Raw genomic sequence first — 144,179 nt, 5'->3', positions numbered from 1 at the left:
GACAATACTGACCAAATCTTTTAAATGTTTTGGGTTTTAAGGTGTTAAAACAAAACCCCATTTAAATAGCTACTTAAGCATGGTTAAATATGGTCCAAAGCCCAGGCTGGATGGAATAGTTCCTGCTTATTGAGACTGTGCTTCTCATGGCACAGTATGCTTATGGCATATTTACCTACTGCCTAGGAAAGGGGGGAAAAATGAGGCAGGGAGAAGGACTGCCAGCATGTAGAAAACCAAGGCACGGGGTCTAGCTACTGAACCCTACACAAACTGCCAATTTTGATACTAAATTTGGTCAGTCTCCAGGAAGATTTGTTTTAAGTCAATCAGCATACACTCGTATGGCGATAAATACTATCTTCAAAAATGCTAGTGGTGTTGGCTAGATTGAGTCTGAGCTACTTGGGGGGGGGGGGGATACAAACCTATGAACTGTAGCCTCAGACACAAAGACAGATATGGAAGGATTGGCTGGCACAGACTAGAAGCAACACTTATCTTTCACTTCGGTCTAAGTCACACTAGCCAGAAACACCTTCAGTTTCATTCGCACAAATGCAATATTCAAAATAAAATGGAGCGTTGTTGGGTAAAAGGCTACTTCATTTTAAAAGGGGAGGGGAAGAGGGAGAAAGAGAAAGAGGAAGGGGGAAATGAACAATACACAGAAACCAAAGGAAAACGACAGAAACCAAAAAGGTAATTAGGAAAAAGTGGTCTATATTCTGTGTTACAGCACAAACAGTGCTTTGCTTAATTGTGCCTAGTTATATGGGTTGGTGCAAACTGCACACATGGAAGATGGCAATAAAGACCTCAGTCAACTTTGTGGAATGAAGTAACTAGGTAATTGTTTTGACATATGATGGTCTCCGCTCCACCCTCATGAGTTAACAGAGTGCAAAGATCCCAATGTAAGCCCTGATGTCCTCTGATCATCCAGCAAGTACTAAAAATCAGCAAATTCCTTTGCACATTTCTCTGTTAGAGACACACGGATATCTTCTTCTTCATAGTCATCAAAGTTGCTGGTATCTCCAGGGCCTCTACATTTTGGTATGAATGGAGCTTCTACCTGCGTGGGGAAATAAAAGCACAGATTATTGCATTTGCCAATCTGAAAGAATTAACTAGTAAAAATATGACAACAAAAGACAGAAAATAACAATGATAATGCTGATATTAATAACTACAACAATAATAATTCACTGATATATTCCAAGCATGAATGTAAAAAGGTTAAATATTCTCCATTATGGAATGGATGCATTCAGGAGAGATATGATATTGTAACATAGACCCTGTTCACATGTAATGCTAATGATGGTCTAGTGTTGTAAGGACAAGCGTCAGTGAGCTTTTGGCTCACGTATGCCTCCCCTCATGTATGCTGGCACAAGGAGTTCAGAAGCTTTTTCTTCCCTTTTAGATTAATTCCAGCTTGTCACGACATCCAAACCTGCACAAGCTGAAGTTAATTTTAACTATGGTTTGTTGAAACCACAGTTTAGGTTTTCGACCTAATCTGTGGTGTGGTAACCTCCTATCTCCTCTGGGAGAGGAAAGGAGAAAGTGCAACCTCACAATGCTAATTTGTGCTTTAGTATTATGCCCTAATGCAGCCACACTGTGGTTCAAACGCTTCCTGTATCCTAAAAATCAGAAAGGTGGGAAAACCCAGTAGCCTCTGCTTTGTGGGCTGCTGTAAAAAGGGCTTGGTGGGCCCTATCAGTCCTCCCCAAATACTGTACCAACATACATAAAATCCAACTGATCTTGAAGAAAATAAGCTATTATTCATTATCATCACTCCAAGAAATTTTAAATAAGAGCCTAGAGCAGAATAGCGAAGAATTAGAACACATCCAATAAAAACTGAAATATTTATTTAGAAGTGAAGAATTACAAAAAAGCAGAAAATCTCACTTCACACAAACTGCATGCTAAATGGTATATTTTAGAGTGCAGATGAGAAGATTACCATTCTGCGGCGAACATTTGCTGCAGAGGTCTTGCTTCAAAATAAAAGACTATGCTGAGGTGTTAATCACGTCCTGTCTTGTGATAATTAATACTTTACTGATTATTAACTACTACTGTACTGTCACATTGCGTAGCGAAACAGCTAGTTTCTTTTTATAAACTATTGCTGGGTTTCAGATCTGGCTTTTTAAAATGTTTTTGTATGGGAATATGCCTCCGTTACTCCAAAACAGACTTTTTAAAATAAAGAGAACACATCATAGTACCACAAAGGACTGTCTGAGTCCCAAGCAGAAACGTATTAAAATATAAATGTTCAAATTTTTGAGGCAATTACACTTAAGTGTCATGGTAAAAGTTGAAAAAGTTAGGGATCATAATTTTTAGGCATCATTAATCACAGAAAATACAGATGGGCTCCAGTGGGAGTTAGCAACAGTTTAGGAACATGCCTATACACATTTCTTGCTTCGTTGCTCTTCTTTGTGCACGGAAAATTACACCGTGGTCACTTACTTGGAACTGTATCTCAGCAATGGTGATGATAATAATTATAATAGTTAAAGGTAAGGTAAAGGACCCCTGGATGGTTAAGTCCAGTCAAATTGGACTGGCCACATTATTCAGATGTCTGATTATCGTTTTCCAAAGCAGATACTCTATTCTCAACTTAAGAATGGAAAGCACAATACTGGTGGACAACAAAAGAGGTTAAAAGATGCTCCCAAAGCAAATCTAAAAACAAATGTATTATAAGCACCATCAATTGGGAAACCCTGGCTTGTGAGCGCTCCAATTGGAGAATAGCCTCTGGCATCATGGATTTTGAAGAAGCGCCAATTCATGACAAAAGGGAGAAATGAGTAAAAAGGAAGGCACGTCTGGCAAATCCTCAATGTGATCAACTCCTGCTTAGAAATCTATGTACCCACTGTGGAAGGATGTGCGGATCCAGAATTGGCCTGCACAGTCATTTATGGACACGCCACTAAGACATGGAAAACAAATCTTACTCGGCCACAAGTGATCACCAAGAGAGAGAGAGAATAGTTAAATACATCTGTGCTTAAAATCAAGTTTGTCTACCAAGAATAGGCAGCTAGAGAGTTCAAATGTTTAGACAGGAAGGGAAAGAAAAGGCAAAGGAGACAATCTGAAGACAAAAAAGGGGAACAATTCAGAAACCAGCACACAGGACAGTAAGGTTTCAAGAAAATGTTTTTCTTTGAGGAATACTTTCCATTACCCCCAAGACTGTACATCCAAAAAGTCTTTCATTTAAAAAATGTAATGCCACCCCATGTGCTAGCCTCAAAGAATGGGAAAAGATCAGGAACTTTTTGTGTGCGTGCACTAATACAGAATTTATCCTAAGAGAAAGAATGATTACCTTTCTTTGATAAATGGCAATCCAATCTGTAGTGGCAAACCATTTGTGGTTTTTAATATCATTCACCCCATTCTTGAGATTTCCGTATCGTTTGGTCAAATCTACCTGGAGTAAATTTCTTAGTAGATCCTTAAGGTCTGAACTGAAGTGTGATGGGAATCGTACCTACAAAACACACCAGATATATATTTAATATTGCTATATAGACACCTTTTTTCCCTTCTTCTGGAAAGAAACAAGGAACAAGGTTATGAATTAATATTTTGGTAGTATAAAGAAGACCAAACCTAAATACAAAATTGCATTGGAGCTATACATTAATATATATGCCTGGCTGTTGCTTGAAGCACCAGATCATGCCTCATTCTCCTCTCTTCTGCAGCAGCAACTAACATACAGAACAACTGGTGTAATGTTAATTGTAGGGATGAGAAACTTGCAAAACGAGTGGCAGCCAATGAGCAGAAGGGGGGTGGGATGGGAAAAGTTTAAACATGATCCCATCATATGATTTATAGGATGAGAGAGATGTGGGATTGCTGTCTTCAACAGCAGCCAGCCATGTGCTGTAACAGCCAGCTCCTGCATCATGTATAAGTCACCATTATTATTATTATTACTACATATAAAGCATTAGAAAATAATTGAACACCACAAATCCTGTTTTTACTCAAAATAAAGAATCACGAGAAACCACAGACAATACTTGTTGCCACTACTCTTCCCATTCTATGGCTGTGAAAAGTTACAAGAACTGGCTGCAGTGGTGGACTTGGGTACCATGGTGCCCTGTGCAAGACCAATGACGCCCTGCCCTCACACTGCCTTCCCATAGGCAGGTAAGGAGGCACTCACCTTTGGGAAGAAGGCGTGAGGGCTCTGGCAGGGTCCTAGAGCTGCCCTACCTCCTTCCCAAAGCTGGAAGCGCACTCCCTAGGCTTTGGGAAGGAGGTGGGAAGGCTCTGGGACCTTGTCAGTGCCCTTAATGCCTCCTTCCCAAAGCCCAGAACCTTGCTTACTGGGTGCCTCCTTCACTCAGTGCCCAGTGCATGCACACCGCTTGCACAACGACAAATCCGCTCCTGCGGGCTGCTCTCTCTCCTGCTTTAACTTTAGCTAAAACTCATTTCCTTCTCTCATTCCCTTGTTTCTGAAGCTCATTCTGCTATTTTGCCTTATGTTGGCTAGTCAGGGGGGCTTGGCAGGGAGCACCTGAAAGTGTCTAAGACAACATTTCTGTTTTTGACTTCATTTTTGATGGGTTCACAAGGAATATAGACACCAGTAGTTGTGGAGAGGGTAATTCAATTATGGGGTTGAATAACGGGGCATCCCAGCTGTAGATTACAAACCAGTAGTGCTGTTAACTAACCACAATTGCACCTGGTGCAAACCATATATAAACGATCTAACTTTTCATTATCCAAAACTCCTTTTTCTTCAAATTAAAAGAACAAAATATTCCAACCACTAAATAATAATAATAATAATAATAATAATAATACTGAATTTGATCCAGGGCACATCAGAGCACAGCAGTACATATTTGCAGTGCATGACTCCATCCTGAAAATGTGAAGTAATAATTTCTGCTCATGTGCAGAGTACATCACACCAGAGTGACTATGATCAGTCTCTTATGTCTGAGACTAGGGATGAGATCTTCCAGGTTTAGGGAAGGATGGCGAGTCATATCCAGCTAGGCAAAGAGCCCAAACTTTTCATTTTAGAAATTCACTCACATACTCACAAAAAAGAAAGAAAGACTGCAATAAGAGCAAAAAACATTTTCTTCTTTTCTGCATTCAAAGTATTCTAAACTTATAACTTTGGTGGATCCAGACATTATTTTCTAGAAATACTCTGGAATTGCCTGTGGCTTAGACCAACATGCCCTGCTTCACCCAGTAGCTGCTGCAGATTTAATAAGTGAGCGCAATTAATAGTTTGTTGCAAGCCATCCACCACTTTGCTTCCCAATTCAATTCACATAAACACAAAAATGCAAAATGACTAAGGAAAAAAATAAAGATAGGTTATTCACACAGTGTCCAGTGTTTCTTCCTTGACTGCTCTCCTCTCCTCCCTATCTCTTTGTTACAAAACAAATATTGAAGTAATCAAAACAAAAGCTCCTCGAAGCAGGAAAAACGCCTTGTAAACAGAAACATGAGCAATCCTATTCATGAAAATTAAAATAAGAACACACAAGTAACAGAAAAGTTAATGGACATAACATGGATCATTTGCAGGATCCCAGCAGCCCTCACTAACCTTTCCAGAAACAATTTTTTCATAAATCTGGATTGGTTGATCTGCAAAGAACGGAGGATATCCAGCTGCCATTTCATAAATTAAAACTCCTAAGGCCCACCAATCCACTGCTTTGTTGTAGCCCTGGCAAAACAAAAATATAGTAGTTAGTGATATCCAACCAAATATAATATACTAATGTAAATGCACTTAAGTTTTAGCTGGTATTCTAAAACTTTTACCAGCTTCAGCTCATCCAACAGCTGCAGTGATTCCTGGACCAGGACAGCTTGATCACAGTAATCCAGGCACTAATATCTTCAGGGTTGGATTACTGCAATGTATGATGTGGGGCTTTTAGGGACGCGGGTGGTGCTGTGGGTTAAACCACAGAGCCTAGGGCTTGCCGATCAAAAGGTCGGCGGTTCGAATCCCTGTGACAGGGTGAGCTCCCATTGCTCGGTCCCTGCTCCTGCCAACCTAGCAGTTCAAAAGCATGTCAAAGTGCAAGTAGATAAATAGGTACCGCTCCGGCGGGAAGGTAAACGGCATTTCCATGCGCTGCTCTGGTTTGCCAGAAGCGGCTTAGTCATGCTGGCCACATGACCCGGAAGCTCTACGCTGGCTCCCTCGGGCAATAAAGCGAGATGAGCGCCGCAACCCCAGAGTCGGCCACAACTGGACCTAATGGTCAGGGGTCCCTTTACCTTTATGATGTGGGGCTTACCTTGCTTTTGGGTCTAAAAACTAGTTTGTGCAGAACGCTGCAGCACAATTGCTCACAGAGATAAGGCCCTGCCAATATATTAAACCTGTGCAGAGAGACCTGCACAGGCTGCCAATTTGTTAATAGGGTCAAATTCAATGTGTTAATCTTAGTAAATAATAGCCTTTAACAGCCTACTCAACTTACTAAGACAGATTCCACAAGACTCAATATCTCTGACAAATCCTATCGCCATACTGACTTGGAAGTTAAGCTCCATTCAAATTCAGTTAAAACTTCTTCCAAATGTGCCTGTTTAAGACTGTCATCTTCCTCTTTTAACTAGTTAACACCGTGAAGCATTATGAAATACCTTGCTGAGAATTATTTCTGGCGCCAAGTATTCTGGAGTCCCACATAACGTCCAGGTTCTGCCTTTTACTCTTTTTGCAAACCCAAAATCTGTGACCTAGTAGCACAGAAAAAAGAGTTACCACATTATCCAAGCTTTAGTTTTTTCTTAGTAATAACCTGAATGTTACATATAGCTTTCAAAAGCATTCAACCACAGAAGTGGTTCCATGTCCTATGGTTGGTTCAAAATTCAGATATTTTCAAATCAAGGCATGCCATATGTTTTGCTTTTGATTCGAAGATATACAAAATGCCAAAAGAAGAATTTCCAGGAAGCACAAGCTTTAGACATGCTATATGTAACATTAGGCAATATTCATTAAAAGTTTTTCTCAATTAACATTAAGCATTTCGTTAGTATCACTTGCAGATATGATACATCTTGGATCAAGTTTCAGAATTCCCTTTGGTTGATAACCTGCAAAACCAACCAATCAAGGTATTTAATTTATCACCACCCGTTTCCTTACAACGCAAACATTTAAGCGTTCTGTATTTCTTGCTATGGAATGAAGCTGAGCTTGAAAACGTTTGTCTTCATCATACCTGGATATATCCTTGCTGGTCAATTAAAAGATTTTCGGGTTTCAGATCTCTGTAGATGAGGTCTAGTGAATGGAGGTACTCAAATGTTAGCACTATCTGAGCTGCGTAAAATCGTGCATGTGGTTCACTGTAAACAAATGAAAATAATCAGGCTATTAAACCACGGTCAACATTTGCTGAAATAGCATACTCATACTTGATAACAGAAATGTTTGAACTCTAAAGAAATAAAGAAAACTACAAACGGGTTGGATCCAACACTGCTGTTCCATTTAAGCAAGAGACTCCCGCTTGCCCAATGGAACTCTGCTCTCATCTCCAGCCCCTTGCGTGCCTTTAAAAGTTGCTCCACAGGGTTGGGGGACCCTTTGGAGCAAATCTTGGGTGTACGAAAGGAAAGGAGAAGAAAAGGATGTCCTGTTGTACAAGCAGAATTTTTTTAAAAAAATAATTTAATTTTAAATAACGAAATGTCTATTTTTATCTTATAAAGGGACTGCACAACCTAATATTATTGCTATGTTCTTATCTATCATTCTCTACTACCTATTTGAGGGAGAAACTGTTTTTCAAAGGCACTTCTGAAAGCCTTAATGTTCATAATGGATAAGAATAAAGTAAGGATCCCCTTGCAAATATTTCCTAAACATCTGAAAGCTAAGAGCTATCAACTCTTTCTCATTCCCTTCCTCACATCATTTTTCATAAATTATAATTGATTTATTATCTTACCTGAATCTTCCAATTCTTCTTAGATGTGAGAACATTTCACCCCCAGGAACATATTCCATAACCATGTATAAATTAGAATTGTCCTAGGGGAAAGTGAAGTATGTTCAGTTGTAAACCTGGGGTACTTAGGACAACCCAAGTAAATTGCATTTTTTTCTGACAAGCAAACATAAAATAATACTAATAATACATTTTAAGTACTTTTATTACTGAAGACTGAACATAAAATAAGACAGGAAACATTCAAGTTGCTCATGAATTCAAACTGACCATACTTTTTCAAATTTTGTCAGTGTTTAAGAGGCTCCCTATGGGGAGGGGGGCAGACCTTGGCAACTTAAACAAACCCAGGGTGATGAGGCAATTTGAAATTTTTTGCTTTGGGCTTTTTGCTTTGTTAGAATCACTCCTTCAAGTCCTTAAAGCTTATCATGGAGCTGCATGCATATCTCCTTTTGATCAGACTGTGATCAGGATGACGGCCAAGCATTTAGCTTCAAAATTTTTTGCAGTTGGAGAGTCTAAAATCACCTGTGGGTCAGGAATCACTAGACTCTAAAAAGACAGAAAGCTGTGCAAGAAAAATGTAATGACAGTTTACCTTCTTGCTTGGTATTTACCTTAAAAGAATACTCCAGTCTTACAAGGAAAGGGAAGTTCACTGCTTGTAATATTCTCTTTTCATTAAGTGTGTGTTCTATTTGCTTCAGCTTAACCACCTAGGAACAAAGCATTTTTTATTAAACGCTTGAGTCTAAACATTAAGAGAATTCAAACAAGTCAAGGTCTTCTTAGTGGAAAGAGGAAAAAATAACAACTTAAGAACAGTGCTTCTAAAAGATGGTGGCGAGTGCTACATATAGCTCTCAAAGCACGGATTGCTACAACCACGCTAATACAGCAAATTTAGGTAGCAAGGCAGTTATCCTTTTTTACCTTTTAGAAGATGCTACATCTGAAGAAGAATGGCACGGCACACTATACCTTTTTCAACTCTGGCCTTTCGGCTGACACTGTCAAAGGAGTATTAAGAGGAATTCTAACAAATATGGTCTGTGTGCACATGCAGTTCAAATACTACAAGAGTCTAGAAGCTCAGTTCACTTGGCACACAAAGTGAGGTTTTCAGGGCATAAAGCTTATCTACACACAGATATCTGGGGGTCCTTTTTTTAATTTTCATATAGCCTATTAAAAATGTTTGCTGCTTAGAAGCGTTCTCATATACTCTGTAGCTTCCTTCCTGACTAGGCATGATTTCCTTCTGTGAAAACTGCTTAATCACTGCAAAACAAAAAAAAGTAGCTCTCCTACTTTTGTCTGTTTGCATAGTAAGCTAGTTTTTAATAATAATAATAATAATAATAATAATGCTTGTGCTCAACAGAGCCTGTCAGAAGTCTGCTAATACCCAATATTCCACCCGTTCTTAACAGCCGCAGACCACTATAATTTCCTTACTTCCTTATTCTGAATGCATTTTGAGAGCTACAGAAGGAGAGAGTGAAAACAGCAAACTGGCAACTGGCGAGATGTCCGGAAGTTCAAACATTTCCCCAGGAACCAGGAAAAGGAGACTCACTCTCTCACACGTTACTATGGGTAGCAGAATAACAAACTGGCGAAGAATACAATTGCTTAAAAACTTCAGAAGCCACAGCACCCTTTAGATGTTTTCCATCTGAGCGAGCAGTTCCCATGCAGCTGGTTGAAATGGCTATGTGGTAGCGCCTGATCAGTATCTTTCCGAAGGAATGCCTTTTCTCCTCGCAGAGGTACAAGATCCCCTCATGGATAAGCAGCTGCCACAGGCTCGGAGAACATCCAAGCCAAGCCCTAACACAAACAGCCTAATGCAAGCTTTTATATTATACTCAGATGTCATCTCTCTGCACGTTACTGAATAATGTCCAACGTCTATAAATTTTGGGAACCATTTTCTTGCACATGCATGGCTACAAATGATGGTCCTGGGGCAAAGTCTTACGGGTGCATAAGATAACTGATAGAAATTCAAACTTGTGGCAAACTGGTGCATAGTAATTTTCATGACAGATCTGTAAACTGCAGCAAAGGACGGGCAGCAAGGACGAAGTGAGAAGTGTCACAACTGCGTGGAGAAAGGGCTCACAGGCCGCCTCATTCCTCCCCTTACGTACCCTTCCTTCTCCAGCTGTTCAAAATCAATGTCAATATGCAAGGAGTAGGTGTGGGATAAAAGCCTCTTGTCACCATTCGGAATGCCATCTGCAAGCTAGAGGGCAATCTTCCACAGGAAACCAGGATTCTAAAATGCCCAGGCAGCTTCCACAAGAGGAGCAGTTTCCCTGCTTCACATGGAGCATTTTACAGCTCCTTGGGGTTGAAAGGAAGTGACGGGTGGTGGCGATGGAGCTTAGTGCAGACCGTAAACACTGTGTGTTACTCAGCACTAATATTAACCACCGGCAAGGGGCTCAAGAGAACTGTGCCTGAAAAAGTAAGGACATGACTTGCTTGCACATAAGATCGCTTTCCAATTAAAGATTAACTTGATCCATGGCAAGCAGGCAGCAATGGAAAAGAGGAGGGGCCATGGGGGAAAGGAGGAGAGGCAAGCATAGCACAGGAGATACCAGCAAGGCTCTACTGTTATCAGGCGCCTTAGCAGAAGAACATGGGGGACACAGAGTTGTGAATTCACTCTACACATGCCACTGTTAGAAGGGGAGAGGCTTGGGCATTGATCTGAAATCACTGTAAGCCAGAGGTTTTCGTGCTTTTTGAGTCCACGGCTCCCTTGACCAACTGCATTCTTTCTGCGGCACCCCCTGGGCGGCTCAGGAACCCAGTTATGTCACCCCTTGCCTGCAGAACCAGCAGCCTATCACCCTTTTTCAAACACCCTCCCTGGTGGAGTGTTCCCACAGCCTCCTCTCCCATCTCCCTGGGAGTCCTCTGGGCAGCTGCAGCTTCCGCCCCTGGTCTCTGAGCTGCCCCATCCCCATATGCCCAAAGAGAGGTGCCTCCTTACATTGCCCCACGGGGGCCTAGGAAGCACCCCCTAGCCAGCTCCTGGGGAGCTTGTAGCCAGGGCCACTGCAACAAACAGCTGTGCAAGCCTTTGGGAGGCAGAGACCCAAAAGGACATCAGAGGAGGGAGGGAGGGAGGGAAGGAAAGAGGGACAGGAGCCATTGTTGCCTACGGCACCCCCAACCATCATTCAAGGCACCCCAGGGTGCCATGGCATACTGGTTGAAAACCACTACTGTAAGCCCAAACGGGCACCCAAAATGTCTGAAAGGACCTGGATCTCCCCAAAGGCTGGGCAAGCTGCCTGCAACATGGATTACAAAAGTATAGCTCTGATGAATAATTATTCCACTGCATATGGAAATGTGAATGTTAGCTGAGGTTTTTAATTTTGAGAACCCAGTTCTTAACTTTGGGCAAAATGAAACTCAAAACAGATGGGTCTATTTTTGAATCATAAAAGTACAATAAAAATACCAATCTGGTACGGAAAACATGTACATTGCTTGAGATTCATGCTGGTATTCATAATTTGTGTATTAATGTCTATCTGTATTATTGAAACTAGCCTGTGGGGTGTTGATTTGCCACATGCCAACTCCCTTCCAAATTTGCAGCTGCTAGACTATATTAAAACACCAAACTAAAAATACTCCCTTCTTATCTAGTACTGCTCCCTGATACAAGATAACTGGAGAAATGCAAGATGCTTGTGAATAGAACGTAAGCTATCAATGTAGTCAAATGAGTAGCAATGGCTAGCTTAAAAAGTGGATGACGCTGTAGCAGCCAGCTATTTTCCAATGCTCATTTAAAAGAATTGCTTATTTCTTTTAAAAGATTTTAGGTAGGCCCATGCAAATATTAAGCAGCATGAAGCAAGAATCTATCTATCTATCTATCTCCATTTCACTTTTAGTAAGTAAGAAGACGACTTCACTGCCCAATATTACAGAAAGGTAGAAAATATATACATTTGCATAACCTTTATTCCTGGGAGAGAATGAAGGATCAAGCTATTTACTGTAAGAGTACAAAAGATAGTAGAATATATCCAATTGAAACTGAGTAATCTGCATGAGCAAAAGAATCATATGCATAACAGGATATGCATGCTAAGATTAAGGACACTAAAATACTGCATTTTATTTTTGTATCACTTTTAGTATCCACTTTGAGTGCAAAAATCTTAACTTAGAAATAGTGTTCTTTAAAATTAATTGCCAATAAAAAACTTCACAGGCAATTTGCAATTATAATATCCATTAAGTATTTCAAAACAAAACAAAAAGGTAAAGTGCCCAAATTGGCTTCCACTGTCAGTAAATGACTATTACTTCCGTAAGGCAAACTTCAGGAAAACTCTTGAGCAGCAATCCAACTATTTTTTCACCAGGGTCATAACTAACACACAACAGTATTAATAGATGTTGCAAGTACTCCACCCTCATGAAACACAACACAAATATTAGTGTTCAACAAACACAGTAGATTATTATAATAAAAAATATACCAACTTTTTGTTTATCCAGTATCTTCATGGCATAATACTGCTCTGTGGATTTGTGTTTCACCAGCATGACTCTGCCAAATGATCCGGTTCCAAGTGTTTTTAGCCTCTCAAAGTCATCTAAACCAGCAGTATTCTACATGAACACAAAACAAGATACAGAGATATTCCAAGTATAAAAAATAAATGTTTTTGTAACTTCAATTATAAATATAACAGCAGCCATAAAAGGTTGTATGATCTTTCTGTTCTCCATCTCTCTCCTACAGCTCCTTTCTCCCTTCTTGAGAAATATTATCCAAAAAGTCAGGAAGCCCTGTAGCCCCCCCCCCCCCCCCCCCCCGTGGAAGGAGGCTACAGGAGGAGAAAAGAAAGATCATTGTGCAAGCCACCTTCTGCTCATACACCCTTTGGACACAAAGTGTGTTAATTCATCAAGAAGGATGTCAACCATATTCTGTTGCAATCATAAATGAAAAATGTGAAATAGCTACTGGCTGGATTTCATGTAATTCACCATATTTTTTGTTAACAGTATTAGTACTAGAGGGGAAAAATACAATGTACTGTATTTTGTAAAGTGGAAAATAGCCTTTACAAAACAGAAATATTAATTATTACTAGGCAGCAGCAGAGGCTGGTTGCACACAATTAAGTATTTAACTATTTTTTAAAAATGCACCAACTTGGCCTTTTTCTTGGTCACAACCATGTTTCTCAGGGCAAGAACCCTTATTTCCTGTTAGGGACAAGTACACACTACAGTTCCAGTATGACTGGGGAGGAATGGAGTGTACAGAGATGAGCTGGCTTCCCTCAGTTCTGACCTGATATGTTTTCTTCTCGCACAGAATTAAATACCTCCCACTGACTTAAGACATTTAAGGGGCTAGAATCTGGAGCCTGTTACAGTTGAAAGACATCTTGACACTTCCCCAATCACGGTTAACAGGGTTTTAATATATTAAACTTTTCTCAAAGAGCTGATGGATCTAGGAGACACAAAAACTCTCATGCAGCCTATAACAAGTGGTAGACAAGAGTTGTGTGGGATTGAAGTTCAAGCAATACAGTTGAACAGAAGTTAAGAGCTATGGTGGTTTATTAGTATTAGGCCCCAATCTGAACAGGCCTCCTGTTCCATCTATGACAATGCAACAAACAGAGCTTCACAAGAAAGCTCAAATATCATCACTAGGTTACCTGTGGTCATGTTCTGACGTCATAAGCCATGTTTTGTTGTTGTTAGGAAATAACTAACCAGTGTTTAACATAAATTGTGATGAATCAGAAAGCCCAGCTTATTGTCACATGAAAACATAGCTAGTAAGGTCTCTGTGAGGAAACTAAGTAACCAATGAAGACCATTTATTTGGTTAAACAGTCACTCTCCACATTCACTACTGAACAACTGTTTGCCACTTTTAAGTACACACAAAACAGGTGCATGGGATGAAGAAATCATTAAAAGTTTCCTGCATAGAACCTAATCATTTTCCCCAGGAATTATCACATATAAGAGTGCCTTCCTATATTCCCAAACATGAAAGACTAAATTGCAAGAAAATGGTAGTTAAATTGGGTTTTGTTACCTGAGGGGGGCTTTCCCATTTTCTTAAAAAGTCTTCTTTGGCTTTGGCTAGGAACTCTTTCACTGTAAGCAAAAACGAAAATGTGATGTTTAGAACAATTCACTAAAGTATCGAAAGCTCTCTGAAATTATTTTACGAAGTGCCAATGAAAACTCATAACTCTTCAACTCACACGCTAAATAAGAAGCAAGATTTCTACAGGAGATCTAACAGCTCTCTAAAGCTTATGAATTACAATTTCAGCACAAGTTTGCTTAAACTAGTTTAAAATCTAACAGGCCACACCACTGGACACGCGAGCAGGCTTTAAGGTGATGCAGATCCCTCTTAGATGAACTGGCGGCAGATTGTAAAGTTAACAAAAGTGCCCTGTTGGTATTTGGAGAGCAAACAGTTCTCCTTAATAGAATGCATCACTTTTGCTTAAAGGCTGTTTGCAAGCTGAAGAATCAAGTGCACAGCATTACTGCAAGCAAAGGCAAAACATAGGGTTACAAAATTGCACATTAGAGATGCCCACAGTCAGAGACTATCTTAAAGTACTAATTTTGCATTTCAGGTGATATTCGGTACACCCCATGTAAAATGTGCACAAAAATAAAAAGTCAATTACTTCTACATTTTAAGCATTTGAACATTATTATTAGCCAAACCACAGCAGGCTATTCTATAAAAATTCTGTATTCCTAAGTGAGGGTTACTTATCTCAGGGCAGAACAGTTAGGGAATCCTGGCTTGAGGTGGCCAGAACAGGAGTAACCTCATCCTATGTTTTGGAAGATTATTGCCTGGTTATATCCACCTGCAGTGGACACATTGTAGTGTGGCGCTGGTGGGGAAAGGAGATTAATGAACTAGTTGTGCAATTCATTACATCCTGGCCTACATCACAATTTAAGGAAATTGCTTCTTTGAAATTCCACTCCAATTCAAGTGAAAGAAAGTTAAATGTGGCATAGTATTAGGGATCTAAATGAGTTTGAGTGTGTGAAAAGAAGAAAATTGTGTAAAATACATGAAGACTTTTCAAATGTGAAGATGACCTACCACTAGCCTTCCACCCCAAGTGCACATTTTAGCAATATCTTAGTTTTATAATTGGATTGTCCTCCTTTTCTTAATTTTATAGTACAGTCAATGACTTTGGGCTCTAATGAAAGAATGAGCATACCAAAGGTTTCTAAAGGTTTCACCAAGGATTTGTAGGAACATTCACCCGCATAGATGTGATGAAAAGAAAGAAAGAAAGAGAAAAAGGGTTTACGTATTTTCCATATGAGGCACACAGAAATCAAACTCATCCCAACCCAGCTCCCTTCCCACCCTTCTCTTCCCTAGGAAATGGGCATCAGTATACATCATACCTCCCACGCTGTCAAAGCAGACTACACCACAAATTTTACTGTATAAAAAGCAACCAAATGAACACACACATTTTCACTTAAAGAACCAACAGGTAAGAATTGGAAAGTATTGTACTGTACACTGAAAAAAAAGGGTACATAAGTTATCTTGGGAAGAGGACTTCAGTAATAATTTAAAGCAACAGGTGCCCAGGGATACCAATACAGATATAAATATATTATATGCTAAAATCTTAGAAGAAACCAAGTATGCCATTTATATAGCAGTTGTGCTGATTGAAAAGACTTACCACTTGCCCCCCAAACTGCATATTTAGTCATGCATATGAAGATGAAATTTCATCGGCTGCAAACCAACAAAGATATATGTAACATTTTGGGGGGGGGCTGCATGTGCAGCCCAAGATTTGACATCTCCACAGCAACCAAGCACTTTTGAGCTGGCATGCCATATTCTGAACAGAAAAGCAACTTGCTTGTTCAGCAACATAAGTGGCGGAAGAGGAAATACACAAAAAAGCTATATGTGCGGTTGTGTCCGCCCCCCCCCCAATACACTTATAACCAGACTACATCATGGCCTTGAACTTCACACCCACATTCCATCCCTTGGTTAGCACACCCACAAATGTTAAACCTATCCAAAAATCAGAGACATCTTTACACAGAATGATAATGGAAAATAGCACTAGCTGCTCAAGATTCCAATTGCAGTTTTCTGGGGTGTCTGAAACTGTAATACAGACTTCTTGGATGATTTCAAAGTAGCTACTTCCTTTTCCAACACTTCTATTTGTCCACAGTACATAACACACTTTAAAACATTCAACTGAATAAATTTAGAATACGACACCCACAGCCAAAATATAATGAACCCATTGTTTTTGGTCTTGGTTCAGATGACCACCTAAACCACAATTTGATATCCTGGTTTGATAACTGTCTAGTAACTATAGCTCCTTGAGTTCATGTGAAAGTGGAAAGTGTTTCAGTCGAAAGTGAAAGTAGAAGTATTCACTCTCCTCCTTTTGCATGGGAAGGAAGAGGATGCTTGCTACAGCTTGTTTGCTATAAAGGTAAAGGTAAAGGTACCCCTGCCCATATGGGCCAGTCTTGACAGACTCTAGGGTTGTGCGCCCATCTCACTTAAAGAGGCCAAGGGCCAGCGCTGTCCGAAGACACTTCCGGGTCACGTGGCCAGCGTGACATCGCTGCTCTGGTGAGCCAGAGCCGCACACGGAAACGCCGTTTACCTTCCCGCTAGTAAGCGGTCCCTATTTATCTACTTGCACCCAGGGGTGCTTTCGAACTACTAGGTTGGCAGGCGCTGGGACCAAACAGCGGGAGCGCACCCCGCCGCGGGGATTCGAACCACCGACCTTTCGATCGGCAAGCCCTAGGCACTGAGGCTTTAACCCACAGCGCCACCCGCGTCCCTATAGCTTGTTTGCTATACAGTAATCCAAATAATATGATGGTCTGAACAGGATCATAGTGGGATAGGATGGAAGATATAATTTGCTTTGCCACATTACTCAATTATGAGATCGCACTGTTTTGTAAAAAAAAAATCACAAGATAGGAACAAATATTTTTGGGTGCATATCTCCTTCATCCTCTATGAATCACACTTTTTTCCCCATGTAAAAATTTGGGATAAAAAAGAAGCTAGTTCATATATATATATCTGGGAACTCTCATTGTAATCGTATTGTTTGTTGTTTATTAATCATATCAGATAACTGTATATGTGGGAAAGGGCTAACTTAACATAGTTTCTATCCTCCAGCTGCAAAGTCTAAGAGCAGATTGCAAGTCCAAGTAGCATAAGAAAGTAAGTACATGGGAAATGTGCAATATTCAAATAAATAATGAAAGCAAGTTTTTTATCAGGGTTCTAAATAATTCTCCTGTGAAAAGCTTTTTAAGAAAAATCTGTACAGTTAACTTATTTCAATTAGAATTTTAAAGAATTCGGCAAGTACTGTACTGGTGAATATTTGACATGTGAACTCATAACGTGGATGTAATTCCTAGATAGTAGATATGTCTTAAAGATTTCTGGAAAGAGCTTCTTAATTTTTTCTTACAAGTTATAGGTAAAATCATTCCACAGCTGCCCTCTTTATGCTTATTATGTATGGTGAATTTACCCCAACTCAAATGAGTGACTAATTTGATCATAATGGAAATAAAACCTTTAGCTCTACAAATATGTAAAACTTGGAAGAGCATTTATTTTAAAAACAACAACTAAGTTTAGACATATCTGGGACATATTTTCTAAATTCTGAAAGTATATGGCAATAATTTTGATTTCTGGAATTTTAAATATAGAAACATGCACCAGCTAATCATATACTGGCAGTGGTTTGACATACTCCCTTGTTACTGTGAAAATAATTTCATACTGAAGAGTCAGCCCCAATAAGGCAATAAAGAAGTAAAAAAACCATGAGAAAAAGCCACACCCATATTTGAACAAACCCGAGGTAAGAGCTATGAAGTAATAATTACCTGGACTCTTCCTCCTTTTGGCTCTCATGTACACACAGAATTCAGAGTTTTATGCAAAAGTCCTTAAGGACCATATCAGCATGCCAGCTCCTGGAGTCCACACATGGTGGTTACCTCTGTCTCCACTAGAAGCAGAATACCTAACACAGATGACGTGAAAAACACAGCTGGACTCGAATTTAATAGCAATGAAAGCACCTATATTGTTTTAGGTATTTATGTTGCTGACTTCCCTCACTCCTGCAACCTGGGCAGATAGTGAGGAAAGAAACCTTGCTTCTTGTTCTCTTACTTGTTTTCTACACACACACAAACACACACACACACACCTGCCCTTGCATTTTCGAAGTCTAAGATAACTAAGTATGTGAACTTAATGAAATTGTCCTCTCCCAGCTTCTCCTGTGGCAAACCAGCAATACGGAACCTTCATGGGTCTGAAAACATATTGTAATACGAAAGGACCCCTTTCCCTCCCCCCTTCCTTCGCCCTTGGAATAAAGCTACTTCAACAATTGCAGGCTTCTGCATGTGTGAGAACACAGAGAGAACATGTGTTCTGCAGCTATGGACTTTGCTTTCCACCTTACGCATGACCCTAATGTGTGCTAGCAAAACATGCACTGTGGTGTATGAGAGTAATCCCCCAAACGTCACAGAAGTAAAGGGCAGACATCTTGCAGTTTGTGACCGTGCCTTCATTCTGTCTTTGGCTCAGATGCTATTTAGGCTCAGAAGTTATTTTGAGACTTGAGACTCCAAAAATTCCAGTGACCTCATGGGCAACAGACCCCAAGCCCTACAGGACTGCTGCAGGACAGGAAAGCCCAACAGTATCTGGCCTGGTCAGACTGGTTAGCAGCAAGTAGAATCGAGAGCAATAAAGACCTATGGGCTTAACACATTGCAGCTGCAGGATTAACAGCTATTGTCAAACATCCATGAGAAATGCTTATTCTCCAGCAGCTTTTACAACCCTCACACATTATTATTTGGGGGGGGGGGGAGCGAGAAACCAACCTTTTATGTTATCACAAATATTCTATTTTTCCAAAGCAAGCGTTTCCACAGTAACCACGTTACTGCAAAAGGGATAACAATCAGGAAGTCATTGAAACAAGCCTGGGCACAAAACAGATAGCAATCCTACCTAAACAGAGGTCATTTCTGAACAGAGAACACCCTGTCTACTTCAGTTTATTTATACACAAACACAATACAGCCATCAAAATTTTACTAAAGGTGTGGCAATGTCCACACCTAGAGCTACGTTTCCATAACACATTTTGGATCTTGCTATTTGCTTCTAACTAGGGCTGTGCGTCTTTTTATAGTAAGCCTTCATTTAACAGCAACCTCCCCCCACCCCACCTTTCATTTGCAGCACATATATTTCACAGCTAGAATGCAGTCAACAGGGCTCAAGAGATTAAAAGGAAATTCGGGATCATCATAACAAATGAAACAGTTGAGTATAACTGAGAAGCTAGCAGTTTACAGGTCAGATTAACAATATGGCCAGAATGCTTGCTCATGAGCATATTTCTCCAGCGTGCCAATTCTGGAACTTCTTTTCAAGAGGGATACTGTAGACAAAAGCATCTTATGTGAACATTAGAGTCTATATTTACAATGTACAAACTTTACTACCATGGAAATAAATGAGTCAGACTCGAGATGAGGGGTGGAGGAGAAGCAGGCAGCTTCAGGTTAAAACCTGGCAGACATGTTTTCAGTTTCTGTTATGTCAGAAGCGTGCTTTAAAACCGCCTTATGAAATACCTCAAAGTTATCAGCCTCCTAACAATTTGTTCACACTCCGGAAGAGCAGCTAAAGTTTAATGAAAACGCTTTAAGATTCCATCTACATACAGCTTTGGGCAGGCAAACTGCCGTAATTCCCCCTTTGTTGCACCTTGTTCCTGCTCTTAATCTGAAGCTAGCCTTACAGTTTAGATTCTCTGTGGTGGTGAACAGCAATTCCTTCCCAGCAACCATGACTGGTGGAGCCCACTACTCAGTGAGTGGACCTAAGCAGAGACAGAGCTGCTGTGTTTTTGAGGCAGCTGCAGAGATTACCACTCCCCCCACCCACCTCCTCACCACCAGTGTGTGTTGCAGAATGCACAGGAACTGGTAATCACACAGCTGGTTTCTATGAAACAGGAATGAGGAAAACAGCAGTGACAGGAAATTGGTCCTTGTGTTCACCAGTCCACATAGTGATTGAGTGCTGCTGGTGCGTTACCTTGGCTCTGGGTGCCTCTGGGTTAAAGGCAAGAGAGCAGGGTGAAAAGTGACGGGGCAGAGGAGAGACAAATTATCCCCTCAATTCCAAGGATTGCATATCACATTCAAATATGCCTTGGGTGGGCTTATAACCCCTTAGGAGGGAACTCTATAGTAAAAGTATATGAAAAAAGACTATTTGGTTTGTGCTAGTTCTACATACCCTGTAGAAACCCAAAATAATTGTATTTTTGAAGCAACTCTCTTTGAAACACAGTACCTGGATGTTTTAGACTGCTCTGCTATTCCTTTAAGAGCTGAAAACACCTGTCTAGAGGGAAGTTCCACAGTAAACTGCATAGGACAGTCTTCACCAACCTGCTACTGCCCAGCTGTTTTCGACCATAACGGGAATGGCAGGAGTTGCAGAACAAAACAGCTGAAGGGTATCAGGTGGGAATCAAAGATCCAATGTAGTCATTTCCGAATAAATAAAGACCCACAGTGTGCAAATATGACTGTCAGTATAGATCCAGGTGATAGAAAGTCAAGTGATTAATTCGGTTGCCATGTATCAGGTATTAAGAAACATCAAAAGGATTTATTATGTAGATAGACTGCAATAAAATATTATACTCTTCCCTTTTCCAGGGAAATGCCCCCCCCCCCCTCTTGTTTATCACCATAGTTTAGCTTAGCTTCTGGGAAAACAGGAGAAAAGGAGAGGAGGAGATTTAGAAGCATGGGTTTTGAATTTGACACATCCATAAAGTGTTCAAATTAAAATTACGTTTTCAGGTATTCAGACAATTCCGGTGTGCCTGCCTGCCTGAGAGCATGCAGAAGGAGAAGAGGTGAAGCATCATTCACCCACCCCAAAAGATCACCTTATAAAGTAGCATTTGTTCAGCTTTAAAAAAATCAGGACTCTTGGAAGTAAATCACTTAATTTGAAAATCTCAAACTAATAAGCCCAAGGTCTTTCATTAACAGAGTTGTTATCGTATTAGCTTTCAAATCAAGGGAAACTTCAATGTTTACATTTGTCAGGAGTTATTTTATTCATTGCAGTACTGAGGTCAATTAGCTGCTGTGACCAACCTTAGTTTCTAGGATGGTTTTATTTAACCTGAAGAATTCTTTATATGAAAGATCTGTAATGAAAACAGATGCATTTAAGTAATTAACATATGCTAAACAAATAACATTAAGTCTAATATTGCATGTATAGTCAGCTAGAGGCATAGCTTAAGAAAAACATGTGCATGTGTGTGTGTGCTTGGATTGAAAGGGTGTATTGTGAGAATGAAAAGGCACTTTAAGTTGTGTAAGACAGCCTCCCTTCTGAATTTTGAAAATTTCTCCAGTGAGGAGCCGCCAAGAGAGCCCTGTTGTGCAAGTGAGTACCACTCACACGTCTCAAGTTTCCAGTCTCATTTCACACACACATGTATGAGCTCTTGCACATTCACTTCTACATTGTTTTCAGCTGATCACCAGTGTTTCCGCAGACTATACAGACATAACTTCTTCCTTTGAATTTTGTCATAAAATCTGAAGTAACTGCACAACTACAACAGCTCTAGTGAGACTAATTCCAATGATGAGCTTCAACTTATGTAAGAGAAATTAAGAGCTATGTAAGTGTACACCAAAGATGCACTCAGGTATTCCATTTCTGAACCCTCAAACCATGGTTTGCATATTGGAATACTGCCTGCTTGCAAGCTCCCGCCACTCCAATGCACCCAGGAAGTTGGTCATTACACCCAGCCCCAGCAGAATGTGGTTCAGAGAAAGCCCTCCAAACCAGAAATGCAAGTCTCCCTGAGTTCCTCATTTGGGGGGGCTTGCTCTAAACTACAGTGTGCAGCGTTTAGGCACAATGGCAAACTATGGTTTGATCAAACAAAGCAGTTTAAGTGCATGGTATGAAAGGAAGAAGAGAACAGACAGGCATATGGCATGTTCCCAGTTGATTGGAAACATGACATCTGAAGGCAGCCCACAAGGGGTGGGGGATGGGATTGAATAAGTACACAGCCTGTAAACACAGCCAGAGAGCTTTAATAATAAAAAATGTGCATATGCTCTTCAGTTTGTCTTAGATAAGAATGTACAGGAAGCTGCCTTGCAGCAAGAAAGACCACTGGTCCATCAGTATTGTCAACACTGTTAAACAGTGGCTCTCCCGGGTTGCAGGCAGGAGTTTCCCCACTACTTGGAGATGTCAGGGATTGAACCTGGGTTCTTTTGTGTTCAAAGCATGTGCTCTGTTCACAATGAGCTACGGTCCTTTACTCAGAATGAAAGGAGCAAGTCCCCAGCACCTACTATGCTGAAGTTCTTTCTGTCCTGCAGGGAGATGCCATAAGTGCAAGTGGAAGCAAAGGAAGTTACGGTATGCTCTTCAAAGGAGTATGCTAAAATATTCCTTCTAAACTAGATACACAGGGACTGGGTGAGGTGGGATGTCAGTCAGATGCTGGATATCTAACCAGCTTACCTCTCCCAATCATGGCCCTGGTCAACAAATTTGAACATGCAAGCCCACCAAGGCATTTATCTGTGTGGCTTCTGATCTGGTGGCAAGTCCACACCCTTCTAAAGATAGCATTGGATTCAGCATTCCTATCCTGCCCCTGATGTCCATGTCGGGGCATCACATTTCCATAGAGCATACAGGAGGGCAGCTAACATGATAGCCTTCAGCAACCTCTGGAGGACACCATGTTGGTTAACCATGTTGACATACACATGTAACATAAAATATGCAAGTGTCCCTGGACTGTGATAATTTCCCGACTTTATCTGGGATATCAACCATGCAGTTTAAACCTAAACGTGCTGGGGTAAGCATGCATATGCAGAACAGGACATACTGTCTCTCCCACATCATGAGATAAGTTAATCATGCTATCTGATCTGGCTATCGATTAAAGCTGACTCCACCAAGGAGCCATTAGGGGCTATACGAAAGATTGCATGTATATGTGTGGATGCAATTCCAAGTGCCAAATACAGTTTTATACCCAGTAAGACACCCTTTATATACAAATGATCTGAACCAGCATGGAGATCACTGTATAGAAATCTGATTCTGCATGTTATTTGCTTTGCTCGTAATATGGCAAACTCTACTAAAGACTACATGTACATTGTGTCAGCATATAGTTCACAAACAGAAAAAGAACCAGACTTTTTCCACCTATTTTCTGCAATAAAAGCAGGGGGGGGGGATCAAGGGAAGAGAAATCTATCGACCTACATTTCCTATGGGTCAGATTTTACTTATGCACCTGCATAAGTAGTTACCATGTCTGAAATAGGCCGCTACCTGAATCAGATTCTGTTTTTGCATATACACTAGGCTCCCCAAAAGTCAGGTCACACATCATGTTTGTTCCATGATTATGAGACTGGAGCATTAGAAAGGCAATTTATTTTTTGCTGTATTCTTAAAAAACAAAAACAAAAACACCCCATGATTGCAGCCCTGCAGATAAGCATCTTTTTATTATCCTCTGTACTGATATTGCCTTTTATTTAAATTATTTCAACACATTAAAAGCAGCATTGCTATTTAAATTGCATTTTTCACACTAGTGTAATGCTTGCAACATTTATTTTGGGAAAAAAGCCAAATGATAAAACCTTTTTCTGAAAATAAGCTTAAATACAAAACTATATGCTTAAAACAAAATGGTATGTACAGTTATTTGGTCCTTTGCCTATTTCACTGAAGTTTGGGGCAGATAATCTATATTCTGCTTCTGCCTGCTATATGTGATCTCAAAATCAAATTTGTTTGACAGAAACGTTGACAAAAATCAATTTGGTAATCTGATCACAGCAACTGCCTTAATACCTCACCAGATCAGCTTCAATTTAAAATACCAGCACCTTAATTTAAATGTATTCTCCACCACACACACAAAATTCTCTTTCTCCATAATTCCTTGAGATTAATAAATGTAGCAAAATCTACCACACACAGAAAGCTAAAATAATTCCCCATCTGCAAATGATGGAATAAACATTTGACTCAGATATTTATGTAAATTTCTACAAATGGTGACATGAAAGATGCTAAAAGAAAACTAATTAAAATAAAAGCTAGGATGCTTCTACAAGTCTTCACTTACAATTGTTAAACTTTAATTATACATAGCAAAAAAATATAAACTTACAAAGAAAGCATTAGCTCTGTTATAATTTATATTCTATTAAATGCTGCATCCCGATACATTATAGAATACTAAAGAATTTACTACTGGTCTTTTTTTCTTTTTAGAGCAACTCTATAATAGCTAGCTGAAAAAGAAAACAGCTCACAATAAATTAACGTAACACAGAGGATAATTCTGTACACTTCCTTTAAAAGCAGATAAATTTATCGTTCCAACGAAACTATAACATTAGAAACATGGAACTGACTTACCATTCATGTTGAAAGGCTGGATTTTGGAAACATATTGCTAGTAATGTTTGCCCAGTAATTGAGTTATTTAATCTCTAAAGTAAAAGCATTGATGCTCTCACATACGGCCACTAGAACTGGAAGACAAACAAATCCAAAGAGCTTGTATTCATCCAGCCAGCTTGAGATATGCAAACTATCCAATAAAAATACCAGCAGTTGATAGCAGATCCATATTCAAATAGCGATGCTCATTAACGACTTGTTTTTGAGCCAGCATTACCTATACACAGATAAAGCGACTCAAAATGGCAGAGGGGGAAAAAGCAAAAACGCCAGGATGTTTTAAGATGTTCTCAATTATATCAAGCACTGCTTGTTTCCATAGCAACCTTAGAGGAGAATTATCGGTCTGCTTGTACCCAACCAGTAGTTTCTCCTAAAGCTTTAATTTATCCACATAAGCAACATATTTCTATGTTTTTTATTAATATGACTTTTTTTAAAAGAAAAAAAATAGCGTTTCTTCACAGGCACAAAACTCAAAATAGTCTAGCAGATGCTCTATAGGATATTAGGAAATACCTGGAAAGTGTTCAAAGCATAACTCCCCTCCCCCCCCCCGGCCTATTACAATGTACTGTCATGCTACATCATGCAGCACAACCAATCAACATCCTTGGAATTAACTCATTCCACACACAGTACAACCTATACAGTACTATCTAGATTGCTGGTGTACCATTATTACCATCACTACTTTATTGTGATTTATATCAAACAGAGTACAGTGGTACATCAGGTTAAGTACTTAATTCGTTCCGGAGGTCCTTCCTTAACCTGAAACTGTTCTTAACCTGAAGCACCACTTTAGCTAATGGGGCCTCCTGCTGCTGCCGCGCCGCCGGAGCCCGATTTCTGTTGTCATCCTGAAGCAAAGTTCTTAACCTGAAGCACTATTTCTGGGTTAGCGGAGTCTGTAACCTGAGGTACCACTGTATTACATAAATGTGCTTCAAACTAAAAGCAACCATACACCATTCCCAACAATAAATACATCAACAAGATCACCACTAAAACAGCTATTTAAAAAAATGAAAAACCATCAAGCCACAGAGAAATACAATTAACAACCATATGCCAGATGTAGAGGAAAGTCTGAACCTGGCACTGAAAAATGGTGGGTCCTGATGCTAGGTAAGCTTCCATGGGAAAAGCATTCCAACCAATGGTCTTTACGGTGAAGGGCCTCTCTCTTGTAACCACCCATCACATTTCTGTTGGAAGAACTCTTGGACAAGGGTCCATGATTATGACTTAAGTGTCCGGGTAGGTTGATAATGGGAGAGGTGTTCTGTAAGACAACAGGTTCCCAACTATATAAGACTTCATAGTCAAAACCATCACTGTGATTGACCCCAGAAATTTATCAGAAGCCAGGGCAAAACAGGTGTTACATGTAAAGGTTAATTTGTACACTGTGCTTTATATTTTTATGCAGTTCTCTTTAATAATCCTATAAAATATGGTGCTATGTCCATCCCATACACACAGAACCAGAGCAGAATGATTTCTCCAAAGTCGCCCACAATAAAATCACAATTGATCTGGAACTCAAATTTGTAGTGTTCAAGGTGTTAACTCCCTGGCCTGGTCAAGCCAGAAAAACAGAGACACCTAATGATCTGTGACTGGACTCCAGCTCCCTACATCCCCAATCAGCATGTCCAATGGCTAGATATGATGGAACTTGTTGTCCAGCAAAATCTGGAGAGCTAAATGCTAAACCCTCACAAGAAAAACCATTGTTTCATGTATTGACTGTTTAGAATCCCAAACACAAAGCCATGGTATAAGCTTACCAACTGTATATAGGTAGACACTTGAAAACCTAGTTCAACCGTAATGATATTCAGAAATGCTTTACCACAATTAAGGAAAACAAACAATGCTAAACATTATACATAATGTCTCCATGATATTTAGAAGCTTAAATAAAGAATCAACGGGGGGTTTTTTTAAACTAAGTGAAAGACGCTGTTTTCTAAAAATGGAGAAAAAAGTAGCAATCCTTGTCAGTAGTAAAAAGCCATTAGAAACAGGTGAGTGCTTTTAAGCCAAAAAAAAAAAATGCAGCCAGAAAATCAGTGTGTAACTTAAAACACTTCATAGTATGCGCTTCACACACTAATGTCCATCTGATCACCGAAAACCTGAATGAAGGCAATACAGCTTCCCAATAACCTGTCACAGAATGCATAAAAACTTCGTATGAGCAGCTTAACTCAGGGTAGGGAGAGAGAGAACTATTCTGCTCATGTTACTAAACTACAAGAAGCTAAAAACCCAGAGATACAGCTTCCTCTTTGAGGACTACAAATGCGTAACAAGATGTTTTGCAAAGAGGATATGTCGAAGCAATAGACCGGGGTCAGCAAACTTTTTCAGCCGGAGGCCGGTCCACTGTCCCTCAGACCTTGTGGCGGGCCGGACTATATTTTTTTGGGTGGGGGTGGGGAATGAATTCCTATGCCCCACAAATACCGTAACCCAGAGATAAAAGTACACATTCTACTCATGTAAAAACATCAGGCAGGCCCCACAAATAACCCAGAGATGCATTTTAAATAAAAGGACAAATTCTACTCATGTAAAAACACGCTGATTCCTGGACCGTCCGCGGGCTGGATTTAGAAGGCAATTGGGCCGGATCCAGTCCCTGGGCCTTAGTTTGCCTACCCATGCAATAGACCTATAGGGCTGCAGTAGAATTTTTACCATTCTTGCTTTCCTCCCTCCTTTCCAATGCTACAGTTACATGGTTTTAAATGAGATTTGCTCTCTTTTTTGAACATCTAAGGGCATCTATGCACCTTAAAGAGTAAGGCACTGTGTTGCTCACATCCTCCTCTCCCCTTTATGTTTCCCTCCGATATTCCACACTGGGGTGTAGAGGGTGTTAGGAGAGGGGTAGTACCTCTGATGGGGAACACATTATAATCATTCTGGGATAGTTTGTCCGCTTTTGGTCCCCACCCTGCACTCAACTCTTACCAACTCCCAGAAGCTGTCACCCCGAGAAATGGCTTCCACTGGTTGGCTAAACCAGGTGAAGGTCTCGAACCCTTGGTGATTTAGGGACTTCCCCTGCATGCAAAGACAGGCTCCGGCAGATTGAGCGGAGAAAACAAATAGTGGGTCCGACAGTCAAGAAGGCACGTGCTGTAGAGGGAAATGAGGGGCAGGGGGGAAGCATCAACCTGGGAAGGTAGCCCATCTAGGAGAAAGAAAACTCTGATCCTAAACCACTGTTGCCTTATGGCTATACACTTTTGTGATAAAAGCTTTGGAAGTAAACCCTGAGGAAAAATCTGTACCTGCTGCCATGCACAACATCTTCAGGAGAAGAAAAATGGCTAAGGAGTAAGTCCTATACAATCTGAAGTGGAATTCCTAAGATGTCCTGCAGCCAAGGGGAATCTTGTTGTCTGGGCACCCCAGGACCTCCACACATACTGCCTAGGCTTGTACCCCAGAAAGGTCACTTTGATGATTCTAATGCAGCAAAATCAATCTGGGAGTCAGCAGTTCTAAGTTACCATGGGATACCTTGGACTGGGAAAGTGACATAGATATACCATAAATCACATCAAATCAAAATATTAAAAGAATGGATAGCTCCTTGTTTCTAAAACAATGACCTGGCAGCTTTACATTTATGGTTGGGTTTGTTCACCAAAATAAAGAATATAACAAGAGCTCTATTGGATGAAACCAAGGCCTGTCTAGTCTAGCAATTCTTTTCTCACTGTAGCCAAACAGATGCGTATGGGAAGTCCACACGCAAGACAAATGCCCAATAGTATTACTGTTTCCAATCACAGTCCAAAGCCTTTCTAATATACTGTTTTGGTGCTTTTGTATTCATTTACACTATGTGGGTTTTTTTCTATTTGATGTTTAAAATGACTATGAAATGGCAAAACAATTCTTTTTTTGATGCAGATGCCGATGGCATATAAATGTTAAATTAACTAAGAAACCTGAACCGCAAGACAGTAGAAATATGGCTACATGTTCTGCCAGCAGTTTGCTATTTAAGCATCATTCTAGTCAAGGTCCAAGAAGAAATAGAAGATCACAGGCACAATGCATTTTATAGGCGGAAGATTTATAGTGCACCTAATTTTAATTTAAGATCTCACATATTATAATACAATCTTTTTTCCTAGAAAAAAAATACAATTTTCCAGCAGTACGTAGCATACAGAATGAATTTGCCTTCTTTCAAAAATATGTTCAGATAGTTATAAAATTCAGTTGGTTACCTTGTTTCAGCTTTAGCGCAGTGGGTTGGATCCAGACTTGGGAGTAAATCGATGGCTAACTTAAGTCCTATTTATTTCAGTGGTTCTACTCTCACCATGGCTGTCTGGATCTAATCCATTGCATTGTTCAAAAAGCCAGTTTAGAAGACACATTGCAAGTAATATAGATTGTTTATAAAAGTGGTCTCTGGCTGCAAAAATGCAATGGAAAATGTATCTAGAGAAGAGTATTTGTTTGTTTGTTTTATTCAGGAGATGTTTAAAATCAATAGTATCTAAAAAGAAATAAAGCACGTGTAACTTCTACATGTCTAGATAGGCTTGTCTGAACAAAAATGTTTTAAACAGATACCCAAAAGAGAACCGTGAAGGTGCTTGCCCGATGTCAAAAAAACTGCCAAACTAAAAGAATGATTTTTTATGAGATCCTTGGAAGATAAAAGGTGGTAAAGGTAAAGGGACCCCTGACCATTAGGTCCAGTTGCGGACAACTCTGGGGTTGCGGCACTCATCTCACTTTACTGGCCAAGGGAGCCAGGGTACAGCATGTGGCCAGCATGACTAAGCTGCTTCTGGTGAACCAGAGCAGTGCACGGAAACGCCGTTTACCTTCCCGCCAGAGTGGTACCTATTTATCAACTTGCACTTCATGCTTTCGAACTGCTAGGTTGGCAGGAGCAGGGGCTTAGCAACTGGAGCTCACCCGGACACAGGGATTCGAACCACTGACCTTCTGATCGGCAAGCCCTAGGCTCTGTGGTTTAACCCACAGCATCACCCATAAAAGGTGGCACATATATATATAATAAACGAATGTGGAATTAATGTTATGTAACACTACCACAGTGCTAGTTCTGCAGATCAAAGAAGTTGCTTGGGCACATATAGGTTAAGGTGATCGTGCAAGATAAACTGGTCTCAAGCTGTTAAGGGTTTTATATACTAATAGTAACGAAATGAACATGGCCTGGTAGAAAATGAGCAACCAGTGTAGATTTGCAAGCTGAGGTGCTTTATGCTGACAGGGGTTAACTCCTGCCAGCAACCAGGCTGCAGCATTCTGCACTAACTACAGCTTCCGGATTGGTTGAAAGGGAAGTCAGACATAAAGAGTGGATTGCTTTAAAGCACTCTGATTCACCCAAACCTGAACTACTGTAATTGATCTCTCTCAGTCCAGGTATGGCTACAGTTGTTTCACCAGTCACAGCTGCTAAAAGTACGTACATCTGGCCACTGAGGCTACCTGAGCCTCTAGGGACACAGTTGGATCCAGAAGAACCCTTAAGCTGGGTACCAACATCTTCAGAGGGAGTGCAACCCCATTCAGGGCAGACCATTGACCCATTCAATAAATGGACACAGGAACCACTCATCCACAATGCCTCCATCTTCCCAGGATTCAAGCTCAGGTTATTTTCTCTCATCCATCCCACCACTGCATCCAAGGACTGTTCGAGGCCTGCATGGCTTCTCCTGATACATATATTATGGAGAAATACAGCTGATGGCACCTGACCACAAAACTCCTAATGACTGCTCCCAGTCGCTTCATAGCATTGAGTATGGAATAGTAGCCTGCAGCACTCCAGTGAACCAAGAAGCACCTCACGATGGTTCTCTCTGGACACGGTCATGTAGGTGGGTCTGAAACCACTGTAACACAGTGACTTCAGCTCCCATTTCATGGATCTGGTCCGGGTGGATACCATGGTGAATGGCATCAAAAGTCTCAAAGAGACTTGAGAAGCAGGAGCAAGGTTGCACTCCCCTTGTCCCATTCTCTGCATAGGCCATCTATCAGGGAAACAATGCACTATTACATTAAGAGTTTCAACCCTGATTAAAATTATGGTACAGCATTTAGCTAATACTTGCTGTTTCCAATAAACTTAGGGATCAGTTTCCACAACATGAGATTAATGTAAATTAGTAAATAATCAAGACCATGATTTAAAACTGTGAGTTTCGATATATATATATTTATCTATTATTCCCCCTTAAAATAAGTATGAATGCTACTTTGAAAACCAGACTCAATAGCCTCCACTCCAAGAGGCATATAAAGAAAATATCATGAATTTTCTATGCCTTTGCCCAGAGAAGTGGGAGCCCTATTGATTATACAAAATTAATGAAATGTACGAAAATGTATTAGAATACATATAGCTGCTTAGTAAATATGAAAGTATTTATATATTTGAACTCCCAATAGGCTAACTGCATATTTGTCAGTATCTTGTTAAATAACTAGCATGGTCAGCTATGGCGCTCACTGGCAAACTCCCCACCCACTAGGCAACCTAAGCTACACCAACCACATGGTTTCTACTGAAGTGAAAATGCTGCTCTGTTCGAACTATGAAGAATGATTTACAAACACCATGATCTGATATACATGCAGTATTTTACCTTCTTCCAGGAAGCTTATATTACTTATATTTCCAACTTTGCTTGGCAAGAGGGTGGTAGCCCCATCCATTTTAATGTGCGACTACAGGTTGTGTACACAAGATCTTCTCATATAATAGAATATTTCCCAGCTCTGATACAGCTAGAGGCACTGCACATGCTGATGTGTCTGTCACTCTCTTCACCACACTGCGCCAGTCCTGTGTCCAAGGGGCCCAAACTGCAAGAGTCTCCATACTGCAGCCTGTTTTGGTGTGTAAATCACCTTTGCGGCACCCTTGCATGCCCTTCTCTTCAATCATTCAAGCTTAAGGACAGCCAACAATTAACAGTCAGCCTTAGCGCTTCAAAAACACAACTTCAAATAATGAAGAAGTAGACATTTAACGAGGCAGGAAAATATGCAAGGCAATGAAATGACTAAAGTAAGCTGACTGATAATAATACTCTGTGACCTGATCACATATGCTTTAAGAAACAAAACTACCGATTTGAATCCACTTGCTGATCATTTAATTTGGCAGTCAGCATTTTCCTATATTTAGTATGCAACATGCTACAGTTTGCCATTACATACCAAGTGATACTCCGCTCCAACACACACACTTACTTGATCTGTCCCACAGTGCAGCAGGTTCAGAGAAACGAGAAGACTCATTTTCCAGAGCCACTTTCAGTTCACTTGTAGAACCTTTGGAGTGCCTGTGAAAAAGTCTGTTGGCAAACCCTTCCAGTCTCTGCAATGCATTAGCAGTCCCCACACTCTGGCTGCCCTGTAACTCCTTCTGGGCTGCCATCTATGTACATTTAAGGTGTACGTTAGAGGCAAGAAACAATTCTGAACTTAAGAACTTAGCACAGAAGCCGAGGACTAAGAATGTGTCAGACTTCCTGTATGCAGTGTGCTAAAGCCGCAACTGCTGTTCTGCTTCCTGTTAATATAAAACCAAGCTTCAAGAGCTATTCTCAGCAAAAGGCTCTTGATATCAGCTCAGGGTGGTGACTAGAGGGGGAAAAAACCCTGTACTGTTTGCATGTTAACTCTCCACTTCTGGCGGGGGAGGGACCACCTCAGGGAGAGGAGAACAAGCATGTGTTCTGTTATATTGAAAAGGGATAATGGAAGCCAGGATCCAGAAAGCATAATTTGCTTTTAGTTTATTAGCAGTGTTAGATATTATAGTTTCAAAACATTTCCTGTTTAGAAAACTTGACGGTATATCTGTATACTGCACATAGTCATTCAATTCCTATAATGTGCAAGTCATATCCATACTAAAAAAGAAAATGTGTTTACATGCTGCAGGGCATGTACACACAGTAAATATGTGGTCAGGATCCAAAAACCTTGGCAGGAAGTCTCTTCCCAACTTCTAAAGAACTAATTAAATAGCTGCACTTGCTGCTGAGCTATGCTGCGCAGTGTTACAGGGGTCACCTAAGGTCCTACTCAGTGGCTACGTTCATCCAGGGGCTTTGCAATTACAAGAAAAATAACTGAAAAGAACCTAATAGAGAGAGTCCCCACCCCTCCGCAAGACATTTGATTACTTTTGGTTTCATACACCGAGGCAAATAAGTATGACTCCTAAGCCACAGATGTAAAAATTACATACACACACACAAAATAATTTGTGTTTGTATGTGTGGATCAAAACAATAATTTAAAAAAGAGCATCAGAAAAACGTTGGGAATACGAAAACCAACAACCCTACAAAAAAACTAGTTAGCAACTTTGAAGGAAAACAATTGACATCGGAGATGCCCCTGGAAAAAGTACCTTAGACGGAAGCTGTGCACCCACCCAGATTCAACCCTGCAAGGGCCTAGCTGTTGTTTTCCCCTCAAGAAGTGGAAAAGGTCTTTACTGGAATAACCATTGAAAGTCAAGATATTCCACTCAGTTTCTGGGCATATGGTTGAAGAACATCCAGGGTTCTTACCTAGTAGATCTGGCAAGACTCACGAGGTGTGAAAACCAGGAATAGTGGGGCCCTATTGGTGCTATTACAGTGGTGCCTCCGGTGATGAACAGGATCCGTTCTGGAGGCCTGGCCGTATCCCGAAAATTTCGTAACTGGAGGGCCGCTTCTGCGCACGCACAAAGCGCACAGAGCGCTTCTGCACACGCGGCAAACTCACTTCCAGGTTTGCCACGTTCGCAACCCTAAGATTACGTACTCGAGGGTCCACTGTATAATCACCTGTGCCTGATTACCTCCCATCTTCCTTATCAATGCTGAGATAAGAGGGGGAGGCAAAAATGCATAGAGATTGCCGCTTAGGCAAGCAGTCCTTAGGACATGCACTATATGTTTCCCTTCCCTGACACCTTGCTGTGACCATTCTTATCTTTTCGTTTTCAGACAGATTTAAGAATACGGTTCCTCTCTTGTGAAAACCTGTGGAGTTGACAAATCATTCTAAGTCTGGTGACTTAGCCAGTCCCTGAAATGTTCCATATCCCCTTGCCTCTCTCCCTGCACTTCTGCAGAGTGCACCTTCCTTCACCACGCACAACTGGGCGCAGGCCTCCCCTCTCCCTCTCACCTGCACACAAGATGTTTTTGCCTGTTCACTCGCACTCACCCCATCCCATTACAAGGTACTGGCCTAGTTATTGTCCATTGCCTTTATTCTTCTCCACTGCCTATCTCAGAAAGACCAGAACAGGTGGGAGAAGGCAATGTAGCTAACAGCAAAAGCTACCCCAGCTTGCAAAAATATTACTTGCTGTTCATTTTTATTATCTCATTAATCATGAAAACCTTACCTAAAGGACAATACAACAACAACCCTACCACAAATTTCTGAACTTCTACAGTATTGTTAAAGAGTCATTTACAATATTGCCTAGGGCATGAGCATATGTATCCCTTCACAGGATTGCTGCTTGTGACACTACAAGCTTGCATAAAACGAAAGAAGAGAAAAGAATGTATTTACACTGAAATCTGTTTGAGTGACTGTCAGGTTGCTCTCCTAGTAAATGATAAAAGATGTTGTAAAGGTAATATCAATATTGATTTCCATATAATTTTAAGAAGAGACTTGTAGAAAGAGGTTTTAAGTTCACAAAATGAATTTTAAAAATATAAATCTTGATTTTAGAACCTAGACATGCTGCTAGAAAAGTTTCAACATATTACAGGTGGCGTTCATGTGCATTCTTTTTATTTTTTAAAAAACAAAGAAAGTGCACGTTAGAAAAAGGATGATTGTGTTGTGACATATAAGGTAAAGATAAAGGGACCCCTGACCATTAGGTCCAGTCGTGACCGACTCTGGGGTTGCGGCGCTCATTTCGCTGAGGGAGCCAGCATACAGCTTCTGGGTCATGTGGCCAGCATGACTAAGCCGCTTCTGGCGAACCAGAGCAGCGCATAAAAACGCTGTTTACCTTCCCGCCGGAGCGGTACCTATTTATCTACTTGCACTCTGACATGCTTTCTGCTAGGTTGGCAGGAACAGGGACTGAGCAACGGGAGCTCACCCCATCGAGAGGATTCAAACTGCTGACCTTCCGATCAGCAAGTCCTAGGCTCTGTGGTTTAACCCACAGCGCCACCCGCGTCCCTACATTGTGACATATATGCACCCCTTTAATCAGTACCAGCATATTTAAGCATCTCTCAACATAAAATTCCCATTAGCTACTTTCAAAAACTTAAGCAAGAGCCTAATCCATGTATGATAATCTTTTCTGAAAAGGATTACCAGTGTTCAGGGAAGGTGGACTTTCAGGGAAGGGAATCAGACATGGATTGAAACGGTTATGACCGTTAATTTTACACTGCAAGAACAAACAACTCTCAGGAAAGCACCATTTTTTAGTTTGGCCTGTATAGGGGGTAAAATGTACTCTGCAGCTACACACACTTACCTGAGAGTACATCCCACTGAATTCAATGGTACTTACTTATGGAGAGAAATATATTGAACTGCCCTGTAACATGAAACTCTCCTTTAATTCTGCATCCTAGGATGCATACATATCCAATTAGCTAGTATGTTAATCTGTAGTGAGCACTGCCAGAGTCATCCATCAAGCTAAATGAACAAACCTGACTATACCTAGAATCCAAAGAACTGCTCAACTAGTTACATGTGCCCAGAGGGATTTGAATTCATGTTCTGGAAATACCAGCGCCAGCCCCCACCCCCACTCATGCCAAACACTTTTACAACTGAGGGGTCTCTCAAATCAGTTTGTAATATAGCATAAGGAAGGCTTAAAGGCAGAAAAGGGGTGGGGGTGGGGAATCTCACCAAATGTGTCCAAGTCTCCAGGGTGCTTAAAGTAGATATCTGCTGTATAATGAATATAGCCATTTAAACAGAACAGTTAATACATGGGAGATACAGTATAGATATATATAATCAGTCTAGAACAAACAGATATCCTACATCTTGCCAGAAGAGCTTTTAAAAGCATCTCAGAAAGTCTCTCTTTAGCATGAGAGCAATGTAAAGATGAGGCAGCAGCATTTCTATAAATAACATCGCCAAGAGGAAGTTGTTGCTATGGCAGCGCTCGCCACATTTCTATTTTAATTCAAAAGCTGTCTACTGGCATCTACTGTCCGAAAGTTAAAAATGCAGCCACTAGTGATATAACGTAAGCACATTTATGCCAGAGGAGACAAATGCTGCCCCAAGACATTGTGTCTAGGCATGAATCCAGAAAGTGTTGCACTTCCTTTCATGCAAAGGGGAGGAAAGGCCATCCCATATTTGGGGGGGATTCCTGCTGCAGCTTCCTGGGTTATATGTGCTAGCTTCTGTCCCCAAACGTGCAAACAGAAGCTCTTACTTTTAAGTAAGAACAAGATCTTTATTCTGGCAAGTAACAATATACAGGGCTTGGGACCAGGGTAACACATTCACCACTCGAAGGAAACAATGAAGATGTCCCAACAAGTTTCACCCACCAAGCTTTTAAAGACAAGGTGTGGTGCACTCACTCATGAGACTCACTTGCCTTGCATGAATGTTGGGGCTGCAAAAGCACAATCTATTGGATGGGTGGGTCTCCTCCCATCCACAAAGGCAGCGACTGATTCTAGGCAACAAGACTGCACCCCTCCTTGTCAGACTCCTGTTCAGTCACTGCCACCTCCTGTTCCACCTCCTCCCTCGGCTGCTCAAAGCCCTCTTCAGCCTCCACCAAGGCCCTGTCCTCTGCAGAAAGGTAGGGGGGAGGGGAGAGCAAGCATCCTGCTCCTTCTTCTGAAGCAGCTGGAGTCAGAGCAGAAAGGAGAGGTCACTACTCCTCCAGCCAAGATTCAGCTTCCTCCCATTTCTTTCCACTCCTGTATCAAAGCAAGGACTCCAGGACCCAGCCAGAACTTCATGCCTCTTTTCCAAAGCCCATGCCTCGCTTACCCAGCTTTGGGAAGGCGGCATGAGGGCTGGGGTCTGAGGGAGTACATCAGATTTTCACCTTGTTCTGCACCCTGTTGTGTGAATGGAACACTGCTGGATACAACTGCATACATCTGAACTAAAGTTTATTTTAAAACAATTTTTTAAACTGCCATAACTTCTCAAAATGCACGTGGGGAAGGTTTACTGTTACACAAATTTTAGCAAGTGCAGAAACACCCTATATTTACTTTGTGTTTACAATAGAGGGTCACAGAGATACTTCAGGTTGTCACTGTTTCACACATTGGAAAACTATGGTTTATAGCTATGAAAATGATGTGCTGAGTCATGGACTTTCACACACATCCCCTTTTATCTTTTGTGGAGAGCCAGTGTGGTGTAGTGGTTAAGAGCGGTAGTCTCGTAATCTGGGGAACCGGGTTCGCGTCTCCGCTCCTCCACATGCAGCTGCTGGGTGACCTTGGGCCAGTCACACTTCTGTGAAGTCTCTCAGCCCCACTCACCTCACAGAGTATTTGTTGTGGGGGGGGGGGGGAGGGAAAGGAGAATGTTAGCCACTTTGAGACTCCTGAAGGGGAGTGAAAGGCAGGATATCAAATCCAAACTCTTCTTTTTCTTTGTGGATGCAGCTTCCCATTAGGTCTGTGCTGGAACTATGGCTAATCACTTTTCTTTAAAAAGCCACCGTACAAAGCCAAGATTTAAAGCTGATTCACAGACCATGCCTTATTTCAAAGCCGTTACCCGAAGTTCCTAGTTCCGGTGTAACAGAAAACTATGGCTAGCTGCTGTTTCCTAGCTTGTTTCATCACTTACCCAAAGAGAGGAGTGAAGTGGCTGTATGAAGGTGCAGAAGGCACCTGAAAATACTGATTTGATCAGGTGGACATGGTTCTAAACCTGGCTTGTTCTTAAGCGATGGTCTCCCAACTCTAGAAATATGGCTAGCTTAAAATCAAAAGTGGAAGCTTTCCCTCTCCCTCCTATAGACAGCTTGTTTGAATAGCTCCTTCCTTCCCATGTTAATTTGTCCTGAGTTTTAACTACAGTTCATGTGCACTGGAATTAATCCTGGTTAACACTAACAAGAGTTCGCAAGGATTGCTAACTAGTTTCAGATCTTGGTATGAAATCCAAGTTTTGTACAAACTCTGGTTAGTACTAACCATGGTTAAGAGCAGGAGTAAGAAGGTGATATACTTTACATAAAAGAATGGTATAGGAAAGAATGCACAATCCTGCAGTCTGATCTGGCTCTGTTAGCCATGGTTAAAATGATAGGAATATTACAGCTCCACTGGCCTATATAGTTTTCACAGTCCCCCCAGCCAAACAATCTTTGAATTATGATGTACACAGTGTCCAGCCACGGTGAAATGGACAAGTCCTAAAACTGACACCTCCACAGCTACAGCTACAGCGCAAGGCAAGTCACTACCTTGGAATAAGTAACGTTTATGGTTCCAGTGTTTAATCTAGTAAAATCAGTCACCTAAGGCTTTCGTCATAAATTAAAAAGTGCTCTGGAAGTCTCTGATGCTATTCTCTGCACCTTACTAGATGAAAGAGAAATAGCCGCTACTTCTACTCTGTATCCAAAGCTAGAACACTATTTGCCTTTCATGGTAAAACTACAATAGGTGTTCGTCTAACAATTAGAATCAAAGGAAACGAAAGCAGACAGTGCGTATGTAAAATCCGTCTGGATCTTCCACAGTACTGACAGATCCTGAAGTTGTTTAATTCTTAACCCATTCTGGTGAACAATTATAATTAGGAGTGTTCTGGTTTCTCAAACTGAGTGACTTAAATATTTTTTTTGCTTTTTAGAAAACTTCATAGGGACTAGCCCTTCCTTCAAGTACCTCTGAGTCCAACTTTTGCTTTGTTTATTTGAGATGACCTCAGGGTCATGAGCAGCATAGTGGTTTTGAGATATTACCTGCAGGACACTTAAGAAAACCTGTATTTCTGGATATTGGAGAGTTATGGGCAAAAAAACCACACAAACCCCTATGGAAACAACTGAGTATCACATTATGGTTACTCACTAGACATCCAGCACCCTAGTAACAGTTTTAAATTTTTTTGTATCAAAGCACAATAAAATGCAAAGCATGTTGTCAATCAGAAGATGATCTGGAAAAAAAAGATGTAGCTAGACAAAATATATTTTATTAGCTTAGAAGCTCTTCAAAACAGTTGCAAGCATAAAAACATAAGATGATTTTTTTAGGCTAGAGTGCCCAGATATTTTTTAAACAAACAAACAAACAAACAAACAAACAAACAAACCATAAGCAATGTTTGATTTAGACAGATTTCTAAGATTGTTTGAATAATATTCAACTCTGATGCCATGAGATGGAAATATAATACTTCATTAAGTGTTTTCCTTTATCTTGGGCTTCAGAAATTTCTCTTCTTTTGCAGCTAGCTACAGTTGGATTGCACCTGGAACTTTAGACTGTACTATGGCCATGTGTGCCGTGGGACATGGGTGGTGCTGTGGTCTAAACCACTGAGCCTTGAGCTTCCCGATTGGAAGGTCGGCGGTTCAAATCCCTGTGACAGGGTGAGCTCACGTTGCTCGGTCCCTGCTCCTGCCCATCTAGCAGTTCGAAAGCAGGCAGTGCAAGTAGATAAATAGGTACTGCTCCGGCGGGAAGGTAAACGGCATTTCCGTGCTCTGCTCTGGTTCACCAGAAGCAGCTTAGTCATGCTGGTCATATGACCCGGAAGCTGTCTGCAGACAAACGCCAGCTCCTTCGGCCTATAGAACAAGATGGGCGCCGCAACCCCAGAGTCGTTTGTGACTGTACTTAAATGTCAGGGGTCCTTTATCTTTTTTACGGTTGGATTGCACCTGGAACTTTAGACTGTACTTTGGCCATGTGTGCTTCCCCCTATTTTCATCTGGAGAGATACATTTAGACCCTGATAAGACAGCTATCATTCATACCCACCCGTCTAGAAACTGAAAGGTAGAAGTAGCAAAAGATACTTTTTGTATTGCCCTTGAAGGTTGCATCCTGACAGTTGCCCCCAATAACAATAACTTGAGCTCAATGTTAACCAGAAGGCCATCTCTTAATCATATTAAGATCCAAGAGCAACTATTCCAACTATGTAGCAAGTTTTCAAGTTGAGGGCATGGAGATACCCTCAAATGTTGCTTAAATACCATGGACTTCTCACACACCCCTGAGATTCACCAGGCTCAAGCTGAGCATCTTCTAGAACAGGAGTTCCCAAACTGTGGTCTGCAGACCACCTTCTTGGTCCACAACGTGCTTGTAAAAATACAATTAAAAATCAAACAACAACTAGCACAGCACATTACAATTCTACAGCAGGCAGATTAAGTGGTCTGCAAAGACCTCCAGTGCTTTTTAAGTGGTCCGTGGGGAAAAGTTGGGGAACCACTGCTCTAGAAAACACTGAGCTAACATTAACAATACTCCTTCTGAGCAGATGAGCAAAACTATCAGTTGTGAGGTTGCTCATCTCTCTTTGCTTTTCTGGTAAAAACAGTAAAACTGACCAGATCAGGAGCTGTTTGCAATATGATCTAATCAGTTCACTACTATTTATTTGTATGAAATATGCAGAAACATCTGTAGCTAGGATAACAGAGTATGCATAGGATTAGGCTTGTACAATATGGTACCAATAAGGCACCAATGTTAGAATAGGATAGGGCCATGTTAGCAGTAATGAAATTTTGAAATATGCACACTTATATTTTAGTTTAAAACACTGAAGATATGGGGTAAGGGAGAAATATGAATGTAAGGAGAAATTTGAATATGCAGTCTTAATGGATAAATGAAACCTGGAAGGGGGGGGGGGGGAGAAGGAAAGTCAATGATTGAATGTACGCTTATATTTAATGAAATGTGAAGCAGTGCAATGGAAAATTATTAATAGAACAAAATAATTAATTTAACAGTTTAAGCAAACAATCAATGATGAGACAGATAAATAAAAATTATTTTAAACTAGTTGGCAACCCTGGTAAAAATGAAAATGTAGACAATTCTCACAACTGTACCTAATGTGTTTGCAATTATTCTGATTATATTAAACCTCTCAGATCTTCCTAGTCAAGTTACAGAATGTCTGCTTTCCTGCTTTCAAATACAGATTTGATACAATTCACTTTTAAGATGGGTGCGTATCATAGCACAGAAACTCATCCAAGTACAGTAGATTTGTACTCCAGACCAATGGATAATTAATGACCTTTTTCAAACTACTCTAACTTGAAATTTAAAAAGAAAAGCTACTCAACAAGAGAAGCCAATAATTTAGAGAGCACTTCCCATTGTTTCCAGAGTCTATATAATTTAAAAATAGACACTATCATTAGAAAATGGCAATCACATACAGGCAGTTCTATCTATATTGAAAATCAGTAAGCAGTAAAGACAAATAAGAAGTGAACTGGCATACTGTGCAGGCTTTTACAAAGCTACTTTGCCTGATCAGACAACTAGGAAACTATTTTTGTATAAACAGAAAGCAAGCTGCTTCTTTTTTCTTTCAGGTTGTCAGTGTTCAAAATGCCCAACTCAGGTATCTGAACTTTTTTTTGTCTTATCTGAAAAGTTGATACTGATGTACAAAACATCATCTTAGAAGAAAGGGTGTAAGTCGCTGGGTACAATATGGCTGACCACTGCACCACATTAACTGGTAGCCATGTTCATGCAGAACTGAGTGGGTGTGGCCACACCACGCTCTTACATGCACACAGACCCATGTTGTGCATGTAACTAGCAGAGGATAGAGGAATATCACCCCTCTACCAATCATTAAATGATCAGCCTGATGACCAGGATGGGGTGTAATTTTCACTTCGATCAGGTGCTGCAGTGTACACAGTGGCTAAACCTCTGCACCCACCCCAAAATATAAACACACTCCTAGCTGCTGTTGGGAGTTTTGAGTGGCCAGAAAAATGTGCTTAGAGAGCCAAGGGCTAACCATTCCTGATCTTGATAAATCATTAGCACATGCTTCTTACAAGAGCAACTCACACAGCCAGTTCTAACTATATGATGATTGTTCCTATAGTTAAGCTCACCACATATTGAAATAGTTTGGAGTAGGCAAAGCACAAGGACATAAACAGTAGAAGGAAGGCACAAGGACAAACCAAATACCGTAAATCCCGGCGTATAAGACTACTTTTTAACCCCGGAAAAGAGGTTAAAAAGTCAGGGGTAACCTTATACGCCGGGTATCTCCCCCCCCCCCTCCCGGCTGCTGCAGCGGCGGCTCCACTCTGCACTGGGAGAGAGCCACCAGGTGCGGAGCCCACCCACTGCTGCTTTGGAAGCAGCAGCGGGGCGGTGGGCTCCACTCCGGGCGGCTTTCTCCCGGCGCAGAGCTGCCCAGCATATTAGGCAACTGGGCTTATAAGACGAACCCCCAAATTGCAGCTGCCAATTTGGGGGGTTGTCTAATATGCCGGAATCTACAGTAGCTATCAAGGCAGACTCTCTAGATTTACTGAGGGACTTCTGAACCACTTTATTTCTTCATTAATTTTTTTATATTTCATAAATTCATTAGTAACAAGGAAAGTATGCCTAGTGCATATAATACATACATACATGGAAGCTTGGCAGTTTCCAAATTATTTACTTTGTTTGCTAAATACAAGAAACATGCTAAATTAGATTGCTCTCAAGGGAACCAGACACTTTTCTGCTACAAACTGAAAATATTCTGCTGCAAATTGCCATAATGTGCATAAGAGATTTTTCCAATTCAGAATTTCCTGGAAAAACCACACCCCTGGTTTTGTAACTTGTCACTCTATTGGACGCTAAAGTGAAACAGAACTTCTTAGAACTTTAATAATCCAGATTACTCTTCTGGGTTTTGTAACTCAAGGGCTACATGATTCCTATCTGCCTTAGATAGATACCACAGGGAGGCAAAGTATTAAAATCACATGAACTCAAATTCAGAAATAATGCAGCAGGACATATAACCTCAAGAGATTTGTTCCATTTTAAACTGTCTTTTTGAATCTACAAACCATCTATGATATACAGAATTTGTTCAATGTGCCAGAGTTTGAACATGGTGGTATTATATTACTTCCAAAGTGAAAGGTACTTGGTTGCACCAGCACACACATGTGCAAATTATACATCTTTGGAGTAAAGTAAACTAATCAATTACGGTAGTACCATCAGATATCCTAGTTGTTGCTTTCATTCTTTAGTATGCAATGATGAGGTTACTTCAGGACTCACAACAGCTGCAATTTTGTACATTTGCTATAAGGTATGTAGACTACAGTATAGTTCTCAACACATGATGTCTTGTGCTCAGACAGATTGATTATATTAGTGTGCAAGTTCATATACTATTTCTGACTTCTCAGTATGAATTTTATGACTGACCATACTGTACATATATCCCAAGGCAAATGTTTGTGCGTAGCTTCTTCCAGAGCCACAAGTTACTTTCTGCACCCACTAGCTTTATGTTAGACTGACACTGCAATCAAATCTATAGCCTGTGGCGAAACAGAAAGGTTGTTGTTTTTTTTACAAAATCTTACACCCTAATCTTAAACACATATGCTTAGAAGACCCATTCATTTCAAGCAAAGCTCGATGTAAATTTTGTGAATGGAAAATGATAAAATGCTTTCATAATGCTGTGTTTTAATGTTTTAACTATGCTGAAAGCCACCTCGAGTCTGAAAGGTATATGATAACTGTGGAGGTAAAGTTCAAGCAGTCCTAACTAACAGCATTATGTTAGCAGGATGACCATCAAGAGATTTGGGTATGTCAGTCTTTAAACTTCTCATGCAATCACACATTTCACACAATTGCCTTTAGGACACACTTATTCCTATGATATTCACACACAATCACCAGTTATTACAGGATATACACACACATACACAGAATGGAAAGCAACAGATCTTTCCTAGAATTGAGAGGTCCCAGTGTAGCAGTCCACTGTGGTTCAGTGGTAGGGTACAGCTTTCATTCCATGCATCCAGTGTTGAACTGTAGCTAAGAGTAATGCTAAACACTAAAACACTAAAACAAAGCCTGAAAAACTTCCAGTAGCCTGCACACCAAGTCAATTGCTACTGCAGCTTAGGAATTTGAATCTTATGGACAGTCCAAGGCCTGCACATGGTAACATTTAGGAATCAGCATGTTCCACAGAAGTGGAACAACAGAAGCACAAGCAATATTTCAATTCAAGACACTATTACAAAAGAACTCCAAAAGAAGCTTGGAATACATTCAGTGAATACATTCGAAAGCTCACCTGGTATCTGTGGATGCCATCCTTAGGCACTTGGTCCCTGTGTTTTTAGAAAGTTCATAGCTGTTCAGAGTTCACAGATGCACAGAAAAGTTACCAGTGACCACAATTCCAACACAGAAATTGCCTAATCTAGCAGGATGCATGAGCATGGAACCTGGATTTGTCTAACTTCAGTATTGGGTACTATAGTTACTTCCTCTCATAATTATACACTTAACTTTTAAGACATTATTTTATAACCCAGCAATTGTCTGCATGGTGAACTGTATCTTTTTATTACTGAAATGTATAGGATGCATGCTTAATCTAATGCTCTGATGAACTGAAGTTTTAGATGCATTTCCTGTTTCAAAAATCTGCTGTTGTGTACTGAATACAGTGCAAAGGTTTTCATGTTTTAGAATATTTGTTCTTGCTTACACTACACATGCTTTTTTGTTATTTGTATTCCAAGGGCAGCCTTGGCAATAAGTCTGCCAAAGTTACTATCCCACAGAAGTTGTTGTTATTATTATTTTTAAATTAAAGCCCCACTTTTCCCCACAAAGGAGTTGCTCAGTGACTTGCACATGAAGAGTAAGCAGAAAAGCAACAATGACACAACCAATAAAAACACGTATTTTAAACAGAGAAGCAAAACAAAAACACAAAAAGCAGCAACAGCAGCACCAATCAATGCATTAAGTAGCAACAGAATCAAGAACATGTTTAAAAATAAAAGCTTTCTTAGTGCCAAGATAATATAAAGAGCAAGGAGGCAGAGAGTTCCACACTACCACAGATAAAGCAGTCTCTCTCATCTGTTACCACGCACCTAGCCTTAGCCGGCAACACCAAATGCAGGAGGGGTTCAACATCCAATCTTAAAGGATAGGTACATTTACATAAGGGAAGGTGATGCTAATTAACCTGGTACTAAGTTGTCTTGGACTGTACAGTAAGAAGCACTAGCTCCTTTACTCACACATACCATGTTACTTATTTGTGGAACCATCAACAGCTGGAGCAAAAGCAATTTTCCATTTTAAAGCAGTTTCTCTGACTGGTCATCTGAAGGAGATTCTTACCACAGATAAGTGGCTATTTACATGCTTATTAACATTTTAAAAACACTATTATTTTTGCAGAGTTGTATACAACATTAGTCATACTCAGAGAAGACCCTTTGAAATGAATGGTCCTGACTAATTTGTGAGTATAATTTAGTTGACTACATGCCACAGCATCTTAGATTATAGCAGCGTTAAAATACAAGCCAAAACTTTCTTTTACTATAGTGTTTAAGTTACATCATTGTTGTTTTAAAAGAAGTAATGTAATTTTTTATACAACTTCACAATTTGGTCCCTTGGAGATTCCAAATAATCTTGGGTGTAAGAATCATGTACTAGCTTACTTTGAAGAAAAAGAAAAAAGGAAACACAGAGGCCTGGTTCAGATATAATGATCCTGGTCTAATAAGCCAGAGTTTGTTAGATGAAGTTGTGTCTGCACATTCTCCCCTCTCACACCATAATACAACACTTCCAGGGTTTGCTAAGCCAATTTCCCATTACATTCCGCTTAGAAAACTTGGTTTAATCTCTGCCTAAGATGAAACCAAGATCTAGTAAAGCCTGGCTTGCAAACAGATCAAACCACAGTTTTAGTGGTTCAGTTGTAACAGAAATAAACCACAGACAATGTGCCAAAGCTGGGTCATGGCAGGTACAAAGCCAAAACGTGGGGACTAGATTTGTTCTTTAATAAAACATCATTTATTAGACCAAGATTATTTCCTCTCTGCCAGGTCATGCACTCACAGATCCTTGTCTCCAAATAAATTATAATCTATATTTTGAGAGTAGGGAGAGTTCAGAGGAAGAAACAAGAGTAACAAGGGATGAAATGTGAGCAAGCACAGTTGAGGGATGGAGATGAATGGGTTAAGCAAGGACTTCCCTGAATTGGTGAGCTCTGGAGAATTACTTGAAAATATTTGTTCTGGAAAGAAATTCCAGGCACAGCAATGGAAAAAATGCAGAGATGTTTAAGGGATTTGGGCTACTGGTGGTGGCAGTGTTGGAGGAAGAACTAGATGTATCAGCAAATAAGGATAGAGAGATAGGTTAGAACAAGGCAGAAGGTGATATCCAATGTTAGTCATACTCAGAGCAGATCCACTGAATTAAGCCAATTTATTTCAGTGAGTACGGCTTAACTGGATATCACCCAGTGGTTTTGAAGATAACTATGCTTAAGGCTATCTGTGAGGATATGTATAAAGCTGCTTTCCAGGCTCATTCTTAAAGAACAACAACAAAAATAAAATTTGCTTTAAGCATTTCCCAAATCGTTAGAAGGCTAACTAGAATAAGTAAAGTGCAAGCTTTTCCAAATCTATGCAATATTCTAGTTGAGAAATATGGTCCCTGGGTCTGTTTGTGTAGTTCAGGAACATGTGCAACTATTCCTGCCAGAGGTCCTGTATACGGGGGTGGGGAGGTTACAAAGGCAAGTCAATGATTTCTTCCTTTGTGCATGCAGCAATCAGAAAACATTCACTAACCTAAACAGGTGAAAACGGTAAAAAACAGGTGAACTTTCTGCCCCACAAAAAAGAGAAAAGGTTACTTGAAAATAGATAACTACTGAGCCAATTCCAAATCAAACCATGAAGAGATCACCACTACCGGTAGTTATGCCCTATTTGCACAAACTTTAGAGTTGTGCCAAAACATGTGATGAGAATAAACTTCCCCACTTTATCCTTCCTCAAAGAGGCCAAAGTTAGCATACATGTGATGATGAATACACAACAGCTCTAGAGCTATCCCAGCAGCACTAGAAGAATGAGAGAGCAAATAAGAACATAGGCTAGAGAGAAAGCATAATCGGCTACCCACACTTTCCTAGTCCTTCTCAAGTTTCTTTATTAGGTCCCTTCTTCCCTCCTCTCAAGGTGCATAGATAATAGAATCACAGAATTGGAAGGGACCCTAAGGATCATCTACCCCAACCTTCTGCAATGCAGGAATATGTAGCTGCTCCATACAGTGATCAAGTCTGCAACCTTGGCATTATCAGCACCATGAGCTATCCAGGAGTCTGGCTACTTCCTTTGATGGCACAAGGAAAAATACCTTCTGGATAGTGCAGGATAGGCTTCCTGGAGTAGTAGGATACAATTCACTCTAGCAATACTGGTTTGTTTTGCAGCACTTTCAATATACTTCCTACTCTGCTCCTAGTTTTCAGAAGGCCAGTGTGGGGCGGGAAAAAGAAAAGTACTGGGAGTGATGAATTCTTCTGGTATTTGATTCACTCCCTTCACCCATCAAGTTTTCTTGCTGTCCTCACTTGTAGTCCTATATAATTTTTATTTTGTGTGAAAAGGTTTGTGACCCAAACTCCATGATATAACAAAAAATGTAAGCACTGTGTGCATCAAGAAAGCAATTATAGAACAGGAAAGGTGTCTTCTGGAATAAGATCTAGTTCATTATCTCAAAACGATAACTCTATATGTTCCAATTCATCTATCAATTAAACACTGCAAAGGGTTGGACTAGATTACCCTAAGGGTCCCTTCGAACTCTACAATTCAATTACTCTATGATTCTATCTCATTTTCTTTTAAGAAGCATCCAGTATTTTTAAACAACAGTCTTCTGGCACCTTAAAGACTAACAAAATTATGTTGGTATAAGCTTCTATGGACTACGGTCTACTTCATCAATTGCATGGAGTGGACTGTAATTCAGAGAAGCTTGTGCTATAATAAATGTGTTACTTTCAAAAGTACCATGTAACCAGCATTTGAAATTCACCAGGTGCCAGGCACATTTCGCACCTGACTACTGGCCACTTGCGACCAAGAGAGGATACCCAGGTGCCAGGATGGCCCCTGACGTCTCCACCATCTGGAGGTGCATGCCTTGGGTCTTGACTGTTTTCACACACTAGAAACACATCCGGTAGAATTCTATCTGCTAGATTTTATCTGCAAAATCAGAATGAATTTCAAGAACTAAAAAGTTCTATTGAAAAATACAAATATCAAGCTGTCTGGCCCAAAAATGACAACTAGGCATTGTTTTGAAAACTTTACTCGTAGTTTAAGGAGCCATTTGGTGTCTAGCTTATATATCTGAGTTTCTAACAATGCGTAACTGTGCTTTTTGATGCCATAGACTAATACTGCTACTTATCTGGACAGTATTTTAAAGGCAATGACATTTCTAATTCCAGTTAGGATCCCTCTTTTTAAAAAGTATTCACTGAGTCGCAGAAAGCTTTCCTTTAAATAGTACTTGTAAATGTAGTTTTTGCTCAGACCCAACATCCTAGACCTCAAAGGCAAAGCCCCCTTTTTAGAAGTGCTGAAGCAGGTCCCACCAATATCAATTGAACTTAATTGGAACTTTGTTCAGATGCATAATGGCAATATTGCTTTAAGATTGTTTAGCAAAGAAATACATGGAAATTATTTTTCTATGTTCAAGTACAATATGTAATAGACATTACCTTACACAACACAGTGGGACGCGGGTGGCGCTGTGGGTAAAACCTCAGCGCCTACGACTTGCCGATCGCATGGTCGGCAGTTCGAATCCCCACAGCGGGGTACGCTCCCGTTGCTCGGTCCCAGCGCCTGTCAACATAGCAGTTTGAAAGCATCCTCGGGTGCAAGTAGATAAATAGGGACCGCTTACTAGCGGGAAGGTAAACGGCGTTTCCGTGTGCGGCTCTGGCTTGCCAGAGCAGCTTCGTCACGCTGGCCACGTGACCCGGAAGTGTCTGTGGGCAGCGCTGGCTCCCGGCCTCTAGAGTGAGATGAGCGCACAACCCTGGAGTCTGTCAAGACTGGCCCGTACGGGCAAGGGTACCTTTACCTTTACCTTTACACAACATAGAACATGCATCCATATCCAGAACTAAAGTAAAAAAAAGGATTGCATTCTTCTACTAACGCTATAAAGTTTGAAGAAATAAATAGATAACCACCACTACTAAAAATATTCCAGAGCCATACTAAATGCACCATGGGTGATAAAAGTTCAGCAACACACAATAAGATACCATTATATGAGGCTTTACTACTAAGTGCTACAATTATATTGTTTCCGTTTAACATTGACCACAGTTGCAGTAAGAGCTCTCAAACATTTTATGTGCAAATATAAAGTAGACTACAAATCAAGTCACTGTTCATTGTCTTTCGGCTACTGTAGCATGGCCTTGATCTTTACAATCACAGCTTTCAGTAGATGTTAATATATAAAGGACATGGATTAAAAGTAATCACTGCCCTCCCCCGCTTCCACTGTCAGTTTACAGAACTTATTCAAAACTTGTAGCCTTTCTAACATGTTGTGTAAGCTTATAACAAAAATTTGTAAGATTTGTTTCCTCAGGCAGCTATTTTGACAAGGATGAGTAGTTCTATAACAATGCAAACTGCAACAGTCACTGTATCAGATAGCAGAAAAACCTCTGTTTCACCGCTTGCAAAGCATTCACAAGTCTTCATATTCTGAGAATCCCTCAACCCCTCTCGCTGCAGTGGTACTTCCTTTTGTTCTCAACCCTCTACAAATTCACAATTCTAGAAAGCGTCTTTGAGACAGCGCAAAATTGCTACCACCGCCTTATTTTGCATTCCTGACAGTTGCTACAGATCTGACAAGTTAACAAATCTGACATGTGCATTTTTACTACAATTTGACACCGTTAATATGAAAGGGGTGTGTTGTGATGCAGAACAAGTAAAATCCATGCTAGATTTGGGCATGTGTTAGAAAATGTTCTGGAAATCACAGACCTGCACACCACAGGATAGAGTGAGGAGAGAGAATCCTCACAGGGACCAAGCGTATTTAAAATGATGCCTAACTCCCTATAGAGTACACATGCAACAGCCTAGAGCTGTCCCAAACATACTACAATGCTTCAGGTCATTCACTTGAAGGCAAAGTGAATGTCACCCACCCCAGGCACATAGAATACCCTCAGCAGAAGCAGAACTGTGCCCAGAGGGTTGAGCAAGAATATGCTGCTTAATTCACAAATGCAGGGATAGCCAAGATGGTACCCGCCAAAGGTATTTGGACTACAATTCCCATCAGCCTCAACTAGCACGATCAATTGTCAGGGAAGTCATAGTCCAACAAAATGACGCCACTTTGGCTACCCCTGCTGTCAAAGTAAAATTAAGGGCCTGTGGCACCACAGTTCACCAGGACCATCACTGATGCCATGCGAAGAGGCAGCATGGCAGGGAAGGTAGGTTAGACTAAAGCCCTAAAGTGAGTCTCTCCTCCCAGGAAACAGGTTTGAAGCCAGAGGCCTTTTCAAATGTCAGGTATGCATTGATTCAGCATACCAGAAACCACCGATGGACAAGAAAACTATTCCTATGCATACTATCAGTTTACACTGCATCAACATGACAGCCCATTCTGAACACAGGCATTACAGTGTGGCATTCTCAGACCAGTAGAACCCAACAAACTACTTTTCTCCCACCCCACTTTTGCAGTGTTACAGCTGAACAAGCACCTTCTGGAGATGCTATTAACTGGTGGAGGCAACTTAAATCCCACTGAAATCAAACACAATGAAGGCCTCAAGGCCTCAAAGTTAGGATGAAAGCTTCAGCACTGTACACACTTAACCAGATGTTAGTTCAACTGAATTTCATGGTGCATGCACAGGATTCTACTTTTTAAGCATGCATCTCTCTCTCTAGATTTGCTTATTTTTAAAATTGGTTTAAGCTTTTGATTATTCAATGGAAAGGATTTTATTTTATTTGACTACATCAGGGTGGGCAACAGTGGCCCTGCAGGTGTTAGACTACAACTACCATTATCCCTGGCCACTGGTCATGTTGACTGGGGCTGATGGGAGTTTTAGTTCAACATCTGGAGGGTCATAGGTTCCCCATCTCTTGACTAAGTAACATTTAGGGCTTTATTCTGAGGAACCATATTTTATGAAACCAAAACCATCTTTATGTAAAATTACTTGTCTAACTACAAAAGGAGACAGATGCTAACGAATAAAAGTTGCCCATCTCAAAAATTGCTGAGGATTAAAAACACTCCAAATCATTTCTACTGCAGACACGCAAATAGAAATAAACACTCAAAACCTCAAGAGTTCATATTAGTAATCCACCTCATAATCTTAAACACATGTACTCAAAAGCCTGATTGAATTCAATGGGACTTACTCCCAAGTAAGTGTGTTAGCAAGGCCTTAATCTCCAATGAGAAGTGCCAGCAATTGCTTAAATGCTTTGCTTGTGTTCTTTTACGCTATGTGCTCAATCCCAAACAAAATGCTTCTTACCAAGATCCTGCACGACAAAATTATATTAATAATCGTTTACTAGCGTTAGGTCTCTTTCGCTTTCTGTAGAGAGAGGTTTCAAAACACATTAACATGCTGCAACAGAAGACTGCCTCTCCTAAGCAGGAGGAGCTCGGAATAAACTGTTTCCACAACAGCAGAGAACAAAAACTATAAGAGGGAAAGGTTAGGGAGTTTTCTACAGCAGCCTTTTTTTCTGTTGGGGGGGGGGTAAGGAAGGAAGAGGCGGAGAGAAAAGAGGAGAAAACACACAAGCGCCAAACAAATCACAGTTTGCACCCGAGCTTTGCCCCGACCCCCACCCCTCACCCCAAGGTTGGCGAGAGAAAAGCTTTTCTTCCGACGACGAGGGCCAAGAGTTTTACCAAGAGCTATTGGGGCGGGAGGAGTAGACCCCACCTGCTCCCATTCATTGGCCTCCTCCGGGTTGGGACTAGGCCGGCCTAAGCGGAGGGATGCACCTAGGTGGGGATGCCGGGGACACGCAGCAGCAGCAGCGGCCTCCGGGTGGGGGGCGTCCACGGAGCTCCTCTGCACCCCCCCCCGGGGAGGGGGGCTCTGCATCTGCCCCCTCTGAGCCTTGCGAGGGGACCGGTTAACCCGCTTACTCCTAAGCCCCCGGGGCGGGACGTGGCTGCAGCAGTTCCCCCAGAACCCCCGCGCCAAAGGGGCACAGCGAGCGGGCCGGCCGGCCTGCCGCACCGGTTGCCGCCAGTGCCGCAGCCCGCCAGACTAGGCCGCAGGGCCTTGCTGCTGCCACGGCCCGTCCCGGTGCACCTTGGCGAGAGGAGGAGCAGCAGCGGGGCGGCGGCAGAGAGCCGGCCTGCCTCCCCCCCTGGTCTTTGTCGCCCGCTTCCAACTCACCGCTCTCGATCTCGTTGCCCTTCTTGGCGGTGGCGGCGTTCCCCATGGCCGGGAGGCCGGCGGGCTGCTCCGTCCGTCCAGCGGGGGGAAGAAAGGGAGGGAGGGAGAAGGGCGGGAATCCCGAGCGGCTTCTGTGGAGCCGGCAAGAAGCGAAGAAGGAAGGAGTGTGGCGTCGCCGCTTCGGTCTTTCCCCTCAGCGCTCGGCCTTCGGCTTCTCTCCCCCTCGCTCTAGTAAGGGGGCTCCGGGCGGCCTCTAAGTCGGAGGCGGCGAGGGCTCCTCCGGGTCCTGCCTCCTTTCTTTCCGCTTGTCCGCCTGCCCTCCCCGACTCCACACACACACATACACGGCGGAAATGACGGCCGCTGAAGCGCCTCCTCCTTCTCCTCAGCCGTTCCTCCTCACGCTCGCAAGGGCTCCGGCTTCGCCTGCCCGGCGGCCTGGCGGGGCTACGCTCTTTGCGGAGGAGGAGGAGGAGGCCCCCTGCCGGCCTCGCTTTCCGCTTTCCCCCTCAGACTCTTCCCCACAACGCACCTCCTTTTGCCCTCGAGTAAATAATTCACCCCGAGGGACCAGCCTTTTTTTTTTTTTCTTCCCCTCAGCTCTTTCCTTCTTCACCCGCACTTGCAAACGGTTACAGCAGTAGTCCCAAGTCCGCAATTATTTCAGGGAGCGGATCTAACGCGCCCTTCGCGCGCCGCTGCGACTCCTCCTCCCGAGTAGATAAACTCATGGAAGTTTGTGGGAGTTTTGGTTTATGGATCATATAAACGCGCTTTGGCTTGGGATGCCCCATCCTGTGCTTGAGTCTTATATCTATACTGTTAATGTTGAAGCCAGTGAGAGATGGGATATGGGGCAAAAGGGAGGTTGGGGAAAGGTGTAATCCAGACGAGACACTTCGGGAGATATTTCTGTTGGACACACTGGGTGCTTTTTGGGTTGTTTTTTGGACTGCTCCCGGATTCAGCTTTGCTCCAGATTCCAACAAATGCACCAACTGGCCTTTTTCTGAAGATGGATCTTGCTGCAGTTACAGGTTTCTTGTTTGCCTTTCATATTTAGGTCATGGTATGTGCAGTATGTGGTGGAACGGTTCTGAAAAGCGCCCAGAAGCCTTTTAGTTGATGCAAAATGCAGCAGTCATGCCATACCGATACTGTGCATTCTTCGCCAGTTTTGGATTTCTTCCTGGGCCCAGTTCAAAGTGTGGTTGTTACCCCTTTCCCGGGCCTGGACAGTTTGGAAGTTGGAGGGCTACAACTTCTGCCCATATGAATCTGCCCACACACTTTGGTCTTCAGAGGAGGCCTTGCTATGGATACTATTTTCATCTGAGGGTGCAACAAACAAGATCTTTCTTTTAGTGTACAGGCTATTTAACATCTTGCCACAAAAAAAATCAGCTAGGGGTAGGGTCTTCCTTGTGGTGGCCCCCATTTGTGGAACTCCTGGCCTATGGAGATGCGGCTGTCTCCCTCACTGAGAGTGTTCAAACAATGGCTTTAGACACACTTGTGCTCACAAGCATTTGTGGGAAGTTGGCAAATTGAATTGTTTTGAATTGCTTGATTAAATGTGATTTTTAAAATGATGTTTACGTTGATATATGGATTTTATTATATGTTCCCTGTTTTAGGATCCTATGGGATGAGGGTGGTTTATATAAATGTAAATAAAAAATAAACTAGGCAATTAAAACTTTCTTGATTAGATATGGTTTGCAATGATGAAAGTAATGATTTACATCTGTGGCTATGAAGGTTGCTACAGTTCTAAAATAATGATTAATGATGCTTTTGCTCCTTCTATATATTGAGTTTTTCATGTTTTATGATTGCTTGTTTTTGAGCTAGGGCCTGAAACCCAAAACACAGACACATGAATATTGTTATGATTATTTATTGTGGTAAAAAAAAGTGGCTTTGAACACATTCAGAGTACATTTTTTAAATTGCTGAGTAACTATACCCTTTTGCTCTCTAGTAATCTGATATTAGAGATCAAGGTTTTATTTTGGTTGTGTACGTACCATAACTTTTAAGCACACTCTTTTACTCCAATAATTATGGGCACTGTAGTTTACCCCTCAGAGTTACTATTTCTAGCAACACTTAACAAACTACACTACCCAGAAACAAGTTCAATTAGGCTGCTATCCTAATCGCATTTACCCGAGAGAAAACTCCGTACAATAAATAGGACTGACTTTTGAGGAGATATGATTGGAATTGCACTGATAGTGTATTTGTGATTGGCGCCTCAAATTTGTAGATACACTTGTGAACTTGAGCAGATGCACATCAAATTTTGGAAATTAACAGTACGCATAATTCTGTAGCTAGAATTAAGTTGCACTGTGTTGAGAGGCCCATGGGTACTGGACTGCAACATAAGTATGGTTTAGTAGCCTTGTAATTGCACTCATAGCTAGGTGACTTTCACTGCAACTTTCCTCAGTATACTGCCTTTTCTACATCTTTCAAAAAATAATTTTGATGCACACTGCTCTACCATCACCTTTAAATTAATATTTGGATGATTGTGAATTTTGTGAAATTATGATATAGTTGTTGAAATTTCAGTTTTTGCTGATCTAAACCACTCAGAAGGAAATGTATGATAGGAGGCAGGCTTTTAAATATTTAATCTGATGTGTTTTTTATTACATTTTCCCAGTTCCACTATAAAATATTGTACCATGATCATTATGCAATGCCTGGCAACCTTTATTGTGTCTCAGGGTTGCTTTTTCCTCTTTTGTCCTTAAATTGAGAGAGGTTTTGTTCCTTGGGGTTGGGTGGTGCATTTCATTCCAGTTTCAGAAGTGTGCTGTTTATCCATGAGCTGCCTGTCATCTATTCTAGAATATGGTTAAAGACATAAGTGTGAAATTTTAAAATGCTCTTTCCTCTATTTTAAGAGCAAACTCATTCTCTGAGCGTGGATCCTTTCAAAGCAAAAGCAGCAGTATCCATGCCCAAGAGGGAGCAAACTCTGAGAAACTCCAAAAGTTGTACAAGTACCAAATATATATATATATATTGGGGGGGGGGTTAGGGGAGGGGAGCAAAAAGCACAATGATAACTGAGCATGCTCAGTGGTCATGGAATGTTCTCTGTCTCTGTGTGTTTGATGAGAGAGACAGAAAACTAGAAGGGGACATTTGAATGGAGTAGCTTGGAAAAGCTGGCAGGCATTCTGAACAAGAGCACTGTACTCCGCAACAGTTTATTGCAGGTCCGTCTTATACTTTCCAAATAGGCACATAGTCCACTCCTGTGTTTACTTGGATGTTAGACATTAGATGTTATAGTGCAGTAGTGGCACTGGAATATTTTAAAAGCAGTTTTCTACCACCTGACTTGCCACATTGTTCTACGCTGATGTTAAAATAGTACTGTATTTTATGATGGTCATGGAAAAGTGATTTCTGTATTACTGTCAAAGTATCAAGAGGATGCATTTCTTCCAAATTGGTATGCCTGGGTTTTAGGGATGGGGAGAAGTTTAATTCAATTCTCAGCTGAAGACAAACCTGCCTGATTTGCACTTTTCAAAACAATATGCAAGACAAAATACAGCTTTATAAATTGGAACTTCTCACAATTTTACAGTGCGGTTCTCCAGCCAAGTTATGTGTATAAAAGTCTGTATAAAATTGCATATATTCATGAAAATAACATACAAAAATCCATTACGGAAGGAAAAAATGGCTTTGCAAAAATGTGCACATTAGGATATATTCACAATAAAGTGCTGATGAATTTTCATGAGAACCTTTAAAAGAAAATAGCAAACTTCTGTGGAGAACTGAAGACTGAAACATGAGAAATTGAAATGACAGGTGTGCCTTGCAGGACAATCATACTAGACATGTTTCAGAAGTAAGTCCTTACTGTGTCTTCGTTCCTATAAAAAGTATAAAAGTAATGTAGTCTCTGTTCTATTGCATATTAAAAACAACAGAACAGGCTAGATTTCTCTAGGTCTCTTCAAGAAAGATGCTTTGTGAAAACACCAGGAGTACAGGTTCTTCTTATCCTATAACGTTGGAAGGATAAGACATAGATTCTTTTAGATCAATTATTGGTTTTCATATTTTATTTGAAAATTGACTGAGAAATCAGTTGAGGGAGACTAGATATGGGGAAGCAAAACTGAAGACTGTACGTGAACATTCTGTTTCCTTTGGTAGCCAGATATGCTGGTTGGAGTTCTTTGGTTAAACTCTTGCAGAAGTATTTAAAATTCACTGACTTCTTAAATCTGGTACCTTTCAGAGGGAAAAGCAACCGGGGGCATTTTTTAAGCAGAAAAAAATCCTTTCTGTTCCGCCAGTATTTAGAGAGGGTTTTAATTACAGTACTGAAAGAAAATGAAAACTTGGGGCTTCATTATATGCATTTGCATGTAGCATAATTTGCTCCTAGGCCAGTCTAATTAGATAGTTTACAGTTCACTTCTACTTAAGCCAAGCAGTGTAAAGTACATTCAAACGTTCCTTTTTTAAAATATGTGTTTAAGGAAATTAATGGAATAGCCTTAAATGAGGTAGATTAGAGAGACAAGCAAAGGGCACTTGCACAGGCGAAAACTGATTGTTCTTAACACTTTGGCATCAAATCCTGTAACCAAGTGATCTTGGGAGCTCTCTTCCAAATAATGACTCACTCTAAGTAATCCCCCAGAGAAGTATCCAGCCGTTCCCTAGAGAGCTCGTAATTGTTGGCTTATTTCGACAGGCTTCCTTTGGAATTTCTTACAGTCTGATCTTAGACATGTTAATTCAGAAACGATTCCCACTGTGCTGTGTGTGATTTAATTTCAGGGTTGTGGGTTCGAGGCAGTGGCATAGCTAGCTGCTTAGGTGCTTGGGGTGAGGCTGGGCAGAGCACGCCCAGTGCCCGAGCTGCATTGCGCTCTGGTGGTCTGCAGGTCCGCGTTGCTTCTTTGGGCAGCGTGGAGCCAACTGGTGCCCCAGCAACCGCGTCACTCCCAGGAGAGATGCGTGGCTTGGGAGCACTGCAGGCCCCATGGTAAGTGCCACCTCTGCAGTGTGGTGCCCAGTGCGCCTTGCCCCCCCCCCATTCGAGTCCCATGTTGTGCAAAAAAATCCTGCGTTGCAGGGGGTTGGACTAGATGACCCTCGTGGTCGCTTCCAACTCTACAATTCTGTGGTTCTTAAAATGGTAGCATGATTTAAGCATGCTTAGATCTAAAGTAAGTGCTACTGACTACAATGGGAGTTATTTCCCAAGTAAGTGTCCAACCTCAGTTTCTTGCGGGGGGGGGGGGGATATTATTTAATCTATTAATGGGATATTATGAGTCATATATTTTATAACTTAAACTGGAGACTGAGAATTGTATATGAATGGGCCGGGATTCCCCTTCCTGTTTTGCTGCATCTTCCCCAGAAAAATTCCTTTTGCCAATTCCGCTTTCCTTGTACTTCATAAAGGTAAAGGTACCCCTGCCCGTACGGGCCAGTCTTGACAGACTCTAGGGTTGTGCGCTCATCTCACTCTAGAGGCCGGGAGCCAGCGCTGTCCGCAGACACTTCCGGGTCACGTGGCCAACGTGACAAGCTGCATCTGGCGAGCTAGCGCAGCACACGGAATGCCGTTTACCTTCCCGCTAGTAAGCGGTCCCTATTTATCTACTTGCACCCTGGGGTGCTTTCGAACTGCTAGGTTGACAGGCGCTGGGACCGAACGACGGGAGCACACCCCGCCGCGGGGATTCGAACCGCCGACCTTTCGATCGGCAAGTCCTAGGCGCTGAGGCTTTTACCCACAGCGCCACCCGGGTCTTGTACTTCATAATCATAGTCAAAATACATCTTCAGTGATTTAGGTACCTCTGAGAGGGTCATCTAGTTCAGCCCCTGCAATGCAGGAATCTTTAGCCCAATGTGGGGCTTGAACCTGCAAGCCTGAGATTTAGCCCAAACCCTCATGCTCTACTGACTGAGCTATCCCAGAGATAATAAATTAACTTTTTTTTTTCTGTATGGCTTCTGTTACAGAGAAAGAGCTGATCTCACCGGATTTGCTCTCTGCTTTGTTTTATTTGCCATGTAGATTATCCTGAGTAATTATTTAAAAAACAAAAACAAAAAACTCACAATTTTCCTTTTAGAGAAACAATGCAGGAGACAAATTGCAGGCATGCGTGTACCTTAAGGGGCAAAGCTGATTCTTCCTGACACGCAATATGGGACAACCTGCTGGAGACGAGAGTCAAAATCGATGGGCTAAGTGTATAAATTATTAATGAATTCTGCCACTTAGTCTCATTTGCTAGGAAAATGGATGCCTGTTTTCGCTTCAAGCCATGGCCTGAGCAAGCGGCATTTAACAGGACTCACACTGAGGCAATATTTCTTCCTCATTGCCTGGAGTTTCACATTACAAGAGCAGAACTGGGGGACGATGGCTGTTTTTCAGGGTCATCATAGTAAGATTTAGGCAACACCGTTAATGCAGATCTTCCAAGTGTCCCTATTTTTCAGGGACAGTCCTAGATTTACAGAAGCCGTCTTGGTTTCTGATTTGAATCTGGAATGTCCTGCTTTTCTTCAGGACGTCCCTATTTTCATTGGATAAATTTTGGGGGGTATGGAGTTATGTGACCCCTGAGCCAAGAAAATGAGATACAGTACAACCATCAGAACCATCTGCATAGGAAAGTTTTTTTAATGCTTTATTATTTTTTTATAAATGCTGGAAGCCCAGAGTGGCTGGGGCAACCCAGTCAGATGGGTGGGGTATTATTATTATTATTATCTGAATAGGACACCTCTATTTTCATCAGAGAAATGTTGGAGGGTGTGTTAATGCATTTAAACAGAATAGCTGCTCTGAAAACCCAGAAGTAGGGAAACTAACAAAACAAAAAAAACAAGATCCCAGAAAGAATAGTTAACTGATAAGATTTTTCAATGTTCCCTCAGTGCTCTAAGGGCTTGGCTTGTTTTGAAATACTCAGAAACCATCATCTTCTTTAGCCACTCATTAGGCATATCAATCAATCATTTCATCTTTCACATAAGGATGATGGCAAGAGAGAGAGAGAGGAATCAACAAATAAGTAGAGGGCTCCAACTGATGGGGGAAATGGAAGAGGGTAAATTATTTAGATTGGAATATGAGAAAGGTTAACCTCTGCTCAAAGCACACAGCAGCTCCCACAAACCTCCTGGTCTCTGGGGACCGTGAACCAATTATTCAACCTTTATGCCTGTTTTCAGCCTGGGCTTGAGTGAAGCATTCTTACCCATGCATCAAGCCAGGATCAGAGATACGCCACTGCTGTGCTTCCAAATAAGGTGCTGTATCCAATGCATGCTCAGCCCCAAGGAGGAAGGAAATTTCCCATTCAAAACCATAGTAAAAGCAACAGATGTTCTTCCACCTTCTATGGACACGGAGAAAGGAAATCTGCAGAGGACAGGCTAAGGTTCATTGGCCATTTTGCCATATCCCACACATGCAAGAAATGCAGAGGATTAGACCGCAGCCACAAACACTTCTAAAGGAGCCTTGTGGTTGTTAATGGACTGAGGAACTCTGATAAATCTGTTTATGGTCAGAGTTTAGACAGTGCAGCACAACAGAGGGCATCCTTGCACACACATCTCCTCTTGCTTTCCCACTCACTCTTGATGTTAAGAAACAGTGCGGGCCATCACATCCTTTGCCTCTATGTTGCTGCCTTTTGCTGTAATTGAAGCAGATATCCAGATATAATGGAAACAGATATCCAGATATCTCAAAAGCCAAACAACAAGCTACTTATTTGCAGATTTATAAACCACTTTATAAAGAGAGCTGGACCATAAAGAAGGCTGATCGCCGAAGAATTGATGCTCTTGAATTATGGTGCTGGAGGAGATTCTTGAGAGTCCCATGGACTGCAAGAAGATCAAACATATCCATTCTTAAGGAATTCAGCCCTGAGTGCTCACTGAAAGGACAGATCCTGAAGCTGAGGCTCCCAATACTTCGGCCACCTCATGAGAAGAGAAGACTCCCTGGAAAAGACCCTGATGTTGGGAAAGATGGAGGGCACAAGGAGAAGGGGATGACAGAGGATGAGATGGTTGGACAGTGTTCTCGAAGCTACCAACATGAGTTTGACCAAACTGCAGTGGAAGACGGGAGTGCCTGGCGTGCTCTGGTCCATGGGGTCACGAAGAGTCGGACACGACTAAACAACAAACCACTTTGCAAACAAAATTTATGGAAATGGGGTACCGTATATTAGAAGAAAATAAGATAGAATATAAAACAGAAAAAAGCTGCAAAATCCATAAACTAAAAGCAGGGAAACCATTTCTAGAACTGTGCAATTATTATTCCATAAAAAGACTGGATCACAAATCAGGGGGCAGTTGCCCAATAGGAGACAATTGAAGGGATAATTGGAGTGGCAGTGCCTCTGCTGCATTAGAACACCCAAAGGCTTACTTCCTTCTACAGATCAGAATGGTGGTGCGGAGATGATCTTTTTGCAGCGGGGTGGGTGTGGGTGTGCTGTACCAGGACCAGGCTGGCACAGCTTAGAAGCCTAGGTTGAATCACTCTCTGAGAGATGGACTGGTATAGGATCCAGTGGATCAGTGGCTGGCCCAGCTCTGCCCTGCTGAATTGCTGGTCCCTATGCTGGATCCTGCCAGCAGGGGGGCTGATGCCAATATCATCTTGCTTGCTTGAGTGAAGTTTGGGCTTCTGCTTGCCATTCTGTGGGGGAAATGAAGCTGATACTTCAGTCACCATAGAAGGGAGCTTTGTTGGCTTTGTTGGCCAATGGCGAGCTGTTTTGTGTGCACTTGTGTGCCATTTGGAGGTTTCAGCTTGGACACTGCCCTACAAAATAAACAAAACTTCTCTGATGAATCATGTGCCTGGGGATAGGTGCACACAGTTTATTATCATGGTGAAGAACTGGGTTGTCCACTCTTGATTGGAAAAACCCTGATCTTCTGGGTGGGGTTAAAATATATGTACTAAGTGCAGAACCAGGGCAGGATCTGGTGGGGGAAAAGGGTGGACCTAAGATGAAACCCATAGGGTCATAGTTGGAGATCTGCATGGTGGGGTTACTATTTAAATCATGCTTTGAGGTGTGTTGACTTTTCAGATCCCAGTACTTGTTACTTTCAAGGACTTGGCTTTAGCAGTACTGTATTTTATATGTAAAATACCAATTTCCACTAGACAGTTTCAGCTCCAATTAGAAGCAAATGCGTGCAAACATTTGACCCCTTGTTCTTATTATTTGCTGCTTTTCTGGTTTATGTCGGTTAGTTTTGATTAGTTTTTATGTATTTTGTGTTATGTTTGTGTATTCTACCTCACCTGTAGATCCATTGTGAAATAAATGGCAGGTTAGAAATAGCCCTGATAAATAAATACATTAAATGTGTGAGTGTTTGTTTGTTTGCTGTTGCATTGCTTTGAGCCCAGTTGTTGTTTGCGGAGATATAACACTGCATTCTTAAGTACGTTTACTGAGAAGTAAGTCCCACTGAGTTTAACTGGGCTTACTTCCCTGTAAGTTGGTATAGGATTGCATTCAAGGAGCTGCAGCACTTTTGCTTTCAGTACCATCTGCCTCTTCTCTGGCAACCTGTTGTTGACATTAATAGTCCTTGGAGCAGGTGGAGGAGTCTGTTCACAAACAGCATACAACCTGTAATTGGTTATGTTATCCTGATACGACCTCTGTATGGACAAATACATTATATGTTTGTCACTAGAGGGAGCTGATCTTGCTATCCAAATGCAGGTGAAGCATGAAATGTATTGTGAAGTACAAAGAGGGAAGGGTGTGACTTTCTAATTATTTCTGAATGATTAAATACCTTCATCGTGCTAAGAAATTCCACATACTCGTTGAAAACGGGGCAACTTTTCTTCCCTTTTAAAGGGGAGGAGATACAGAAAAAACTGTAGTTTGTTTTGTTTCTCTTCACATCAAAACGGCTTCCCGTACTCTTTTTTTCAAGAATGGGACAAGCAGTAAAATAATATTTGGAGAAGATAGTATCTAGTCTGGAAGTTGTCCCTTTAAATCTCTGTGTTCCATTTGGTTGCCCAGGACAACTCTTGTAAACATCAGTGAACCTACATGTGGCCTTTGAAAAAAGCTGGGGCCTGAAGCTGATGGGAAAGTTTAGGTCATTTCAGAGCTGCTTGAATCAGACTGTGAGTACTCCCTTACTGTAGGAGGCAGCAGCTTTGCTTCGTGTGATGTAATTTGCTTTATGTTTACGAATTTTACTTTCAAAGTACTCAGCAGAGAGAAAAAATACCTTTAGAGTACGCTGACTTTTTCTGTATAATATCTGCTAAACAGAGTGTTTATAGAGAGCACTGGGAAGAAAGACATTCACCTCAAGATATATTAGAAAACGTATTGCTGTAGGAAATTACAGCTCCCCAGTCCATTTGAAGTGTGTACACTTCTGAGAAGGATATACAGGGAGAAAAGAGGTTTAGGCGAGACTCTTTGCATATTATTGTGGCTTCTGCTATGGCAGCCAAGACAATAAATAAATCACTCCTTTGCCAGGCATTTGTGAACTCACGATAGAAGAGGCAGATCTGGTTAGCTGAAGAACAACAGATACTCACTAGGAAGAAGGGTTCAAATGTGACTTGTACTTGGGAAAAAACCTTTGGGTTCCTCCTCTTGGGTTTATTTTATTTTACAGAGTTAGAAAATGTGATTGCTTCTTTTATTAAAGAGAAAAAGGAAACAAAGAAAACGTTGTGTATCCAAGTGGGTGTGTTTTCCTTGAGGTTTCTTCCGCAAAGCAGAAACAAACGCCACCATATCCTTTTATAAGACTCTAGCTTGCCTCATTTTTTGCATATCATTTGCTCTGAGGATGCCATTCCGCATCACTGATAAGCAGGCATGAATCTTAACTAGTTTTTAGAACAGTTCTAGCAAGTGCTTTATAAATATTAAACAGCAGTCGATGTAGAAGTATCATTCAATAATAAACATGACCAAATCTCATCTAAACTGTTTGGAGGTTTTGTTACAACCAGTTGGTATATAAATGTTGTTAAATGGATGAATAAATAAATAGAATACATTTATTTATGTAAATATTTTTTTATCCCACTCTGCAGCCAAAATGGGCTGTCATGGTAGTGTGCAGATAGTCCCTGCTGTCATGCATACAATCTAAAGAGGCAGGACACAAACTCAGGAGTATAGGGGACCACCAAAATCCCCCCATCAGAAGATCTCAGTGTTCAAGGTGCTGCAATAAGGAATTAGACAGTCTGTAAAGTACTTTGGGCCCACGTTGTTTAGGCTTTTTGTGAGCTAACACAAATTCTTCAGAATGCAAGACAAGTTGGAACCCTGCAGTGAACTGTTCTGCCATATTGCGTTAAAATTTGCAGCATAAACAGAGTCCTAAAATAAATGAGAATCCTCTACTCTCTGTTTCCATAATCTATTCTGTTATTTTGCTGCTATTTATTATTTATATCCTGCTCTTTTTACAAGTATTCAGAGTATCTTACAAGAAAGAATAAATAAAAACATTATTATGTAAATTCCTGAATATAACCAATAACTTTTTAAACCAAGCACTAACAAATTCTTGTAATAAGACCATCATAGCCAAATTTCAATTTTATATCAATATTTAGAGTGATGTATAAAAAAATTCCTCCCAGTAGCACCTTAGAGACCAACTAAGTTTGTTATTGGTATGAGCTTTCATGTGCATGCACACTTCTTCAGATATCTGGAGAAGTGTGCATGCACACAAAAGCTCATACCAATAACAAACTTAGTTGGTCTCTAAGGTGCTACTGGGAGGAATTTTTAAAGTTTGTTTCGACTATGGCAGACCAACACGGCTACCTACCTGTAACTAGAGTGATGCATGTCTGTTTTGCAATTCGCACATCATTCACAAATGTCCCATTTAAACTGCCTAAAACCTTCATCAAGTGTTGCATCAGTAGAGCAGTCATATTTATATTATCACATACTTGGTGCTTGTTTGGTGCTCTCTAGGTGACTTAAGGTAAAGGTAAAGGGGACCCCTGACCATTAGGTCCAGTTGTGGCTGACTCTGGGGTTGCAGAGGCTGCATGATTATAATCGGGAACAGGGCGGTGTCGCGATCCTTATTACATGCACTTACTTGGGTGCAAATCCTTTAGAAACTGGCAGGCTTTACTTCCAAATCAGGATTTCCCAGGCTTGGGTCTCCAGCTGGTTTTGGACGACAGTTACCCTCATCCCTGACCACTGGTCCTGCTAGCTAGGTTATGATGGGAGTTGTAGTCCAAAAACAGCTGGAGACTCAAGCTTGGGAAACCCTGTTACAAGTAAAGCTATCTCGCACAGGCATAGGCAAACTCAGGACCTCCAGATGTTTCGGACTAAAATTCCCATCATCCCTAGCTAACAGGACCAGTGGTCAGGTCAGGGATAATGGGAATTGTAGTCCTAAACATCTGGAGGGCTGGAGTTTCCCTATGCCATCTGCTCACTGGAGCCCTGATGACACGGTGCATGAATCCCAGGAAAGTGAAACCTTTCCCCGATGCACCTCGTTGCTGTTGCTTGCGGGGAAACTGAGTCAGCCCTGCTGCTGCTGCAGCCAAAGAAGATGGGCAGCCGATGCACCGGCTGCAGAGACCAGAATCGCTGCTTTTCAGGTTGCTACATCCCATCTGTTTGCAATTCAGAGGCAGCCTAGGCGGGCCTTTACATTTTCATGGCAGGAGAGGGGTAGGTGGGTGGGGTCTTCTCTCCTGCTGCCTTGGTACAACATATACATATATACTGTATGTACAGTTGTTGCTGTTGTTTAGTCATTTAGTCGTGTCCGACTCTTCGTAACCCCATGGACCAGAGCAAGCCAGGCACTCCTGTCTTCCACTGCCTCCCGCAGTTTGGTCAAACTCATGCTGGTACACAGCATGGTACAAACTCATGCTGGTACACTTCAAGAACACTGTCCAACCATCTCGTCCTCTGTCGTCCCCTGAGAGCCAGTGTGGTGTAGTGGTTAAGAGCGGTAGTCACGTAATCTGGGTAACCGGGTTCGCGTCTCCGCTCCTCCACATGCAGCTGCTGGGTGACCTTGGGCCAGTCACAGTCTCTCAGCCCCACTCACCTCACAGAGTGTTTGTTGTGGGGGAGGAAGGGAAAGGAGAATGTTAGCCGCTTTGAGACTCCTGAAAGGGAGTGAAAGGCGGGATATCAAATCCAAACTCTTCTTCTTCTTCTTCTCCTTGTGCCCTCCATCTTTCCCAGCATCAGGGTCTTTTCCAGGGAGTCTTCTCTTCTCATGAGGTGGCCAAAGTATTGGGAGCCTCAGCTTCACAATCTGTCCTTCCAGTGAGCACTCAGAGCTGATTTCCTTACTAATGGATAGGTTTGATCTTCTTGCAGTCCATGGGACTCTCAAGAGTCTCCTCCAGCACCATAATTCAAAAGCATCAATTCTTCGGAGATCAGCCTTCTTTATGGTCCAGGTCCCACTTCCATACATCACTACTGGGGAAACCATAGCTTTAACTATACGGGCCTTTGTTGGCAAGGTGATTTGTCTGCTTTTTGAGATGCTGTCTTAAGTATCTGATTTCTCCAGCAATCCGCCTCCCGCCCTTAGTGCACAGAAGCCCTGCATTTCCCTGGTCGGGCAGCGGGTGTCGCATGGCTCTCTCTCTCTCTCCCCCTGCTCCATCTCCCCCGCGGTTGAGGAATGGTTCGCTCCGGCCTTCCCGCTCTGCAGCAACATCCCTCCTCGCGAGCGTGTCCAGCCCTGGCAGGCTCCGGAGCAGATGCTGCCACCGCTGCCGGGGGAGCGAGCTGGGACGCGAGGCGCACCCGCCACTCTCCTTGGCCGTTGGCACCGGGCAGCCCCGAGCGAGGAGGAGAGTCTGCCGGATCTCGGCGCTGCCTGGGACTACAACGGCCCGGGGGGGCGGCCGGTAGGTTGAAGGGACCCGCCACCTATTGCAGGTAAATGACAGCGAGCCGTTGCATCATTTAGGGATCATAGCTTTTCCCAGTCCCTCGCCGCCAGCCAGCCAGCCAGCCAGCCAGCCAGCCAACCTGGGCATATTCTAAGCACAATAGCTATATAGCTCCAACGCCTCTTCTCTCCCTATCTGTGCCCTGCAAAAAGGTAAGAAAGAAGAGCTGGGGGGGGGGGGTTGCATGGGTGAAACTGATGCTGCAACAAATAGGGGCGGGTGTCAGGGAAGGGGAGAGACCGGGCTGAAACTGCTGATGATTCAGCATCCTTTTCTGAAGAAGGGAGCCCCGTGGAAAAGGACCCCACGAGAGCCCCTCTCCCCAGTTGCAGGAAAAGCCCCATTGGAAGGTGATGCCTTTAAGTCATCTGGAAGATCTGCAGTGGTTGTTCACCTTGCTTTGTCATGTGCACCCAGAGCTCAGCTGTGCTTTGCTCTTTCCGATTATTGCCATTATTATTCTCTTGTTCTCCTTTCCCCTGCTGTTGGGGGAGAGAGGGGTGTTGCTCTGATTTGCACTGGCTTAGCTGTGCCCAAGGGCTTTGTGGCACCGTTGCTGACAAAGATGTTTTGCTGGGGGAAAGAAAGAAAGAAAGACAAAGAAAGAAAGGCATCATAATTCCGGAGAGGTTTTCTTTTCTCATGTCAGGGAAATAGGAGGTTGCAGGGAGGAGAGCCTAAATCAAGAATGTGTTGGGCCTAAATGATGAAATGCATTTGGATAAATGTCGTCTGAATCTTTCTGAACGTCAGATCAGGACATTTCTTATTTTTTATTTTAAACCACAATGACTGGAAGTTTTCAGCTTTGGTACAATATGCTTGCATGTACGATGGTGTCTTCATTTCTATCACCTGTGTGATAGAAACTAGAAATGCTTGGCTTATGCCTGCAGAAATGGAGTAGGATAGAAAGAGGGGGCAATTTATTGGCTGTGGACTCCTCACCCCCCTCGGTCTTCCAGCTAGATAGAAAATGAATGTTTATGGCTTTTTGCTTTCTTTTCTGAAGTATAAGTATGCAAAAAAATTCCCCAGGATATGTTAACTCAGGTTGTTGTCAATAATAAACGAGAAGCACCATATGGAAAAAACTGCCTGTCAGTCAGAAGCAAATATTTGTGATATGAGTGATAATAGCACTGACTGTGGTTGTGGGGATTTCAATTAGGTATGCAAATGTTAAGTGTAATATTAGGTTAAGAGAAATATTAAGCTGTTGTACACGAAAGAAAAAAAATGGTTAAAGTGACCTCCATCGTGCTGAAGCCAAATAATCCTTTAGAGGACAAATGGGTTTGTTACGACTTCCATGTTCTGAGCAAGGATGCTGTCACCCTGATTACACAGCAGAATGTGATGGGATTATTTTAGGAGGTGGAAACTTTAGGGCAATGGTGTGCTATTTTAAAAGAGCTGAGAAATACAGTTATTTTGAGAAGATTCTATGGGGCTTTCAGATAAGGGAGAAAAGTGCTAATGGGCTCAATTTCAAGGGGAAGAAATGCATTTTCTTTCTTTCAAATAAATTGTTGTTGCTGTAGTGCCAGGGCCCAATCTTGTAGGCAAAAAAGGAGCTTACATTGCAGTCCTAAGTCAGTCCTATTGAATTCAGTGGGGAGTGCAGCCCCAACCCCCTGCAGCCCTACATACACTTACTACCTAGGAGAAAGCACCACTGGGACATAGTTCTGGTTGGACATGTATCCGATTGCACAGCCAGTCTTGGAAAATGCAGAATTCAAGTGCAGAATTCGAGTGCAGAACTGAGAAAGTGAATGTAAATAATGGGAGAGGACACCCTGTTATCAATTTGTACAACTACGACGCAATCCATGATTATTCTCACGTTCTCCATCCTATGTTAATATGCAAAAGTACTTTTTGGTTGTCCTTACAACAGCCACGTAAGGTAGATCACTTTTAGCTCTGTTGAACAGTTGAAGATCTAAAGGAGAGAGATGGTATCTTCGTAAAACCCCTGGTGTTGTAGACTGGGTAGAATTTAAAGCACTCTCTCATTGGGCTGCAGGGCTCCCTAACACTTTTTGTCTAGAACCATTTCCAGTGGCAGAACCCTTCACTTTAAACAGAACTTTGGCAGAACACTTGCCCGAGTAAATTTCTTTTAACATGATTAAAAATAAAATAAAAGCAGGGGAGGGTGTTGGTTATTGGGAGAGCCAGCCAGAGTGGCAACTTTTAAACGCAGCGACCTTAGTGGTCAGGGAAGCATTGTTTACCCGACTTTTCAGCAATGTACAGCAGTGAGCAGCGGATCGGCTCCGCAGCTGCACCTGCACCCCACCAAGCTCCCCACTGCTTGCCCCTCCTCTCTTGGAAACAGACCATGATGCTCCCTCTGGCTGCCCTGCTGGCCACTACTGAAATTTAACCCCTGGAAAGTGCAAGGAGGGGAAAGGAGAGGAAGGGATTCCTTCCTAGGACAATTGCTTAAGTAGTTGCATTTAATCCCCACAGCTGCAGCTCAGTAGACATCATACAAAAATCTGCCTTTGCAGTTTTTTCTTAGCAGAGCTCCTTGAATTGCTTTGCAGAACCCCAGGGTTTTCTGTAGAATACAGTTTGAGAAGCTTATGCTTGGTACCACATCATATGTGATTATAGCGGTTAGTGTCTCCAGATGCAAGATCTTCTAGATACTGATTTCTGTAGTTTTGTTACATCGCTCTGGCCAGGTCCTGATGTTTCTGTTGCACAAGCCTCCTCCTTTTCCTACTATTCCTTGTGCTGAAGAGTAGCGATCTCTTATTTTTGATGCTTCAGGCGTAAGGCTGTCTACCTGCCAAAGAACAGTGCCTTTGTGCAAGAGAAAAGTGTCCTGTCTCTCCTGGTCTCAGCAGCCTATTGCAGCTGCCCCTAACCTAATGTGATCTCCATATGTTGTTGGATTCCAACTCCAGCCTGAGTCAAGGATGTTGGGAGTTGTAGTCCACCAACATCTGACTGGGGAGCGCTGGCTTGTTGTAACTAAGCCAAAGTCTGCATCATCAAAACAATTGCATAGCCCCCCCCGTTTACTCCTGTCTTGCTTTCCCTGCTTTTCGATTGTAAGCAGTGTTAGAAACTCAGATATATAAGCTAGGCGCCAAAAAGCTCCTTAAACAAAGGTTACAGTCGCCAAAATGGAATGTCTAGTCGCCATTTTGGGGCAAGATGGCTCTAAAGTCTTTTTTTCAATGATGGGCTGACTGTGATAGATTCTCAGTTAAACATCTGGCAAGTTCAGATGACAACCTCCAGCTAGGTTAAGAGCTTTGTGAACTTAAAGAAGAAAAGTCACTTTATCCAGGGACAGTCTTACCTTTTTTCTCCTTAATGGTGACACAGACCAGTCATAATGTAAGAATATTCTGCACAACTGTGAGCAGGGCAGTAGGGTGGGGGAAGTGAAGACGAGCGGCAGCAATGAGCTCTTGCTCAGGCTGCACAGAAAAGGCACTTTGGTTCCTGAAATTCATTCTGATGGCGCAGATGAAATATAAAAGGTAGAATTCTACAGGATGTGGTATTAGTGTGCGAAAAGAGTCAGGAGCCAATGACCCCCCAGGTATGCACCTCCAGATGACGAAGAGGTCAGGCGCCACGGTTGCAAGTGGCTGATAGCCAAGTGCAAAATGCGCCTGGCTAATTTCAAACACTGATTGTACGCCTCTTCTGGGCAAAGACCTAAGAAACCTGTTGCTTGGGTGGCATCATGTGCATTGATGACATTATAGCTGTCAGGGAACTTCCATCAGCTCAGAGGCGAGAGGTGGAAGGGCAGCTGGGTTACAGGGAGCCTCCAAAGATCGTGAGAAGCAGCACTTCCGCCGCGGAGGAGGGAAGCCCCGCCTCTAGTGGGGAAGAGATGCAGGGCTCGGAGGATGCAAGAGAGAACCAAAACACTGTGCATGAGCAAAGGGGGGGGGGAGGCAGGTCCCCCTTTGCCCACGCCCTCTCTGCGCAGAAGGTTTACGCACAGAGAGGGAGGCATCAGATGGGGGTCAAGAGACTACTCTGCTGGGGAAGGTTTAAGGACCGCCCACTCTCAGATTCTGCTAGTGACTGAGCAAGACATGGAACTGAGACGTTCTGCACTGTAAATGTTTTTGCACCGATAATAAAGCCTTTGAAAAGACCAGCGGGGATCTTGCCTGTTCGCTCTTGAGCAACCGCGCCAGTAGGCATAACAATAGTGATAATAAATGATAATAAAGTAAGCTCCCCCAGTTGTGAAATGGTTCAAGCCACTTGGGGAAGAGGAAGGAAAGGCACTTGTACCAAATTGATAGGAGAAGAAGAAGAAGAGGAAGAAGAAGAAGCCTCCAAGGTGAACTAGACACCTGTAGTTTCAGGAGATCCAGTGTCTTCTGAGTGAACCCTCTTCATCAGGGGCTTCTGCGCTCTTGGTTGCACAGTGATTTCAAAACAGAAGGTTTCCACTACTGTTGCTTTCAAGCTACTTGGCCTGAGCTCCCCTTGCCTTGCACCAGCCTTCCCCAACCGGGTGCCCTCCAGATGTTGGACTACAGCTCTCCTCACACCTGACCATTGGCCATGCTAGCTGGGGCTAATGGGAGTTGAAGTCCAGCAGCATCTGGAGGGCACCAGCCAGTTTGAGAGGAAGGCTGCATGGTGGCAGCAGTACAGATGGCATTTGGTGGAGAAAGAGCTCCATATGCACAGCAGTGTAGGGTGCAAACTTATACAGTGGTACCTCGGGTTAAGAACTTAATTTGTTCCAGAGGTCCGTTCTTAACCTGAAACTGTTCTTAACCTGAAGCACCACTTTAGCTAATGGGGCCTCCTGCTGCTGCCGCGCCGCCGGAGCACGATTTCTGTTCTCATCCTGAAGCAAAGTTCTTAACCTGAGGTACTGTTTCTGGGTTAGTGGAGTCTGTAACCTGAAGTGTCTGTAACCTGAATCGTATGTAACCTGAGGTAACCCTGAACAGGGTCAGTAGTCTCCTGGATAGGAGTGCTAGACTGAAAAAAGGGAGCATGCTTTCCTGTTTTGTCAATTGCCAATTGATTTCTGAATGATTGTCCAAATATATTTATTTTATCTGCAGAAAAGCCTGCTGCTGTCTACATCCATGTATTATATACTTGGCAGTCTCTGGCCATGCTTAAAATGATCTCGACAAATTCAGCAAAAACAAAACAAACAAACAAAGCCAAGCACCACTGCGCTGGCATACAATGCATACTTCTTAAAGTTTTGAAATATATGATATTTCATATGGCTAATATTTGATTTCTGGATATCCAGGTCATGGTGACCGCCTCTACTTTAACGCTTAAGCATTGCCATCGGTGCTGGGAACTGAGAATGTTGGCAAGAAAATGAATTGTCATCGACAGTTGATCCATTTGTTTCTTTGACACCCATAGTTTTAACTTTGTCAAGAGGCATCTCTTTGTTTTCTCCACTGTACATCCCTGACATCTTTCAGAAGTTCAGCAGCATGAGCAAAACAGCAACAATATTTCTGCAGTTTGCCCAAGGCTATGGAAACTGGTTTCAGGATAGTCAGCATATGTCCTGCCATTTCTCTTTAATCTACTTTTAGCTGTGCAGTTTCTGCCTTTTGTTGTGTCTTTCAACGCGGATTGTCATCAGAATGGGCTGGTGGTACATTAACATGTTGCCCCCCCCCCGAAAAGCCACCTCCTGAATTCAGCAGTGCATAATGGGAAAGAAGAGTTCCTTTTGCTTTCTGCAGATATGTTGATGTACGCTTCATAAGAAGTTGGCTACTTGAGCAGCATATTTTTATCACCAGAGTATTGATTTCCATGCAGCGTTTGTACTTGGGTGTGAATACTTGCAGAATGCGAGTTTGAGGTATCAAATGTAACTCATACCTGCCTTCTTGTAACACAGGTGCATGAGATAAAGGTTGATTGCATCCTTTTTAAGGCGGAACAGGCGTAGTAATGCACACATACATTTACACTTGCCGCACCGTTTGAGCATGCACAACGGAGTGCAAAAAATGCTTTGGATGAACTGACCGTAGGATTTTGGCTAAAAATTAAATCTGGTGGGCCAGTGTGAACCTTATTAGTGCTGAGTTTTCTTCACTTCCAGATCCCCTAGCAGCTCTGTTTGCTGCTTGCAGCATTGTCTGGAACAATGGACATAAGAAATGCTGTTCAATTTATAATTCTCCTTTAGTTTTCCTTCTGTTGCTGTTTCTGCATTTCCCAGTGCGTTTCTCGTTTCTCTACTGTTGGCTATAGTTTGTTTTAACCATGCTTTGTTTTGTTTTCCAGTTGCGCCAGTTTCAAAGGCCTTTGCAGGCTGCTGAGCATCTTGGTGTTGGGTGGTCAAACAAATCATGGGATGAAGAAAGGCTGTTAAGCTCAGACATAATAGCTAATGTATAGATATGGAACAACAAACATTGTGGCTTGTTGGCAGAAAACAAACCATGGTTATTTTGCTGGACTGCATACACACATTCAAACAAAACATTAGTGGGTTAAACAAGCCATGGCTTCTCATTTTGTGTGAACCAGGCCATAGGCATTCAGTTGTGTCAAACAAGCGAGAACTGTACAGGCAACCGTTGAGTTATGCATCTCCATCGCTATCTGCAAGAAGCTTTTCTAGGGGAAAGATTTTGGTGGGCTGAGTGCAGCTTATGTGTCCACCCTACCCAATAACCATGGGCTTAGTGGTGAACTAAGCACAATTTTTTAGTTTTGAACGCATGGAGAACTTTCAGACTTCCATTTCAGACTTTCGATCTGCAGTCATTACGATTAGACTGTTTTGAGGACGGAGATTTTCGCAATTTGCTAAAATACCCAGAGCTGTGAAAAATAATACAGTTGACAACTTTAATACGATGTTTTCAGCCGGCCTCACAACTTAGTTGTTTTTGGCTTTTCATGGTGTATGCATCAGAAGGGAAAAATGATTTAAAACAAAAAACAAAAAAACCCAACAATGTATTTTGAATCATTGTGACCCTTTCTGGGACATTATGGTGAACGGAAGACAGTAAACCTAATAAATTTAAAACAATGCTCCACCCCTTTCTATAAGCATTGGCCTGAGACATCCTTCAATGCTTCAGCTGCTTACAGCCCAACCTATATGCATGCTTGTTTGAAAACAAATCCGACTGAGTTCAGCGAGAGTTCAGTGGTGCGTAGGATTGCAGCCTTAGGCTTCGATGACATGTTATGTTTTAATGGGTATACACTATAGATCTGCTTTGCATATGTTCTAAAACTAGTGCTTGAAGTGGAAGCATACATTTATTTCACCTGCAAATATATGCTGCCGAGAGCTGTGACTGTCAGTCTTTTTTCCTCGCAGACGCTCTAAATGCAATTTTCAAGCTTATTTCTCCATGCAGGGAAATCTCACCCCCCCTCCCTGGATTGGCTCTCATTTCCTGCCTCTTACATTGCTGCCAGTGCTGAGCTTGCTTGGGAGGTGGTACTAAGACAAGGGCAGGATTGTGACCCAGTGGAAACTGCCTCCCCGCGAGAGAGTTCTTAATTGTTTTGTTTTTTTGGGTTGTGTTCTGAGACAATATGGAATACACACTTTGGAAAATGAACCAGTCTTCCGGAAGGAAGACATATGTAACACAAATTTAGCCATGTGTCAACAAAGTCATTTTTACATTTGCTGTGTGTGTGGAGGATACTAGCTATATTCTTCTATGGTCACATTAGTCTGTGTTTACTTCTAAATTTGTCCTTGGACTGACATTTGCTTCTATTTTTAGCTGCTAAGAAGCATAGCTACATGCTTTATTGTGAAGGTTTTCATTTTGTTTTCGAAAGCACGTATGGCCTAGTTTGCTGGTACATGCGCTTATTTTGTTCGCAGGGATGGAATAGGTTTCCCTTTCTCCATGGCCTGCAGCTTTTAAATGAGTATGAACCATCAGAGTACAGAGCTTATAATGAAGCTTATAAAATAGTCTTCAATGGTTATTAGTGACTCAGAGGCCCAACTTTTAACCCCACCTGGTAATATGGGATCCACTTCTAATTTTCCACCTGATGTGTGGCTGATACCAGAAGTATCCACGCAAGGATATTGCCTGTCTTGGATGCATTTTGTGAATGTCCCCAAAGGCAGGTGGAAGATGGCAAGTTCATAGCTGTCAACTTACAGATTTGAAAATAATTTACCAGCAGCCTTGAAAATAAGGGACCAGCAGCCAAAATAAGGGGCCTGCAGCCTCACCTGTTCCAGGCACTCCAGTCTTCTTGTCCTCCTGCAGTCTGGTCAAACTCATGCTGGTAGCTTCGAGAACACTTTGTAACCAGAGGTTCAACTGACTAGAATCTGAATCACATGCACCACAAGGCCTATGCAGCCTCAACTTAAGATGGCTCCCCGGCCTGGCTTTGCACTGCAAAGTTTGCAGCAGCACGTGCAACAAAATGGCGTCCGGCATTCAAAAACCCCCTCAGCTTGCATTAACTAGCCATACACAAGGCATGCAAGCTCCACCCCCCAGTCATTCTTAGACTTCTTATTGGGTGAGCAACACAGCCAAGCAACACAGTTGGAGCCTCCCTCCTCCCTGGCCAGCAGGGAGGGAGGGAGAGGAGCTGCTTCCTTTGAAATTTAAGGGACATCATTTAAGGGGCAGTTAAGGGACATCCATCAATAAGGGACAGCAGCGGGACATGGCGCTGGAATAAGAGACTGTCCCTTCAAATAAGGGACACTTGACAGCTATGCAAGTTTTGGTATTAATAGTGGCTTCTCCCACACATGGGAAAACTTGTCAGTTTTCAGACGCCCACAAGATGCATTAGGAACCTGTCAACACTCGTCTGAGTTTTCAACAGTAGCATCATTTCTGTGTGTTCAGAAATCACTTTCTCTCTCTTCCATCTTTCCCCCTCTTTCTCTTTCCACATTTCTGGAGCAATGTTAAAACATGAAGATAGAGAGAGAGGAGGAAGAGGAGGAGGATGGAGGTAGCAGGGCTGCAGGTGTTTGCAGCACACAATTAGAGCAGACCCTCCAAGTTTCCCTATTTTCCAGGGACGGTCCTGGATTTACATAAGTCGGAATGTCTCGCTCTTCCTTTAAGGTAAAGGGACCCCTGACCGTTAGGTCCAGTCATGACCGACTTTGGGGTTGTGGCGCTCATCTCGCTTTATTGGCCGAGGGAGCCAGCGTACAGCTTCCGGGTCAGGTGGCCAGCATGACTAAGCTGCTTCTGGCGAACCAGAGCAGCGCATGGAAATGCCATTTACCTTCCCGCCGGAGCGGTACCTATTTATCTACTTGCACTTTGACGTGCTTTCAAACTGCTAGGTTGGCAGGAGCAGGGACCGAGCAATAGGAGCTCACCCCATCGCAGGGATTCGAACTGCCGACCTTCTGATCAGCAAGTCCTAGGCTCTGTGGTTTAACCCACAGCGCCACCCACGTCCCAACTCGCTCTTCCTTAGGATGTCCCTATTTTCATCAGAGAAATGTTGGAGGGTATGTTAGAGAAGTGTGGTCTAGTAGCTCATACAATGCCACATGGTGCCCCCCCTCTTCATCTACCCCGAGGAAGAGTTCTGTGCAACACAAAAGCTGATGTGCTTCATCGTGAGCCTTCTAATAAAAAGGTTTCCTTTTACTGACCCTGCGAACACGGTGCACTACTTCCTTCCAAAGTTGAAAGCAGAATAGGACAAAAGCGCAAAACTGGTAGAGGGGTGTGTGTGTGTGTGTGTTAAAGTGACCTAGTTTGAAAGAGAGGGAGGGAGGGGGAGGGAGGAAGAGAAAGAGAGAAGTTATTGCTGATGCTCTTTCTCCTTGATGTATCTGCAGTGCTCTCTTAAGTGGTTGTACCAGTGAGAAGAAGAAATTCTGTTCTTAGAAAAATCGATCTGCTAGACTCTGAAGTAAATGCTGGGGCAGCAGTACAGCCAACACCAGTGAGCACATTTTGAAGATAAAGCACATAAGATGTGCTCACCTTCAGATCTTTCATCCTTTGCCAGTAGAGAGCAAGGCTGTTTGAATAACTCTGTTTTTGACAGCTAAATCCTTCTCAGAGATCTGCTTTATGAATACAGGGGTTTTAAAACATGTCACCAAGATTCCTAGGCAGCGGTGACTTCTTCTTCTTCTTCTTCTTCTTCTTCTTCTTCTTCTTCTTCTTCTTCTTCTTCGAAATGCATTTGACTCCCTTGGCCTGATTTTGACTATGCCTACATGGTGTGCGATTTAAAGATTATAATGTCCGAGGATCCCGCGTTGGGCTGCCATTATGGCTTTCGTTCTGTACAGCGGCCAGCGCTAATCATCATAACTGTTATGTACTGAAGTTCTCTCCCAGGGCCGGCAGGGGGATCCTGTAGATAGTTTTCACTCAGGTCCACATATGCAAATAAGGAATTGAAAGTGACGTTCAGTGATTGGATAGTTACAGAAAGTTGTTACTGTTGCGTTCTAGTGGAGCTCTATATAAGCAGGCTGGCTGAACCCTTCAGTTCAGTTCTGTTCTGGCCTGTGAATAAAGAAGAGCTGTCTGAAGAATCGCTGTGTTGTCTGATATGTTCACCCACAACTTAACAATAACTAAGGCATGATGGAGGGGAGAAGAGGACGTTTCATCTAAAATGTCAATCCAGCCCCTTTGGTTCATGAAAAAGGATCCTTTGGGCACCCATTTACTTGTCTTACCGGCACTGCATCTGTTTTACACTGCGGCAAGGCTGCCTTGTGCAGAGTTCAGGCTGAATACTAATAGGGGGCAGAGCTCTGATGTTGCTTCAGCGGCAGTCAAACTTGGACTGAGCAGTTGTGTCCCAATCGCAAGCTGTGCCTTCCCCTAAAGGTGCCTTTTCAGTTAAAGGGGACCAGTCCACACCGGCAGTCTTTTTACTTTGTTGGAGCTGAGGAGAATCTAGTCTTCCAGGGGCTTCTGGGCTGGAATCGTCTGAGTTGGAGCATGGTTGAACCCTCATCCTAAATGATTCAATATTTCTTTTTGACTGTGCAGAGTGTTTCACGAATACTGTGTCAGTAATCCTTGTGACAACCATGTGTTGTTGTTGCCACATTGCCATGCAAATGCCTGTGGCTGATTAGGAGAGGCTTGCCTGAAGGGACCTACCTTCTGTGTAAACATGGTCCAGCTGCGAGTTGAGGCAAGCATTTATTCATTTCCCAGATTGTAATGCTGCGCCAGCCGTAGCAAAGCATATGCAAGTTTTGATTTGGAGAATTGTAGAGTTGGAAGGGACCACAAGGGTCATCTAGTCCAACCCTCCACAGTGCAGGAATATTTTGCCCAACATGGGACTCACGAGCCTGAGATTAAGCGTCTTGTGCCGTACCAACTGAGCCACTCTCACGTTCAGAGAATACATTAGCAGGATGTGGGTGGCACTGTGGGTTAAACCACAGAGCCTAGGACTTGCCAATCAGAAGGTTGGCGGTTCGAATTCCCGTGATGGGGTGAGCTCCCGTTGCTCGGTCCTTCTCCTGCCAACCTAGCAGTTCAAAAGCCCATCAAAGTGCAAGTAGATAAATAGGTACTGCTCCGGCGGGAAGGTAAACGGCATTTCCGTGTGCTGCTCTGGTTCGCCAGAAGCGGCTTAGTCATCCTGGCCACATCCTGGCCAGAAGCTGTACGCCGGCTCCCTCGGCCAATAAAGCAAGATGAGCACCACAACCCCAGAGTCGGCCACGACTGGACCTAACGGTCAGGGGTCCCTTTACCTTTTTAAATGCATATTTATAAATATATTGTGTTTCTGTGGTGACATTTTGGTTCTAAATTGGATGGAAAGGAGAAGGAAGAAGGGACCCCAAGCCTGGGGTGGGGTTTGGGTGAGAGAGGCACAAAAGTTCCTAAAAGGTTTAGAGAGTGTATATGAGCCATTTTCTAGGTGGTTCCCCTTCCATCCTGCTTTTTTTCTTTCCTGCAAGTGATAAACAGCAGAGCAAGTCAGGCTACAATACAATTGCTAAATGCTAAGCACCTCTCTAAACTTTGGGGAACTCTTGCAGGTGCTCATGCTTTGAAATGGTTTCTCTGAATTTGCCTCCTAATCAGCAGTGGGGAAATTGTGTTGGTGGAAGAGGCATGTTCGGCTCAGCTCTAAATCTTCCATTGTACAGTGGTACCTCAGGTTACATACGCTTCAGGTTACATACACTTCAGGATACAGACTCCGCTAACCCAGAAATAGTACCTCGGGTTAAGAATTTTGCTTCAGGATGAGAACAGAAATCGTGCTCTGGCGGCGTGGCGGCAGCAGGAGGCCCCATTAGCTAAAGTGGTGCTTCAGGTTAAGTACAGTTTCAGGTTAAGAACGGACCTCCGGAACAAATTAAGTTCTTAACCCGAGGTACCACTGTATAAGTTTGCATCCTACACTGCTGTGCATATGGAGCTCTTTCTCCACCAGATGCCTCAGGTACTTAACCTGAGGTACCACTGTACTGCAGTTTCCCATCTATTTAAAAGAAAAGTTGTCTGGCAGAGCAGACTTCTCTGAAATGGAAGACGTTTGCGGCGTATTGCAAGATATTTCTCTCTCTTCCAAGCATCAGAGAATTCCTTGTGCATAAAAATACACGGTCACCAGATCACGTTTGTTCTTAAATGCTGGTTTTAGTAATTACATGAGCACAAAGCTTTCCTGCTAACTTCGCGAGTGGCTCTTCCTGCATGGTGCTGAGTCCTGGCGCCAGCATTTCAAGGCATGACGAAGACTGGGCACCCTGAGGTCAGGGTTTGCAGTGACTTGAAATTACAGATCCAGTGGACCTTGCAATGTCGTCATGCTTGTCGCTTGGAGGCAGCAGAAGGTTAGCTTGTAAATTGAGCTGGGTTTTTCATGGCTTTGCTTCGGGGTAATTGAGGTCGAGAAACACGTGTTTCTGAATACACAGACCCTCCATTTCCATTAATGCAGGGAAGGGAGTTAATTCCTTGCTTGACCCTCCCATTTGATTTGCAGTTAAGGTGCCATATTATGTTTGGAGTCTGGTTTGACAACGTGGGCTTCCAGGTGTGGCCTGTCTGTTTTTAGGTGATTCCAGGTTCAGTGTCTATTATCTCTAGGGAGGGCTAGGAAAGGCCCTTCATTGAAACCACTGTGATCCAGCACAGAACAGGCACCTCCTTAGCTTCATAAATTGAAGCTGACTCCTGAAAAGACAGAGGTGTTATGCGTGCTGAGTTCTCAAATCTGTGAAGTGGTAAGATGCCCTGCTCTGGGTGGGGTTGCAGTCCTCTGAAAGGAGCAGGTCCATAGTTTGGGGACTGGATCCAACCTTATCCCTGGAGGCTCAGGTAGCTTTGGTGACTAGGAGTTCCTTTTTCCAGCTCTGGCCAGCTGCAGACCTTTTGGACATAGATGATTTGTCTACGGTACTCTATGCTCTGGTTGCTTCCAAATTGGTCTATTGCTATGAGCTCTAAATGGACCTGTCATTGAAGACAACTCAGGAGCTTAATCTGCTCCATTTTTTCTACATTGTTGTGACCCGCCCTGGTACCTTCTGGTGAAGGGTGGGTGGTGGTGGTGGTAGTAGTAGTAGTAGTAGTAATAATAATAATAATAATAATAATAATAATAATAATATGATGTGTGTCTTCCTGTGTCTCTAAAGTTTACCTCTGATTCTGGACTTGTAAAAGAGTATTGGGAAATGATCCATAATGACTTGAAGAAATGTTCAAAAGTACTTCCCCCAAAAAACCAGAGTCCTTTCTGTTGGGGATAATTCAGACTGAAATTCCCAGGTTATTTATGTATGCTACTACTGCGGCCCGTGTTTTGTTAGCCCCCAAATGGAAAACGAGCAAGGTCCCAACTAAACAATAATGGAAACTTAAGTTGACAGAATATGCGCGGCTTGCAGACTTAACATATAGAATAAGAGATCAAGAAGAACATACATTTAAAGAAGATTGGAAAATGTTTGTTGAATATATGGGAAATAATTGTGTACAGCTGATAACACTGTAAACAAGTTTTGATGGATGCAATAATGGAATAATGAGTAGTATAGTTTTTGTAAAATATGCAGGGATTTATGATATGTAAAATGAACCATGGAAAGAGAAGAAGGGAAGATTGATATCTTAAAGATGCTGGTCTTCAAAGTCCTAGTCCAGCCCTACAACTACTACACTTTAGGAAAACAATATAAGGGGTAATTATAACCCCACCCCTCCTAGTCCTGCTGTCCCAATCCAATTCACTTGGCTGCATTTGGGGGGCTGGGTGGAATTAAAGGAAAAGGCCATCTGAAAATGGCTCACCAATATTTTTTCTAGTTAGGACCTTATTGCAGTTGGGTGTAGGAACTATGTCTCCAAGAACAAAGAAAGGCTGCTTGTTAGCAGCTGCTCTGATTTTTTTCTTTTGTTACATAATCAACACTTTTTGAACTAATGAGTTGAATCACAACGATTATGTTGTTCCTGCAATCTGCTGGTAGCAACTGAAAACATGAAACCCTTTGCAAAAATAGCCAAGGTGATGTTCTAAGAATGGCTGGCTGATTTGCAATGTGTTCCTTTAAAACTAATCAGTTGAAAGGCCAGTTGTTGATTTCCCTTCCAAATATGCATTGCTGAAATCCTTTCTCAGATTAGCCTGATATTGTGTATGCCATGTTATTACATTTTGGATGGGCTTGGCCCTGGAAGTGGACAAGTCCAGATCTCAACAATCAAATAATTTGGCCCAGCCCAAGACCTTATCAGAGATGCTCTGGAGAGACATTCTCTGGCCTTTGCCTGGTTCTAGCAACTTGTAAAAGGAGGCAAGATAATGTATTGGCCCAAAGTCAGGTTGTCATACCTTTTCTCTCACTCTGTATAAGCCATGGTTTGTTTAACTCGGTTAGTTCATTTGTTTTACTTTGACCCAGCTAACCATGGTTTGTTTGAAGCTGACCCAGCTTGGAGATCTATCTTTGCCTAGTAAGCAAAGATATGCACGAGCTCTGTGCTTGCATACTTCCTTTTCACGTCACTGCTTTCACCCTCTCTTTTTGGTACTCCATGGTCGAAGAGTTCCTGGGTTAATTAACCTTGGTTGCCCATTACGTCCAAACTGTTTTGGAGCAAATTGTGATCTGAAATGATGGTTTCAAATCCTGCTTTCCTTCAGTTCTGGCAACCATAGTGTTCTGGTTTGGACATAATGGGAAGATACGGTAATTTGTTCTAGGAAGTATTCAACCATGGCATACTATGGTGGTGGTAAGGAGTGGCACAAGGCTTCTGCACATCTCAGCTTAATAATCCAACATGAATGTCCAGAGACCAAGCCAACATTTCCTACCTTGGCACTGTTGCATGCTGTTTAAGACTGGAGGCAGGTAATGTTTTTAAAAGAGAGTTGGAAGTGGCAAGAGAGCAGCATAATGGTTTTCTGTGGCAAACAACACACATGTTACTTTTGTCCCTCTGTTGTCTGTGGGCTTCTGAAACAATGCAAAAGCCTTTTACCAGAGGCAAAAGTGAGTCAAGTACATGTATCATGAGTGGGAATCTTAAAAGACTCAGTTCTCTTTCTGGAGGGACACGGGTGGCACTGTGGGTTAAACCACAGAGCCTAGGACTTGCCGATCAGAAGGTTGGCAGTTCGAATCCCCGCGACGGAGTGAGCTCCCGTTGCTTGGTCACAGCTCCTGCCAACCTAGCAGTTTGAAAGCACGTCAAAGTGCAAGTAGATAAATAGGTACCGCTCCGGCAGGAAGGTAAACAGTGTTTCCGTGCACTGCTCTGTTTGCCAGAAGCGGCTTAGTCATGCTGGCCACATGACCTGGAAGGTGTACGCCGGCTCCCTCGACCAATAAAGCGAGATGAGCACCAAATGGTCAGGAGTCCCTTTACCTTTACCTTCTCTTTCTGGAAGCTTTTTCAGAGAGCTGATGATTTAATAGAGAATGGAGCTTTCTGCCCCAGTGCTGATGAGTATTATGTTCATCTACCCGTTGTATATTTTTAATCCTCCTGAATGAACAAAATAGGCTGTGTTGATGGCGTCCCCTGCACTTCAGTGCAAGAGGCCAAGTTTTTCCTGCTCATCATTTACATTAATGCCATTCTGTAGCTGTTCTTCGAGTGCCTGTTCCTTGTCATCTGCGAGCTTTTTTGTTTATAGTCCAGATAAGCTATTGAGAGTACAGTATGTGCAGTCAAGTCCATAACTGGCCAGAAAAGCACTGTGGCTTGTAATGCACTCAAGACATGGCATTCCTCCTACCCTTTTAAAACTGTAATATATTATGCATCAGTCGGGAGCATAGTAGAGCTTCTGTCATCATTATTAATCTGTCATGTTAGCAAAAAAGTGGTTTCTTTCCTGATAGCTGTGTGGTTTTCCCTCCCTTCCCGTGATCATGTAGCAAGTTTAAATTGGCTGTGGCTTGAATTTGACAGGTTTGGTACTTTTACATCGTAGCTACATTTTGCACAATGCTACTTGATGTAACTTTGGAATAAAGAGAATGTCCATGGGTGACAGTCAGCTAAGTTTTACTCAAGAGTAGGTCAATGGTCTTCAGCTGGTTCAGACCCACCTCAGACACCCAACCTTCAGCTATGCTGGGCAACATCCGGGGAATTTAGTGGCTGTAATGATTATTTTGCATGTCTTTTCTAAAACAATATGTGAGATCAAATTTTAACGCAATAAACACCAGAACACGTTTTGGAAAATTCCACCTTGAAGTTTATGGGTTGGATCTGAAGGTTCTCTTCCTTTGACGCTAGAATCCGATTCTTATTCTGTACCTTTAAAAACAAACAAAAACCCCACTGCTTTCTAACCTTGCATTTTACTTTGTCCATAGTTATTCGTAATGGGTTCATGTCTTTATTAAACGCAGGCACCTGTTTCTTTTTCGGAACTGAGCTTCGCCACAATCTTGAACTGACATGGTATGACAAGAGCTTTCAGAGAACTGGCTTGGAGGGCCTTTGAAGTTTCCTGAGTGCGTGCAGCAGGATTTGGGCTCGGCTATTGCACCCTACCAGTGACCATGCCATCCTTGCCCAATGAAGGAGGTAGGCTTCCATCTTGCAAAAAGCCTCGTAACTTGGTTATATTTGGTCAAAGACGGACGGTGCAAAATTCCAAGGCCTGCCAATGCCATGTACAGGATTGGGCAGTGCACATGCGCCTCCTCGACTGCATATGCCATAATGCATGGCATGAACCATATTTCTGATCCCTGCCATTCTTTCATATTAAAAGGGGGGTGGGAGTGGCTAGTTCCAGGGTTACCTGAATTATGTGCTTCCTGATGTACATGCATATACACCGTGTTCCCCTGCTTATGCTGTGTATACAAAGTGGGAGAACCACACACGGTCTCACTGTTCCTTCATGACCAAGGTGTATCCTAATTTGTATTTTAAGAGATTTTATAAAACGCTCACATTATATTATATGAGAGCCAGTGTGGTGTAGTGGTTAAGAGCGGTAGTCTCGTAATCTGGGGAACCCGGTTCGCGTCTCCGCTCCTCCACATGCAGCTCCTGGGTGACCTTGGGCCAGTCACACTTCTCTGAAGTCTCTCAGCCCCACTCACCTCACAGAGTGTTTGTTGTGGGGGAGGAAGGGAAAGGAGAATGTTAGCCGCTTTGAGACTCCTTAAAGGGAGTGAAAGGCGGGATATCAAATCCAAACTCCTCTTCTTCTTCTTCTAATTCAGAGAGGAGGTGTGTAGAAAAACGAAAGTGCAATATGTTTACCCAAAAGAATAAAATGAAATAAACGGTACAAGACTGGAAGGTGAGCTGCGGACAGTAATTTTAAAATGCCATTCAGAAAAGGCCTGGGCACCTGAAATAGTCTTGGGCATGCACCTAAAAATATAAAATAGCCCTGCGCCTGCATCTCGTTGGAGCAGGACTGAGACTGAGTGAGCTGTAAATTGCTCCAAGATGTTTGCAATACCTTATCGACCTAAACCAAAGGGAAGTCCTCCCTTTTTAATTTGGTTTTTGTACTTTTGTTATGCCTCCTAAGACCAGGTGACAAAGAAACTTACCTGTGTGTTCAGTTCACCTTTTGTAACCACTTGCGAGAACTTTGTGATGGTGATATAGCATTTTATCCCCCCCCCTCCCTATTTTTAAACAGATAACCAAGGGACCTCTTCTCTGACTTTGAGCTCGGAGCTGCCTTACCAAAGCACAATAAGGAGGAAAGTCAGAGAGAAGAAAAAACACGGAGCAATCACTGCGAATGTCGCTGGCACCAAATATGAGATTGGTAGCAAGCTACATATTCTGCTTACCTTACAATTAAATTATGTGATAAGAATAAAGAAAAGTGGATGGAGCAAGGACAGTTACATAGCTAAAAAAGCTTCCAGGTCAAAGTATGATAGAACGTGATACTATCGCTATTGTGGCTTGTGGGTTGCCATGGGCATCTGGTTGGCTACTGCGAGAAATAACCAGGCTACTCGAATTTCTGGTCTGATCTTATTATGTTCTTAGGGAATTGATGAACCACCCTGGGATCTTCAGATGAAATATACAAATTTAAGATTATAGAACTATTATAATTGGCCACCGAGAGAATAGCTCTGTTGGTTACAGCATGGTGCTGATAATGCCAAGGTTGTAGGTTTGATCCCCATATGGGACACTTGAGTATTAACTCAATTGCAGGGGGTTGGACTAGATGATCCTCAGAGTCCCTTCCAAATCTATGATTCTATAAACCCAAACTGCCTTTATGAAACTCCAAATATTTCCCCACCCGGGCACTGATCAGGCCTACAGCCTGCATCAACCTTTGCTGTATGAGTCGCACTTCCAGATGTTTTGGATGCAGAGTCAGCAGCCAGTCTTAGCGCCCTAAAACTCTGGTTTATTTATGCTTGGTTGAAATGTCACCTGAGAGAGAATAGCTCCTTAAAGGCTTAGTCCCGGTTCTGTAAGAGCTCGCACATTTGCTGGAATGTGTGCGTTAAGTGCCTTCTATTAAATCATCCCAGCGCCAAACATTTCAAAGGACTACTCACAGTGCATTAAGCTCAACGCCTCACCCATTTCACATTAATTTTACACATGGCTTGCAAAAGAGCAGAGAGCGCATTTCTTGCTGGGCCGGAGGTTGGCTTTTTACCTTCTGAGTTTAGTCATAGGAAATTAGGTCTTGGGGGCTTATGACGAGGGTGCTATCATTTGAATAGTCTTCCTGTAATTACCATTCAGAACGTCATTCTCTGGAGGGGGTCGTATGGCAGGTCTCCAGCTGCCCTTTCCGTAAAAGGATTTCCATACCCGTAGAAATGCAACTGGGTCTTCTGATAGCCCCTCTGTTTCATCATAAGACTCAAGCATCGCTCTGTCAAGGCCTTTAGAAACATAGGAAGAAACAACAGGAAGCAGCTGAAGCAGACCTCAGTATTGTCTACCCTGACTTGCTGTGGCCCTCCAGGGGTTCAGGCTGGGTTCTCTCCCAGATCTACCTGGCGATGCTCTGAACTTGAGCTATGGCTCTTCCAGGTTTGATCCCCATATTGGACAGCTGCATATTCCTGCATTGCAGGGGGTTACATGGCCCTTCCAACTCTACAGTTCTGTGATTTCCCCTTTGCTCGTTTCACAGCTGTGACCTCTCCCCCTGCTTTGGTATGTCAGGCACGAGCAATCGCTCTACCAACCTCTTGTGTGCACACCAACAGATTTCTGTTTGATTATTTATGCCTAGATAAGAAATCACCCTTGTTTGTGAGGTCAACCTTCTCATCCCGTTTCACAGCCAACATATTGCTGCCGATCTCATGTCAGAGATGCAGCTGAGAACTAAATAGGTTATTCCTCAATCATTTTTGGTTGAGCGACAAGCTCTTGTTGGTTCCTTTAGCAAGCTAATGTTTGCTCCCAGCCCCAGCAGCGCAATGATTAAAACTATGCAATCGGCAGGATTAGATTTGCAAAATTAAATATCGTAAGGTGAGCAGCACAAGTTGTTTTTCTTAAAAAACCCCAATAAAAGCCTGTGTGCTAGTACTGCTGTATGACTAAATTATGTGTACTTTCCCTGGGAGTCTAGTTTGATTTCCCCCCCCTTGTACCTATTCCTCTCTTGCAGTACGCGTAGTAATTGAAGAAATGGGCTATGTAAAGACTCGTGATGACGATGAGACGGCAAATCTCATCTGGAGTGATTGTGCTGTGCAGCAGGAAAAGATCGCCGAGCTCCGAAACTACCAGGTACAAAGAAGAAATAACTAGGTAGCCTTGGGCACCTTGATCAGGAAAGTAGAAGAAATATTAACATTTCTGTATTGCTCAAACTTTGGTGTGTGTAGGGGGAGAAATCTGTATATTTGATTGTGCATTCATGATTCTGTACCCATTACCTTCTACTGACATAATGGGAAGCAAGCGTTGACTTTCCTGTTGGCAGAGGTCTGCTAGATTTCATTGGGGGGGGGGGTTGATGTGCAAACTGATTCTGCATTTGGTGGTTGCACATTTCTCTCCACACACACACACAAATCCCTTTTTGCTAATGTTTCACCACCTGAAGCTGATGGACAGCTTCAGTCTTTCCTGTTCCCAAACCAAAAGCTGGTAACATGAGAAAAGCACTCTCAGGCTTCTGTGCATCGGTTAAATACAGTAAGCAAGTGAAAGTGTTGGCATGCTGATTATATGTCTTCATTCAAATGGGCCCTCGCCCGATCTGCGTGCCTATAAGTCAGTCACTACTTCTCTGTAAATGAGTTTACCCAGATATGCTCACCTGAAGAGCAGCCCACTGATTCACCCTTTCCTCTGTGCTTATCCACAAGCCTTTTCTCTCCCATTTGCTTCAGTTTTCCTAAAAGGAAATCTGATTGCCCAAAACTATATTGAGTTCCACAAAGAGGTCCCAGTAACTAGTGTGCTTGGATGTAAGTCTGGGAGATCAAGGGTAGTCACCATGGTTCTCCCCAGAAGTTCAGTTCCCATCCTCCTTGGCCATTGCCCCCTGGAGCTGATGAGAATTGTTTTTCCCACACCTTGTGGCCCTTGCTGGCTACCCCAAGTCTAGATCCTGGCACGGCCGTGAACCCAACATGGTGCCCCTTTTCTTCTCATGCTGCTTCATTTAAAGGGAAAATGTTGATAATCCTTCATGTGCAATTGCTGTAAGATTAAATGGGCTTGGAACTATAAGGCCCCAAACATTGCTATAAGTAGTAAGGGGGGGGGGTCACATCACTGCACACTTCAAAAGTTCGTGTCAGGGCGGTTGTGGAGCCGTGAAGGCTAACTGCATCTCCACTACACGCCTCATCTTATTCCTCCTTTTGACACAGCAGTGGAACGTAGGGATATGGCTCTTGCATGCAGCAGAGGTTAGGAGCAGCTCATGCTATAGCTCTCTTATATGGTCTTTCAGTGCTTGGCGGGGTGGGGTGGGGTGGAGAGTGAATGCCTGAAACCCAGTACAGTGGTACCTTGGTTCTCAAACGCCCTGGTACTCAAACAACTTGGAACCCAAACACTGCAAACCCGGAAGTAAGTGTTCCAGTTTGCAAACTTTTTCCAGATGCCAAAAGTGCTCTGTTTTGAGTGTTACGCTTCCAATTTGAGTGCCACACTTCCGATTTGAGTGTTACACTGAGGTCTGCCTGTTTTTGCTATTTATTTTGTGTTGGGGTTTTTTGCGGCTTTTTTGTTTTGTTTTTGTGAGTGTGTGGAACCCAGTTCAGCTACTGATTGAGTGATTGTGTGACTGCAGTACATTATTTATTGCTTTCATTTTATGGATCAGTGGTCTCATTAGATAGTAAAATTCATGTTAAATGGCTGTTTTAGGGGTTGTTTTTAAAAGTCTGGAACAGATTGATCCATTTTGCATTACTTTCTATGGGAAAGCATGCCTTGGTTTTGGAACGCTTTGGTTTTGGAATGGACTTCCGGAACAGATTAAGTTTGAGAACCAAGGTACCACTGTAATAATTAAACAGGTCCATGCTGTCTAATAGATTTCCAGCATCTACCTAGCATAATTAATAGCGGTCTCTTGTAGGTACTGAGTTCATTACAAGTCTAAAATAAATTCTGGTAAGTTCAATTGCTGACCCTTCCCTAACGTATGTCTTTCCCTCTTTTCTCCCACCAGAGAATCAACCACTTTCCAGGAATGGGCGAGATCTGTAGGAAGGATTTCTTAGCAAGAAACATGAGCAAGTAATTTCCTTTTTAATTTTTGTGTGTAAAGGAACGCAGGTTAATAAACTCTTTTTTTTTTTTTTTTTTTTTTGTAATGTAGCATTGTTTCCTGCCATCTAGGGACCTTGTGGATCAGTTTTAGCCCCCGAGTTTTATGAAGACCCTGTTGTGAATGACAGATGGCTGTGTAATCACAATAGTTATGGGGAACGCTCTGATTCAGAATCAGCAGTTCTCTAGAATATCATTTGAATGGGAGATACAGAAAGGGAGGACTGTTCCTTCCATGCCCTACTTGTGAATGTCTCAGAAGTATCTGGTGGGCCACTGTAGGAAGCACAATGTTGGAGTAGATGGGCTTTCTTATGGTCTCCTCTTCTGGTGGACTTTCCTTATGTTGTTATTAGTGTGGCCCGATCCTCTGGCTTGACTGGTTCGGGAACTGCTCTGCACGCTATTATTATTAGCGTGGTAAAATGCTTCCAATAGCTGGTTAGCCCCAAAATGGAAAGCGAGCGAGGTCCCAACTAAAGAAGAATGGCAACTTAAGCTGATGGAATATGCGCAGCTTGCAGACTTAACATATAGAATAAGAGAACTAGAAGAACATACATTTAAAGAAGATTGGAAAATGTTTATTGAATATATGGGGGGAAATTGTGTACTCTTGGAAACGTTGGCAGCATTAAGATAAATTCAACAGTGTAAATAGGTTTTGTTGGGTGTAATAATGGAATACTGAGTGGTTTAGTTTATGTAAAACATGCAGGGATTTATGATATGCAAAATGAAGCATGGAAGAGAAGAAGGGATTATATATATATATATATATATATATATATATATATATATATGTGTGTGTGTGTGTGTGTATATATATATATTCCAATAGCTTTACCCCCAAAGTAGTAGGGAAATCTTTCCAAGCAGCAGACAAGAAATAAAAAGATGGGTTTTGTATGTAACCTTTTTCCAGGTATGTCTTAGTGCATGTGTTCCTCAACTAGGGCAAAATGCCTGTTTGGTTCTTGGACCAATGTCTGGACCTTTGAGCGGTTCTGGTCCCTACTGTATGGTCTTGATGAGAGCTCCCTGCATAAAGTGAAGGTTATGAGATCAGGTCCCTTATTGATATCAGGTTATTTCTGTGTGTGTTTGTGTCTGTGTGTGAAGAATTAGGATTTTGAACAAAGATGTAGACCAATGCAACACCTGCTATCTAGCTCCTTAATGCGGGGATGGTCACCTAAATTGTTTTGTGTGAACTGTGCGCTTTGGTTTGATTCCCGAGAACCTGAGCTTTTCAAATTAAAGACCATGTAGCTTAATGCAGATCTGCAGAAAGAAAGAAAAATTCTTGGGGGGAGAGAGGAAAACAGGCTAGGGGTGTGGAATAATGGCTCCATCCAGTAACGCAGATCATTTCTGGTTCTGGAGCCCAACTCAGAGAAAAAGTACTATTGGGGGAAAACATTTCGAGGAGGGGATATGGCATAGGTTGCTTGCAGGTGGTTAGCATTCCTCAACTGCATGTTCCTTTTTCTCTTAAAATTGGACCACTGACCCTCATTTCTATGAGGGTGGGACAGACCTGTGTTTAAAACATGGGTCTGCCATCTTGGCATTTAGCTTAGCCATAGAACAAATGGGGGGGGGGGAAGACTTGGGCAGATTGAACAATTTTGATTCATGGGCTTTCAATTGCTCAACAGAGCTCGCCCCCCTTTCCTTGCCTTGTGCCCCTCAAAATAGGGTCAGGCTGGTTGGGCGATCCCCCCCCCCCCCAGAACAGCATGCAGCGAGAGGCGGGGGATTGTTCTGTCTGGCAGGCTGAAATGCTCATGCAGATCCGACGTTTGTGCGACATTGAATCATACCCATTAATTATAGCGTAGCTGGGAGTTCATTTTAAGAAAGCATGCTGTAGAAGTGGCAAAACAAATCTCCTCGCTTTTGTTCTAAAGAGGATGTCTAGAGGCAACTGTGTGAATGAAAAAAAAAAGGGAACAGCGACAGGCATGACAATATATCTGAGGACACCAGCTGCGAAAATTGGATTCGGCAACAAGCCCCATTGCCCCATATTTTCATCTCTTATCTTCTCAAACCCCGCCTTGGCTTCAAAAAGTTAATACATTCTGATGTGCAATTCCAAGCTATTATAAAATAAGGATGTAGATGTGCTTAGACTGTTGTCGTCTGTTGCAGTCGGCATTTGGGTTAAAGGTACCTGCTTCCATTTTGCCTTTTGCAGGGAGGGAGAGAGACAGAGAGAGAGAGAAAGAATGAATGCCTTCTGTTGCTATATAGGGCATCCTGTTTAATCTACAAGGCCTTAGAGCAGCTCTCGATAAAGAGTCACTTGCTTTTTCATATCTCTATTATATTAGAAAGGGCTGCCAAGACTCACAAGGCCAGTAATACGGAAGTGCAAGAAGAGAGGACCAGAAGCAGCACCAGAATGAATATAGGAAGTGGCCTTATACTGAGACAAACTATTGGTCCATCTGGTTCAATATCAACTACCCTAGAAGTAGCTTTCCGAAGGATATAGTAGGGATCTTTCCTAACCGTAGATGCTTTAGTTGAGATTCCTGCATTGCAGGGGGTTGGACTAATTCAGTGGTGGCCAAACTCGGTCCTCCAACTCTTTTGGGACCACATTTCCCATCATCCCTGACCACTGGTCCTGTTAGCTAGGGATGATGGGAGTTGTAGTCCCAAAACAGCTGGAGGACCAAGTTTGGCCACCACTGGACTAGACAAACCATCAGGGTTTCTTCTGACTCTATGATTCTATGAACTCCTTGACGTTCTTTGTTCAAAGGATGTGGTCTACCACTGAGCCCTGGCTCGGTAGGAAATCTGGGCCTAAATTGAACATAGGCCCCTTCTGAGCACATCTTTATACTTTACACATGTGCAGCGGCCATCCTTTAGGTTCAAATGGTAATAAGACCAGGATCACATCTTTCCATTTTAGGTGCTCATAGTATGCTCACCTTGATTTCGAAAGGTGTAAGTCCTCTTTTGATGAGTTTTGTCATTCTGTGCAGAGAGGTATCCTGAGCTTAAACTTGGTCCAGAATAGGAGAGGGAAATGTTCACATTTGCAAGTTAATTTCTTGGCAAGAAGGAAAGGTGGGACTGAGGAAAGTTCTCTGGCATGAGCTCCATTAGCTTTCATTCAAAAGGGGCTTACATAAGTGGCCGCGGCCCAGGCAAAGATTGAAAGCGTCAGTATTTCAGTTCAGTAGTGGAAGGAGTTGTTCCTAGGCAAAAGAAAGCTCCCATATGTGGGTTTCTTTCTTTCTGTGGATTATTGTCACTTTTGCTGCTAATGAGATTTCCCCATCTTTTGTCTTGTGGATTAGTAAGTGGGAAAGAGGATCAGCTGTGTGCATCAGCATCCCTGAGCTCTGAATTACTGAAACAACCACCAAGTGTATGTGAGTCTAATCTGTTAGATAGCATCCTTTGGATGATACAATACTGAGCCATTGGCCCTGTTCCTACAACCATGTTTATCACCTGATGACTAGCATGCACAAAAGACATCACAAATCACGCTCAGTCACAAAGAGGGTTCATATCGCCTCATGCGGAATGCCTTTCAATGGATGGACACCCCGGATTGAGTGAGATGAATTGGCATTTCGTTTGAATGAAAGGATAAGTCCCTTTGTCACCTTTGTAGAAGTACAAACATCAAAAAACCTAGCTGAGCTGCTAAACGGGACTGTAATACAATTTTGTGTGTGGTACCTAGGTTGTAATCTGAGTCACTGCAGTGCCAGTATTTGGATCTATAATGATCCTGAGCACAGCAATAAAAAAAAACTACATTGGCAATTGTGTTTTGTTGCGCCGTTAGCGAGTAGTTTTTGTGACAGGCTATCTATTGTACTGAGGCCTTGATGTTCTTGGCTGCAGTCCTGGTTTTGCAGATGTGCTTGTCAGTTTTTTCAACTTTCGTAACGAGGCAAGAAATCTAAAGCACAGACCTCTTCTTTCCAATGGCAATCCTGCATAATCTCCTTGCGGAATCAATACATTGCACCCAAAGCTCTTAGGTTTTTGTTTGCTGTCTACATGCCGCACGGGGTGGCATAGTGCACATGTTTCTTCTAATGTTTCCCTGCACAAACAACTCTTTAAGTACCTCAAACTTTAGGCATATTAAGGTTCCCCTTTACGTCAGAAGTATCAGTGAATGGAATGAGCAATAATTCCCATGAATGTGTTCCTGCCTTAGTCCTCTGTAAATGAAGGAATAAACTGCAAATAGTGTAAATGGTACAAATGAAAATTCTATCCCTTAAGGGTTTCCCTGTGAGTTGTTGGAGGAAGTTTCAGAATGTACAATACATAATTGAATTCAGGAAAAGAGAGAAATCCATGCATCCAAATATTAAATAGCAAATCCCCTTTTGACTTTTCTGTAATCCTGCTGTTGTTAAGTTAATAATGTTCTCTGTTACGTCGGCAAACCTTTGTGCTGATACTACATGTTACAGGTTGTTTTTGTGTCGTTTTGGTACGTACCCTGTTCATATTGATGACCTTCAGTGGAATACGATGTTGTGTAAGCGATCCTCCTCTCATACAATGGGACTCCCTCTTCCTCCTCTCTCCCCTGCAGCCTGTGCACCTCCCAGAATCTGCTCTGGAAGGTTCCTAATTCTCTAGAGCAGATTTTGAGGGCACTGCGGGGAGAGGTAAGTCAAGGCTATTGTGCAAGCAGAAGTCCATTTCCCTCTCACGCAGACTGTGTTAAATACAACCCATTTGCTCCAGTAGAACAGTTGGAGGCTCAGACTGTTAGTATCTGATACTGAAACATAGCAGGCTTAAGCTACAAAATATGAAAACTCTTCTTTCTTTCTTTCTTTCTTTCTTTCTTTCTTTCTTCTTCCTCTTCTTCTTCTATTTTTTTTTATTTAAAAGTTTTACAGACATACAGATCTGATAATTTCCCGACAAACACATATGTTTTGACTTTCTTCCACCCTTTTTGCAGTTTCTTATAGTTTTAATTTTTTAACACTGCATTTCCTACATTGTTCTGTTTATTACCTACTCCCCAATTTATCTTTAGTATTACATTTAACCAGTGCTTTTTTTCTGGGGGGACGCAGGGGTACGCATACCCCTAAACATTTGGTGAATCTAAGTTTGGCCTCATCGAGGGGCAGTATTTCAATATGAGTAGGAAAATGAGAGCACCCCTAAACATTTGTTTAATAGAAAAAAAGCACTGCATTTAACTGCTTGTTTTATTTTAATCCTGCTAACGAACTTGCATGTTTACAAAAACTTGTCCAGTGTTCCACAGATTCCCCCCCATTCTTTAATAAAATTTCTTTCTTTCTTGGTTTCTTATTGTTCCGGTAAGTTTTGCCATTTTGGCAATTCTTCTTCTTCTTTCCCCCAGAATGATCAAATCTCAGCCTCAGGAGTACAGCTTTATTCCTCGGACGTGGATCTTCCCAGCAGAGTACACACAATTCCAGAATTATGTAAAAGAACTCAAGAGAAAACGTAGACAGAAAACATTCATCGTCAAGCCAGCTAACGGTGCAATGGGGCATGGGTATGTGCAGGGTTTAAAGAAGCTTCTTTAAGTCAGCCTCCTCCAACTTGATGCCTGCCGGATGTTGCTGGACTACAACTTCCATTGTCCATGATCACTGGATGCCTTGGCTGGGGCTGATGGGAGGTGGAGGCTGGGGCTCATGGGAAGGCTGCTTACAGGTTCTTCAATCTTGTGTTTCACCTGCTGTCACTATTACAGTGGTGCCTCGCAAGACGAAATTAATTCGTTCTGCGAGTTTTTTCGTCTTGTGAATTTTTCGTCTTGCGAAGCATGGTTTCCCATAGGAATGCATTGAAAAAGGCGCAAGGCGTTTGCGTCTTGCGAAGCAAGCCCATAGGGAAATTTGTCTTGCGAAGCAACTCAAAAAACAAAAAACTCTTTCGTCTTGTGAGTTTTTCGTCTTGCGAGGCATTCGTCTTGCGAGGTACCACTGTACTGTGAATTGCGCTGAATATAGATTATAGAGTTCTTTGTAAATATGACCCATGGATTTAGAAATAACAACAATGATGTGAATCTGATTTTTCATACAATAGTAAAAACTGTCACACGCATTCGTTTTCATTTGCTTTTTTCTTTTCTTTTTCTTTCTCTCTTTTCAAATATGACAAATATGCAGCTGAGGTCAATTCTTTATCTTACAAGAGCACCCAACATAGTTAAAGTTGTTTGCCCAGGCTTAGCGGCAATAAATGATTTTTAGTCATTTTTTAGTATGAAATGGTGTAATAGGGCGAAATAATTCATGCTCGTTTCCAGCATGGTTTCTTTTAAATAAAGCTTCAACCATTTTCCAGGGCAAGATTTTTTTTAAAAGGTAATGTGAGAGGCCAAAGGGACGTGGGTGGCGCTGTGGGTTAAACTACAGAGCCTAGGACTTGCCAAGCAGAAGGTTGGCGGTTCGAATCCTCGCAACAGGGTGAGCTCCCGTTGCTCGGTCCCTGCTCCTGCCAACCTAGCAGTTCGAAAGCACGTCAAAGTGCAAGTAGATAAATAGGTACCGCTCCTGCGGGAAGGTAAATGGCGTTTCCGTGCGCTGTTCTGGTTCGCCAGAAGCGGCTTAGTCAAGCTGGCCACATGACCCGGAAGCTGTATGCCGGTTCCCTCGGCCAATAAAGTGAGATGAGCGCCGCAACCCCAGAGTCGGCCATGACTGGACCTAATGGTCAGGGGTCCCTTTACCTTTACCTTTTTATGTGAGAGGCCATAGAAACGTAATTGATGGCACTCATAACAAAGTAGCTAGATAGACTCTCTGGAGAACCTTATGACTTAAAAAGCTAATTTAATTCCTTAACTTGCTGATTTTACTTCAGTCAATGAGCACAATCTCTAGTGGTGACAATGAAGCCACACATGAAGGGACCACCATAGCACCCTTGGTCCTAAATGTGTTGGAGATCATTTTGCATTGCTTTAGTTTAGAACCAGGCTTCAAAAGCAAGGGGACTTATCTGAACTCGTGGGAACACCAGAACATGTGGCTGACAATTCAAAGTATTAGTGCTGGCCTTTAAATCCCTGTACGGCTCGAAGGAGCGTCTCTCACTGAGAGAAGTGCGGTTACAGGGAACCAGGCTGAGGGCCTTCTCAGTAATGGCACCTGCCCTGTTGAACTCCCTCCCATCAGATGTCAAGGAGATAAAGAAGTTTTAGAAGACACCTGAAGGCAGCCCTCTATAGGGAAGTTTTGTGTTTGTCGTATTGTGTTTTAATTTCTTGGAAGCAGCCCAGAGTGGCTGGGGTAACCCAGTCAGATGGGCATCATATAAATAAGTTGTTGTTGTTAGTTGTGTATGGCCTTAGACACCCCTTGCTAGCCTAGTGCCCTCTAGATGTTACCGGACTACAACATCTGGAGAGCACCAAGTTGGTGTCTTGTTATAGCAAGTTACAAACCTCAGTTTCTGAACTGATGGGGTCATATGATCTGTCAGAGCTGTAATTGTATTTCTGAGGGTTTACTTAACTTTCTGTGTTTAAAACTTATCTTTGTGCCTTTTAACCAGGATCTCCCTCACAAGAAATGCAGAGAAGCTTCATTCTCAGGAACACCTCATAGTCCAGGAATATCTTGACAAGCCCTTTCTTATTGAAGGCTACAAATTTGATCTAAGAGTGTACATTCTGGTGACTTCCTGTGATCCCTTAAAAATATTTTTATATCATGATGGGCTAGTGAGGATGGGCACAGAGCTGTATCATCCCCCCAACGATTCAAATCTGGTAAGTGGTTCTTAGGCTCAAACAAAACACTTCTGAGTGCAGCACAAAATAGTTTAGGTGCCGGAAGAGGAAAAGGAAATGAAATTTTGAGCAAAAAACAGTGCACAATTTAGTTAGGCAAATTCTAGTCCTTGTTCACCTGGGCCACCTTGTGTTGGAGCCTGTGATGCGCATCAGCTAGCTAATAAGATACAGACTCGGAAAACGCTGTTCACGTGTTCCTTCAGGATCACACGTTTAACATTTTGTTGTGTGTGGAAACAAGGCTATGCCTGTGGATTCCACCCCCTAACCATCCCTGCTTGCCCCCCATCTATGTACTGGGAAGGTCTGAAATGGGAGGTGGGGAGCTTTCTTTGAATGTGTAATCTCTACTGTGACTTGGAACCATGCAAGTAGAACAGACTCCCCTCTTCATGCCTTTTTCCAATCCGTGGACAACATGAGTGTGTCGTGACCTTCAGCTCTAACTTTTCACCCTCGTGGCTGTAAATTCAGAGAGAGAATATCAAACTGGAAAAGACACTTGTCCTTGGGAGAAGTTCCAGATGTTCCCACTGCCATGGAAACTCCAGCACAAGAGAATCCTATGTTGTTGACATCTCTCTGGCCTTGGGATAGTTGCAACGATACAGAAAATACAAATTGTGCCTTGAGAAAGGACTGTTAAGCTACATACTTGCATCTTGCAGTGGAAAGGCCTTGCCTCATTTTCTTGTTGCTATCCCAACAGCAATGTTTTCTGAGCGGCTTTCATTATTAGTAAATGTTGAAGTGCAGCTGCTAAGCTTAAAATGATGATGCAGCAGATTTACCCAGGATTTCAAAGATTAGGGCTGCAGTCCTAATGTGTGTTGGAGGTGAAGGAGAACCAAATGCTCACCTGAGCTGCCTCATCCAGTACACTTCTGGGCTGGAAGTGAGGATGCAGCAGCCACCTTGTATTTAACCATTTTCTGCTTTTAAAAAAACCCAGCAACCCAATTTTTCTTTCACTTGGAACAGTGGGAAAGAAATAACTATGATACCTCCTTGGTCAGCTTAGTTTTCTCCTTAATTTAGTGTATGTCTGGTGACCAGGAAGGTGTGGGATCCTTCAGGTCTACCCCATTCCTTGGCCCACTCCTGACGTTGCACGCTTTGGGGGAGTTTGAACATCAGTAGGACAAGGGGCACAGATGTTTTTGCAGTGGCAGGGAAGAGGCGCCAGACACTGAGTGTCCCTCTTTTTGGCTGGAGCTCTCACTCCACCCTCTTAGAGGGAAATCTTCCTATGGAAAGCAAGTATGGTGTAGTGATCAGGACAATGGACTTGGACCCAGACGACCAGAATTCAAATTCCCAGCCAACCCATGAAATTCACCAAGTGACTTTCTTCCAGTCATGAACTCTGATTATAACCCAACATGCAGTGCTATTGTTCTAGAGAAAGAGGTGCCAGAACTCGCAACGAACACCTCCCTCATACTCTTTGAATGGCAGTGGAGCCTACATATGAGCTACCGGAACTGAGTTTCCAGAGAGTTCCAGCTAGAAAATAGCCCTGCTAACAGGGCCGATGTGAGGATAATATGGGGGGGGGGGTATTAATTACACAACCTTGGCCTCCCGTGGGATATAACTGGCATTAATAAGTAAGTTCGGTCCTTGGGATACCCTCCGAAGGACCATCATATGACTGTAGAAATGATCTTAAAAGGCCTGGAATAAAAATAAAATGGTGTTTTCCTGTCACCAGATGGAACCCAAAGGAGACAAGCAACACGCAACTTTGGAGAGAGCTGGGGGGCTAAGAGTGAGAAGGATCTTTTCCCAGTAGCCACCTGTGGCATGTCAGTTGGTGGCGGTACCCAGAGAAAGGCTTACCTCAGATTAATGTCTGTGAACTGTCTTTGTACCTGTAGCTCAGTAGCGACCCTTTCCTGTCTTCCCTTCCTTTCAGAACCAGCTGTTTATGCACCTGACCAACTACTCTGTGAATAAGCATAATGAGCGTTTTGAGCGGGACGAAACAGAAGATAAAGGCAGTAAGCGCTCTATAAAGTGGTTTACTGAGTTTCTGCAAACAAATCACCTTGACGTTTCCAAATTCTGGAATGATATTTCAGTAAGAGAAAACTAATAATGCAATAGCTGTTTTCGATGTTTATGTTGGCCTATTACGAGTGCTCCTCACCTCTTGACTTGGACTGGGACGCAATCTGGTTTTTGACTCATTGCAGGTTCTTCTTTGGATGCACATTTTTATATAGCTAAATTGTTTGGCAGAGTGCAAACCCGATGCTGTTTCATACAAAGCCTTCTTTCAAGGCTTGAGGCTGGGAAATTGACACAAGAATCAGATTGTTTCAGCCGAGTGACAAACGCATTAAACGAAATTCAGTTTGTTTATGTGCCCTTGTGATTTAGAGTGAAACCAGCTGTTGATTAGATTCCTTAGTTCTGCACAGTCAGTCTTGTCTCTTGTATTTGAATGTGTATTGCTTAATGCCTTTTGGTGATCTAAAACGAAACAAAACAACACCTAGATAAATAACGATGCTGCTTTCCCCCTCTCTCTCTTCTCTGCACAATCCCCCAGGAACTAGTGGTGAAGACACTCATAGTAGCAGAGCCCCATGTCCTTCACGCTTACCGTATGTGTAGGCCAGGGCAGTCTCCAGGAAGTGACAGTGTTTGCTTTGAAGTTCTGGGGTTTGATATCCTGCTGGACAGAAAACTCAAGCCATGGCTCCTAGAGGTAAGCTGCTTTAAAACAATAATAAGACAAGATCAGAAGGTCGGCGGTTCGAATCCCCACGATGGAGTGAGCTCCCGTTGCTCGGTCCCTGCTCCTGCCAATCTAGCAGTTCGAAAGCACCTCAAAGTGCAAGTAGATAAATAGGTACCACTCTGGTGGGAAGGTAAACGGCATTTCCATGCGCTGCTCTGGTTCGCCAGAAGCAGCTTAGTCATGCTGGCCACATGACCTGGAAGCTGTACGCTGGCTCCCTCGGCCAATAAAGCGAGATGAGCGCCGCAACCCCAGAGTCGGCCACGACTGGACCTAATGGTCAGGGGTCCCTTTACCCTTTACCTTAGACATGGAGGAGAAGACTATCATCAGCCACTCGCCATGATGGCTATGTTCTACCTCCACTGTAGAACACCAGTTGCTAGGAATCACATTTGGAGAAAGCTCTGCTGCACTCAGGTCTTGCTTTGGTTGGCCACAGTGAGATCATTGTGCTGGATTAGATGGACCATTGGTCTGGAGATGCAATGAGGTTGAGAGAACGTTCTTTCATATGTGGTAGACCTGTAAAATGGTAAAGAGTATTGGGAAATAATTCAAAATGAATCGGAGAAAAATGTTTAAAAGTACGTTTCCAAAAAATACAGTGTCCTTTTTGTTGGGTGATAATTCAGACAGAAATTCCCAGGTGTCAAAAAAGGTTATTTACGTATGCCACTACTGTGGCCCGTGTTTTGTTAGCCCCAAAATGGAAAACCGAGCAAGGTCCCAACTAAAGAAGAATGGCAACTTCAGCTGATGGAATATGCGCTGCTTGCAGACTTAACATATAGAACTAGGAGAACACACGTTTAGAGAAGATTGGAAAATGCTTATTGAATATATGGGGGGAAATTGTGTACACTTGAAAATGTTGGCAGCATTAAGATCAATTCAACGGTGTAAATAAGTTTCGATAGAATGCTGAATGGTTTAGTTAATGTAAAATATGCAGGGATTTATGATATTCAAAATGAACTATGGAAAGAGAAGAAGGGAAGTCATTGATATTTTAACAGAAAAATGTAATAAAAATTACCAAAAATAAAATAAAATAGATGGGCCGTTGGTCTGCTCCATTAGGGACCAGACATTCTTAACAGTTTGTAAGTGTTACAAAAAGGATGCAATGCGAAATCTCTGAACCATGTGCGAAAACAGCCAGGTCATTGAGCAAAGCTAACCCATATTATAATGGATGGCTTTTGGCAGCCCTGCATTTTATTTCCTGGGAGCAGAGAGCAGGAGAAGAGTGCAGAGGGCTGTTCCTCCAGGCTCTCCATCATTCTCATCTCTTTGGATGCTGGACTAGGTGGATCTTCTTGGCCGTGTCTCAAAGCCAGCATATACCCAGTAGAACTAATCATAGAAGGTCTTCCTGGAAGAGAGCTTTTTCACAGTGCACAACAGAGCTCAAAAGAAGTGGTGATTTAAAATATGAATGGGTTTTATCAATGCTCGGGAACTCCCTTTTCACGAAACATCCCCCACTTTCAGAGGGAGCAAGTGTAGACAAGTCAAATATTTGCTCCCTCTTTGTCCTGGCCTTGTGTCTTGTTTTAAAGATGGAAGTGCTTGCACCATCTAGTGGAAGAAACATGGAAGATTAGTGTCTCATCTGGAACATTCATTTTATTAGCTAGTTTATTTCTATTAACTAATTTTATTAACCACTGGCTTGGGAAGCAGTTTTCACACATTAGTCACCATCTGTGTCTATCCTGTAGTTTCTTATGAAATACTGTGTTTCGATGCATTTACCCCAAAACCACCTTTGATCCGAAATGAGAAAACCTAGTTTAAAGCTGGTAATATATACAGAGCCTAATACATCAATAGCTGCATTTCTTCAGAGACACAGTCCTCTTGTTTCCATGTTGAATGCATCTCAACATGTCTCTTCAGACTCCCCGTTGTTTCTGAACTGAACTTTGGTTCAAGCGTTGATTTATTTTTATTTTTGTATTTTTGATCGGCCGCAATGTTTTATGCGAACACTGTGTAGTACATAAGAGTGGGACAGAAATGTCCTACATGAAATCAATGAACCGGTCCTCCAGTTTACGCTGTCTGGAGCTTCCTCGCGAGAGCAGTGGTTGCATGATGTCTTCCGCTTGTAAGTGGGAGAGAGAATGCCCTTGTCAACACAAGAAATTGTCCTAGCTGGCTCACACAGGACTAGATTGAAGAGAATGATATGGTGTGCCGGCAAAGGAGGATATGCAAAAGTCGAGGATATGCAAAATGGCGAGTCCAGAGAGGAAGAAGACAGAGATGGGTAAGGGCAAGAGAAGGAAGAGTGTGCAGCTGAAAACTGGATGATGAACATGGCAGGTTGGAAGCAGATTCTAGACACAGCCTTGATCCTAGATGGACAAGGGGAAGCAGTGGCTAGGAGTGCTCATCTACGTCCACCATTCACACGTCCTTTCTTCAAGAAGCTTACAATGTATGTGATAGTCATGTCCCAGTGGGATTGTTAACATGCTCTACTCAGGTTTGAAAGCTTCTGTTGCTCTGGAATGCAGCTGCCACACTGTTAACTGAAGCTGGAAAAGTTAAACCTACAGTCCTAATATTACATCATATGCACTGGTTTCCCCGCGGGTGGCGCTGTGGTCTAAACTACTGAGCCTCTTGGGCTTGCCGATCAGAAGGTCGGCAGTTTGAATCTGTGACAGGGTGAGCTCCCGTTGCTCTGTCCCAGCTCCTGCTAACTTAGCAGTTCAAAAGCACACCAGTGCAAGTAGATAAATAGATGCTGCTGTGGCGGAAAGGTAAATGGCGTTTCCATGCGCTCTGGTTTCCGTCATGGTGTTCTGTTGCACCAGAAGTGGTTTAGTCATGCTGGCCACATGACCCGGAAAGCTGTGGAAAACACCAGCTCCCTCGGCCTGAAAGCAGAGATGAGCGCCACAACCCCACAGTTGCCTTTGACTGAACTTAACCGTCTAGTGGTCCTTTACCTTTTTTTTTCTTTTAATGGTTTCCACACACAAAAAACACAAAAAACTGAAGGCATCCCTTTTGTCTTCAATGTTCCGGACAGTTTGAATGACACAGTTCAGATCTATCCAAACCTACCCTGATAATCTTCTGATGCCCTGGGCGGACAGACACAAGAGACAGGGCCCTCTTCGCAGTGATGCCAAGACAGTGATGCACGCATGCACCCCCCAATTATTTCCAAATAGTTTGGAATAATGCTTGAGAGTGTGGGTGTATGGCATTTGAAAGCTGGGCCCCAGTGTTATGTCTCTCGGTTATTTTGTGGATTAAGACATTCTTGGAGATGTTCTGTCGTCTTTAATTTTTTCAGATTAACCGAGCCCCGAGCTTTGGTACTGACCAAAAAATAGACTATGATGTGAAAAAAGGTGTCCTGCTGAATGCATTAAAGCTGCTCAATATAAGGTAAAATTTCATTTCCCCTGTTGTTCTTTTTGTTAGTGGTTTGTTTGCTTTTTTGAAGGGGGAGGCAATAGAGATGCATTTACATCATGATGTACCAAAGTCATTGTAAATGCTTCATAGGAAACTTGTGGTTTATGTTAAATTCTTCTGAGCCAAATTTAACTTCGTTCCCTCATCAGAAGATATGTTAGTTAATTTTTTTGTGTGATGTGGGAGCTGTAGAAGGCCCAGGCAATGTCTTCAGACAGCACTCTGATTTAAATTTGCTACCCACAGTAGGAAGATCTCATGTTGGGGCTAAGTTAAGTCATGAGAGGGAGTAAAGGTGGGTATATAGTGACCATAAAGATGGTAAAGGAAAAGCCTTGCTCTTTTCCTGTCATCAAAGGGAGCATACCTTATCTCCCAAATTCTGCTTCCTTGGCACACAATACTACAGACCTTTGACAAATTGCACCTCCCCCTTTCTTTCTTTTTAGCTATAGTAATATGAATTTGTCTTCATTCTTTTCTTTTATTCATTTCAGTTTTGTGATCTTTGGCTGTTTATTGAGACCTCTAACAACTTCATTTAACAGAAGCTTTCTGGTGCCGTTTGAAATCCAAATTCCTTCAGACGTGCACATTCTGTTGGGTTAGCTCAGTGCTATGACAGTCTGAGAGGGAGTAATTAATAAATGAGAGAAAACTGCAAACGAGAGCAAAGTTTTTGCAGTTTTCCGTCCTACTTTTTAGAATGCTTTCAGCTGTAAATGTTTTATGGGTGCCTCCCCCCATGTGATGCATTTCCTTCGCTGTCCTCATTGGTGTGGATTATTTATTTGGTTATATATATATATATATGAATGATTGGCAATCGGAATGATTGGGAATCGGAGAATCGGAGCAGAAATGTACCGGTAGTTAGCTTTCTTTTTTATTTTCCTTCTGGCATGAATCGATTTCTTGTGTGGTTATTATTTTTTAAGTTGTTGTAATAAAGATGCAATAAAATACCACAACTTGATAAAACGCCACCGCAAAATAGAAAAAGGCAAACACATTCCCGTTCCAAGATCCGTTCTGCTGACTCCAGCTTTTACATTCCTCAAACGAAGCTTTCCAATCCCATGCCTTTATATTCTCCTCTTCCAGTCAAGCTCCTTTCCCTGTATCTGGCCCTGAATACCTTCCTCCGCCTTTTCCTGAACTGCCGTTCACAAAGGAGATGGGCTGAAGTGGCAGCTTCTATTCCTGCCACTGCTGCTGGCTGCTTGCCTGTTCATCCCCAAGGGCACGTAGATAAACGCCATTGCTTCCCTCCCTGCCCTGCATTCTCCTGGCCTGCAGCTGATCCTCAGTGGCCTTCCCACTTTCTTGGATGGCGGCCTGCCTTTTCTGGCTGTCCCAGCAATCTGTTGGCAGTGGAAAGAGCTGTGCTTCAGGAAAGCAAAGCTGTTCTCCTGCTGGTGTATTTCCAGTATGTATCTGAGCTCTTGGGAACACCAGAACATGTGGCCGACAATTCAAAGTGTTGGTGCTGACCTTTAAAGCCCTAAACAGCCTTGACCCTGTATACTTGAAGGAGCGTCTCCACCCCCACTGTTCGGCCCAGGCACAGAGGTCCAGCGCTGAGAGCCTTCTGGCTGTTCCCTCATTGCAGGAAGTAAAGTTACAGGGAACCAGGCAGAGGGCCTTCTCGGTAGTGGAACCCACCCTGTGGAGCGCCCTTCTATCAGATGTCAAGGAGATAAATAATGGTGCACCTTTTAGAAGACTTCTGAAGGCAGCCCACTATAGGGAAGTTTTTAATATTTGATGTTTTATTATGCTTTTATATTTCTTTGGAAGCCGCCCAGAGTGGCTGGGGCAACCCAGCCAGATGGGTGGGGTACAAATTGAAGTGTAGGTGGGTTCCCACAAGACAAGACATAGTGATAACAGCAAGGACCTTTATTGAACTACATAACTGAACAACAGAGACATAGCAACTGCTTATATACATTTCTGAAGACCTGGGCCACTCCCACTCCCAACGTGATTGGCAGTCTAAACTTCCAAACTGCGAACCATCACTTGGAGTTTAAGGGCCAATGGCAGAGGCCCAAATCTTGAAATGTTCTGTGATTGGATATCATGTATCGAATCAGAACACAGGAGCTCAGAATCCTTAGTCCAGACTCAAGGTCAGGCAAACCCAGACCACTGAATACATAACACAAATAATAGAATTATTATTATTACTATTATTATTTATTAGAGTGTGCAGGCAAGCAGCGAAGAGCGGCTGCTATTGAAAGGGAGGGCAGGCAGCTTCTGCTCACACTGCCAGTCAGTTCCTTGGTACAGCTGCCAGTGCCTCCGCTCTTCATTTCTCAGGCAATGGGAGTTGAGGAAAGGAACTTTCCCTGCTCTGAGGGAGCTCATGGAGGGCACCTTTCTCAGAGGCCTCTGAAACCTTGAACCATCCCTGACAGTGATGGTGACTGTGGATGTCGGGTGGGGGGAGAGGAAGACACTTCCCTCACCTCCCAGCAGGTGCGTTGCCACTGCAAACTCACTGACAGGCCCCTATGCCATGAATTTTTTTGCCCAGTGGCTCAAACTGTTTTAAAGGCCTAGGAGAAGGTGACACCAGATGGCACCCCTCTTTGATGGAAGAAGAAGAGTTTGGATTTGATATCCCGCTTTATCACTACCCCAAGAAATCTCAGAGCGGCTAACAATCTCCTTTCCCTTCCTCCCCCACAACAAACACTCTGTGAGGTGAGTGAGGCTGAGAGACTTCAGAGAAGTGTGACTAGCCCAAGGTCACCCAGCAGCTGCATGTAGAGGAGCAGAGAAGCGAACCCAATTCACCAGATTACGAGTCTACTGCTCTTACCCACTACACCACACTGGATACATTGCTTCTCTTTCATCGCTGTGCTTTTCTGTTTCAGGACAAGCGATAAAAGAAAAAACCTAGCCAAGCAGAAAGCAGAAGCTCAGAAGAGGCTTTATGGCCAAAGCTCCATGAAAAGGCTGTCGCCGGTGTCTTCCGACTGGGAGAAACAGCGCCGTTCCCTGGAAAGGAGGAGAGAGGAACTGGTAGATTGCTTTTCTCAAATAAATGAATATTAAGCCTCTGTTTTCTTCCCTTCCTCAAGGAACATGTTTGATCACTTCTTAAATCTTCTTGATTTTCAGAAGGAGAGACTGGCACAAGTGCGCAAGCAGATCTCTAAAGAAGAGCATGAAAACAGGCACATGGGGAATTACAGGTAGCTATGTCATCTGGGCTTCCTATCAGGAATAAATCTTGGGTACCGTTGCTTTGTAGCAGGTGAGCGTGGTGCCTCAATCCCATTTGTGCAAAGGTGCTTTTCTGTCAGTGGCTGAAAGGGATGGCATGGATATGACTAGGAAGTGCTGCCAGTTATTGAGTTTAAAAATATTTACCACCAGCAGCAAGATTTACATCTGGTGCAGAGGGCAGGTGTAACACTGTTTCGCCACAAACTGCAATTTGGCAGAATCGGGAGGTGACCTTGGAGACAGACATTTCTTGTCCTTCCTTTGTCCAGAGTGAATTTCTTTCTCTGCCCGTCTGCCCTGGTTTTAAATCTTGGTCAAGATGAGAGGTTATCGACCGTAATTATTGAGAGTGCGTATATTATTCTAAAGCTATGATCAAAAGTAATAAGAAGCATGGGGGAATTTGCTGTGGGTTAGAGAGGAGGGCGAGGAAGGAACCATGTGCTGCCATGGCTGGTTCCATATTTGCAAACTATTGAATTCAGGAAGCCTGCACCCAGCCTTAGAGATGAAAAGGTTATTGTTTTAGTGAACTGCTAGTTTATAATACTCAGCAAATAATGTCAGTCAGGTTTGCTTTTGTTTTGGCATTTAGATTATGATTCTTTTAAATTGTCTTTTCGTAAACTTTGTTAGGAACTTGATAGGTGGACAGAAAAATACTTGCAATAACTAACTAACTAACTAACTAACTAACTAACTAACTAACTAACACAAACATAAGACCCCAAATTACCACTGTAATTAACTGTGAAATATAAAATTACTTATTTCCAGACACTACAGTGAAAACATCCATTGGGTGCTCTGGTGATTTCTGTCCCTGAATATATTTCTTTCTTTTCTTTTTCTTTTTTTGCAAACTCAGAACAATAGGGTTGAATTATGAAAGCAAAATATTACGGTTTTTTTTTTATGGGACCGATCATGTTATGCTTTGCTATTAATTGATAGTGCACCTGATGAAGTAAGGTGTGTTTTAATGGCACTTATTCCCAGTCGTACTTAGGATTGGATCTGTAAATCACAGAAGAGGCAGCAGCCTTTCCCAGTCCAGTTTCAAACTGTATTCCAGAGACCCCAAGGTTGCCTGGAAAGCTTATCAGGAGCTTTTTACAGTCAGAAGATCGGTATTGGTGGACAACCGCCCTTGAAAGGCAGCTTTCCAATCATACGTACATAGGAAGTTGACTTGCACCAAGACAGAATATTTATCCATCTAGCCCATTATTTTTTTTACTCCAACTGGCCTGCCACTCTCAAGGGTTTCTCCCAAAGAATCTTCTTTATCATCTAAGGATTTCACCCAAAGAATCTTCTTTATCATCTTACCTGGATCTTTTAAGTAAAGTTGGCAGGGATTGAACCTGCAGCCTTCTGTTTGCAAAGCATGGCCTCTGCTCCCAAGCTGAAACTTGCCCCGTAGTTAGTCTTGCCTTGAACACAGCCACAGGGAGGTGTTGAGGTTCCTTGGGTGCTTTCTCTGCTCATTTAGAGCAATGAAATGTCCAGTAGACATGGGCACTTCAACGGTAGGTCCACAGGATTCCTGTAGTCCTTTGTACGTTTATTTATATGGGGCCTTTGCTCTTTCAAGAGTTTGTGAACGACAACAAGCCCCTGCCCCCAGATAAAGAGAGCCCCCAAAGTCTGGATGAATTCTGCTCCTCTGACCTCCCCAGCTGTCTATGGCAGTCTTGGGCCGTTGGATGGTATAGCACAGGTGCTAGACAAGGCAAGAGGGGTGGCTGACACTTCCCTCTCCCAGCCTTATAGAAAGCAAGAGATGGCTCTGGACGGATTATTGTTTTTCAAGGATAGCACTGGGATCTCCCACTCCTTTTTGCAGCCCCTTAAACTCAGCCTTGACACTTCTGAATTATGAATGCAATATTTTGTTAATGTTTCATGCCTCACGCATACTTGACGTTGACATTTCAGTGAGTATTCAGCGTTTCGAACCTTCCTCTCTATCCATAGAAGAACTAGCACTGTCCCATTGTTTTCTTTGCTTTTTAGAGCTCGCAACACCTATCCACACCCCTGTTAAACCACACATAGAGTAATTGGACTAGAATTAGTCCCCACCAGTGTATGCTTCACGTTGCTGGTGAACACTGAACAAATCGTACCTCCGGAGGTTTTGCGCATAAGCCTCTGGGATCAAACTAATACGCACATCTCCGTGGTATGAATGGAAGCTCACTTCCCCACTCTAACATGACTCCTGTTCATTTCAGTGCAGTGTGTGGTGACCTTGTGGCTACAGTTCATAATTTTTCTCCTCCTCCTTCTCTTTAAACCGTAGGCGCATTTACCCTCCTGACGATAAGCTGCTGCTTGAAAAATATGAGGGCTTGTTAGCCGCTGCCTTTCAGACGTTCCTTGCCGGTAGAGCAGCTTCACTTCAGCGAGAGATGAACAACCCCCTCAAAAGAATGAAGGTGACCACTGATTCACCCAACTTGCATTTCTGCTCCAGGGATGGATAATGTTATTGGACCTCAACTCCCATCGGTTTTGGGCAGAATGGCCAGTAGTTGTCGTGTGACAAACAGTGGTGCGGCAATAAAACTGCTAGTACATTTGCAAAGCTAAGCAGGGTCTGGTTTGTTTTCAAATTGGATGGGGGACTGTGTGTTGAGATTTCTGCATTGCGGTGGGTTCAACCAGGTGACCCAACTCTGCAATTCTATGATTCTACAAATACCTGGATGGCCAGAGGTTTTTCACCCCTCTTTTGTTCCATGACGTTATCTGGTCCCAAGTGTTTTCAGTAGGGTTCCCTTCAGCACACAATTCCTCCAGCTTATGGCAATGAACTGACTTTGTTCAAGGCCGGTGTGTGAGAGGAAGTGTCTCCAAGATAGTTTCCATTCATCCAGATGTTCCAACACATCTGCCAAAACTGGTCATTCCATTGGCTAAGCATTATCTCCAATAATGTGCCTTCTCTGTGAGTGTCTGTCCATTTTCAAATGGCTCCTACTAGAGAGGGGTTGTGTAATGATGTGTCTTTGAAAGCTTCAGGGATACGTTTTGGGAGATGGAAGAAACATCTCCTGGCATCCTGGTCTCCAAACTTGGCAGCGGTCCTTTGAAGCAACCGCAAATCTGCAGTTTCCCCTCATCCCATGTAGAACTTTTAGAAAGCATTCAGGTGAAAAGCTGTGCTGGAATCCCTGTGCCATCATCCCTGCTCCTAGTGTACATCCACTGGCATAATTTTCTGCTTACCACCTTGAAAGGCATGTGTGCGAGAAGATTCTTTGGGCATCAATTGGGCATCAGTGTTAGCTGTACCAACCTAATTAGGCTCCAGTAAGCCTACAGTAATACATAATGCCTTCCTTTTGGAATCTAGCCTCTGCTTGCTGAGAAGCAAGATGCCATGTTCATAATTTTGTGTGCATTCTGGCTTTTTATATTAATCCAGAGATTTAACCCCCCCCCCTTTTTTTAGGAAGAAGACATATTGGATCTTCTGGAACAATGTGAACTGGACGATGAGAAGCTAATGGGCAAATCTGTCCGGCCACGTGGCCCAAAGGTATGTCACTAAACACCTCTGAAGTTTGGGACTGGTAAAATCAGGATAGCACTGCCATTCTGCAGACAAGAAGGTTAATGCCACAGACTGATAGGAGGGTGCCCTGCCCTTGGGGAACAATTTCAATAAGACTCTAATACTTCCCTTTCCCTTTTGCTAAAACAAAAGACACCCAAAAACTACATGGATGTTTCTTCCATCTTCCCTTCCTCCCTATTTTGGTTTTTGCACTGAACTGGCCGTTTATGTCCTCTAGATGGCACATTTTCACTTTCTTACAGGAAGTACATTTATGCTAAGCCAGCTGTATCTGTTTATATACTCCCTTGCATTGCATCTCTTTTAGAAACTGCATGTTAACGTGATGTCAAATAACGCACATGCACATTATATATAACAGACACACAAACTCCCAGGCTGACAGTGTTGTGGCTCGTTTTCCCCCAGTGCATTCTCTTCCTCTCTGTTTTGCCTCTGAGTCCTATATAGTTCTGTTAATTCAGTAGGTGGTGGCATCTACTAGTAATAACTAGGACATTTTAGGGCAGGTTTTGCCCCAGTAGTAAAGCTGGGGCTCTTAGTCACCCTTTAATTTTGCCTCCCCCAGTGACCCCTTTTGGGTTAAGGACCAAGGCTTAAGGATTCTCTGAAGGACAGCTGGGTACATCACCACCCTCAGCTGCACGTGCAGCACAGCTCTGCAAAGATAAATTGCTCGTTTTTATCTCGAGTGACCTACTTTTCACTTAGAAATCATCCGAAAACAGGCAAATAAAAACCCAACAGCTCAGCTGGTAAAGAGATTAACCGCCATGGCTGCGAAGGCCAGTGGGGCAGTCTTCCTGCAACAAATGATACATTTCCAGAGGATTGTTTGTGCTGATGTTCTGTTTTGCATCTGCTTTATGGAGGGAGGGAGGGAGGGAGGGAGGGAGGACAATTATCCGACCTTGTCAATGGTTCCTGTGGCTGTTTTGTGTCTGTCTCTCTCTCATATTTTGAAAGATAAATGACCCTGACTGGATATAGCGTCCCGTGTGCATATGGGATTACAGTGAGGCTTACTGGGCCAAGTCTTGTTTTCATTGCTTAGGGTTTTATGCCCCGGTGCTGGTTGGCTGGTTTGTTTTATTTTATTTCCAAACCCGCTTTATAAAACCTTGTGTTGCACCTACGTTGGAAACATTATATGAATGAGTGTGGCTTAAAGAACTAAGCATGTGAAACCCCTTTTCCTAAAAGAGGTCTAGTGGACATGTATTACCTTTCTCGTAGCCAATATTACACTGACATTTTGAAAGGGGAAACTTTAGGGCAGTTTGGGGGGACCTGCAGCCCTCTTGACATTGTTTGGGTCTATTTATTGAATCTTTCAATTGTTACCAAACTGTAAAATCAAATCAGTGTGTGTGTAAAAGTGTGTGTGTGTGAGAGAGAGAACAATACAGAGATTCAGTTCCCACACATATTTACTTTTCCATGCTACAATCCCATTGGGGCTGGCCCTATTGTTAGGCAGAGAAAGGTGGTGGTCTCAGGCAGCTGAATTTGTGTGTCATTATTTGTTACCGAAGTATTTTTACTGGCAGGGAAGCCACACTTGTGAGATTTTCTGCCTCAGGTACCAAAATTATACACCTTGACTTGGGTGGGGGAGGGGGCACCATTTGCTTCTCCAGTGCAGGAAGCAAAATGTACTGGGCCTGACCCGGTCCCTTGCAGTGTCACAGAGGCTCCCAACCCCCCCAGAATGAAGTAGGTTACAGTGAAAGTGGCGGGAGAGAAATGTTAATACATTTTTTTCCCCTTCCACCTCTCCATCTTTCTCTCCAGCCCTTGTATTCCATGCCAGAGAGTGCGCAGTTCTTGAAAAAGACCAAGAACAACAGCAGCGGCAGTAGCTGTGAAAGCAGCAGTGATCTATCTGAATGGGAGGAGGAACCCGAAAAAGAATACGAAAATGCAAAGAAAGAGAGGAATGTCTCATTTGATGTTGAAGACAGGAAATTAATAGAACGATCCAGTAAGTTAGATAAATACAAAGCTAATGAAGTTTTGCAGAAAGCATGCATTATTATTATTATTTTTCAAAATGTGTACGCATGGTTACTGAATCTGAAAAAGCTACTGGGGACCATTTATGGATCTGAGATACTGAGAATGTGAGGTCTTCTGAACTACCCCCTTAGTCAACTATCTCTTCTGTGTCCCCACCTCTTTCCACGTGTATAACACAAAAATGCATCCTGAATCATTGTAGCGCTTCTCAAAATATCTATGGAGTACAGCCCCATTATAATTTGAGAGTCTCACAGTTTCAGCTCTGCCTGCTTTCAGTGTCAGGAAAAGTCACGTCTTTCTCTTTCCTGCCTGTATGTGTCTTTTCGTTAGAAAACCTATCTTGCTTTTTTCCATTTCTAAGGAAACGCTCGGGGTGACTCATATCAGTAAAAACCAATCTAACAGTCAATGATGAAACAGCCAAAAGGCAGCAGGGGGGAAAAAGAAAGAAAGAAACAGAACGATAAAGAGACAGTAAACAAAGAAATTCAAGCTCTAGTCACACCAAAAGCTTTCTCAAGTAACAACGTTTTGAGTCTACAGTGGCACACTGGTAAATAGAGGGCCAAGTGAACCTCCTAGGGTAGGAAGTTTCCATGTTGTGGGGGCCTCAGCAGAAAAGGCTCTGTTGCACAACCCTGCCAAGTGTATCTCACAAACCGGTGGGATGTAGAGAAGGACCTCACCAATATATTATCATTATATTGCTGGGGATTGATTGGGAGGTTGGAAGAGGCAGTCTTCTGGTCCTAAGCCATTTCGGACTTTAGAGGCGATAACCAGTTCTTTGCGTAAGGACCAGAAACTTTGGCTTCTCGGCTTTCCTTCACCCATCCCCGCCACTCAGTGCTTACTTCTGAGGCAAAGAACTGGGGCGTTAGAAGAAGGGGGAAGGATGTCAGGAAGGGAGCAAACCTGCCTCCGATTGGCTGTTCCTCAGCAGTGCAGTGCATCTTGGCTCTTGCCTGGCGCATGTCAGCAGGAGCAGTGTTTGTTGCGTGGAGTTGGGTAGACAAGGCACCCAAGCAGAACTGGGACTCTGTAAGGGAAAAGAGGGATCCCTGAAATGTCCTGGACAGGTGAAGAGGTTGGGAATCCCTGTTTAAAAACAAAAAGAAAAAACATGTTGGTTTGAGAAATGGAAAAAGGGGTGTTTCACTTTTCATTTACTACGTTTTATCTCTTTGCAGGCAGAATGCACTGGAAGCGGCCTCTTAAGAAAGTCCCTTCTTACGTATCACCCACGCCGTTGTCAGGTCCTATGAGGCGTTCTGTGAGCTGCCCTCGCTCCATTTCAGTCTTGTCTATGCAAATGCAAGGCGCCGAAAACCGCCCTTTCTCAGCCAAGAATTTGGTGCAGCTTTCTCGCCCGTCTTCTGTGAGTAGGTCACACTCTTTAAACAGAGGTTCATCTGCGGGCAAAATGTCTCATACTGCCAACCTGGGTACTGTACATTCTCCTGTGGTAAGTTAGCAAATCACACCTGGAGGTGAATTGTTTGGGATCTGGTGTGGTGTCCTCTTATTATCCAAGCCTAAAATTTCTAGTTCTGCAACCAGCAATTAACAGGTAACTTAACCCAAATGAGTTTAAGATCGATAAAAGTTAACTAAAGATTATTTAAGCATCCTATTATACACACCAAATGAGATATATCCAATCCATTTTGGAAACTCAGAAGGTGTAATTCAGATATGCTGAATTTGGTTAATTCACACTGCCACGGTTTGGATAATGGGTGTGGGATTTTATTGTGTCTGAACGTTATTTTGGTGATGTTTTCCCAAATATTTTTCAAGTGATGTTGGTTGTGGTTTATTTTGAAAAATCTGTTGAACTGATTCCAAATCAGCATAGATTTGTTCTGTAGCACTGGTGATTACAACTAACCTTGCTTCTCAATTGCTATTTTTATATGTACAGCATTAGAACATTGAAAAATGATGTTGTTATTTTGGCTGCTACAGTAAATTACAGAATTTAATCAAAGGAAGCCAGAAATTCAGGCACAGCCAAATGACCAAATACAGATCATGATGATTATAGAGATGTTGTTGTTGTTGTTGTTGATGATGATGATAGGAGAATGAGAAGACACATTTATCCATTCAAATCTTCCCAAGAACCACTATATGTGTTTTACAGCCCAGTGTTTTATAGATTTCCTAATAATATAAGTGGCAGTATCTTTTCCTGTGGTTTTTTACACCAGTACATATAACCAAACTAAATTGTTCAATGGCTGCACAGCCACACTGGGGTGGAGGCTGGATGAGGCAAGATGAATGATATCTTCATGCAAAGAAATGTTCTTACTGCCCTCACCCACAAGCTTCCTTAAAGCCATCTTTTACAAGAGTGGTCCGTGATGAAGCTACAGGGAATGTTCGGGTTCCAGAGCCCAGCAATAACGAGGACACTGGTAATCAGGGGGCCACTGAACCTGAAGCTGGCAGGCAGGAGCCCACAGAACCAGCTGCCAGAGCACTGGAACCTTTTGAGCCAGAGCCTCATGGGTACCTTCCAGTGGGCCCGAGGAACCACGTGTCTCCCACACTCCCACAGGATAGAGGCTATGGAATGTAGGAGACATCTTCAGACCAGAGGGTTGGCCCTTGAAGAGACTTATCTTTTCCACAAGGGGACAGAGGCTAGGAGAGGTGGATTGGAGACAGAAGGTCAAAGGGGATTGCTTTGCTGCCAACCTTAGCTGGAGCAAGTTGCTCACTAGTAGCTCTCCGTGGTGCTGCAACGAACAGCCTGCCTTGCTCCATAGGTCTCCTCCACAGGGACATGACATTGTGGAGCTGGAGGCCAGCGAGTGTGGAGCTTTGGTACTCAACCCAGATTTGGGACTGCAGAGGGGATGGGAATCATCACCTAAAGCCGAATGCTTTAGCTGAGATCCCTGCATTGCAGAGGGTTGGACTAGATGACCCTTGGGTCCCTTCCAGCTCTAAGATTCTGTGATTCTATCTATAGCTCCAGGTTTTGTAGGTTGTTCTCACTCTCCAGAGGCTGGCTTCCTGCTTGCTGTGGTGAGGGAGCGAATGCGTGAGGTGACTGAATCATTCCATGTGGCCGTGTATGTACGTTGACATTTTTATTCTGACTTCATGGTTCTATGGGACCCCGATGGAGGCTTATAGGATAGGATAAAAACAGAAATTGGTTTCTGCATCATTAAACTGCTATAATCAGAGGCCTGCAACTGCAGCAAATAAACGCAACCAACAATAAAATAGAACAACCTTCTGTTACGCAAAATTGAAAGTTAAAAGTAACCCAAAGCGATCTTTAAGCTGGCTGAGGTTTTTCACATGAGTTAGTGTGGTTCTAGGTGAGATTATAACAAGGCTTTAAAATGAAGTCTGTCACCTATATGGAACCCTTCTGTCACTGTAACGATGTACTGAAAATGTGGTGCCCATTTAAATGAATATTTAGTGACGCTTCTTTTTTTTAAAAAATGGAGTGCTACATCTTCTGGTAGAGAGATCCTGCTTAAGCCCCGTGTTATTTATCTGACAGAGCAAGAGACGTATTTCTTTTAATAATGTGAAGAAAATCACTTGCAGAGTAGGAGGGCTAAATACTGACAGCGAGCTTATAGTTTTACGTTATTGTTGTGTAATTAAGAATAATGTACTGCAGCTGGCCAACAGCATGAAAAAAAATCGATTTCTTTTATTTTTTAGATTGCTGGAAAACTAATCATTTGGTAAAGATAAAATGTTTGTTGTGAATTGTGAGATAAAATAGATTTAGTGAGTCGTTGCTGTTAGATTAAATACCGCTTCCACAGATCAGCAGAAACTGAGGTGATGATCCCAAACACACTTAGCTGGAAACACGTGTCAGTTAAATCAATTGGATTTACCTCCGAAGAAAAGTGGTTAGGGCACTGCTATAAATATTGAGGAATATATAAATGCCAGCAAAGCAGACGCTAATGTCAAAGCAATACATTCTGCATCATTTTCAGAGCTGTTTTACTGTACACACATCCTACAAAACATGTTGTTAAGTCCAGTATTATATATTGCTTCGTTACGATCTCTTGCTTCAGCATTAGAAATCTGGCAGATGCATCATATACTTTCGATTCTATATATTTCATTTACTGTATCAAAGGCCCTTTTTAAGATCCATAAAAACAGCACACACAGAGAGAGATCTTCCAAGTTATTAATCATTTTATGCACTATAATGTATTGATCAATACAAACATGCCTTTGCCTGAAGTCTCCTCCTCCTCCTCCTGGAATGTGTCTGTGTTTTGATTCATGTTTGCAAAGGTTCTTTTCCACAAAAGGCAGTGAAATCCAAGATCCATTGAATTCAGTAGCATACCCCCCGCAATCCCAACATTTTGTTTATGTATTTTGGTTTTGAATTTCCCCGCTCGGTTCTCCTAAGCAGAACATTAGCAAGAAAAGCGTTCCTCACCTCTGCTTCTCATGTGACTCTGAAATCCCACCCCGCCACACAGCCAGATAACCCTCTTCTCTCTTGGCAGACGGAAAGACAACAGAGAGCCAAAGAGCAAGAAGAGGCCCTCACAAAGGAGACGCTGGTCATTTTCACGAGTATGAAGATCCGATACCCAGGGAAAAATAATGAAGACGCAGAATTAATACTCGAAGACGTGAGTATTGGAGAAGGGAAATTATAAGAAACTGGGTGTTTATTTGGCGACAAGGCTACAAAGGTGATGGACGAGGTGACACGCTTTAATGAGGGCATGTTCCCTACCCACACCCCAGGTTCCCACTCAGTAGCAGAATCCTGTGGCTCTGCACCGCACTGTCTCCGTAGCCATCACTGCGTATGTGTAATATAACAGTGAAAAACATTCTCGCAGTAAACATGGTCAGAGAAACGAGGGGCTTTAGCATCCCCAAGCAAACTCTATTCCAGCCCTTTCCTTTCCTGCTTGATGAGTGTTGCTCCTCCTGTTGTTGTTTAGCAGCAGAAAAGGTCCATAAGCCTAACAGTATTGTTTTCCTTTTCCTTTTGCTCTTCCTTCCCTTTGACCTGTAAACTGGGACATTTCAAACGATCCCTCTCCCTTCTTCACCCACCATCCGTACGGCTAGTTTTTAAACCACTCCCCACAATCTTTCTCAGTTACTCTTTGCACCATCTGGTGGCACAGATTGAAATACTACTTGGTAGAACTACAGATCCTTAACAGGCTTCTGTACAGTGGTACCTTGGGTTACATATGCTTCAGGTTACATACGCTTCAGGTTACAGACTCCGCTAACCCAGAGATAGTGTCTCAGGTTAAGAACTTTGCTTCAAGAACAGAAATCGTGCTCCGGCGGTGCGGCAGCAGCAGGAGGCCCCATTAGCTAAGGTGGTCCTTCAGGTTAAGAACAGTTTCAGGTTAAGAACGGACCTCCGGAACGAATTAAGTACTTAACCCGAGGTATCACTGTATTGCGAAGTACAGGGTGAGTCCTTTAAAAGAGGCCCCATGGATACAGAATACATATGTTCCACAGGGCCTCTTTTAAAAGACTAACCCTGTATTTTTTATATACATTAAAAAACAACAACCCACTTTGCAGTCCACAAATGTGTGCTACAAGAGAGCCAGTGTGGTATAGTGGTTAAGAGTGGTGGACTCGTAATCTGGTGAACTGGGTTCGATTCCCCGCTCCTCCACATGCAGCTGCTGGGTGACCTTGGGCTAGTCACACTTCTCTGAAGTCTCAGCCTCACTCACCTCACAGAGTGTTTGTTGTGGGGGAGGAAGGGAAAAGGAGATTGTTAGCTGCTTTGAGACTCCTTCGGGTAGTGATAAAGCGGGATATCAAATCCAAACTCTTCTTCTACAAAGCAACAGTTTTAAAAGTGGGACGCATTAGGAGGTACACATTAGAAGCCCGTATGGGCTTATTTTCAGACTATTTTCACATGTGCATGGCTGCAATTTCCCTTGCTGTATGGTGGCTGGCATTTGTCCCCATTAGAGCAGTTGCGCCACTGGAGAAACATCTCATTGTACCTATGGCAGTAGTTTGATTTCTTCAGAAATAACATCATTCTAATTGATTTTTTTTTGGTCGGTCTTTTATACAGATTATGGATAATTGGAAATTCCATAAATCAAAAGTGGCTTCATATTGGTTAATTAAACTAGACTCTGCAAAACAGAGAAAGGTGAGTGGTGCCTACTCCTCTCCCTGTGAAATAACACTTTTAATGAATTCTTAACTGCATTGGTCATTTATCTGGTAATGTCTTATCTCAATTGAACTTTTAAAAATTTGGTATTCTTGAAGGTCAGTAAGAAGCAGTAAGTATTGTGCCCATTTTAAAAGGTCGTTTAGGTTGCCAAATCCATAGGTCAGTTCAGATGTTAGCAAGAAACCAGGGTGCCTCACTAGAAGAATGATCCGTAATAGGCATCTCGTTCACAGGCCTTTCCCTTTCCTTCCTCTGACGCACCTACAACAAGGAGACTGTTTTTATTTTGAACAAAATCATATTTCTACAACACTGTTCCCTATGGCACCTGAACTCTGGAAACTGTGGTTTGCTTCAACTCTAGCTGGTGAGCAAATTAGATCCTGAAACCACTGTTTAATCTTGACTTGTTCTTATTAACAAGAGTTTAAACAAACCACGGTTTATAGTAATGGAAGCCAAAAGTAGTTCTCTGGTCCAAGGAACTGGAGTGTCACCATCAGCAGGGTTTTTTGGGGGGCTCAGCCTGGATGGCTCAATTGGTTAGATCGTGGTGCTGATAACACCAAGGTTGCAGGTTTGATCCCCTGATGGGACAGCTGCATATTCCTGCATTGCAGGGGGTTGAACTAGATAATCCTCAGGGTCCCTTCCAACTCTACTATTCTATGAACTACTAGGTTAGAAGTATTTCACTGATTGCACTGATTCCTGTAGTTCTGCTTCCTCTTGCATAGCTCTTCAGAATTGCATATTCAACCATCCAGTTTTCTCCAGTGCAAGGCTGTTCTTAAAAGCACTGTAAACTGTGTTTTCCATGTAGGATGAACACACACACACACACACACACACACACACACACACACACCTTCCCCCCAAACAGTAAGTGTATCTGCTTTTTTCCTCTGACAAGTATAAGTGGTACCCCAGGCACACAGTCTGGGTCAAGATGATATACTAGGTCATTACAAAGAAAAATGGCACTTCTGCAAATGGCGGATGTCTTTGTTCAGCTTGCAAAGACATGCCTGATGACTCAGGGGGCTAATATTACCTGAAGCGCTGATGAGCTCTCGACGTCTTTTGGCAGCAGTGCCTTGCCGTAGGCTTCTCCGTGTGTTTAATCCTAACCTCTTTGAGCAATCAGAGTCATTTTTAAGGATGCAGTTAAACAGATCGCTTAAGGTTTCGCATTGACCTTGAGGCCCAAGGTTTTCCGAGCGTGACGCAAAAGTAAAGAAGCTCGGCCTGTCCATATGCCACCATATGGGAAGGGAACTGATGGGGAGAAGAGCAGGCGACTGTAACAAATATAGTCGAAGGCTTTTTTTAAAGATTTCAATTAAGGGGCGTAGCTAGTAGTGGAATAGCATATAAAATGCAGGCAGGCACTCTGGCTGCAGAGTGACCTGGCAGATACACTAAATGGTCCATCACCTGCTGGTTTATGTGCTAGGGGTAAGGTGAGCTGAATGACTAATATGCACATATTATCGAGGAGAATATGCACATTGTTTGTCCATGGACAGGTCATTGTGCACATTTCCTGATTCAATGCATGCATTCTCCAGCAGGCTTTTGCACATCTTCTGGGCAACGTGGATAATCTGATAATGTGCCTGTGCACATTATCCCAAGGATGCAATGCTGGAGATGATGTATTATTGCCCAGAGGATGTATAAAGGTGCAGTACATTGGAAAGTATTAATAGCTGGATAAATGGCGGCATTACTTGAGCAGGTCACCTTAGCAAGAAAACTATGTGCAGGTTATCTTGCAAGCTTGGATAGTTAGGCCAGGGTTTTCTCCTGGTCCTTGCACACAGGAGGTACACGTGATCGTTGTGGGAGCGAATCTCAGGACTTTCGTATCCCTTCCACTCACAAGCAGAGCCATTAATATCAGCCACGGTTTAGTCCTGTAAAAATGGCTGTGCAAAGCAGGCCTCACAATCTGCCTGCCATGAAAAAATAGAGATGGATCAAAAGGGCAAGGCTTCCTTGTGTAGGCGCTTAAATGTGGAGAGATTGTTCTCATGAAGGTTCTGCATGAGCAGGATTCACAGTGCGGTCTGTGGGCCTGCCTTGGGGGTTTTGTATTCCGATTTCGGCACCTTTCAGCTTGACTGTAATCTGCAATTTGCAGGAAAGTAAAAAAAAAGAAAGGACTACTTCTTTCTTTTTCTTTTATAAATGACAGCAGATTGTAGTTATAAAGCACATATGTGTGCTGTTCTACAATCTTTCATGTTTGGGGGGCTATATATCATTTCTTTTTGCAGAAGGTGGAGATCACAATAGAAAACACAATTGCAGAAATTGTGCAGTGGCCTTTCCCCTTGTGAATCTTAATTCCTATACATTGTATATAAACTTACCTGTGGATGTTCAGGCTTCTGTGCATCCTGACATCCGTCTATATTGGTCTATTTAAGAAGTGCTAATTTACCTTCCCCACCCTGCCAGCTTCCCTGCCCCCCCCCCCTTTTTGGCTGAATGCCTTCCTAAATAAGTTCCTCTTGAAATCAGAATCTTTAGTTAAATTCATATGCAATTAGCCTTAGAGGCACAGAACGGTCCCTGCAATCATCTTATGCTTATGGTTTCACATTTTGATGTTGAGTGGAAGCTGTTGGTCCAGCGTTTAGCCTATGAACCTCTAACCCTCATTTACAGAAGATTGGAATTGATAAGTTAATTGTGCCAAGAACTGAGTCAGTGACTTGTAGTCAACACACTGAAATGAATTGAAATGAGGAAGCTAGTGTCCTAAGGCAAAGTGAGTTGATTTTATGTGAAGGGAGTTTCAATTTATCTTCCCAAGCTCTGCATGTATCCCCGGGGTAGATTCCTGTGGCAAAAGTTCACACGCCGTTTAAAGCCCCTTGCTATGCCACTCACAGAACAATCCCATAGATTTTTACTCAGAAGTAAGTCCCACCGAGTTCTTTGGTGCTCGTTCCCAAGTAAGCAGGTTTGCCATTGCAACCTTAGTCCAAGAAATCAGCCCTGTGGCCCACAGTTACGTTATTAGCTGGGTTGTGAAAAAGAGGTAGAACTACTCTGAATGGCAGAAAAGATTGGATTGAGCTTGGTGACAGAGTGGTACATGTTGAAACACAAAAAAGGAAAGGCAAATTAGAGTTTATGCGAGAACCTTACAGCTCTTTTCTCCCCAGCTTCTCTTATAAGCCAAACACAGTGGCAAGAAATTCCCAGTTCAGTTTGTTTTTTAAAAAATAGTATACAGTGGTACCTCGGGTTACATACGCTTCAGGTTACAGACGCTTCAGGTTACAGACTCCGCTAACCCTGAAATAGTACCTCGGATTAAGAACTTTGCTTCAGGATGAGAATAGAAATCGTGCTCTAGCGGTGCAGCAGCAGCAGGAGGCCCCATTAGCTAAAGTGGTGTTTCAGGTTAAGAACAGTTTCAGGTTAAGAACGGACCTCCGGAACGAATTAAGTACTTAACCCTTTTAAGGAGTCTCAAAGCGGCTAACATTCTCCTTTCACTTCCTCCCCCACAACAAACACTCTGTGAGGTGAGTGGGGCTGAGAGACTTCAAAGAAGTGTGACTGGCCCAAGGTCACCCAGCAGCTGCATGTGGAGGAGCGGAGACGCGAACCCGGTTACCCAGATTACGTGACTACCGCTCTTAACCACTACACCACACTGGCTCCTGGCGAGCCACAGCAATAGATTCCTGACAGCAGCATCGTCTGCCACCTACCAGGAGAAAATGGGGTTAGGTAGGGGCTGTGTGAATGCCTTGGCAGAGCCAATCTGGTCCTCGCAGTGGTGCATTCATTCAAGCAGCCCTGACGTCTCCCCTCCCTCTCGCCCCTCCCTCTCCCTCCTCTTACTAGTAAGCAACAGTGCTGCTGCTGTCTGGGGGCTATTGCTGTGGTTCTGTCCCACCAGGAGACCTCCTCCCGGTGCTCAAGTAGCAGAAAACAGGAACCGGAAGTATGTATTTTTGCAACGGGGCAAGCCCATTTTCACCTGTGCTTAAAATGCCGGCGATATAATGATCAGCAAATTAATTGCTTGGTTATCTCGTTCCTTACTCTGTGTGTCAAGCACAGGCTGTTTGCCTTTTTAAGTGCAGCACAAAATTAATTCAAGTGAACGTTCATTCCTTGCTTTATTTAAAAACAAAGAACGCATGCAAATGCGGCCAACAGAAGCATTTCAGGTTTTGTAAACGCTGAAAGCCTGCTCTGGAGACAGAGGGGGAATTGGCCTCATGACATTGCAGGCTTCTCAGTGCTGGGTTTAGCTGCTTTAGGCTGAAAAACAGGAAGAATGGGGTTCCTTTGAAGTCGATCCGTTAAGAAAAAAAACGAACACATCTCAGCAAAACATGGTAAATGGGCTCACCACTCAAGTTATGTAAGTCTGGAAGCACCCTTGTGGGAGTGATTAGTTGTGATTAGCAGAAAGTTTTGATACACAATTCAGAGAAATCAAAGTGTACGCAGAGTTTGTCGAAACCTGTTCATCTTCCTTATGAATATCCCTTTCTTATCCACAAAAAGTACTTTTTGTTATTCTCCTCGCAAATGAGTGAGATAAAATGTTCTTCACACGCCTAATAAAATTTTGATCTGATCTCATTTGTTTCGATTCCAGGCACTTGCCATAACCATGTGTCAAATTTTAAAACCTAGCCTTTTATCGTTGTCTTTTTGTCGTTGGTATTTTAAGTATTTATTCCTAGAGGCTTGCTGGCACAACATTGGTCTTCGAGTTTTTGTTTTTGTTTATTCCTTTATTTACTTATTTATCTGCTTACTATAATTCTTTCCCCAGGTTTTAGATATTGTGAAAGCAAGCACCCGCTCAGTTCTGCAGCGTGTCTGGGGAGTTTCAGATGTTGAATGTTTACATTTGTACCGACTCCTTAATCGTGTGTTTAATCGCCTGCTATGGAGCCATGGTCAAGGTCTGTGGAACTGTTTCTGCAATTCAGGGTAAGAAGCAATATATTACCTTGTAACTGTCATGACTTTCCTGCGGGTTTATTATTATTTTCTCATAGTGAGTTCCTTACTAAATCTTAACTGTTCTCAGAATTTTCTTCCAGTCCTAGAACGGTGATGGTTTAGAACTTTTGATAAGGATGGATGGGACCTCCTTGAACTCCTCAGCATCTGTGTCCTGTTCGATTTAATGGTCTGCGCTAAGACCGCACAGATTAGGGTGTTTTACTGCTTGGCTGCCTTAACTTTTGCAACCAGAATCCCTGCTGCTCTGTCCCTATGGCAGGCAGAGTGGATGTTGGCCAGGGCAAGACAGGCATGTGTATGTGTGGCTGCACAGGAAAGAAGTGTGGCAGCTCCAGGGCCTGGCATATTTATTTCCCCTCCCTTCTTAGGGATGTGTTGAGGGAATATGCAGGATCCAAATCTTCCTTCAATCCACTTTTGAGTTGCTTCTCCCCACCCCACCCCCGGCCATTAGAGCACCAGTGGCAAAGAAAAGGCAACTGTGGAGTACATTATCTTTTGGGAGAGACTGGCCGTGAAACCCTAAGCATGTTTGCACAAATACTCTCTCTGGTAAACATCAGTTTATTAAACAGCGCTTTAAAAATTGGAGTCTCAGCTTCAGGATCTGTCCTTCCACTGAGCACTCAGGGCTGATTACCTCTCCATTCTTAAGGAAATCAGCCCTGAGCACTCACTGGAAGGACAGATCCTGAAGCTGAGACTCCAATACTTTGGCCACCTCATGAGAAGAGAAGACTCCCTGGAAAAGACCCTGATGTTGGGAAAGATGGAGGGCACAAGGAGAAGGGGACGACAGAGGATGAGATGGTTGGATAGTGTTCTCGAAGCTACGAACATGAGTTTGACCAAACTGTGGGAGGCAGTGGAAGACAGGAGTGCCTGGCGTGCTCTGGTCCATGAGGTCACAAAGAGTCGGACACGACTAAGCGACTAAACAACAATGCCAAAATAGGCTTCCAAGCAGCCAGAGTTGGGATCTATTGGTCCACGTATCAGACCAATATATTGGGAAATCCACTGGTAAGAATAGAAGGGCAAGCTTTGTGACTTTGCTGAGCAAAAACTGGGCCATCTGCTCTTATGTCTGGCATGTACCAACCAAAGCTTATCCAGTTGGATGCTTCTCCTGAGGCTCCGACTCAGCATCAAGGATCCTTTACAGACACATCACATTTAGGGTTGTTATTTTTTTATTCCAGTAAAACATTGCTTTTGTTGTTGCTCCCTTTAAAAGCTAATATAATGGCTGTCCAACATGAAGGTATGTATTCCAGTCATGTTGTTGTTTAGCAACTGTTATGATGCTCTGTCGGAGACTTCAGGTGGTTGCACAAACCCTTGATCTGCGCCCTGCATTCATGAAAGCAACGTCAATGTGACGCATCTTATGCCGACGCTAAAGAGTTCTGCCATTGAAGCTTCAAGACGCTTGCCGAACAACTGGCTTGTGGGCTTCTCCCTCCCTCCCCCTCCCCCGCCGAAAGCCGAAGGTTAACTTACTCATTTGTGTTTTCTATTTCCTACCGTCTGCTGGTGAAATAGGGTAGGCTCTTTACTGTAAACAGGCAAGGTCGTGCATTATTCCTCTTCCTTCTTCCATGGCTAAATCTCTCCTGTAGAGCAGTAAAGCTTTTAGATTGCCATTTGTGACAGAAAACATGAGGTCATGTCTGTTTCCATGCCAACAGGAGCTCCTGGGAGACGATATTCAGTAGAAGCACAGAAGCGGTGACTGACGATCAGATCCAGTGTTGCCAACGAATAGTAGATCTTTGTAAACAGTGCCTGCTAGTGGTTTACAAATACTCTGCCGATTCCAGAGGGTCCCTCACTGGAGTTTACCCAGACTGGGATGACACAAGGTATACACACCTCCTTTATTTTGGCTTCATATAATCTAACATTAATTGCAATGCAGGGTGGCAAGGATTTGATTAGCTTGCTCTATGTATTTTAATATATATTTTTTGCAATCTCAGGTTGGAAAGCACACAAATAATACATCAACAGATATTTCAGCCTAGCAGTTGTTTACAGGGCATACTTTCGGGATTTCCCAAATTTGGGTCTCTGGCTGTTTTTTTGGACTACAATTCCCATCATCCCTGACCACTGGCCCTGCTAGCTAGGGGTGATGGGAGTTGTAGTCCAGAAACAGCTGGAGACCCAAGTTTGGGAAACCCTGGTTTAGCGTATGGCAATCCACTGCAAGGGATCTTGCTCATTTCTTCCCTCACGAAAACAGACTGTGGAACAACAGGCCCATATAAATGGGGTGAGGGATATGTGGCCCTCCCCCAGATGTTGGATTCCCGGCTTCCATCACACCCAGCCAGTGGTCAGGGAGGATGGGGCTTGAAGTCTATAGAGGGCCACAGGTTCCCCACCCCTGATTTTAAATGAATATGTTCTTCTGCGCACTCAACAAATCAGCCCTGAAGCACACATAGTGATGGCTTGCTTAGAAGCACTAGTATCTGTCTTGCTTGGTCGGAAAGGACCATGAGTCCCAGAGAGCCATTCTAGAACTGCCAGGGACAAGTGTGGGACTCTGCCAGTCTCCTGTCTAGACTTTCTCATAAGTCATGGAGTGCTTCGACCACATGAGGGAGCCTTTCGATGCAAAACCACTCCAGGCTATGTGAAGTGTGAGTTTGTTTTTCTTTAGCTGGTGCTTCATTTGTGTGTGAGATTGAGGGCCCCTCCAGACATCTTTAAAAAAACAACAACAACACCCATTATTGTGCATTCAGCATAGTATTCATGAAGGTGTTGGGTTTGTGCCTGTGGTCCTACTGCTTTGAACTTGTGGTTCTTTTGGATGCTGCCTAAGTTTAAAACCGGCAGAAGATGCAAAGCAGGGATAAAGTAGCAACATCATGCATTTCAAAATGACCATGCCATATCACAAGTTGACTTAAAAAAAATAAAAATCCCCCAAACAAACTGAGGAGGAGAGGAAGAGCAGCTCCACTAGTAATTCACAGAAAAACCTAGCTTAAAAAGAAGCACTCTTATTTGCCTTAAGAAAGATAACAGGGATGACCACTGGTCTCTTGGGATCAGAATTCCACCATCTTATAGAAGACCTAGAAGAGCTGTATGCAACAGCCTTGTAGCTCCTCTTGTACAACAGACTTCCATGAATGCAACACAGCTTCCTCTTCCGTCCTTTTCAGCTCCCCAAATGCTCTCAAAATAGGCTCCAGAGTGCTGAGGGACCCTCTGTTGCATGCTGTGTTTTTTTTGAGAGGGTACAGGAGGAGAGGAAATGGAATTCCCGTTGCACCAAACCTGCTTATCGTGTGATAAGACCCAAAGCAATTTAAGATCTGCTCATTGGATTACTCTCCTTAACTTCCTATCTGCAAAATGGCCCCCCACCCTTAAGTACTCAGAAATTTTAGTGTTATATGTCCCTTTTCCATTTCATCCTGGCAGTTAACCAACCATGCATTTAGTCGCCAGCATTTCCACTGGAAATGAGTTTTAATCGTCGCTTGTCGACTCTCAGATCTCAAGACTGGATTCTAGCGTGGCTGCCTCTGCTCTTATTGAAGGGAAAACAGATAGTCTTCTAGGTGCATTCGCCAAACTGCTTTTCAAGTGGGCATAGGAAAGTATGTGTCTACTTTCTCTCCCCACGCACAACAAAACTACACAAAAAGACAAATTTAGGTCTCGCGGATCGTAAACTTGAAATGGCCAAAATCACATTTGGGTGTGGAAGTGCGTGTCTCACGGACGAATGAGCATTTGGGAAAGGGGCTGTCATTCTTTGGTGTTAGGCATGTTTTGCATAATAAGGTCCTGACATCATCAGTGAAAAGAGAGTGTTGGATTGCTACTGGTTGTTGAAAGAGACAGGATTAGGCTATATGGCTCGGTGGTTTGTCTCTGGATAAGTACCTTCTTTTTGTTCATCTAAGGCAAGCATGGCCAAACTTGGCCCTCCAGATATTTTGGGACTACAACTCCCATCATGGCTAGCTAACAGGACCAGTGGTCAGGGATGGTGGGAATTGTAGTCCCAAAACATGTGCAGGGCCAAATTTGGCCAAGCCTGATCTAAGGGTTTCGAAATGCAGGGTTCTCCACATGTAATTCAGGAAGCTTTTTTGTTTTTGTTTTTGCTGAACTTCATACTGCTCTACCACTTTGCATAAGTTTGACTCTAGTTTAATTTCTATCCAACCATCTGTGTGCAGGCACAGGGTGAACGTTCTGCTCTGTCCTCAAGTTGCCTCCCCTAAAACTGCTTTGAGATTTTATTACAGTCCAAGTGGTATATAAATCTTGTGAAAAAAATTGCAGAGAAAACATTTCTGCAGTGCCTGAAGAGCTGGCTTTTAAAAATGGCACAGGCTCCCTCCTCACCGAGCTACGCTTTGCACTGTCGTATTAATCCATTTCTGTTATTTCAGCTCATGGGATCGTCTAATTTATTCTGCACGACATCTTCATTCTTGTCCTTATTTATGCATCTTGATCCCCCTCTTCAAAGATGCTTCCTAACTTGGTGCTCTTTGCGGATTACATGAGCCACCCTTGGCCTACAAGGACTAATGAAAATCTTTAACGGAGCCGAGTTTAGGCTTGCTCCTGAGGAACCCCCCTTTGTCTTTCTCATGCCAAGTGTGGTGCCTTTTTTCATTTTTATTTTTAGAATCCCTTTTCTCCAACCCGTTCAGTTCAGCTGAGGGCCATGTTACAAGACACTGCGCATAAAGTCAGTAGGCGGTTGTAGGGATGCCTATAATATAGTGTGCACATTTGATGAGTGTACGCTTTCAGGTGTATATGCTTTAAATCTGTTCCAGGGTTTCCCCAACCCTCTGAAGCAATTGGGGGGCAGTGCAGAGTGTTCACGGGTGGGGTGGGGGGGATGAGAGAAGAGGAGGAAAGTTGTGTTGCACAAGCATAAATCCTTGAGCTGACCGGACATGTTAGTTGGCTACCACCCATTATGTGTGGCGGCTCTTAAGTCCGCTGTTTTTGAGCATGGGTGGAGTGAATCAACATGGAGCTATAAAAGTGCTTCTGCTTTGAAGGGAAGTTCAGCCTTTTGACATCTGGAACGCTGGTTAACCAGTGGTTGTGACCTAAAGGCATTGACATGGAGTGTTATGCCTTATGCTGCTTAATACCTTTGCCCAGGCTAGTTGGGAGCATTCAGGGCAGCCATTTTAATTCCTGTAGGTAATCGATACCTGCAATTCCTACAGATTGCATCTATTTGCAGAGTTATAAATCCAAAAACCTTTTTAAGGCTGAGCTGGCTGCTTTAGCATTATTCGAGACAATAGGTGTCAGACCTGTTCCTCGGGTATCCGAAGTTTGCTTGCTGTTTTATCGTGTAATTCTTTCCACCAGCGTGGAAGTAAATTAATTCCAGCTGGAAAAAAGAGAGAGAAGTATTTGGTAGGGCAGAGAGAACTCTGCTGCGGCAAAACAAAACATGTGTGGTATTAATATGCTATCACAGTAGAGAAGTAATCTAATTTTGATCAGCTGTGACCAAAGATTGTTCTTGCTTTTCATCATTAATGTAAAAAGGAATTATTTTAATGGAAATTATGTGCTCGGATCAAACAGATCAGCCTTACGCACTGTAGCTAACCGTCATCTATTCGCAAAAAGCATGAAGATACCTCTTGTATTGAACTCCGCCTGCTGAAATCCCATCGAGAGGGTTGTTTCATTCGTAAGAACAGTGTGATTTCTTAATGACCGCTCCCCGCTTAAAACGGGGGCGCCCTTTGCGTGGACGCGCGCAGCCCTAGATCTGGAGCGGCCCCATTAGCATAGGCTTGGCTTTGCCTTCCCTCAGGTGGGATACCTGGAGGTCTCCGCCTACCTCAGTCAGTTGTCCAATCCCACCTGGGGGGAGCGTTGCCAAGGAGACCAGGCCAGGTAGGGGAGGAGTTACCTGCCCACACAATAGAGGGAGGATCTTACCTGGGAATCCTCACTTGGCTCCAGAGCTTCTCCCACCCTACCCACCCTCAGTTAATGTCTTCTTTTGCAGGTTAACTTTTCTTCATAGGTTTTGCAGGTTCACTTTTCTTCACAGGTATGTGGGCACTGCTACGTTAAGGTCGGTGTTAAAGGGCCGGAAAGGAATTTCCCTGCATTGGCAGGTTTCGCCTTTCCCGTAGCAAAACGTCACAACTTGGGCGGTACCAGGCCTTGGGCGGAATCCTTTAGTCCATCTTCCACTTTGCGGCGGTGATACCAGGGTTCCCCGTTAAAGGGGTTTCTGAAGGGAGGCTTTGACCGTACGCCGAAAGGTCGTCATTGCTCTCCCCTGTAGCGGCGGCGTAGTGGGGGCGGCTATCTCTGCTTGAACATATGTTCTCCAGAGCCGGCCCATCCCCCCCCATACACACTGGATAACCCTGATGCTCCCTAGGTCCCTGGCTGGGGACTGGGGAGGGAGAATGCCCAATGCCTGAGCCAAGGTCTACCCACATTTGAAATTTAATAAAGTTGTGGCCAATTTAATCCCATAGCACGTTGTCTTGAGTCATTATTCCACATGACGGTGGGGCCCGCTCGGGATCTGGGGACTCCGCCTGTCCACGCAAAAACACCCTCCCTTTTATTTTTTCAACTTTTTACAGGGCTCCCCACACTCACACACACACTTTTGGTGTGACTCAGAATTCCTCCCTAACCTAGTGACATTAGAAAGAATATGGTCTTTCCATTGGCTATTTAATGGTCTTTGAATTCACCCTGAGGCAGTAACGCTGCCATTTTACACACTTCGTTGGATTTGGTCTTGTAGGAAGGAAACCTTGAACATGCACAACGTCCCACTAGAACGGGGTCTTTGTTTGCATTAAATTCGCGAGAGGCCTTGGGAAGCAATGGCTTGACTTCATCACACAGTCTCACGGCACTGCCCAGTAATTTTGTAGGATTAATCATCGCGACTGTTTCAGAGTGTGCTCAGTATTCATTCATCAATAGGGCTCCCATTCCATGATGTAACCCTTTTCTAACAGTGGGCTCTATTTATGTGCGGTGGTGGCAATCAATTCTAGCATAATGCATTGCTCGTCACGCAGCTTCCACTTAGTGTAGGTGTTATTTTTATGTACTTTTGGCGCATTTATCTAATAACTGCCCGTAATTATAGTACATCCGTAATGGGAAATAGATTAAAGGGTGATCATTAGACAATGCGTGATAAATTATTGTTTGTATGATTTTATTCCAGTTCCCCTTCTGCTTATTGCCTGCTTTTTAAGCAAATAAATCAGAGTAGTCATTGATGAATGGCAAATTAGCAATTTGCTAAAATCATGATAATGAGGTGGTGGTTATGTCACAACTTCATTAAATAACAGTCCGGTTTAGTCTAATGTACCTAAATGTGTTAATGGTGTTTCTGGCTTGTAGGGCTTTGTGCAGGCATTTGTTTATTTTCATAACGGAAACTGCTTGATCCTTAGTTCTTTGCCCTTGCTCGCCCTGATCCTGTTGCTGCTGCAGCAAGATAAAGGGAGACAGAAGCCCGGTTGCCCCTTTATATAAGAGAGTTAAGCATTCCAGTGTGTGACAAAACTGGAGGAATGGTTCTTGAATTGGAAGAGGGAGGGATGGATGGATGGATGGATGGATGGATGGATGATCAATATAGATATGGCTGATGTGGCAGAGGGTGGCTGTACAAAAATTGTGCAGGCATTTGGTAGAGATGGAAGTCTTGTGACTCTTGTCCTAAGTGATGCCGGACACTACACAAGGACAGCCACACCGAGTGCAGTAGCTGGAGTTAAAGATCTTTTCGCAGAAACCATGATTTGTGGTTTGAGCACAGGGGTGGAAAGGTGAGAGATATGTGACCTGGAGGGGAGTATATTTTCAGCATTCCCTGTTCAAAAAAAAAAGGGGGGGGGGAGGTTGTAAGTGCCGGGTGGATTCCTAGAAGCTGCTCCTGTCTTCAAGGTGTTGAAACTGGCAGGTGTGGTTAGCATTTCCCAAGTGCAGAAGGGTCCAGAGGAGGCCTTTTCAAGCGGGCAGCGCTCATGGCATGGGCACCAACATTCTCACACTGCCAGGAATGCATCTTTGCAATACTTGGTGAGACTGGCTCTTGCTGCGGAGTACAGGCATCACCACACTTCCGGGCCCCACGTGCCTAAGTGAAATCGCGAAAAGTGGGGAGCACCCTCTAAACATCCCCTCCGTTGCTCTCCCTTCAATCCATACCCAAAAGACTGTATCCAAAAATATCCACAACTAGATAGCCTCCGGTCTCTTTGGGGCTTCCTCCCCCTTCACTGACATCCTTTTCAGGCTCTGGGGAGGGTCTCCTTATGAGGCACAAAGACTCTCCAGGTCTCTTTCCCCATTTCCAGGTTTGGATTGAATTATTTAATCATTTCCTGGTTCCCTGCATATACGCAGTTGCATGCGAGTCTATCACACTTAAGTGTGGAGGATGCCCCTGGATGACAGGTGTGGAATGACTTGGTTCTGCAGGCAACGAATACGTCACACTACAATGTTGTTGTTGTTTTAAAAATCTCCCCTTCGATCTCAACTCATCAATGTCCCATCTCCCACCTTCCCTTCTCCAAAGTGATTAACACTTTGAAGCCTTCACCTGCCTCCCAAATTTCCTGACTTATCTCCACTTCTCCATCCTCCTCGACTGAAAAAAGACCTACCTGTTGAGAAGTAGCATCTGGTGGTACATCCCTCTTGGGATAGTACAACTTCAGAGAAGGCAGGAATGCCCACTTGAATGCTCAGCCATATTTGAAATTCCTTATACTTAGGAAATTAGCACAGCAGGGAGAGATTTAACAGCTGAATTCTATATATGTCTTTTCAGAAGTTAGCCTCATTGACTTATTCCCCAATAAGCGGGTATAGGATTTCAGCAGAGGTAAACATCCTTCTAGTCCTCTGTGTTGAGGGAGGTTTGTGAAACGTAAAAAATCCTCCCCTCTTTCCCCAGATTGGTATAATAGTTTTTAGGTATAATAGTTATTTATAATAGTTACATACACATTGCCCTGTGTTGCTATGTCGGCATGGAGACAAAATGTAATTGAATGCAAGTTAGATCAACAATGTTCATAACCTTGCAATTGCAAATCATAAAAAAATGGCCAGGACTTCTTTGAGTTTCAAATGCCTGGTTTTTCAAATGTAAAGCAAACTTTACATTAAAATGAATGCAATGCAAAAAGAAAAAAAGAAAAAGTTTTAAATTATGCAGCTTTGTTGAAAAAAGATTTGGTTCTGCTCTATCCTTCAATGATTTCTTCAGTGGTATGACAGCGGTTCCTGACAGTAAGAGCTGTTCGACAGTGGAATTTGCTGCCAAGGAGTGTGGTGGAGTCTCCTTCTTTGGAGGTCTTTAAGCAGAGGCTTGACAACCATATGTCAGGAGTGCTCTGATGGTGTTTCCTGCTTGGCAGGGGGTTGGACTCGATGGCCCTTGTGGTCTCTTCCAACTCTATGATTCTATGATTCTATGATTCTATTCTATGAAGGCAATATGGCAAATGCAGGATTTGGGGCTCCTCTCAGATAAAGGTAGGCATGCTGGAGTCCTCTTAGGATCATTGGAAGTATAGCATTTGACTGTACCCTTAAACCCCTTGACTTGAGGGCATTTTGTGCCTCCTACAGAGGCAGAATTATATAGTAGCAAGAGCTTTGGCTATGGACTGGGGAGACCTCAGTTTACATCTCCTCTCGGCCCTGAAGCCTCCTTGGTATCCTAGATCACCATCAGTAGAGCATGAGACTCTTAATCTCAAGGTCATGGGTTTGAGTCTCATGTTGGGCAAAAGATTCCTGCATTGCAAGGGGTTGGAGTAAGTGACCATCATGGCCCTTTCCAACTCTATTAAATCATATTCACCTACTTATCCTCCTAATGAGGATAAAATGGGGTGGGGGGGAGCGTGGGTAGGCTCTGTGTATGCCACCCTGAACTCCTTGAAATAAGAAATTGCAGTAGATCATAAATATAGATATAGCAGGGAAGGGGGAACACACAGATGAACCACGTTATGTACAGGGGGCATGGTATAAATAATGTACGGATAACTTTTGGCCCTCCAGATACTGCTGAACTATCACTTCCAACAGCCTCATCAAGCATGCCAGTTGAGAAACATCTGGAGAGCAATTTCCCCCAGGGTAAATATACACTCACTCAATCAGTACAGACATCCCATGATTATACAGCAGAACATACAGGCAATCCTGATTTTGCCGGAGGCTCCATTCTGGATGTGCCTAAATCGGTCGTTGCCTGTTCTTGCATTCCAGGCCCAGTTCACTTTCCTAAATAGCCACTGCTGTGCATCAGAACAGCATGGGGAACATAAACAGAGCGTATATATTACCGCCTGTTTTCGCTTATACTAGACAAAAGACCAAGAAGGCGGCCGACACTCCAAAACATTACGCTTCTATCCAGCAGCCCAAACCTTTCATGCCAGTCCCTTTATCCCCCGTTGACTAACTAGCCTGCTTCACTCCCCCAAGACCAAAGAAATAGAGCTGTTAAATGTAAGTGTATAGTTATATCAGCCTTCCCCAGCCTCCAAATTTTATTAGACTCCAGTTCCCATCATCTCTCATCGTTGGCTGGGGCTGATGGGAATTGTAGTCCAAAGGTTTTGGAGGGCCACCACATTATATGAACATACGTACTACTCTAGCATTCAAATGCCTCTTGGAGGAGTGTTTTGCACGAGGCAAAACTTGTTTTAGTTTCTTATGTTTGGGGATATTTTGGTCCATTGTTTCAAATGCAACCGGGGGGGGCGGGGCGGAGCAGAGAGTAGTGGCAAGACTAACTTGTGACCCCCCCCCCCCAGTTGTGGTTGGACTCCAACTGCTTTAAGCCCCAGCCACAACGGGCAATGATTAGGGAGTTGTACTCCTGCAACACCTGGAAGCTTAGAGGTTCCCCATCCTAGAGTTGAACATTACTGACCAACATACGCATATCCTTCAAGAAAACCCTCCCCAAAGAGATGAATCTCCTAAATGGGCAGGCACACCTCTCACAGATAGGAATTTGTTACTGATCAGCTCCTCAATAAGACATGTCTCTTTGGGGCAGAAGAAGCAGGCTGCTGCTGCATTCGATGTCCTGGCAATGTCTACAAAGACTGTAGATGGAGTAGCACTTCACAGTTGAAGACAAGGTGCTCATGTTGCAGAGGCCGCCAAATCGGGGTCACACCAGGGTGGGAAACAGGAAATCAACTTCTGTGGTTTTTGTTTTTGTTTATAAAAACAACAATAACAGATGATTGGATTCTGCCTGGCGTGTGCCCACCACACCTCTTCATCTCCACATGCTTGGATGTGGTACCGTTCTGCCCTTCGATGTGCCTAAAAATCACAGTGCCAGTAACTTAACATCTTTATTTTAGCCAGCCAATAAATGAAGGTATTGTTTAACCAATGCTACAGGGGTTCTTATAAGGAACCAGCACACATCCCTCTACTGGGTTGTGCCCTTGTTCAGCGATTTCATGTTACTGAAATGAATATATTTGTTGAATTCTCGTGCTTTCCTTCCTTTCTTTCAGGTACTCACTGCCAGGGCCTTTGCAGTTCATCATGAAACCCTCCACCGGTTTTGGATGTAGCTCATCTGGAATGACTCGCTCCGTTTTGTTTACACCTAGATACGACCACTCATGAAGCGAAAGGGAATGTTGTTATATATAATGGGCAATTTATTTTATTTTTCTTCTTCTCAATTTCAAATGTGCGATGGAACTGAACCCAGGCACTGTTATATATTTATTACAGTATATAAAAATGTAGCGCAAAAACCTGCTGTAAACACTTAACCTTTCTGGAAATGTAATAAACCTTCTCAAAATGTTTACAGAGAGATACGGATACCCAGATCTTGGTAGGTTTCTTAGCAATTCCTTCCCTACTGTGGAGTCACTATAAGACGTCCCCAAATGCTGGTGGAATGCCAAATACACCTTTGGCCAGGCGGATACACCAGCCGAACTCCCTTCATAGGTTGGCAGAACTGATGGAGTAATTTCACTGGCAAAGAAGATGTGGCCAGGGCACGGGCAGCTCAGGGGGGCAAGCACACTTAGCATTATAACATATACTCCTTTAATCCACTGCCACACTCCTTTCGACAGTGCAACACACGTCAGCCACCGACTCGGCAGAGGGAGTTTCTCTCTCATTGGCTTTAATGGAAGGCGGACAATGGAAAACTATTTGCTCCCATATTGAGAACCATGGCAAAGTATAGCAAGGGGAGCCAATGCAGTACCCTCCAGATTGATCTTGGACTCCCCTTTCCTAGAAGTCCCAGCCAGTACAGCCCAAAATGGTCAAAGGATGCTGAGGGTTGTTGACAACAACACCTGTATTACTTTGGAGGGGAATGCTCCGCAGACGGTGAGCTGAATTCGGAATCCCTGTGAGAGGAGCACATTCTACCCTGCATACAGTCACAGGGAGACTCTGGGTCTAGGAGCGTAGGAAAGCTAATGTTTATTTGGGGGGATTCATGTTGGTAGGAAAGCTCTAACTAAGGTGGAGATGCACAGAGCCAACAGGAAAGAGAGGGTGGAGAGAGAGATTGCTCCAAGTACACCTGCTCTAAGAGGAGGCATGGAGACAAAGAAGGAAGGTAGGATGTGATATCAGCAAACCTAAGATTATCCGCCTAACACTGAAGGAAGATTAACCCATCAGCACAAGGTGGACAGTCTAGGAAGCTGTCCTCTCTATCTACCCTTTCTCATGTAGGTACATCAGCCTACAGTGGAAGCTGAGCTGCACCCTGACACTTCCCACAGTTCAGAGAGTGCTATGTTGACAAACTCTGGAGTCCTAGATTGGGTGTAACTCAGCGTCCATTTCACAGCACAGCACCGCCAGCCTATCGACTTGACATAGGAAGCCCACAATTCAAACGATAGCTCTCTGGCCTCAAGTAACACATAGTTAACATCCCAAAATGGGGAGCTTTGTTGAGGGGAAACAGACACTTTACCCGCAAAGGGAACACTTGGCAAACAGCCGGTCCCCAGAGCACTCGTAGGGTGCTGAGCGCCTTGCTATCTCTTCTCTGCTTCGAACCCTGATAGGGTTCGAACTCGAACTCGCCTTGGGGCACCGGACACAAACACCAAACTCCATTCTGCTCCTTGGGACAGAGCTACTCACGCAGGCAAGCCAGGGAAGGGGGAGCACATGATGCAAACTGTAACTGCTGCGACTGCCCCCCATAACTTTTCTCACCTTCACACACTCCCCTTAGCGTGGGGATGGGAAACTTCTGGAGGCCCCACATACTCCTGCCTTAGCTATAGGTGAAAAAAATGTCTATAATGTTCCCAGACTCACCACCACCCCACCCAAGGTGTTTTGCAAGGAACCCCGTTAACACGTCACACATAGCAGCGCTAAGGGGAACACACCGTGGGTAGTGTTCCCTTGCTGCCTCAGCATGAGACAGGAAAAGGGGTGCTGGACCTCTTTTCAGGTTGTGTGAGCCGGAGCAGTGTGGCCAATCCAGGTTGGGTAAGCAGAGGGCTGTTAGCAGCTCACAAAGGGGTGCAAAAGCCACAGGAAGAACTGCACGCAAGGGGCCCATTGCCTACCCTGCCTCACCTGTATGGGAAGCTGGTTGTAGAGCATCCCATGGGTTTGGGAAAGGTACTTGGTGTGTGAGGAAACCTTGCGATGGGCCAGGACGCAGGAGGAGTTGGGAGAACTTCAGTAGTTGCAATCATTGTAGCAGAGGAGACTTGCTACACAGGAGAGATGAAGGTTCCAAATCGTCCTCACCTGGCTCTGTAGGGAAGCACGGCGTAAAAGAAGGGATGCTTCTTTTACGGATTAGGCAGGGCACACACCCTGGGAAACGGGAGCACAGACAAGCCATTGGCCCGAGGAAAGAGCCAGACACAGGCTGCTAGGGAAAGAGAGCTTCTGGAGGAAATAACTGGTTGGAGGGAAGGGAGGAGCAGGAGATGGGTATCAAGGCGGGAAGGAGAATAGCCATATAGAAAGGGAGTGGCAAGGACTCGGGATGGTCATCTGCATGGGCGGCGGAGGGAGGTGAGAGGGGGATGGCTCAGAGCAATGGTTCCTCCATGCCTGGAGCAGCCAGGGTGACCATCTCTGGTGTTTGAGAACAGGGTACTCTAGATGCCAGCCAACTGAACCGAGACCTCACAAATAGCCTGTAAGGATTGGCTCCCTCCACGGGTCCCATTGCCAGCACCCTACCTGAGTGGTGGGTTTCAGCAGTGTTTCCCAGGGTGCTTGTGGGTCTTATTTTGTCTGCCATTTTGTATTTCCTACTTGCATGCCTCTCCTGGGCTGATCATGCATTGGATATGGTGGCCGCTCTGCCGGCATGGCAGAGGGGTATCTCTTTTGTCTTGGTGTATGACTGAGTATAGGATTGCTCTTCCCAGTTGAATTGATTTGAGGGGAACCTATTACAGTAACATTATTTCATAGTCATGATGCTTTTGGACTGGAAACATTTATGTAAAGCCTCTTGTTTGTCTTCACATGTGTTGTCAGGATAAACTAAAAGGACTGGGAGAGAGGGAAGTGGTTAATTACTAAATATGGCACTTCCCATTGCTTACTTGATTCCTGATTCTTTGATTCCAGAGGGTTGGACTAGATGACCCATGGGGTCAGTTCCAGTTCTACAGTTCTATGACTCTACCTAAAGAGAAACTGGTACAAGCCAAAATCTGGTGTACTTTCTGGCATATTTTGTAATGTTAAGAGAATGATGAGAAATGTGTAATTTTATTTCCCCCCAGTAAGGGCATGCTGAGCTCTCTTAGCTTAAGACAATCCACTGGGTAAATTATTCAAAACCATGAGGTCTGACATACAGTTTCTAACTGGAGCCTTGTAATAAAAACAGCCAACAGTGGTTAATGTCTTATTGTCTTTTTTGTGTGTGTCTTGAGCTTTCTGGTTTCTCCCCGGGGCAGGTAGATATTTGCAGTGTCGTTGGAGTCATGCAAAATATCTACTGACTAATTGAGAAAGCAGACATCTTCCAGAACGACGCTGTTGCCAACATCATCCTCTTTCAATCTTATAAAGCAGTGTATTTGTGCAAAGAGGTGCACTGCATTGTGTTGTGGAAGAAATCCTCTGACGTGGCATTTTCTTGCAGAAACTATGAAGAATGGTTTTGGAAATGTAATTGTCTAGTGGATTATTTTTCCCCCTCTTAGAAAGAATTAGTTTTCCAGATGAGAAAACGGGTTAAGGAATTGAATGTGACACATAAGGTATAGGTGACAACGTGCAGAAATGACAGGAGGTAGTTTGCAAATCATCCACAGGAGTTCTGCCAAATCTCTTGAACGTTTTGCCTCTGTCAGCATAGCCAAATATTAAATCGTAGCTGTTTAAAAGAAGCATGGTTTATATTAATACCTACATTTCTGTCCCTCTACCACCCTTTCCCTCACCCCCCTGACTTGCTGCCCACATGTCATTGGGTTGGGGGCGGCCTCACGAAATTAGGCCAAGAAGCATAGGTTGCTCATCTCTGTTTTATAATACAGACAGAGTCAGGTCACGTGTTAACGCTGGCCATGGAGATGCCAATGAAAAGTAGCTTCATGAGCAGAAGATGGTGGCCATCATGAGGAAAGAACACATAATTGGTTTGTGGAGACATAAAACATGACATTACCAGCCATAACGACAGCAAACCATTCTAATGTGATAATGGGAGAAGGACCCGTGGGAAAACTGCCACATGGCACCTCTCTGTCTAAAGCAACTTGCATTTCAGCTCTGTCTTTCCAGTGCAGGGTCAAGAAATCTGCCATGTTCCTTGCCCTTGCCTAAAAGATGGCATGTTAGAGGGACTGATAAATGAATACAGTGGTTTCCAGTTGGTGAATCATTTCTAGAAACTAGGACGGGTTCAGAGGAACATGGCCTTGCTTGATATTAGGGAATATAGCACTGTGAAAGAGTCAGGAACATTCTCTCAGATCTGCCCGTGACAGGAGTAGGGACAAAAAGGTGAACAAAGTCAAATTATCACATCAGATTTTACTTTCTTTTTTTTAAAAAAAGTGTGTGCCTAGAAATATTCATTCTACAGAGAAAGTAAAGTGTTGGTGTGAGGGTTTGGAACAGTGGGAAGCAAAAGCAGCACTGTCCTCAACCCCTGGAAGCAAAAAAGGTTGTAAAGTCCAAAGTCTAAGTCCGGGGGCCAAGTCACACAAGCAAAGTCCAGGAGACAACAGCCCAGGGTGAATCTAAGTAGCCAAGTCTGAAGGTCCAGCAGTCAGGATACAGACCAGAGTCAAACCCAAAGCACAGTCCTGTAAAGGTCCATGAGCATCCAAGCCAAGGTCCATCAACATGACCAGTTGAGCAGACACAGCACCTCATCTCTGCTTCCCCTTTGTACTTTGCCTGCTGATTGCAGCATCTGGGCTTGACGAGGCAGGTGACCCTCACCTGTGCTGAGCCTGCTCCAGCTGAAGAATCACACACTTCCTCCCAGAGCTAGCAAGCCCCACCTGGCCTGAGCTGGGGGCCCTTGCCTGCCTCAGCCTCCTAGAGCACCACTCCTGCTGCTCCCTACGCCTCAGAGCCCACCGTGTTCATGGAGACAGGGCCTCCTCTCTGGCTCTGGTGATGGTTCCTGCTGCCGTGGTTCATGTGCGCTGACCTCCACCCCCTCGCCATCCTCTGTCAGCTTGTGAGTACTTCTCCATCCCCAGCTTGCTCCAGTGTGTCCCAGTCCTGGCTATGCCCCTCGCTGGGATCCTCTTCCTCCTCCCTATCGTCCTGCCAGTTTGTGACAGGTCTTGAAAATAACTAGCGGAATTGAGGCAACAGTAGACGGGAGATTGACCAGTATTGCAAATCGAAAGCGGGGTCCTGTTGTCAGCAACTAATGGCTGTGATGGTGAAGGAAGCATACAAATACGATGTTCCATTTTCATGCATATTTCCAATTTTCTCTTCTCAGTAAGTGTTGCATTCTCCCCACCCCCACCTTTGGATGTGTGATGTACTTTTATGAATGACCTTTTCCTAAGGTTTATAACTGTAGGGGGGAGAGGAGGCAATTGCTTTCATGATGCCTGCTCACCTTTTAGGCCTGGCCAGTTGCAGGATAATGCGACAATCAACCCTTGAGGTGGTAGAACGGACTGTTATCGTTTCAAAATGCAGATGCGATTGTACATTTTTGAATGTTTCCCTTTGTAAAAACTCATTGTAATCAGAACGAACTTGGCTAGAAACTCCCTGATGGTATTCATTATTGTTACTTTTAACTTTCTGGGTGGGTTTTTTTCTGAGGGAACTTTTTTTTTAATGGCGCCTCCTACCTACAGCTGTTCTTCTGACTCATTTTGCTGCCTCTACTATTGTAGAACTCTGCATTTCTAACTAGTTACTATTTTTCTGCAAGGCAAGGGGTCAATACGATTAGCAGTGACTCTGCCCTGCCTTTCCCTTCCTCTCCTCAGTCGTACATATACACACTAACCAAACCTGGAAGCAGCATGGATATTGAAACTTGGGCTACGTACACACGTTTTGTTCCAGAATCAAGGGACACTAGAACACTTGTTTTTAATGCATAGTTTATACACAGGCTATAGGGACGCGAATTAAGATCGCCAGAATTAAGATTGCCAGAAGAAATATCAACAACCTCAGATATGCAGATGACACAACCTTGATGGCAGAAAGTGAGGAGGAATGAAAGAACCTTTTAATGAGGGTGAAAGAGGAGAGCGCAAAATATGGTCTGAAGCTCAACATCAAAAAACCCGAAGATCATGGCCACTGGGCCCATCACCTCCTGGCAAATAGAAGGGGAATAAATGGAGGCAGTGAGAGATTTTACTTTCTTGGGCTCCATGATCACCACAGAGCCTAGGATTTGCCAATCAGAAGGTCAGTGGTTTAAATCCCTGTGACGGGGTGAGCTCCTGTTGCTCGGTCCCTGCTCCTGCCAACCTAGCTGTTCGAAAGCACATCAAAGTGCAAGTAGATAAATAGGTACCACTCTGGCGGGAAGGTAAACTGTGTTTCCATGCGCTGCTCTGTTTCGCCAGAAGCAGCTTGGTCATGCTGGCCACATGACCCAGAAGCTGTCTGTGGACAAACTCCGGCTCCCTCGGCCAATAAAGCGAGATGAGCGCCGCAACCCCAGAGTCGGTTACGACTGGACCTAATGGTCAGGGGTCTCTTTACCTTACCTATACACAGGCTAGAACAGTTGACAATTAATTTTTTTTTTGCCCCTGTAAATTGCTTATTGAGAAATGGCTCAAGGACACAGCTGTGGTTTATGAAACTAGCCTGTTTTCACTAACCATAGTTGTGCAATACAGTAAGTTTCCCTTGTTTTCCATCAGTGGCCATTGCAACTTTCTAAGAAATTAAAGATAAATTCCAGAGATACAAGCTCGCATAGTTACAATCCACGCTATTTTTCTAGAAAAAAAGAGGTGCCCAAGCTCACCACGAACTTCTCCCTTGTTCTCTTAGAATGGCAATGGCGCCCACCTGAGAGGTGCTCTGGCTGATAAAAAGCCCTAGTTACAATAAACCATAGTTTAGGATTCAGAAGGCCCATCAAACTGTGGTTGAGCAAAACAGAAGTGGAAGCTTCCCATCTCCTTGTATCTGCACTGGGAGGGGGCAGGGAGTGTGTGAGCCTGTGGCTCGCTATGCATCATCCTTGTAACGATAATGAAAAAGGAAGATAAAAACCATGTTTCCGTATGATGTGTGAACACAGCCAATTTAGATGATAGACAATCATTCTGTCACTGCAGCATTCCTCAGTGGGGTTTTTAAACGATCTATTTGGTACCGTTACACTGCTAGCTCAAGCTTATTTTCCGACTTTCGACAAGCAGTGCCAATTTATTACTTGTCAAGAAAAATATTGGCATTTGTCCTGTTGGTAAGATGTTATTCCTGCTTGAATTGGCACTTCACAACTTAAAAAGTTTGACTGACATGTCTTTGTTTTATGGGGAACAGAAGTAATGCCAGAACCAAGGAGTCTAAAATCCATGGGTAGTGCAAATGGCAAAGAGGATGAGCTGTTCAAGTATTGTTTGTGCCTTTGGAAAACGTTCCCCAAGGTCTCCGAAACCCCTTCAAGCCCACTTTAGAACACACACACACACTAGGCTCACTTTTGTACTGATCCTTTGCAGAGAGGTGGAATTTCACTGCAGGCAAAAAGCAAGGGTTCCCACGATAAAGAGGATGGGGAACAGCTACATTTCTCATTTACGGCAAACTAAAGTGCCCGGAACAACTAGATTTGTAAGAGATCGCTTATTGCTGCATCAGGGGAAGAAGAATTGGGTTGGGTGCTTTTTGTGGCTGGCACATTGACCAGTTACTGTCTTTTACAATCAGCTTTGCTTTGTGAAGCCGTTTAGAAATGTTTTTTATTCACAGCAATTGTGTCTGTTTATATCATGCCCTTTCCCACACCACACCATAGTTACCTGCACTCCCTAGTTATTAATCTGGACATTCTGCCTCCTGCGTGGGCCCAGGACAGTGTTAGATCCGTGCAAAGCTCCTGAATTTTTTTTTGGTGTTCTCTCTAGCTGGTTGGATAGAATTGGTTTTGCTGCGGTAACAGGGCCTTGTTGCCGCCGCCTGCTTGGTATATCTGTTTATGGAACTAAGCGTGCTGTTTCATTTATTAATTACATATATTTATTACTCGCCCTTCACTAAAAGGTCCCAGGGTGGATTAAAAAACAGGAAAAACAATATCGTATTTCATAATAATGGAAAAACAATTTAAATCACTGAAACCATAGACAGTATAAAATTACAAAACAGAAGGATAAATCATCATTCAGCATTCCAAAAAGCTTGAGTAAAAAAAGTACGGCTTTACGTGCCTTCTAAATATATACAGAGTTGGTGCCAGACACTATGTCCCTATGCAGAAGACCTTAATGTGGCAACGGTACATGCTATTGAGCAATACCATCTACAGCCAAGGCCCTCTAAAGAAATTTGTGACACTGAAATCTGCACTTACAATGCCTGATGTGTAGCATATTGTGTATTTGTGCTGCCCAACTGGTTTTATCTCCCTCCCCCATGGGCATGTTCTTGTGCTATTGGCTTTGTTATTCCATTTTAATATTGTGTGATACCCTTTTATTTATTTCTTGCCCAGAGAAAATACATTACAGTGGTACCTCAGGTTACATACGCTTCAGGTTACATACACTTCAGGTTACAGACTCCACTAACCCAGAAATAGTGCTTCAGGTTAAGAACTTTGCTTCAGGATGAGAACAGAAATCGTGCTCCGGCGGTGTGGCGGCAGCAGGAGGCCCCATTAGCTAAAGTGGGGCTTCAGGTTAAGAACAGTTTCAGGCTAAGTACGGACCTCCGGAACGAATTAAGTACTTAACCTGAGGTACCACTGTATTGAAATACTGCTCCTCAATGAGTCCAAACTTAGATTCACAAAATGTTTAGGGGTATGCGTACCCCTGCGTATCCCCAGAAAAAAAAAAAGCACTGGACTTTGATAGTATATTGCAGTGGTCTGAATGCCCGTTATGATTTGAGATTCTTAGTCTAAGATGCTCTTTTAAAAGAATTGAAAGGATTGAAGACGGAAGATTGGAGAAGGGTGTTTTAGGTTGGAAAAGAAGCTGACAGAGGGTAGGGGGAAGGAGCAAAATACAGTTCTTTGAAGAGAGGATGAAAGCTAACCACCAGTTATTCACTAAGAAATAAACAACTTGGAAGGCTTGGGTAAACCTGACCAGATAATCTTCAAGGCCTGGTCAACTGACTCCCTGAAGGCATTCCAAGCTATATAGATAAGAGAGAGTAAACACTGTCCCATAAGTTTGAAATTGCTTCTCAACTAAGAAGACCATTTTTGGAGTGAAATCAGTGTGTATCTTAAAATGAATGCCTCTAGGTTTGTGGTCATTTTGCCCCCAAAATGTTTTATTTTATCTGATGGGCTGGAATTTCTTCTTACACTGAGCTGTACATCTCCTCCCCCATTTACCAGTCCAGCAATATCAGAAATCTGAGGTCATATAAGAGTCTTTATAATGGCTGCTACTCACAATTGGCAATACTGGCGTGGAAAGAAACTAACCTCTTAATATATGGTGTGGGACTTTTGACATATAGGAGAAGTGTGGAATGGGGAAGTGGTTGTAGTGGCTTCCATATCTCTGAGGTAATGTTGGAAAGAGATCTGAATATAATTTCATTTTCTTCTTGGCAAGGAAACATTAGAACACCCTCCCTGTGGCAAACTGGGGCATAAGATGATAACTATAATATATTAAAGGAGCAACCAGTGGGATGTTCAGGAAGGTTTTGTATCTCTGGTGGGGGACATGTCATGCTCCTTCTGGGGTAGTTTGTCCACCTTTGGTTCCCATGCTGTACTCAGCTCTTACCTGTGGTTCCTAGAAGCTGTCAGCATGTGACAGCGGCCACACCCCAGTAACAGCTTCCATTGGGCGGC

At 43.1% G+C, this 144,179-nt stretch overlaps 2 protein-coding genes and 1 long non-coding RNA gene across 9 annotated transcripts in view; 1 reads left to right on the top strand and 2 right to left on the bottom strand.

The window, feature by feature from the left end:
• Window positions 1-52,984, bottom strand: part of PRKACB (protein kinase cAMP-activated catalytic subunit beta) — a 54,948-nt gene extending 1,964 nt beyond the window's left edge. The window contains exons 1-10 of one of the 3 annotated variants that reach the window (XM_083445021.1): window positions 52,336-52,984; window positions 14,143-14,204; window positions 12,558-12,686; window positions 8,648-8,746; window positions 8,028-8,110; window positions 7,296-7,422; window positions 6,709-6,804; window positions 5,651-5,773; window positions 3,377-3,541; window positions 1-1,078 (exon numbers count right to left, since the gene is read on the bottom strand). The exon at window positions 1-1,078 is cut by the window's left edge and continues 1,964 nt beyond it. In XM_083445021.1, coding sequence (XP_083301147.1) covers window positions 953-1,078; window positions 3,377-3,541; window positions 5,651-5,773; window positions 6,709-6,804; window positions 7,296-7,422; window positions 8,028-8,110; window positions 8,648-8,746; window positions 12,558-12,686; window positions 14,143-14,204; window positions 52,336-52,381 — 1,056 coding nt within the window. In that variant the 5' untranslated portion in view covers window positions 52,382-52,984 and the 3' untranslated portion in view covers window positions 1-952. Of the gene's footprint in view, window positions 1,079-3,376; window positions 3,542-5,650; window positions 5,774-6,708; window positions 6,805-7,295; window positions 7,423-8,027; window positions 8,111-8,647; window positions 8,747-12,557; window positions 12,687-14,142; window positions 14,205-24,693; window positions 25,011-32,022; window positions 32,465-52,335 lie in introns of those variants that run through there. The other 2 variants (XM_083445020.1, XM_083445022.1) reach the window with 2 other exon arrangements.
• Window positions 52,985-62,432: 9,448 nt separating this feature from the next.
• On the top strand, window positions 62,433-134,522 carry TTLL7 (tubulin tyrosine ligase like 7). Of its 5 annotated transcripts, none has more exons than XM_083444855.1 (21): window positions 62,433-62,548; window positions 83,220-83,397; window positions 84,479-84,610; window positions 86,447-86,568; window positions 88,472-88,539; window positions 93,956-94,114; window positions 96,127-96,343; window positions 98,286-98,450; window positions 98,925-99,083; window positions 102,436-102,530; window positions 105,452-105,599; window positions 105,699-105,772; window positions 108,115-108,250; window positions 109,270-109,356; window positions 111,190-111,379; window positions 112,608-112,795; window positions 115,938-116,066; window positions 117,509-117,589; window positions 122,433-122,593; window positions 124,321-124,494; window positions 134,212-134,522. In XM_083444855.1, the coding sequence occupies exons 2-21, from the start codon at window positions 83,373-83,375 to the stop codon at window positions 134,324-134,326; spliced, it is 2,625 nt and encodes an 874-aa protein (XP_083300981.1). In that variant the 5' UTR covers window positions 62,433-62,548; window positions 83,220-83,372; the 3' UTR covers window positions 134,327-134,522. The 5 variants fall into 5 exon arrangements, with proteins under 5 accessions (XP_083300981.1, XP_083300980.1, XP_083300982.1 ...); XM_083444854.1 differs by having other exon boundaries at window positions 112,608-112,882; XM_083444856.1 differs by lacking the exon at window positions 62,433-62,548 and adding an exon at window positions 66,091-66,350.
• Window positions 121,740-124,313, bottom strand: LOC310679606. The gene is made up of 2 exons (XR_014512385.1): window positions 124,133-124,313; window positions 121,740-121,909 (listed from the first exon to the last, which is right to left on the bottom strand). It is a non-coding gene; the product is annotated as an uncharacterized lncRNA (long non-coding RNA).
• Window positions 134,523-144,179: the final 9,657 nt, after the last annotated feature.

This window comes from Podarcis tiliguerta, assembly GCF_965153285.1.
Source record: "Podarcis tiliguerta genome assembly, chromosome: 6".
NCBI lineage: Eukaryota > Metazoa > Chordata > Lepidosauria > Squamata > Lacertidae > Podarcis > Podarcis tiliguerta.
The sequence above is the reverse complement of the archived record's forward strand: the minus strand, read 5'-3'. Positions and strand labels throughout refer to the sequence as shown.

Bases quoted from the DNA above. Each gene is read 5' to 3' on its own strand.
- TTLL7 (XM_083444854.1), top strand. From the start codon at position 83,373: ATGCCATCCTTGCCCAATGAAGGAG. The intron at 86,569-88,471 runs GTACAAAGAAGA...TTCTCCCACCAG, and splicing joins CCGAGCTCCGAAACTACCAG to AGAATCAACCACTTTCCAGG. The intron at 98,451-98,924 runs GTAAGAGAAAAC...ACAATCCCCCAG, and splicing joins AATTCTGGAATGATATTTCA to GAACTAGTGGTGAAGACACT.